At 37.4% G+C, this 144,179-nt stretch overlaps 1 protein-coding gene across 2 annotated transcripts; it reads left to right on the top strand.

The window, feature by feature from the left end:
• The first annotated feature begins 66,367 nt into the window (after positions 1 to 66,367).
• XIRP2 (xin actin binding repeat containing 2) lies at positions 66,368 to 113,622 on the top strand. Of its 2 annotated transcripts, none has more exons than XM_089916737.1 (7): positions 66,368 to 67,955; positions 72,551 to 72,688; positions 93,344 to 93,454; positions 93,834 to 93,906; positions 94,860 to 94,990; positions 107,111 to 107,244; positions 111,769 to 113,622. In XM_089916737.1, exons 1-7 carry the CDS (start codon positions 67,776 to 67,778, stop codon positions 113,270 to 113,272), a joined length of 2,271 nt encoding a protein of 756 aa, XP_089772863.1. In that variant the 5' UTR covers positions 66,368 to 67,775; the 3' UTR covers positions 113,273 to 113,622. The 2 variants fall into 2 exon arrangements, with proteins under 2 accessions (XP_089772863.1, XP_089772862.1); XM_089916736.1 differs by lacking the exon at positions 111,769 to 113,622 and adding an exon at positions 95,653 to 105,016 and having other exon boundaries at positions 107,111 to 107,269.
• The last annotated feature ends 30,557 nt before the right edge of the window (positions 113,623 to 144,179 follow it).

Raw genomic sequence — 144,179 nt, 5'->3', positions numbered from 1 at the left:
GAAAAAGAAGCATCAAGGAGATTGCAAATACTGGAGGAGTTCTGATGTGGGAGGGATTGCTTTTCACTGTGGCATTAGGAGAAAGCTTCCTAAAGCAAGAGCCACTTAACCCTCATGTGAAAAGACAGTTGGAATTTCTATAGGAAAATATGGCAAGTGGGCGTATGGGGGAGAGTGTTTTTAGTCAAACATGTATGAACACAGGTGGAGAAGCAGAAAGTGCAGAGATGATTTAAGTATTTACCTTAAGGTAAGTAGGTATTTAGGTAAATACCTCAAAGGTACTTACCTTTGAGAACAGCCAGAGGGATGGGCTAGCATAGGCAGATGGGGCCCGGTGGAGCCATATTAAAAGGTTCTAAATGCCAAGTTACTGAGAAGTTATTGGGAAATCATGCAGCCCAGTTAATTCACCTGTTAAACCCAACATTGAAAATATTTATCAAGTGTGATTAAATGAGGGAGTTAGCCAAGATTTCTTTTGACCCTTCTTGAGCAGTGGCACGCAATAGAGTGTGTTATGTGGTAACATTCATCACGCTTTCCCCATCTAATTATTGAATTTGCCTATTTTCTACTTCTGTTCCTGGATGCTATGTGAATATAAAATGTCATGAGATTTTAAAAATTCAGCTCGATGTTTGTTAAATGCCTGCAATGTATAAGGCATAATGCTACTAAAGGTCTAAGGAGGAATAAGGCACATTTATAGCTGTAAAGGAGTTGATACTGTCATCCCATTCTAACCCATATTATTTCAATTTGGGGGGTTGATTAATAAATTACAGTAGGAAGACAGGTTTATGCAGCAATTAAAAATATCAGCTAAGAATCAGACAGATCAGCATTTGAGACCAAGGTCTAGCACTTAATACTGTGTGGACTTGGGCAAATTATTCAAGTTACTTAAGCTCTCTAACTTTAGAGGAATTCCCTGGCGGTCCAGTGGTTAGGACTCTGAGCTTCCACTGCACGAGGCACAGGTTTGATCCCTGGTCAGGGAACTAAGATCCCACATGTAGGGCAGTGCAGCCAAAAAAGAAAGAAGGAAAGAGCGAGCTCCCAATGGCCAAAGCAGAAACAGTTTAACAACAAAATAAACAATGATGTAGTATTGCATTGTAACTCAAAGTATTAAAACAAGCAAAAAAGATAAGTACTTCAGAGTATTGTTTAAAGTATCAAATAAAAATATGCATATAGAGCAGAACCTTTAGCCCAAAGTAGTATTCAGGAAATGCTGGCCTATAAGATTTCTTCAAGGAGTGTTTCTCTTCTCCAGTTTTCTGAAAATGCCCTACATCCTTGGCATTCATGGCCTTCACTCTTCATTGGCTGCTGCTGGCAGCCACGTACAGTTGTGCAGGTTGTAATCTGCTTACGGTCACACATCTAGGGAAAGAGGTGCCCAGCAAAACTAAGATAGAATCGTGTATCTCTTGTGACATTTTCCAGCAGGTGGCAGTAACATGTTCTGGTCTAACAAAATCAATATAGTATGACAACTTTCTGACAGGTGGAATAATGTGTCTGGAGGAGAAGGCACCTTTTTCTGATGAGCTCAAGGCACCGAGTGGACTGGGAGTGGCCCTGCTTCTGACTGTTCCTCCTCTACTGCCTTCCCCAGATAATCTTCCTTCGCCTGCCTCCTGCCGGTGAGGTTCTTTCTCAGCTCTCTGCACTTATTCCATATACTCTAATTGGGTAATTTAATACACTCTTACTGTTGTGACTCAGCTTGTCGCTAGTGAGTCCTCAATCTTTCACTCTAGCACAGGTTTCTCTTTTGAGAAATGTAGCTGCCTCCTGGATGACTTCATCTGGATGTCTCATGGGAAACTCATATTCCACATGTCAAAGACCTCATTCACAGAGGAGGCTGCACCTACCAACCCCTCAAAAATGAAACCCAGGCATCATTTTTAAAGCAAGATAACGCTGTTGTTTTTTATCAATATTTTCATGGAACGGTTAAATTTCACTTTCATGTGTGAAATATGTACCGGGAGAAACAGAAGCCCCTGTGGCTTCCATCCGGAGTAATATTGCCCCAAAACCGTTAGGGTGTGGTATATGCTTGATCTCCCAGGATCCCTCCTAGATCACCTCACGTTTTGTGGTGGGTCCGGAAGGAACCCTGAAATTGGCCTTAACTTCTTTGGGTTTGGAAAAGAAATTCGTCCTGTTTTATTAATTTTATACAACCATCCAAATTAGAATATCTATGAGCTATGCTAAACTTCATTCACTCCTCTACTACCTTTACCTTATAAATTACTAATTTTATGTGTAAATATTATACCTTTTTAATGTGCTCTCTTTCTACTCCCCTTCTCACTAGTCTGTTGTAGGCTTATTCCATCCCTCAAATGGAAATTTTAATAAGCTCCTTATTATACTTACTATATAAGATAGTCATCTTATTCCATTATTATATATTTTTCATATACTTGACAGATATCTATCTAAAGTATGAATTTAATCTTGTTACCCCTATTTCATTCACTTTCAAGGATTCCTGTTACCTACAGGATGGAATTCAACTTCAGTCCATGAATCAGCTCTGACATAACCTTTTTTTGTGTGTGTGTGGTATATGGGTCAGCTCGCTCTGACCACATCTTAAAGAAATTCTCCCTCTGTCTGTCCAGGATGCCTGCATTTCCTTATCATTACACACTCTTTTTTGTGTTACAAGGGTCAATTGATGTACTTTCTCTGTCACTAGACTATGAGCTTCTTGAGGACCCAACCTGCATCTTAATCATCTTTGTATTCACAGTGCCTAGAACAGTGCTTGAGACATAATAAATGTTCAAAAGTATGTTGAATGGATGAAAGATGCTGTGGAATGGAATGATTGAAGGAACTTCGTAGAGAAGGCTGCACTGAGTTGTGTTACAAGGGAAATGATATTTTTAATACGGGGGGCTGGGGCTTCCGTCGTGGCACAGTGGTTAAGAATCTGCCTGCCAATGCAAGGGACGCAGGTTTGAGCCCTGGCCGGGGAAGATCCCACGTGCTGCGGAGCAACTAAGCCTGTGCGCCACAACTACTGAGCCTGCACTCTAGAGCCCGGGATCCACAACTACTGAGCCCACGTGCCACAACTACTGAAGCCTGCGCACCTAGAGCCCGCAACAAGAGAAGCCACGACAATGAGAAGCCCACGTACCACAGCAAAGAGTAGCCCCCGCTCGCGCAACTAGAGAAAGCCCGTGCACAACAACAAAGACCCAACGCAGCCAAAAATAAATAAATTAATTAATTAATTAAAAAAGAAAAAATACACAGAGGGAGGAGGTAAAACCTTCCAGGAAAGGGGTTGGGAAAAAGGGATTATAAACCTTCAGGAGAATTGTTCATTCATGAAGTCTTCAAGCCATGATTGGAGTTCACCTTTTCCCTCAAGTCAGCAGAATTCATCATGAGGAGGTTTCTTCACTTGTCTCTTGTATTTTGATAATTTCCCTTTCTTTCTGGCCTTTTCTTTATGTCAGCATAAAACTTCCTTTTTATTTCTCTAAAGGCAAGGACCCACTGAGTCGGGAATGTACATGAGCTAGCTCAGCACTTTAAATATAGACAAGTCCAAACATTCTCATTTTATTAGTCCCTGCTCACCTTCCACCCCCTCCCACCTCAGTGACCTTGTCACTCATGAACCCGTACTGAGAAGAAAAAATACAAAGTAATAAGGCAAACCACTTTCCTTTGAAATGCCTGGGAAGATGTTCTGACCATTTTAGGTGATCTTATATAGCTCCATGTTCTCTTGGGGAGTAGATGCTAGATTGTGATTAAAAGTTGGCATTTTCCATTCTGACACTTTTAAATATACATATTTTATCTTCTAAGATAATAATTATATATCATGTTAAAGAAATAAATGTATGTTAAAAAAAAAGGTTTTCATTCTCTTTTAAGCTTAAATTTCTCCTATTTTCCATGTCTTTCCTGGTTTCAAGGTGTTTTAAAGCTAGAAAAGATTATAAACATTATTGAGAGATTTTATTTATTTGGATATTATTTAAACCAGAGCTTGCACCAGTGCTTCTGGAGCTACCTGTCCGTCATCAGCAACCTCCTCTCTACCCTCAACCTCTTCCACAAGTGCTTTCTCTACTTTCTTGCCTTAACAGGAGCAGGACTCTCCCTTGAAAAACCATCATCCTTGAATCCTCCTTGTGTATTTTGAGGCCATTGTTCTTTCTGGCCACTCCTCTCCCACTCTCTTGTTAAAAACTGTGATCATCTGAGGCTCATGGCAGTCAGGTGTACCATCTTGTCCCCCTTCATCACTGTTATTTATTAAATTTCAGTTAAGGTTCCCTCGCTTACCAGGGAGGCTGAGACTTAACTTACAGTCTTTCTCAGCCTTCCAAGCCCTTCCATTAACCTGAGATATCATAGCCTCTGAGTTCCTAGCTTTCCTCTTATTTAACAACTTTTTCCTCTACTCCACTTTAGCTTCCATTTTTATGGTCACAAATGGATCCTAGCGACTGTAACTGTTCTACTTCCCAAACCAGTAAAGTGAACAGCTCATTTGCCTTTCTTTCCAATTTGCTTTGCCAAGTATTCACAGTACATACAAGTGTTCTTTAAACTCACCAAGAGTGAGTGTGTTGATCCTTTTTCTGTCTTCTGATCCACCGTTCCTTTACTTTCTTCCCTTTCGATCCGTCTTGCATGCCGTGGTGTATCATTTCAATCACTCTCTTATTTCTCTTGATGGTAACCTAAATTCCCTAATACCTCTCCCCTCCCACACCTTAGACTACCCTACAATACCCATTTTCTTTTTATTTTTTCCTCACAAAACCTCTATCTGGCTGAAGTCAGCAGCTATCCACTTTCTCATTGTCTAAAGTAGAACTGTGGAGAAATTTCAGACAAATTCACTCAATAACACCTAACAATAGCCCTGTAAACTTGACATTACTAACCTCAAATGGGCACCCAGTGCTGCATTAGGCATGGCCATTTCTGTCTGCTCATCTCACTTCCCATACCCCACAGCAATGAAATTAAACTTTCTTCACTGTCTTCCCAATACTCCTCCCAGTTTCTTCAGACCTCACATCCTAACAGAGAAAACAGACAATTTCAGATTGGTATGTCCCTGTCTTCAAGCTTCCAAGCATACAAATCACCTATATCTATGGTAACTTCACCTTCCTTCCCATCAGTGACAACCAGAATGCTTTATGTTCTCCTATCTTTGTGTTATATTTGATTCCGCGCTTTGGATGCCATCTTCTTGCCCCTCTTAGGGATTTTACATCATTGATTTTTCCTTCTCTCCTCAGCACAGCCAACCTCTCCAACTCACTAATCCCTTCAATTGACTTTTCAACATATGCAAGTCTCTCTCTTTACCACCAACATAAGCAAAACACGTCTCTCAAGTTACTGCTCTATTTCTCCCCTTCACTTTAACACTAAACTATTCAAGAAATTATCTTCACCCGCTATCTGTCAGTCAACCCTTCACCAGTTCGATCTGCCTTCCAGTCTTTTTACTTCCACCAAAACAGTTTTGCTCTACAGTTTATATGCATGTTGCTAAACTCAAAGGATATATTATATTTAAGTTCCTATCTGATTTCTACTCTCAGTAAGAATTAAATATTGTTAACAATATTCTTCGCTTCTAATTTTCTTCCATCCTTCTTCTTGTCTGCTTTTGCTCCTCTGCCATCGTATTAAATGTCAGCATTTCTCAAGGCTTGGCTCTGGACGTTTTCCTCATCACACTTGAAGCAACTTCATTCACACCTCCTGTTTCAATTACCAACCACTATAACTCAGATGACTCACAAATTACTTGTTCAGTTAAGACCTCTCCACTGAGCTCCAGGACTACCAATCCAGTGTCTTTTGAACATCTTGGTACCCAATTCATGGTCTTTCCTTTCTCCCAAATCAGGCTTCTTCTGGTGCTCTGACATTATTTAATCATACCACTCAGTTAGCTGTGTACGCCAGAAAGAAAAATGAAATTCTCTGTCTTTCTCAAACCTCAGATTCAGCCCATTATCCAGTCTTGTCAGTTTTACATCCGAAATAGCTTTCAACTTAGTTCACTTCTCTTTATTTCCATCACCACTGTTTGTCGTTGCTTGCCTGGAGCACTACCATACTCTCATAATTGATCTTCTCATGTACATATTGACCTTCCTCCAGTCCATCCAGCTCTTGAGCAGTGGCTCTCAACCAAGGGTGACCTTTGCTCCCCACCGGAGATTTGACAATGTCTGAACACACCTTAATGGTCACAGCTAGGGGGCAGCGTTACTAGCATCTAGCGGGCAAAAAGGAGGAAGGCTGCTAAACATCCTACAATGTACAGAATAGGCCCCTCACAAGAAAGAATTATCTGGTTCAAAATGTCAGTGGTGCCAGTGAAGGGACATACAAACTATTATGATCTTAGCTGAGTGAGGAGTTACTGAAGAATTTTCAGCCATTTGTGTGTGTGTGTGAGTGTGTACATTTGCACACATGACAGAATCAGGCCTGCAGCGTGAAAAGCTCAGCCTACCTCTAGAGTCGATTTTGCCAAAGTAGGATATTTATCCTTCAAATATCAGCTGAAGATCTTTTCCCCAGGGTGGCTTTTTATGACTTTCCTCACTAGGCTAATTCCTCTATTTTAGGTGCTCAGAGTGTATGTATCTCTCCTTCGTAATCTGTACATAGTTGCATGTTTACATTTATTTATGTGCTTTACTACGCTTTGTCTCCCTTACTAGACTGGAAGCTACAACAAATGAATCATAATCCTTTATTTTGTTTTATTTAATTTCAAATGAAATTGCACTACTAATGGTTGATTGTTGGAGGTTAGATGTTCAGTGACTAAATCTCTTCCTATAACGTATGAGAAAACTTAGTCCCAGATGTATCAAGTGACCTGAAGAAAGTCACGCAGCTAATAAGTAGTGAAGGGAAGGCTTGAATCCAGGTTTCTCATAATCAAAAGCTGTGGTGTTTTTCCCCTCTAAAGTGGTGTTGGGTGCATTTGTTTAAGCCTGTAGATTTTCACTCAGAGTAAATCTTTTGTAGAAGCACAGTGCATAAAACAGATTAAAAGATTTTAAAGCAGATCATTGCTTTGATTAGAGATAGCTCAATTCAACCTTATCTAAGAAGTTCTTTTCTACACAGGCCCCTTCTTACCACTTGCCAGGGTGCTAAGGAACTTGCCACAGACTGACTTGGATCTGATGATCAAGGAGTAGAAATGGGTCTACTATTTTCGTTTGTGGATTGTCTGCGGGACCCCTTACTGCCTCAATATGTGAGGTACTTTTGATAGCTGTGAATTCGGAGTTGAGAATATCAATATAGCATAAGTTAGTGTCATCACTGCCTGAAATTTGCTTAAATGATTTTACCAAATCACATTTCATGTTTCTATACGAAACAGAGAGACGGCACTTTCACATTATCTATCAAGTTCGTGGACCATGTTCAGCATTCCGCCCTTTGTCAAAACAAAAATTTTCTGAACGAGAATCACTACTTTTTGAGGCATCTTGATTTTTTCTTTATTTAACTTAGTTTATTTTTGCCAGTGCTAGGAATTGGATTAAATTGCTGAAACAAGAGCAAGTAAACATATCGCATCCATTTCATAGAGTCACTTCATGTGACAGTGGGAGAGGACACCAGACTGAACTGAGTTGGGAATTCTGTGCTCGTCCACTAGCTCAGGAGCTCATGCCACATGCCGTGGCTTGTCTGACACTGTGTCTTGACAACATAAAGCAAACTGCTGTTATGAACCTTTGGGTTTTTGCTAATAGTTGGAAACACAAATGTTAAAGGCAATGCCTTGAAAAAAATGGAAACTTCTTTTCCTTTGTTTTACTCCTGTAAATGTTTTTAGTTCCAGTTAAACATTCACAGTAAAGATAGTATATATCATATACTGGGGGTGGGGGGGATATTTAAAGATGAGATGATTAAACACATTCCAATATTTTCTAATTATATATTGTATGTATGTAGTATATATATTATGTATGTAGTATCTGTATATATATATATATATATATATATTCTGTGTGTGAAAATTAGAAAACATAAACATGCTAAGAAGTTAAGAGGTTATTTATCTGAAAGCATTGCCTTTCTAATCATATCATAGATACAGGAAATATACCTACTCTAAGAAATGTTTTAAGAGTTTTTAGCTGTCTCTCAAACTTAACTCATTCATGCCAGTGTATTTAAAATGTAACAAAAGTGAAGAGCAATTTATCACATCTTTGTCTGAATGGTTGTTGTTTAGAAAATACCACCTCATGTACAAAAATATAAAACTTGTGAGTAGCTATTTTCAATGTATTTTCAATGTAGTTTTCAATGTATTACTTGATTTAAAAAAATACACTTTGCTCCTCAAGTTGTCTTGGCTAATTTACTTATTTTTCAAAATTTTTTATTCAAAATAATTAGTCTGATTGATTGGTTTGTTTTATTGGATTGTATTAATTTATAAAATAAGAAACACTAGACTCCCTGTATTCGAAATATCCTTTATACTTTTTTCCATTGGGAAACTTTTCTCTCTCCAATTTTGAATTACTGTCTCAAAGAAGTAATTTCATGATCTCCTATGAACTGCCAAACTGTACTTTTGTATGGTAGCTGAATAGGTTTGGGAGCTCTGTAATTACTAAGTTTATCACCATAGGATGAGCATGACATTAAAGAAAAACTCATTTCCTTCTGTCTTAAGTATATAATGTTGATATACAGCTATTTTTTGAAATCCCTTATGGACGTTTCTCAGGCCTTAGGAAGTTGCATCTATTAACTTATATTATGTTGTATTTTGACTCTTATTTCCACTTTCTCTCTTTTATGAGAGCAAAAAAAGCCACATGAAAGAAAAGCTAATTCAGAAGTGGAACCTGTGGCAGAAAAGTAAACTAAGCGTCAGATATGTGTTTGCCATTCTTGGCAAAGTTATCAACATTTTACCCGAAGCATATTGGAAAGCATCACTCATAGAAACCTCCTCCCTCCCTCACTCCCGCCTTCTAAACCCCCTAAAAACCACATCTGTTTCCCACTGATAGCTTTAACACACATCCCTTTAATGTCTTCTAACAGGAAGTGGAAATTGAGAGAAATTTGTATTCACCAACATTTAAGAGTCAGCCTGGGAGCCAGTCCGATGATTCTGTGAAAGATTCAGACAAGAAAGGTGAGGAAACACCTTTTGACAAGATGTCACCTGAAAGTGGTCACAGCCACATCTTTGAAGGTTAGCATAATATTTTGATGTGATTTCTTGGCATTATATATTATACAGCATGAGTGGTTAATAAATAAAACCTTAAAAAGTTTTGTTTAAAAATTGGGAAGGAATAGCTCAAGAAACACAATTCAGGGGGAAAAAAGGAAGGTATATTTAAATACTTCTCTCTATACCATATTTGCTTTAATTTTTTAAAGTAAAATATATATTTTAATTAAGTATAAATCAGTACAATAAGCATTTTCTGTATTATGCTTTTGGAGTAATGCATTTGACCGTCATTTGACTTTTCCTTTTGTGAAAGAAAGGAAAACATATTTGTCTCTCTGTCTATGGGAAATAAAAGGATAAAATATAAGTAATTGTTGATGGCAAAACAAAAAAAATTTAATGCCTTCAGCATCTCTTTTTCAGACAATTAAACTTAATGTGCTTAATGAATTCAGAATAAAAAGTGACATGAGAGTGTCATAATTTAAGGGAAAACCTCTTAAATTTGATTGTTTTACAAATGTCATTAAAAAGTCACTAGCTCATATGTTAGAAATTACGCTATCAATATAATTTCAACTATGACAGAAGTGCAAAATATAAATAATTTATTATAAAATACAGATATCATTTATCATTTCTGATTAGTCACATTCTGGGTTTTTCCATTTTAGCCAAGTAATGCATATTATAGTATTTGTGATGTTTGTTAAAGATCATAATTAGTACAAATTTTAGGACATTCTTTGATATATATATTTATATGTAGCCAGCCATCAAGTTACCAGTCAACATGAGCAATGTGGAATAGTCTTTGGAATATGACAGACAGGTCACAATTTTGGAAAGCAAATGATACTCTACTTTAAAACTTTGCTATTCAAAATGTCTTCTGTGAATCAGACCAGGAGCATCACCTGGAGGCATATTAGAAATGCAGAACCTTCGGCCCCTCACCAGTCCTACTGAATCAGAATCAGCATGTTAACAAGATCCTCAAATGATTCGTGTGCACGTTAAAGTTTGAGAAGCTACACTCTATGATAGTACAGGCTGAACCTCAGAATGATTTACATATGATTTAGCCCATTCTGTTTCCAATTGGTTTAGGTATGTAATTTGCGGTGGGAGGTGGTGTGGAAAGAATAAAGGGGAGTTTTCTAAGGATGGGCCAAGCGTGGTCTCTAAATACCTTCAAATTAGAATCTCAATCTCTCTTTTTCATTTTCAATTAATTTTGGTATGCCCAATTGATACCCTAATAGGATTAGTATCAGTCTTGAAGAATTTACTCCACATATTTCTAGCCTTGTGATTAAACTTTGTGTGCACTTGGCTGAATGGAAAAGAATTAGATTAGCAGAGGCCAAAAACAGGGAAGCTTTAGGGAATGATTTATGTTCTGATGATGCTGGCCTGTGGAGATCTTAGCACAGGGAGGTGTATATGAGGTTGGCAAACTGATCAAAGTTACATGAGATAAACAACTCTCATCTCACCCTACTTCTCCTGTCCTGTGTTTTCTTTGGTTCCCCTGCAAAGCTTCTTAAGAGTCTCTTTAATTTTCAAGCTTAGGAAAGGCAGTCTTGGAGGGCAGCTATAATTTAGTTTCAAGATATGACTTAGAGGGGAGGAGTCAAGATGGCGGTGTGGGAAGATGTGGAGTTAGCGTCTCCCCACAACTAGGGTGCCTGTCGGCAGCTAGCGGGGATCTCTGACCCCCAAGGAGACAGGAGGAAGCCCAGAGTGAACTGGTAGGATGTAGGGGTACAAAAGGGGGAGGAGAAGTGGAGGCCAGACAAGATCCACACCCCTGAGGCCAGGGAGATCAGGAGAGACAGGTGGGAGGGACTCTCTAGGAACCGTGGGAGAGGAGTGGAGGGCAATCGCCTGGCCCACTCAGGCTGGGGAGCCTGCTGAGCTCCCCGGCCAATCCCCTGCCCTCCAAAGCTGCCTTCAGGTCACGTGGGTCCTTGGGGGCATAGGAGGGAGTCTGAAGGGAGAACAGGAGAGGCAGGTGGGAGGGGCCCTCCCAGACCCCAGACCGGAGGAGCAGAAGTGAGAATGGTGTTTGCCCCACCCACTTGAGCCCAGGAAGCCTGCTGGGCTTCCAGGTGAGGTCCCCTGTCCTCTGAGACCAGGAGTGGGGCAAGCCTGGGCCCCTTCTGTTCCTTGAGCCTAAGCCCCACCCCCTATATCCCCTAGGGCATTTTCCAGCCCTGTGGGTCCTGAGCATTGGCTCTGCCCACCGCCCAAACCTCGCCCTTGTTTAGACCCCACTCTCCACAGCTGAGTCCTTCCCCCTCCCACTCCCTTACCCCCCAACCCTGCCCTTTTTTTTTTCCTTCCTCCTCTTTTTTACTACTGTGGTACTGTTGTACATTCTGGCTGTTGATTCATCTATATTTTTATTTTTACATTCTTTCTACCATATCTGTTAGTTCTTAGTCTAATTTAATTTTTTACTTTGCTATTCTCTTTTTTTTTTTTTTTTTTGCTGCTCCACGTGGCTTGTGGGATCTTGATTCATGAGCCTGGGGTCGGGTGGAAGCTCCTGCAGTGGGAGCTCTGAGTCCAAAACACTGGATTAACAGAGAACCTCAGAATCCAGGGAATATTCATCAGAGTGTGGTCTCACAGAGTTCCTCATCTCAGCACCAAGACCTAGCTCTACCAATAGCCTACAAATTCCAGTGTTGGAAGCCTCAGGCCAAACAACCAGTAAAACAGGAACACAATCCCAAACATAAAAAAAAAAAAAAAAAAGGCTTCCCTGGTGGCGCAGTGGTTGAGAGTCCGCCTGCCGATGCAGGGGACATGGGTTCGTGCCCCAGTCCGGGAAGATCCCACATGCCGCGGAGCGGCTGGGTCCATGAGCCATGGCTGCTGAGCCTGTGCGTCCGGAACCTGTGCTCCGCAGCGGGAGAGGCCACAACAGTGAGAGGCCCGCGTACCGCAAAAAAAAAAAAAAGGCAAAAAAATATGTCACAGATGAAGGAGCAAGTTAAAAACCTGCAAGATCAAATAAATGAAGAGGATATAGGTAATCTCCCTGAAAAAGAATTCAGAGTAATGATAGTAAAGATTATCCAGAATCTCAGAAATAGAATGGAAGCACAGATTGAGAAAATACAAGAAATGTTTAACAAGAATCTAGAAGAACTAAACAACAAACAAACAGATGAACAACACAATAACGGAAATGAAAAATACACTAGAAGGAATCAATAACAGAATTACAGAGGCAGAAGAGCTGGAAGATAAAATGGTGGAAATAACTGCCGAGGAGCAGAATAAAGAAAAAAGAATGAAAAGAATTGAAGACAATCTCAGAGACATCTGGGACAACAGTAAATGCACCAACATTCGAATTGTAGGGATCCCAGAAGAAGCAGAGAAAAAGAAAGGGTCTGAGAAAATATTTGAAGGGATTATAGTGGAAAACTTCCCTAACATGGGAAAGGAAATAGTCACCCAAGTCCAGGAAGCACAGAGAGTACTATACAGGATAAACCCTAGGAAAAACACAACAAGACATGTATTAATCAAACTAACAAAAATTAAATTCAAAGAAAAAATATTAAAAGCAGCAAGGGAAAAACAAAAAATAACATACAAAGGAATCCCCATAAGGTTATCAGCTGATTTTTCAGCAGAAACTCTGCAGGCCAGAAGGGAGTGGTAGGATATACTTAAAGTGGTGAAAGAGAAAAACGTACAACCAAGATTACTCTACCCAGCAACGATCTCATTCAGATTCTATGGAGAAGTCAAAAGCTTTTGAGACAAGCAAAAGCTAACAGGATTCAGCACCACCAAACCAGCTTTACAACATTTACAACAAATGCTAAAGAAACTTCTCTAAGCAGGAAACACAAGAGAAGAAAAAGACCCAAAAAAACAAACCCAGAACAATTAAGAAAATGGTAATAGAAACATACATATCGATAATAACCTTGAATGTAAATGGATTAAATGCCCCAAACAAAAGACACAGACTGGTTGAATGGATACAAAAACAAGACCCATATATATATGCTGTCTATAAGAGACCCACTTCAGATCCAGGGACACATACAGACTGAAAGTGAAGGGATGGAAAAAGATATTCCATGCAAATTGAAATCAGAATAATGCTGGAGTAGCAATACTTGTATAAGATAAAATAGGCTTTAAAATAAAGATTATTACAAGAGATAAGGAGGGACAAGGTATAATGATCAAAGGATCAATCCAAGAAGAAGATATAACAATTATAAATGTTTATGCACCCAACATAGGAGCACATCAATACATAAGGAAAATGCTAACAACAATGAAAGGAGAAATCAACAGTAACACAATAATAGTAGGGGACTTTAACACCCCACTTACACCAATGGACAGATCATCCAAACAGAAAATAAATACGGAAACACAAGCTTTAAATGACACAATAGACCAGATGGATCTAATTGATATTTATAGAACAGTCCACCCAAAAGTGGCAGAATACACTTTCTTCTCAAGTGCACATAGAACATTCTCCAGGATAGATCACATCTTGGGTCACAAGTCAAGCCTTGGTAAATTTAAGAAAATTGAAATCGTATCATGCACCTTTTCTGACCAGAACACTATGAGATTGGAAATCAATTACAGGAAAAAAACAGTAAAAAAAACACAAATACATAGAGGCTAAACATGTGCTACAAAATATCAAAGAGATCACTGAGAAATCAAAGAAGAAATAAAAAAATACATAGAAACAAATGACAGCAAAAACACAATTACCCAAAACCTATGGGATGCAGCTAAAGCAAATCTAAGAAGGAAGTTTATAGCAATTCAGTTTCATCTCAAGAAACAAGAAAAATCTCAAATAAACAATCTAACCCTACACTTAAAACAACTCGAGAAAGAAGAACAAAGAAAACTCAAAGTCAGTAGAAGGAAAGAAATCATAAAGATCAGAGCAGAAATAAATGAAATAGAAATGAAGAAAACAATAGCAAAGATCAATAAAACTAAAAGCTGGTTCTTTGAGAGGGTAAACAAAATTGATAAACTCTTAGCCAGACTCATCAAGAAACAAAGGGAGTGGACGCAAATCAATAAAATTAGAAATGAAAAGGGAGAAATCACAACTGACACTGCAGAAATAAAAAGGATTATAAGAGACTACTACAAACAACTATATGCCAATAAAATGGATAACCATGAAGAAATGGACAAATTCTTGGAAAGGTACAATTTTCCAAGACTGAACAGCAAGAATTAGAAAATATAAACAGACCTATCACAAGTAATGATATTGAAACCGTAATTAGAAATCTTCCAACAAACAAAACTCCAGGACCAGATGGCTTCACAGGTGAATTCTATCAAACATTTAGAGAAAAGATAACACCGATCCTTCTCAAACTCTTCCAAAAAATTGCAGAGGGAGAAACACTCCCGAATTCATTCTACAAAGCCACCACCACCCTGATACCAAAACCAGAAAAAGAGATCACAAAAAAGAAAATTCTAGACCGATATCACTGATAAACATAGATGCTAAAATCCTGAACAAAATACTAGCAAACAAAATCCAACAGTACATTAAAAGAATCATACACCATGATCAAGTGGGATTTATCCCAGGGACACAAGGATTCACCAATATACACAAAACAATCATTGTGATACACCACATTAACAAATTAAGGAATAAAAACCATATGATCATCTCAATAGATGTAGAAAAAGGTTTTGACAAAATTCCACACCAATTTATGATAAACACTCTCCAGAAAGTGGGCATAGAGGGAACCTACCTCAACATAATAAAGGCCATATATGACAAACCTGCAGCAAGCATTATACTCAATGGTGAAAAACTGAAAGCAATTCCACTAGGATCAGGAACAAGACAAGGATGTCCACTCTTGCCACTCTTATTCAACATAGTTTGGGAAGTCCTAGCCATGGAAATCAGAGAAGAAATATAAATAAAAGGAATACAAATTGGAAAAGAAGAAGTAAAACTGTCACTTTTTGCAGATGACATGATACTTTACATAGAAAATCCTAAAGATTCCACCAGATAACTACTAGAACTACTAGAAATCAATGAATTTCGTAAGGTTGCAGAATACCAAATTAATGCACAGAAATCTCTGGCATTCCTATACACCCACAACGAAAAATCAGAAAGAGAAATTAAAGAAACACTCCAATTTACCATTGCAACAAAGGGATAAAATACCTAGGAATAAACCTGCCTAAGAAGGCAAAAAACTTGTACTGAGAAAACTATAGAACACTGATGAAAGAAATCAAAGATGACATAAACAGATGGAGAAATAGTCCATGTTCCTGGATTGGAAGAATCAATATTGTGAATATGACTCTATTACCCAAAGCAATCTACAGATTCAATGCAATCCCTATCAAACTACCAATGGCATTCTTCACAGAATTAGAACAAAAAAATCTTACAATTCGTATGGAAACACAAAAGACCCTGAATAGCCAAAGCAATCTTGCGAAAGAAAAACAGAGTTGGAGGAATCAGGCTCCCTGACTTCAAACTATACCACAAAGCTACAGTAATCAAAACAGTATGGTCCTGGCACAAAAAAAGAAATATAGATCAATGGTACAGGATAGAATGCCCAGTGGTAAACCCATACACATATGGACACCTAATTTACAACAAAGGTGGCAAGAACATACAATGGAGAAAAGACAGCCTCTTCAACAAATGGTGCTGGGAAAACTGGACAGCTACATGTAAAAGAATGAAATTAGAACACTCCCTAACACCATACACAAAAATAAACTCCAAATGGATTAAAGACTTAAATGTAAGACCAGACACTATAAAAGATCTTTTTTGACCCACCTCCTAGAGTAACAAAAATAAAAACAAAAATAACAAATGAGACCTAATGAAAATTAAAAGCTTCTGAACAACAAAGGAGACCATAAACAAGACAAAAAGACAACCCTCAGAATGGGAGATAATATTTGCGAATGAAACAACAGACAAAGGATTAATCTCCAAAATATACAAACAGCTCATGGAGCTCAATATCAAATAAACAAACAATCCAGTTAAAAAATGGGTGGGAGACTTAAATAGACATTTCACCAAGGAAGACATACACATGGCCAAGAGGCACACGAAGAGATACTCAACATCACTAATTATTAGGGAAATGCAAATCAAAACTACAATGAGGTATCACCTCATACTGGTCAGAATGGCCATTATCAAAAAAGCTAGAAAAAATAAGTGCTGGAAAGAGTGTGGAGAAAAGGGAATCATCTTGCCCTGTTGGGAATGTAAATTGATACAAACACTATGGAGAACAGTATGGAGGTTCCTTAAAAAACTAAAAATAGAGCTACCATATGACCCAGCAATCCCACTCCTGGGCATATACCCTGAGAAAACCATAATTCAAAAAGAGACATGCACCACAATGTTCATTGAAGCATTATTTACAATAGCCAGGACATGGAAGCAACTTAAATGTCCACTGACAGATGAATGGATAAAGAAAATGTGGCACACATATACAACGGAATATTACTGAGGCATTAAAAGAAATGGAATTGAGTTATTTGTAGTGAGGTGGATGGACCTAGAGTCTGTCGTACAGAGTGAAGTAAGTCAGAAAGGGAAAAACCAATACTGTATGCTAACACATATATATGGAATTTAAAAAACAAAATTGAGGGCTTCCCTGGTGGCGCAGTGGTTGAGAGTCCGCCTGCCAATGCAGGGGACACGGGTTCGTGCCCCGGTCCGGGAAGATCCCACATGCCGTGGAGCGGCTGGGCCTGTGAGCCATGGCTGCTGAGCCTGCGCGTCCAGAGCCTGTGCTCTGCAACGGGAGAGGCCACAACACTGAGAGGCCCGCGTACCGCAAAAAAAAAAAACAAAAAAAAAAACAAAAACTGATACTGATGAACCTAGTTGCAGGGCAGGAATAAAGAGGTAGACACAGAGAATGGACTTGATAGCATGGGGTGGGTCGGTGAAGCTGGGGCAAAGTGAGAGTAGCATCGGCGTATATACATTACCAAATGTAAAGTAGTTGGCTGGTGGGAAGCCGCAGAATAGCAAAGGGAGATCGGTGCTTTGCGATGACCTAGAGGGGTGGGATAGGGAGGATGGGAGGGAGCCTCAAGAGGAAGGGGATATGGGGACATGTGTATGCATATGTCTGATTCTCTTTGTTGTGCAACAGAAACTAACACGGTATTGTGAAGCAATTATAATCCAATAAAGATGTATTTTTTTAAAAGAGATATGACAAATTTAAGAGTGATCACAGATTTAAATTTCCAGGTATACTGAAAAAAAAACATTGTAGGGAAATTGCACTAGGGATGACGATAGCAACCAACTTCATTTTAATTTTATCTGCACATTGCCCAAGAACTCTAATCCCTATGCATCACTGGGTTTTTTTTTTGTTTGTTTTGTTTTTTGCGGTACGCTGGCCTCTCACTGTTGTGGCCTCTCCCGTTGCGGAGAACAGGCTCCGGACGTGCAGGCTCAGCGGCCATGGCTCACGGGCCCAGCTGCTCCGCAGCATGTGGGATCTTCCTGGACCGGGGCACGAACCCGTGTCCCCTGCATCAGCAGGCAGACTCTCAACCACTGCGCCACCAGGGAAGTCCATCACTGCTTTTTAAAAGAGAAACTTCTTTTATTATAGGATCCTTTTTTTCTTTTTTATAAATGTATTTATTTTATTTATTTATTTTTGGCTGTGTTGGGTCTTTGTTGCTGCGTGCGGGCTTTCTCTAGTTGCAGCGAGCGGGGGCTACTCTTAGTTGCGGTGTGCGGGCTTCTCATTGCGGTGGCTTCTCTTGTTGCAGAGCACAGGCTCTAGGCACGCAGTCTTCAGTAATTGTGGCACGTGTGCTCTAGAGTGCAGGCTCAATAGTTGTGGCACGTGGGCTTAGTTGCTCTGAGGCATGTGGGATCTTCCCGGACCAGGGCTCAAACCCGTGTCCCATGCATTGGCAGGCAGATTCTTAACCACTGTGCCACCAGGGAAGCCCCATTATGGGATCCTTTTACTTCTTCCATGGTGGCTAAAATTTTTCTCTCTGATGGAATGATCATAAGCCCTTTTAATACTTAGAGTTAATTTATAATCTTGACAAAACCTACACAACCAAAGAGTATATTGATGTTGTCGTTCTGCTGCAAAGAGAATTTTTTCCAAGAAGATAAATACAAGTGACTGAATAAAATGTGATAACTGAAAGATGTCAGAGTTTATACAATTATATGAGTGACTATAATGGCCTCGCATATTAGTTAAACCGCTTAAGTAGCCTCAAGCATTTCATACTTGAAGGTATTATTTATTTATAGCTCTTTCATAAACAGTAGAATTTTTAAAATAAACTAACAATAGATCATTAAAATGTAGCTACCTAATGTCCTGCGTTGTTAGAATTTAGTAAAATCAATGTAAATTGATAGTCCCATCTCAGGACTCAGGAAGAGAGATCCCTGATGGATTAGTTCAGGCCCCTTATCCTCAATTGCAGGTCCCAGGGAGCAGCACAGAAAGGCACTGGGATTTCCCCAGACTCCTTTCTATGTTTGATGAGCCATCTCAGGTTGTGTTTAATTGCTCTTACCACCCTTTTCTTAGGTTTGCTAAGATTTCCTCACTGATCTACGGGTGTCAAATAAAACACAGTGCTGTGTGTACACATTAGTGCATTCCATTCACATTTTCTGTGGTATGTACTCTAGCAGTTAATTATTCCAAAGATTCTAGGAAGACATGGCTCATTTGAAATTAAATGTCAAGCATGATAAATCCATAATTTGACAAATCTGGATGATGTGATAGGTATGAGAAAAAAATAAATTTATATAAATGGTTTTGATGGAAGTATCGTAGGGATATAAAAAATCTGATTTGTGGAATTTCCTTTAGAAATTTAAAAGCCGATAAGTTAGAAAGTGAATATTGAGAGCCTTAGGTACTGATTTACATGGTTTGATCTACTTAGGTTTGATCCACCTGTACATAGTGTAAAACATCTACTTTTTCTGCTGAAAAATTCTGGTCCAAGGGACGCTTCACATACCACAGGTGATTAGGTAATGTTTATCAAGTTTAAATTACTTGGGATTTTTTTATATGACAATTACCTGCTTTTCACTTTTATTCTCTAAACCATAATTTTAATATTAATTTTCTAAGTCATCAACATGTAAAATGCTAAGAGATAAAGTATACATTCAAAGTCACTTTTTTTTTTTTTTTTTTTTTTTTTTGCCGTATACGGGCCTCTCACTGCTGTGGCCTCTCCCGTTGCGGAGCACAGGCTCCGGACGCGCAGGCTCAGCAGCCATGGCTCACGGGCCCAGCCGCTCCGCGGCCTGTGGGATCTTCCCGGACCGGGGCACGAACCCGCGTCCCCTACATCGGCAGGCGGACTCTCAACCACTGTACCACCAGGGAAGCCCCAAAGTCACTTTTTCAAGCCTTTTGTGATAAACCTTTACCTGCTGTATTTCTCTTTTTATTATGCTCCATTAAAGCTAAATTCATTCTTTATTCTTATAGTGGCCATTCATCTTCTCTGACAGATTTTACAAACAAACTGAGTGTTCTGTTTTTTCAAATTTTATACTGCTCTTTAAGTGGTGGAATCCTTTCAATTATTAATGTTTCTACAATATTGATGTAGGTGCACTATATATATTTGTGTGTGAGTGATTATTATTTACATATCTCATTTGTTGTTTAAAATTAGGCATTTTAGAATAGTGATTTTTGTGATATAAAATTGATCCACATGTATGCTGTCCAATGTGATAACACTACTAACCAATAACCACTAATGTCAATTAAGCACTTCAAAAGTAGCTGGTGAGACTGAGCAACTTATTGTGAATTTTATTGCACTTTAATTAACTTAAATACAAGTAGTCACTCTTTTGGACATTATAGTTTTAGTAGATGTCATTTCTCCAAGAAACTCATTGTCTACCTTTTGCACAGGAAGGGATCCAGATGATAGTTATTCATTTTGTTACCCTGTCTCCGCAAATTTATCCTTCTTAAAATATATGTGGATAAATGTAAAGAAAATTTGTGTCAGCAAAATAAGCAAGTAAGCAGCAATAATCCACATAGTAAAAAGATTGTCTTCGAGATCTAGTGACAGTCTCTTCTGTGCAGTATTTCCTAGTGAAAAAATTAAGAGAAACGTAGTTTCACCTGTGTTCCCTTCTCAATGCACTAAAAAACAATGGTTTTATAATAGAAACAGAAATATCTACTGTGAGGCTATGCATTTTTCTATAACATCTTTTCTAGAGCTTAATTGTCTTGGGAATATGAATCCTCTCAGGTCAAGAAACAACCCATTCTCTAAATTCCTAAGGTCAACAAAGTTAAATGAAATGCTGTAACAGGATGCTTTAAAATTAACAGAACCATTCCTTTAATAAAAAAGGGCTTCATTTGGAAGCATATAAATAAATCAGACATTTAGTCACAGAGCATCTCCTGTGATGGCTATCAGCACCATTTGTTCTCCTCTGACTGATGTGTTCTCTCTAATGAAACTCAGAGCACAGGTTTTCAGCTTAGTCTCTGGACACCCCATGATGAACCCTAGACTCTCAACACCAACTTCTGCTTCCAGACTTGCTTCCTTCCCCGTTTGTACCTTCTTTCACGCCCCCAGACAATCTTCTGAAAAACAGCCATGTTATTTTGATTCACACAGGAGACATTTCATCAGTAAAAATTGTTAGTGAATCACCATTTAAAATAATCCTGAGGTGGCTGACGTCCTTTACAAAGTGAAGAATCCTTTTGTCACATCAAAAGGATTTGCTATGTTTGATCTGTTTACTCAGTTTGGAGTTGTTTTTTCTCTTTCTTAAAGTGGGTTTCATTTGCAGTTTTTCAATGACTCCCACATGGCCCTTTTAGTCCCTTTTATAGTCAGTGAGTCAAAACAAATTCCAGAGTTAAATCATGGGCTCTGCTGGATGGGGCAGCTGGGAGTTTGCTATTCTGAGGAAATTGTAATGAAAGGTCTATTCATTAAGTCTTTCACATGGTAGCTATAAATCAGCACCTTGGAATGCTGGAAAATTTCCATTGATTAATAATCAAAATCCCAGGAAATCATTTTAAGCTGGGACATGGTCATACTTAATTTTAAAACATGATGCCATCAAAGAAAGAGAACAACAAATATAAATATCCCACTTGAAAACCATTCATTCATCTTACTCCCTTGCAATTGGAAAGAACTAAATATTATTTTTAAATATTCTGATTGTAGAATCAGAAAGGTATATCTGTTCCTAGAGAATATTTTTTATGCACTGTTTTCATTTGTCCATTCATTCATTCAGCAAATATTTTTTGAGTGTTTACTTGAGCCAGGTACTAGTCTAAGTGCTTGGGAACATCCATGAATAAAACAAAGATGAGAAAAAAGAAAAAACCCTGCCTTTGTGCAGCTTGTATTCTAACAGGGAGAAACACACAATGCACAATAAAAAATAGTTAAAAAGTAGATTACATACCAGAAGGTAATAAGTACTATAGAAAATATAGACCAGGATAGAATGGATGGCGCTTGGTGAAGGACTGCAGTTTTAATTGGGGTGGTCAGGATCAGCCACAACAAAAAGATGACATTTAAGCAAAGACTTGAATAAAATATTTTCTTTTTCTTCATCCCTAAGGGTATACAAAGTCATATTTTTAAATGTGTTTAAGACAAATATATCCAGGAAGATTTGAGGCAGAATCCTCCCTGGGTGATGCCAAGCCCCATGATCTGAGTTGACTATATTGCTGGTTTCTATGCCGTTACTAGAAGCAGAGGAAAGATATATATGGCAGTAAAACCCTTACACCTTACCACTGTCACCAATGCAAAGTGTGTGACTATTCCTCCCTTTGTTCCTCAATACACATCTTATACATTTGGAGTATTTATTGCTCTCTTTTGATCTCCAGAGAACAGGCCCAGATAGGAGACAAAGAGTTCAGGCAGAATCACAGGGCTGGCTGAAGACTTGGAGCCCACACATGGGAGCTGAACTCGAAGTGGTTATTCTAGGGAAAGGGACATGAGAATTGTGTTACCTAATAGGTTTGAAATTAGAATGTCAGTACAAAAGTGAAACACAAGAACCCCACATCTTAACCTGAGTTCATGATTTCATGTGTCTCTCCAGGTTGGCATAGCTCAGATGACCGTCAGTGTTTCAAAATAAAGGGAACGTTAGAGGTTCATGAATGTGTTAGGTCCACATTGGAGAGGTTCGATGACCGGTGTTGAAGATGCAATCCTAGCTGTGTTTAAGAAAAAAACCTAGTCACTAAGGATTAGTGCATGACTAAGAAAACTCATTACTTTGAGCTGGTGATTTTGAGGGAAAGGGAAGAAGGAAAGAAGAAAGGAGGAGAGGGACAGAGGCAGAGAAAGTGACAGAGAGAAACACAAGTAAGAATGGAGGAAAAAAGGCAGGAAGATACAGAGAGGAAAAAGCAGTTCTAAAACACTTTTGAGAAGTAGCTAGAATCCAGTTATTAAAGAACTACTTTTGGTGTCAGAGACAAACACAGAGGGAGAGCAGTAGCAAAATCCATAAATTCAGCAGATGTTTACTGAACATGTACTATGGACCTGCTCCTGTGTTTGGTATTGGGGAGTATGTGAAGACCCACTCTGTCCCTAAGTGATTTTATTTTAAGAAAGGAAGCAGGTTCATAAACAAACATCATCTTTAAAGGATGAACAGTTCTACCACGGAAGGACACAGAAGAAGCCATGTGTGCCTGAACCTGAGATGCTTTGTAGAAGTGCTGATTTTCTTTTTCCTTTTCTCTTTTCCTTTTTTTTTTTTCCACTGATTGTGAAGTATGATTGGGATTTGATCAAGAAGAGAAAGAAGGGATGTTTGAGAGGGAGGAATAGGAGGAAGGGTGGAAATTCCAGGTAGATCTAGCAAAATCATGAAGGGTTATTGAAAGTAAGGAATTTGAGGGAAATAGGGACCCTCCATATGTTTGATGCTTAGTAGGTCATTTCGATGAATGTCCTTATACCCCATGAGCTGGGGCCAGAGTGGGTTCTCAATTCTAAAATGAGGGTGAAACAATTCAGGTTGAGGTTAATTAGACTCAGTTGCCAGGTTAAGAGCTGGTTTGAATGAAAAGGGAAGACAATTTTTATGCTTTCAGAATTGATTAAAATGTTCATTGACATGTTTCAACAATGTTTACAAAAGTGAAGGAGTGGAGTATTTGTCTATTTTTAACCACAATAAAAAACTAGCATTCTAGGGGCAATGCTAAGCTCTAGACATCCTAGATATGGGGAGTGGGAAAAAAGCCACTAAGTATATTAGCTAATTAGCAATTCTTTAAAATTCAATTTTCAAAGTATATAAAGTTTTTTATGTATTTGTAGTTTCAGGTTTTTTTTTGTTTTTTTTTTTGCTGTACGCGGGCCTCTCACTGTTGTGGCCTCTCCCGTTGCGGAGCACAGGCTGCGGACTCGCAGGCTCAGCGGCCATGGCTCACGGGCCCAGCCGCTCCGCGGCATGTGGGATATTCCTGGACTGGGGCACAAACCCATGTCCCCTGCATCGGCAGGCGGACTCTCAACCACTGCGCCACCAGGGAAGCCCCAAGTTTCAGATTTTGAGCCACACACTTTTATTTAAAAATGTGTATTTTTTCCACACAATTTAATATTAGAAATACCTCATTTATTTGAAATCAAAATTAATTAGAAACATTTTACTTTTAAAGGTAACTTCTTATTATTTCTGCTTAATGCAGCTTCACATGGCCCTTTAAAATAAATAGTATCTATGATGAATTATAAGAATAATAACTTATTAATAATAAATATGAAAACATAGTAGCACATGAACTTTTCTCTTTCTGAAGTTACATTTACAAAAAGTTACACGTTTCTATATTTGGCTTTTTTTGAACATCTATAAATATGAGGATGGGGCTAAAATAATGTTCTATGAATAAGTTTTGTCTGTCACAGTTATGATTGCAGCTTCCAAAGTGATGAAATACTGTATGAGGCCTCAATTAGAAGAGTACTCAAAGTCCCAGCCAGAGGGTCTCAGAATTCTTAAAGAATAACACATAACTTTGTATTGCCTAAGACAAAAAGCCAGTTGTTCAATTTTCTGAAGATCATCTATTTAAAAAAAGATAATCAATTCTTGCCAAACACAATTGGAAACTCATCCTGTTTAACAGTTTATTAGGTCTAATATTTCAGCATGTAACATTCTAGGTAATTCCAGGTTTATTAGGGGGTATGTAATCATTCTCTAGTGATTGTTAAGACCATTGCTTTTCATAAACGTCAGGGAAGAATTTGATACACCACCTCCAAACCTATTTTACATCATCATGTCACAATACTTTTGACTCATTGCTTAAATATCTTCAGTCTCCATCCCTAGCAATGATGTACTGCTCTGCGGGAAGATAGTGTCAGAGCATGGAGCCCATTACTTTTAGTTATACTATAGATAGGAATTTTAATATTAATTTATAATGGACCCAGGTTGGTAAATAGCTGGTAGGACAAAATATAAATCCTCTCTGGAGGAACGTACTTTCAACTGGGGCCTCAATAAAGTCTAGGGATAGAGTTCCAGTGAACATGAGCTCACAATCAAAAATCACAACATAGGCAAGAAACGAAACTACATGAGTCAACATGTATAACAAAGCAGAACTATATCTACATAGACTTCAGGTATGAATTAGAGATTTTAGAAAGGGAACTCTGTATACTATGGAATTTAGTTGTAAAACATCTAGCATTCAAGTTCATTGGAAATGGATAGACTAGTCTTGGATAACTATCTGTCACTAAAAACAAACAAATAGGGCTTCCCTGGTGGTGCAGTGGTTGAGAGTCCGCCTGCCGATGCAGGGGACGTGGGTTCGTGCCCCCGTCCGGGAAGATCCCACATGCCGCGGAGCGGCTGGGCCCATGAGCCGTGGCCGCTGAGCCTGCGCGTCTGGAGGCTGTGCTCCGCAATGGGAGAGGCCACAACAGTGAGAGGCCCGCGTACCACAAAAAAATAAAAAAATAAATAAAATAAAAAGTAGTTCGTGTCTTTTTATACACAAACTTTCTTCCAGATGGTTTGAAGAGTTACACATAAAACTCGAAACTCTAACAAGTTAGAAGAATTATAGAAGGATATATTTATGACTTCAGAGGAGAAAAGAAACACTAAAAACAAGAACCAGAAAGAGAAAATATGAGACCCAACATCATAAAAGTATTTAAACTTATGTTGACTGAAAAACAATGCACAACCTAAAAGTTGAGAATTATGTTTTATTGGGGACATTACTGAGAAATTAAGCCCAGGACACAGCCTCTCAGATATCTCCAAGGGACTGTTCTAAGGAGGTAAGGGAAGAGCTGGGATATATAGGAGTTTTTGCAAAAAAAAACAAACAAACCCAGGAGGTAGTTGAACATCAAAAGATTACTGCTAATTAAGGAAAAAACAGACATCTCAAGTTAATGAATTTAACACTGTTCTATGTAAGGGAAGATACAAGAGTATGGGCTTAATGAAATTATTCCTTTGATATGCACCTCAACTATCTAGGACCAGTGTCCTATTTTTCTCCATCCTGAACCCCCTCAGGTCGTACCATCAGGGTGGCTACAATAGCCAATGGCTTGGTGGCCCCAATGTCCTTTGTTTATTGATATGGCAGGTGACATTCTTTTTCCACAGTTCTATGAACAATATATTAACTAATTAAAAGACTAGAAAAATTAAAAAATATTACTGCACATATAACCAACAAAACACTAATATCCAGGATATATATAGGAAACACCTACCAAAGAAGAGACAACCAGACTTAAAACTGGGCAGAGTATATGAACCAAAACAAAACTGTAATAGGTAATAATCATATGAAAATATGAACAGCATTACTAATGATTGGGAAAAATAGAAATTAACATAATAATTAGGCATAATATTTTCCATCAGACCATTAGAATTAAAAAAAAAGTTGTGTAACAATTTGCATTTGTAGGATATATAAAGAAATAAACCCTCTCATACATTAGTGGTGGTAGTACAGAAATGGTATGATCTCTTGGAGAGACAATTTTAAAATGTTAATTAAAATTCAAAATCTCACCCCAAAATTTTTTATCAACTTTTATCTATTTATCTAAAAGAAACACTACAAATGAGTATAATCATCAATATTGGAGGATATATATTGCAGTATTGATTTTATTAGAGAATGATTGGAATACTTATATGCCTATCAATAGGGGGATGATTAAATAAATTATGGCTCACCAATACCAGGAAATACTATATAACTTTGATAAGAATAAGATAGTTCAGTTGGTACTGACATAGAAAGTTTTCTAAGATGTGTTGTTAGGTTTCTCTGCTGTTTTAATGTTCTACAGCAAGAAAGTATTTTCCATGTATTACTAGTATAATTTTGAAAATAGAAAAATCCCTAAACGTGTGGTAACTTTTTTGATTAAGTAAAATACTGAAATCTTCATAGTACTGTTGTCAAACCCAAGTTTGTGTGCCTGACTCACAGTGAGGCCAAACAAACAAAAATCTCAGCGTTTGGAGCAAAGGTTTATTGCAAAGGCCAATCAAGGAGAATGGGTGGCTCATGCTCAAAAAGCCCAGACTAGGGGCTTCCCTGGTGGCACAGTGGTTGAGAGTCCGCCTGACGATTCAGGGGACACGGGTTCGTGCCCTGGTCAGGGAGGATCCCACATGCCGCGGAGCGGCTGGGCCCATGAGCCATGGCCGCTGAGCCTGCACGTCCAGAGACTGTGCTCCACAATGGGAGAGGCCACAACAGTGAGAGGCCCACGTACTGCAAAAAAAAAAAAAAAGCCCAGGCTCTTTGATGGTTTTCCTGGAAAAGTTTTTATAGGCAAAGTTTAGGGGGAGGTATGCAGGGTGTGTGGCCTTCATCTGATTGGTTGATGGTGCGGTAACAGGGTGTTGGTCCAGGAATCTCAATCATCAGTCTTCTGGTTTCAATCAGTCTGGGGTCTATGTCCTTGTGCTCAACCTGAAGTTATCATTCTCCATCCGGGTGGGGGCCTTAGTTCCTGTAGAAGAACTCAGAAATATATATCAGATTGTTATGTATATCCCTTGAAGAGGAACCAGGACCCTGCCCCATCACTGCACTATTGTTTCTTGACTGCCTTTCCTTTGTTTCTGCATTCCCTCACTCCTCTAATTAGTAACTGTTTGAATCTGCCCTTTGGAACTCAAGGAAGATCTAGGAGGTTGAAACCTTTTCCTACAAACAAGAAATGGGGGACACGGAAAGGCTTTTGTATCTGGGAGGGCCCCACAGGGTCCTGCTTGGTTTCAGTACTGTGAGTGGCATATCTATGTGCTTAAGAATTGTAAAAAGCTGTAAAAAGTTAGGTTTAAATTTTATAATAGCAATATAAGTGAAAAACTATTTTATTAAAACGTGGCTATTTGGACAGTGGAACTGGGCTTTTGTTGCTTATTTGATTCCACATTTTTTAAAAGACCACTGTTATTTCAATTTCTTTCCACCTTGGTGGAAGCTTTTTAGAGATTTTCAAGTTTAACAAATATTAGTGAATAAAGTATTTTAGAAGAGGTTAATATAAAATCTTATAACTTTAAGTAAAATCTATTTTAGGACATAGCTCAATCTATGATATTGCATTGTCTGAAGAACAAAGTCTAGATTCTTTTACAGGTTTACAAAGGAATAAATTCAATGTTTGTCATTTATCACCAAGCAATCTGGATTGGGTCCCAGTGGATATAAGACATTGCTTAAGTTGTTTCCATTTCAACTGGCTCTTAATAAACAATTCAGTTATCTTAAGTGATATTGGAAATTGTTAATGGCATAAAGAAGGTTGTCATTAAATATAAACCAATAGGCTGAATTCCTATTGAGGCTAGGCCCTAACATAGGATAAGAAGTAATAGGAAATGAATTCTGGGACAGAAAAAAGGTTAACAAAAGAAGATAGATCATGAGAAAACCGATTCTCTAGGGAGCATAGGCATTTACATTTTAAGGGAGGACGTTAATACCAATTATGTGTCAGACATAGGCACTGACAATGCAAGGGTACGTAAAACATCCTCTCTGAATTCTCAAGTCTTATAATTTGAGTTTCTCAAATCACCCTGCTAGCATGATTATTAAAATGCAGATTTCTCAATGCAACCTATAGCTTAAAGTAAAATGTAGCTTATCTCTTTGATTTGGACTCTGACTATCAGTGCATTTTATAAACTTCCCAAGTGATTTCCTTGCATTCTGGTCTAGTTTGGTAAACTATATTATCTTGGATTTTTGTTTGCTAAGGGAAATACCACTGAATTCTGGCAGCTCATAAGTACTGAGATCCATCTTGTGTTTGCAGAGAGGCAGGAGTTAGGCTGGAGTAGGATCAAAGTTTTGAGTTTTGGGTACAGGCCAGTCAACATGAAAATAGCTAACAAAGGCATAAGAACACAAATTTAAAGTACCATAAATTTTAGATCAGCAAAAATTCTCTTCAGACAGAGAGAAATAGGAAATATATTTTCAAATGGATCCTGGGATTCTCCCTCTCTCCCCATTAAAGTCATTCAAGGAAATTATATGTTGGAGTTGTTTGTGTGAGTGGAGCAGTCTTGCAATATCTGGGTTGAATCAATTCATTTAACAAATTATGGTTGAGCATCTCTTATAGACTAGGCTCAGAAGACACAAATATGAATTAAGACTATAATCTTGCTCTCACAGAGCTCACAGTTTAGAGAAGAAGATGGATATGGATACAAATATATTGAAATAAATGCTGATAGAGCTATAGAAATCACTATTCATTTATTCAAGCAACAAATTCATGGGGTGACTACTGGACACCAGGCACTAGATATACCATGATGAACAAAAACGTGGTTCCTGCCCATATGGATCTTTCATTCTGGTAGAGAAGGTAGACAATAAGTACATAAACTAGTAACAAAATAGGTAATGACAAATTGTGAGAGTAAAGGAAGAAAACTGGGTGTATGGGATGGAGGTGGTTATGGAATTACTGGGGACAAAGGAACCATTTAAACATAATATTTAAAATTGAATTTCCAACTAGATTTCAAAAGAATTAGCTCCTAAGTCTGACAAGATATTTTCTGAGCTATTTGTGTGTCAGTAGGCTGTCAAATGATTGTAGAGGTGATATCAGCTCTCTTTTCCTGTTGTCGTATTTGTAAATCAGCTAACTCCTGAAGTAAACATCTGTGGCTGACAGTTCTGTGAGAGGAATGTTCTGACCATGTACTTTCATTTCATTCAGGTTAAGCTTACTTTTTTTTTAGACCAGCTGGGTATTATTGCTTATGTTTTTTTAAAGTCTTCATTTATACATACATAATCATTTATGTCCTCACAGCAATGGACTTGATATGTCTTCATGCCCAACACAACCTGGGCTTGAAGAGCAAGAAGATAAGTCAAATCTTAGTTAATTAGGGCTAGAAAAGCAATATAACAGAAACCTCAGCTCTAGATATGTGAATAGCTATTTCAATAAGAAAAAAACGGCACAGATGTAGAGAACAAACATGGATACCCAGGGGGAAAGCGGGGGTGGGATGAATTGGGAGATTGGGATTGACATAAATGCACTACTGATACTATGTGTAAAATAGATAACTAATGAGAACCTACTGTATAGCACAGGAACCTCTACTGAATGCTCTGTGATGACCTAAATGGGAAGGAAATCCAAAAAATAAGAGATATATGTATAGCTGATTCTCTTTGCTGTACAGTAGAAACTAACACAACATTGTAAAGCAACTATACTCCAATAAAAAATTTAAAAGAAGAAAAAACAGGCCCATGGAGAAATGTTTACCATGTTGATGCCCCCGCTTCCATGAAATCACTTTGAGAAGTACAACATTCTACAAAATAGAAAATACCTAGATGGCTTAAAGGGAAGTTGGTGTTTTGAGCCACTGACATTAGAATAACAGATAAAATGATCCCAGGACGTCTTCTTCAGATGCTCCCTCAAATGCAGCCCCTCCCCCAATTGCACATGCAACCTCTACATATATCTATATGATGAGTCTGTCATGTTCTACACTGTGTTATGATTTATTTGTCTATGTTATTCACAAGTACATAGCAATATGTGCCCTGTGTGAAGTATATGTTCAAAATACTTGTTGAATGAATAAATTAATTTTGAAATACTAAGAATCATTGAACATAGTTATAATTTTGTGCATATGGGAATATGCTTTTTCATATACAGACTCGTGATAAAATAGTTGAAAATGCCCTTTGGTGGCAGGCAAGTCCAAGTTAAATCCTGTTTTGGGTGCTTATAAACTGTGCAACCTTGAGAAAGTTACCTAAATGATCTAAGCTTTAATTTCCTACTCTTTAAAATAGTAAAGTTAATAATAGCTATCTCTTAGGCCTGTTGTTGGTATTACCTTGAATATTACATAAAAATAACTTATTATACGGCATAGCACTCAAAATGGCACAGATTTTGTTTGTCAGCTAGGGAAAGTGCATTCTATAAAACGTCTATAAGATATATTTATAGAGTGAATCATATCTCTAAGATGTTTCCAAGTTCTTTGCATCAATAAACAATTGTAAGTTCATCAATACAAGGCAAGTTGTACTTGCCTACTCAGTACCTAGTAGACATTCAAGGAATGTTATTTATGTGAATACGTGATTTTCCAGGTCTTGACAAGGTGGTTGGCTATGGATTGCACTTCTGAGGCATAAATTTAAATGATAAGTTTTGAAAAAACTTTGTATCAGGTAAAGTCTGCTGTATTCATGTTTTTATGACCTGTCAACAGAAAAATATTTTTTTAAATAAGTAAGGCTTGAAGCGTAAGAAAAACTGACCTATCAATGTAAAATGACAATTGAAGCAAAACATAAATGGCTCTTTGTTTAGTCAATAAAAATAGTTGAGGAAACAGACAAGTGTCTAAAACTTCAAAGATAATGAAACTGTTCCTGACTCCTCTTCCAAGCTCCACTGCATCATTTTTAGATTTTTATTTTCATCTTGCTTATGTTTTTTCAATTCACAGCCTAAAAATGCCCATATTAAATCATCCCTACATATTTTCCCAATTCCCAACATAAACAAATCAAATGTTGCTTAGAAACGTTTACTATGCTTTGTTATTTACAACGACAAGCGCATTGAGTGCAATAAAGGCATGGAAACAAGCATCCTCAATGGACACATGAAGCAGTTTATGACATTCAAATGGCATTCTTGAAAAAGGTGACAAGTTCATGAGAAAGCCCAGTGAACCTAGTTTTGTACTGCTAAATCCTTCCCTCAAATCTTCTTGACTTTCATTGATTAATTTATTCATTTACTTATCTACCTATTTATTCTGTATTTCATAAAACAAACAGATGTTTTGGGTGTGCTTTTGACTTAATTCATTATTTTTGCTTGTGATAACATTTGATCCTAGTATGTTCAACGGAATGTTCCTGTGTCAAAAGTCAGTATCTACTTTGTATGGATATTGCTCTTCATTTACGTGAAGCAAAGGAAAGAAGCTTACACAGATACTAAATACATATACATGTATAACAGCTCAGAGGCTATCCTTCATCTCCAATTGTATTTTGTGTGTGTGTTTTTTAGAAACACCAGACACAGACACAGAGAAGGAAGTCCACTAAAAAATAAGTGATTTTTCATTACTTTTAGAAAAAGTTTTGGGAACCCAGAACACTTGCCTTTCTTCCCCCACCCACCCCCCGCCCATGATCAGAGCAGCTTGTGAAATGTTACTAATTCCATACTCTTAGAAAAAAAAGCAATAAACTTCCTTGACAAGACTGCTGGAGATCATTATGAAAAGTGTTGCAGAAGGAGGAACAAACAGTATGTGTACACAAGCCTGAGTATTGATGTAAGAAGAAAAAATTGTACAGCTTCATCCTGGTCATTGTGACATAGTTTAACTTGATATCTGTCAAGGCTTTTGGTTAAAATATTGTAGGAGAGACTACTAAGAGTGAAAAAAATCTATGAAAGCTGTTTCTTTTCTCCCTGAAAATAAAGGGCATCAAGTGTGAAGTTATTTATCGACATAATAAAATGCCTTAAAACAGTGTTGTAGTTATGCAGAAACATAAACAGTTTGCCATCAGAACCTATAATTTGCTTAAAGATAACAAAAGAAAAATCGTAGTCAATTATATGTCTTATCAGGTTACAAACAGTAAATATCCTTACAAAATGCACCTGAAAATCACTAATTAAACAGAGCATCACAGTTTTAGTCTCTGAGGCTACATCGTTTTCTCCGTATTTTCTATTTCATTTATAACTACAAATGTATTGGAGGCAAGAATCTACAGTAGAAGATTTTGACATGCAGTTGAAGGATACAAAGTTTTTTTTAATTGTATAGTATTTACCTTTTGCAAAGTTAAAAGCACTAGATTTATCTAACATTTTTGAAATTCAGTTCAAATGGACTTAAACATGAAATGGAGTAATAGAGATGTGTCCAAGCATCTGTTCACCAAACCAGCATTTATGGAGCACCCACAGTGTACCAAGCCTTGTGAAAGGCCCTGGGTATCCAGGAACAGCAGGACAGAAATAGACCTGCCCTCACAGAGTTTACCATGTGGTAATAATAGCTTACATTTCTATTGTGCTTCAACAATATGTAAGGCATTTTTACAAACATTTGTCTTATCTACTTCTTATCCTTTGAGATAAGTGTTATTATTCCCAGCATATAAATGAGATTATTGAAACTTGGACATTTTAAGGCTGGGAGATTCAGAGATAACTACAAATACATGTAGAGGATATTCAATCACAAAAATAGCCATTTATATTTTATTTCACTTAATGGCTCTTTCAATAAGATTTCAATCAGGAGACAAGAAACCTACAGTAATTTCAACAGGGAAAGTTTAAAATAAGGAATCGTCAATTATAGCAGGAAATAGGAGCAAAATGGTGTTCAATATAAAGGGTTAAAGAAAACTCTAAGGAATACAGAAATAGCAGATATAGAGAGCAGCCACAACCTCTAGGGATAACACAGAGCACCCAAGAAAGAAACAAATATGGAAAGGGGCCTCTGCCCTAATAAAGCTGGGATCCAGACCTCAGGGCACTACTGTGGCCCACTGGATGGCAGAGAAGTTCATCGAGGCTCTGCACTGGGAAAGTGGGAAATCACCTTCTGGGTTGCTGAGGGAGGTACCATGGAGAGGTGCCATATGCTGCTGGCCACAGAGCATTACAGGAGCCTGCCAGGAGAGAGGATGCACAGAAACCAAGAACTGTTTCTCTTCCAGATCCCTCCAGGGTTCTCTACTGATGAAGCTTACCATCTTGCCAATTGGCAAGGGAGAAACGTTCCAGTATCACAAACAGAGCCACAGAGGGTAGATTTGGAACTTAGAGGAATAAAATGATAAGTGACACGTTGGTATATCAAGAACATTTAGATGAGTTATATCATGTCATTTATTTGTCACAATTCACTAAGGGGAGACATATTTTATTCTTATGTCATGGATGAAGTCATTTAAAAATATATTTCCTGTATTTGTTTTAAAAGATAAAGAACTATGAGATTAAATATTTTGCCCATTATTATAAGGAGTAAAACTTGCAACCTGGTAATCGAAAGCATTGAATTTGGCACCAGACTGGTCCAATTTCTGACTGTTAGGCTTTGGGGAAAATATGTTGGGAAAAATATTTAACCTCTCTGTGTTTCTGTTTCTTCATTTAAAAAACAAACAAACACAGAACTTACCTCATATATTTCTTATGAAGATTATATTGGATGATGTTTGCAATGTGTTTGGAATGTAGCTGGCACATACATAATGCTCATTTATAGACTACTGTTGTTATTATCATATATTATTGAGTTGCTTCTTCGATTAAAAAATCTTAAATATGTAGGATAAAGAATAAAAATCTATAAGCATCCCGGGAAGAAAATCCATCATATACAAAGCAACACTGTCAAGCTGCACTGAATTTTTCTCCAACCTGTGCAATGCTAGAAAACAGTAGAATGGCACGTGCAGGCCTTGGGGAGAGGTGATTATTAATAAATAATTCTCTAAGCAATCTAGTTGTTTCTAACATATATAGACAACAGAAAACTAAGATATTAAAAAATTAGATTTAAAATATCTGGCTACAAAAGTTCTTCCACTTGTAAATGTATATTGTCCAATGGCAAATGACAGCACGTTTCTTATTTGAAAAAAAAATTTAATGGGGTTTATTGTTTTGTTCTTGTTGTAAATATAATATGGATTTCCCATTACAAGATAGAGAAAGTTTAAAGAAAATAAAAATTACTGATATTCCTACCAGCGAGAAACAGTATTTCCTCCTAGTTTTTTTCTCAATGGATTACATGTAAATAAGCATATATAAATATACATTTTTAGGAATTAGCATTCTACTAGCTGTGTAGTGGTATTCTATATTCTACAAGATGTGTGTTGGTATTTGATTGTGTTTTTATTAATTATAGTAATTTCTGAAGGTTTTTAAATATATAGTAATGCTATTTGAATAATGATAGTTGTACTTTTTCCTTTCTAATCATTTTGTTGCATATTTCTTTTTCTTGTCCTATTACACTGGCAAGACACTCCAGCGTGATGCTAAGTGGAAGGGATGAGAGTAGACATTTCATCTAATTTTTAATAAATACAAAGCATTCACTTTTTATCATTAAGTGTGATGTTGGCTATAGAATTTTATGTACATGCTGTTTTTGAAGTTTAAAAGATTTCTTTTTATTCTTAATTTGTTGAAAGTTTTTAATCATGAAAGGATATTGAATGTTGTCAAATATGGTTCTTCAGTTACTGGAATGATAAATTACTTAAAATTTTTTTTAATCTACAATTATGGTGAATGACTTTATCTGCTTTGGAGATGGAAATGGATTTGCATCATTGCTCACAAAAAAATAAAGCAGGGCCTTCCCTGGTGGCGCAGCGGTTGGGGGTCCGCCTGCCAGTGCGGGGGACGTGGGTTTGTGCCCTGGTCCGGGAGGATCCCACATGCCGCGGAGCGGCTGGGCCCGTAAGCCATGGCCGCTGAGCCTGTGCGTCCGGAGCCTGTGCTCCGCAGCGGGAGGGGCCGCAGCAGTGAGAGGCCCGCATACCGCAAAATAAATAAATAAATAAATAAAAAATAAAGCAAATGCAGACCATTGGGTATATAATTCTCCTATTTATATAAAAAAGGAAAGTATGGAGATATATATATATATATATATATATACACACACACACACATAGACATGTTTTATGCATATATTATCGCTCACATACGTGTCCTTTTATGTACAGAGAACATTTCAGGATAATGAAAAACTTAACAACAATCTGTTGCCCATATGCAAAAGGTCTGGGTGTCTAGGCTAGGAGAAAGGTTTTATTTTATGCCTACTCTCTTGTGCTGTGTGAAATGTTGACCATATATGACTTTGAAAAAAATACATGCCTCTATTTCTTATGGTTATTTATTGCATTTAGGCTTAAGTATTTTATTAGCTTAGAATATATTTTGAAGTAAAGTATAAGGTGAGACTTTAAAATATTTTTTTTCCAATTATTTAGTTGAGTTTATTCTGGAGAATTAATTCCATTTTGTTATGCTTGATTCAGAATAGTTATTTTTATTCCACTAAAAGGAATACTGATTTCAACATCAATTTCACTGTATTTGAATTAATGTAGCTTTGTAAATTGAAATTTGTTTTGGGGCTAGTGTGCCATATTGGTTTATCATTTTTTTACCTCACTCTTTTATTAAATTTTTGTATACATTTTTCTGATGAAATTTGAAATTTGGTCACCACCTTAAGGTGTGTACCTTGACCACTCAAATTAAAGTGTTTTCTTTTTCATACCACTGATTTCTTCTTTTTCATAAACTTATCCCTCTTTATGCAGTATATATATTTGTGTATTTACTAGGGCCCATGGATTTTTGTTCATCCTATAAACACTATATCTAGACAGCACTTGATACACACCTGCTCTATAAATATTTGATGACTGACCTACTCAATGAATGAATGCATGTGTGAGTGATTGAATAAATTCATCAAACTCCAAAAAAAACACACTCGATTTTATTTCCCCTGCTTTTCTCCACTCTTGACATTTAATGTTACATAATTTATTTTAATCTATGATTAGAGCCCTGAATTATTACATTATTAAGATAAGATGTCATGAATACTAAAAATATATTATTTTCCATATACATTTTTTCAAAGATTTTGGGGGAGTTTACATTCAATTTTGTAACTGCATTTACAATATTTGTTTACTTTTAATTCAAATAACAAGTCTTTTATACAATAAATTTCTCATTCTTTTATTCTTGATGTTGAATCATCTTTTGTAGGCTTGCAGATATATTTTAGTTGCTTCCCTACTGAGGATATATTAACCATTTTCTTTGAGAAATTTTTTATATATTGAAAAATATATCTCTATGTGCCTCATACATGAATAACAGGCATTTGTCTATAATGAGAATTCTTCATTCAAATCTATGTCCATCATAAAAACAAACAAAAGCAAAACACCTCATATACAACATTCCACTCTATCATAATACATAATGTCTCAGTGAAGAACTCTGACAACAGCTTGTCTTTTTCCTTATTCATTTTTTTTTTTTTTTTTTTTGCGGTACGCGGGCCTCTCACCGCTGTGGCCTCTCCCGTTGTGGAGCACAGGCTCCAGAAGCGCAGGCTCAGCGGCCATGGCTCACGGGCCCAGCCGCTCCGCGGCATGTGGGATCCTCCCAGACCAGGGCACGAACCCATGTCCCCTGCCTCAGCAGGCAGACTCTCAACCACTGTGCCACTAGGGAAGCCCCATTATTCATTATTTTTTATCTTTAAAATTCAAAAATTTATAAGGGCATATCCAGGTATCTTGATGAGCCTTTGGTTTTTTTCCTCTCAGATCTTCAGCTTGAAAACTTTTTCTTTTCTTTTAAATTTAATTATTTATGTCCTTGCTATTTTTCTCTTTCTTCCCCTGAAACAGTTGTTTCTTTGATCATATCTCTACCATTCGTATCCATGATTATCTAGGCCATCATTTTCATCTCTTTGATATTGCTCCTGCATTATAGAAAAATTTCTCAAATCTTTCCCCACTTCATTGATTGAATTAATTTTTTTCATATGTGCTCTTTACTATCTCAAATGCTACTTTAATTTTCTATTGAATTTTGCGTTTTCTTACAAACTGTTTTAGTCTTCACTTTTTCCATTCTTTCATTCCATCCTATTCTCTCCTTAATAACACCTATTATGGTTTTGTAGAGGCTTCTCCTCCTGAATCTTTTTGAGAACATCAAGAATATAAGTGTAAATTTTTCAGCTATTTCAAAAATAAACTAATTTTAAAAAACTATGTTATCAATTGGCCTCAAGTCAGTGCCCTTTGCCTTCTTCCAGCAGTGCCTTCTTATGACATCTTGACTTATTTACTTTACTTTCACTGTGTTGAGATTGATTCAGGCTTGCCATTTCCTTCAGATAGGGTAGGTGAATTTTTTCCTTTTCTGCCATCGCAGAACGCTTGGCTCTTATAATTTCTCCCATAATTTTTCCTTTTTGTCTCTGAACTACATCTAAAATATTTAATTTTTGGTCCTATCCAAATTTGCTGAATAGAGGTTGAAACTTTTACCCCATACCTTACAAAATTAACTTAGGTTATCAGATAACAGTGTGTAAATTTGCTTTTGCATGGTGCAAAGCATGAAAAGTTGTACAAAGTTCCATCATCTACTCTCTAAAGTGCTTCTTTAGGAGCCTAAAATCCACCCCATTTCTCCCTTCTGAGAGATGTAGTGCATGTACTGATATATACAGAGAGGGGTAGGGGTGGAGATGAGTCAGGGCTATAGCTCAGGTTGGCCCAGAAGTATTTCACATGGCACTGAGGGAAGATCTCCTAGTTTTGGTCAGAACAACATGAGGCTGTGGACTGAGTCAATCTTTCCCTCTTACTTGAGAAAATTGTGTCCACTTCTGATTCAGAGAGTTCACTATGCAATGTGTCATCCAAAACTGTGATTCATGTTTGTCGCTCTCAATCATAACCATTATTGGAAATTCTGTACAAATGTCAGAGTATTTTCTCCTCTTCTTCTTCCTCCTCCTTTTCTCTTATTTTTTTAATCTCCTTCATCCTCTCTCTTACACAAACATAAAATCACATTAATACTCTCTCTTTCATTACTGTATTAGCAATTCATGCTATTTTGTGCTACTTTTTCTTTGTTCTTTTTTACTATTTTACTTGACAGTTAATAAAAATCCTATTAGGAATGTCTAGTCTTCTGTCATTTTTTAACCAGGTAGCTCCCTAATTTTAACTTACCCTTTTCTGGATCAAATCTCATAGATTCCCTAGAGTTCTTTAATTCATCCCTGTGTTTGTTATAAGGAACATGTTTTATACAAATTATATTTAAAGAGTAGGAATGATTCACATACTGAAGTACCTAGTAATGAACGTTTTTCTTTTTCTTTTTTATATTGGGAGCCAGGTCACTAGACATCCCCCTGTATGCAGACCCTGATGGTGAGTCAAGAAGGTCCACATTTGGCCTATTAGTCAGGTGATTCCACATCCCTGTTTGCCCTGGACTGTTTCAGATTGTGCTGTTGTGTTAGCATAATTATTTATAGTGTTCCTTTCACTCTCTAAAGCATCCTGGTTTGCATCATCCTACATAAGACTATGAGATACAATTAAAATGTGAGTCATATTATGCCTGAAATGCTTCCTTAATATTGTGATGTAATTTTTTAAACTTTATTTATTATATTTATTTATTATTTTTGGCTGTGTTGGGTCTTTGTTGCTGCATGTGGGCTTTCTCTAGTTGCGCAAGTGGGGGCTACTCTTTGTTTTGGTGCACGGGCTTCTCATTGTGGTGGCTTCTCTTGTTGCGGAGCACTGGCTCTAGGCACGCAGGCTTAATAGTTGTGGCACACAGGCTCAGTAGTTGTGGCTCGTGGGCTCTATAGCGCAGGCTCAGTAGTTGTGGCACATGGGCTTAGTTGCTCTGCGACATGTGGGATCTTCCCAGACCAGGGCTCGAACCCACGTCCCCCTGCATTGGCAGGCGGACTCCTAACCACTGTGCCACCAGGGAAGCCCCTTGTGATGTTTTTGTTTTTTTTTCCGGTATGTGGGCCTCTCACTGTTGTGGACTCTCCCGTTGCGGGGCACAGGCTCCGAACGCGCAGGCTCAGCGGCCATGGCTCACGGGCCCAGCCACTCCCTGGCATGTGGGATCTTCCCGGACTGGGGCACGAAACCGTGTCCCCTGCATCGGCAGGCGGACTCTCAACCACTGTGCCACCAGGGAAGCCCCCTTGTGATGTAATTTTAATGGAATTGAGCAAGTGAAAATTACAGTTAATTAAATTCAGCCATAATTTAGTTACTAATACCCTAATCCTGCTTGCATGACAACTGAATGGGTCATGCCATCAACAATGTTCAAAGCAGATTGTTAAACTCTAATTGGTGGATTAGTACTTCATGTATGCTAGATAATAATGTAGAATTTGAGACTATATATATTCAAGTTCTTTAATTCTAAAAATTTTAGACTTTTTGTTCTTTAATTCTAGAAATCTTAGATTGACCCCATTGGTCCAGGGACTATATAGCAGGTAACTGAAGTACAATTGTCCCAGCTTTAAAGTTCTCACTCATCCACTCTTTTTGTCTTTGGAGTGTCCACTGATTGATAGTTCACTTTGCTTGCTGCCATGTACAAAAGGCCTTGCCAGAGCCTACCTAATTTGCAGGCCTACACTGTGCCTTAGCCACAGTATTTATCAATATGTGAAAGAGGTGACCCCTCTCAAAGCATATCATTCAGGATATGTAATAGTGATTGGATAGAATTTTTAGATTAAGGTCAGCATAAATAATATATCCCAAATAATCCAAACATATGAAATCAACAGAATTGAGTCTAATTCCCAATAATGCTGATTAACTTTTGTCTTTGAAGAAGTTACTTAACTTCACTCACCCTCAGTTTCCTTCTATGAGATGGTGATAATACCAAAATCTTGGAGCTGTTGTAAGAATAAAAGAAAATAAATGTAAATCACCCTGGCACAATTCTCTTATAAAGTATAGATTTATTATTAAGGGAAAATTAAAGGAAGAAAAGAGATTCACTGCTTTTCTTGGAAATTTTTAATATTAATGAACAAGAAAAGAAAGTGAACCAAATGAATTCCTAGATGGTGTCTCTTTTGTTAAAGAGAATAGGCTTCAACCTACAAATGGTACCAGCAAAAGTAGAAAAGGGAATAAATTCAAGATTACTGATGACCTAGTAAAGAAGCACAGAGAATTTTGAAATCCCCTAATCAGATACATTTTATTTCAAGTCATCAAGAATATCTACAAATGTGGGGCTTCCCTGGTGGCACAGTGGTTGAGAGTCCGCCTGCCGATGCAGGGGACACGGATTCGTGCCCCGGTCCGGGAAGATCCCACATGCGGCGGAGCAGCTGGGCCCGTGAGCCATGGCCGCTGAGCCTGCGCGTCTGGAGTCTGTGCTCCGCAACGGGAGAGGCCACAGCAGTGAGAGGCCCGCATACCGGAAAAAAAAAAGAATATCTACAAATGTAGATACGTAAATGGATCTAAACTCATATATCAGTTTCCCTTCAGAGGGAGATCTTTAGCAGGAGTATGACTTTATATATGTTAGTGGCTCCATTCTGTTAAATATCCTTTATCATTGACTTAGATAACACATATATTGCCTTGTGAAGAGAACAACTATGCTTGATGGCAGAAGCGAGCTGGAATAATGGGATGGAATCATTGCCATTCGCTTAGGCATAAACTAAACAATTATAGGAGAATGTGATGTGGCTTGTCAGTAATATATGCAAAAAAGACAGATTTTAATGGACGATAGTTATATGATTCAACAATGTCATATTGCTGCAGAAAACCCTGTGAGCACTTTTTGATATTCAATATAAAATATCCAAACCAAAGCTTTCTATTTTTTATTCACCCGTCTTCCAGATTACTAATCTTGTCTTTTGGTGTCTCCCATTTGCTATTAAACTATCCCTTGAGTTCTTAATGTCTGATATTGTATTTTTCAATACTGGAATGTCCATTTCATTATTATTTTGTAAGTTTAATTTTATTGTGAAATTCTCCATCTTTTATATACTTTCTATGTTATTTCTTGTATTTTCTTAAATATATAAATCATGATTATTTTAAAGTCCTTATCTGCTAATTCAAACATCTATACCATCTGCTTTTTCTCCCTTTTTTTTTTTACTTGTAACTAGCGACACTGTTCTGTCTCTTTGCGTGCCAGGTATTTTTTTTTAATTGAAAGTCAAGCATTGTGTTTTCAAAAAGCAAAGGTGGAAAAGCTCCAGATGATATACTTTCATCAGAGAGGTTCAGCCTGTCCTCTGCTAGGCAGATAGAGTAGAGGGGTAGTGGGGCTGACCACTTTAAGTTTTCTTTGAGAATCTGTCAGATTCTATCTCTGCTCTACTTTTCAGAGGTCTTCAGCTTGGATATGTAGCCTCACACCCCATGAAGCTTCCGAATTTGGCAAATGTCTTGCGGAGGAGACTGGCTATGGCTGAGTCTACTCAAGTCACCACTTTTATCACTCCAAGCCTGATCAGGTCCCCAACTTTGCTGTTTCACCTCTCTCCTACCTTCTAGGGGCTGAAACAGGATCCTCACTCAGCCTCCAGCTCAGCCCACACTATCAAGCACCACTAGGAACAAAGTTATCTCAGATTATTTTAGAGTCAATTTTCCTTTCCTTTGAGGACTTTCAGCTGTCACCTGTCCTCCCAGTAGACCTTTGTCTCCTAAGTATCATGAAAATGCAGGCTATTCCACTTCAATTCTCTGTGTTTGGGCTTATGACTGTAGCCTGCTTTGCTGTGAAATTTTGAAACTTAGCAAATATCTTGGGGAGAAAAACGAATTTGAGGTCCTGCTACTCTCCAATTTTGTTATTCCAGTCCCATGTAACTGCCAAAAGTTTTGCTGTTCTTTTGTCCCCCAGCAGCAGTTCTCTTCCTGAGTTGAGCCTGGATTCTCAGCCTCTATCTGCATCCGGAAATGAAAAATAACCTCCAGGGACAACTTCAGATTCTTAGCTCTTAGTCTTGCATTTCCTGAATTGTGCTCCCTCTGGTGCTTATTGTTTGGCTGATCCTTGATACCTTACATATATTACTTTTGTAACTGATTCAGCTTCTCTGATTTTTCTCAGTGGGAGCATTGGCCTGATGCTAATGACTCCATCTCACTAAAAGCAACAGTCTTATGTAGGTTCCAATTGAGTACAATACAGGCTTTAATAGGTAGAAGCATCTAGGCTCTGTGAAGATAAAGTATGTTTATGGATTGGAGAGGGAACAAAATTTTCCACTTAAACTTTCTAAGATTTTTGATACAAGGAATAACCTTCTGGATCTTTCTACCTATTTAGCTAGCTGTCATCCATCTACCCATTCATCCATCCATCTATCCACTCCTCCATCCATCTTTCTTTCAGAGTAATTTCATAGCAATTAGTTAGATTGTTACAAAATGAAGAATGAAAATCAGTGTCTGAAACAACTGAAATAACAAATGGTAAGAATCTAGGTGCTGACATTTTCATTGTCTTCATGACTAAAATGAATAAACCAAATTGTATGATAGCTAGCTAATTCTATAACTGAAAAACTTTGCTTGATCTTACGTTAGTTAATTTATGCATACTACCTTAGATCTAACATTTATTGCTCTTAATCCATTACCACCTATTTTATAATGTTTCAACAAGGATTCTTTTCCTATCCATTTTTTTTTTTCTTTTAACAATGCATAGGGCTTCCCTGGTGGTGCAGTGGTTGAGAGTCCGCCTGCCGATGCAGGGGACACGGGTTCGTGCCCCGGTCCGGGAAGATCCCACATGCCACAGAGCGGCTGGGCCCGTGAGCCATGGCCGCTGAGCCTGTGCGTCCAGAGCCTGTGCTCTGCAATGGGAGAGGCCACAACAGTGAGAGGTTATCTTGAATGAAACTTAGAGAAACAAGTGAAGAAACCTATCACTACAATGGAAGGAGAAGGCAGGCAGTTTTAAGTAAGAAGAGAAAATAAGAAAGCTACAAGTCATATTCTTGAGTAATTATCAATATTTTGAAAGACTAAAACCATGATAAGCATCATTAGCACCTATATGCAAATACCAGATTAAATTTAACTATATTTACATTGTGGGTTGATCTCCTCATGAATTAAATCGAACTATTGTGATCTTAGATCAGTCTAATGTCATTTTCTTATCCATATAGCAGGATAAAGTCATAATAATAATAATTATTATTTTAAAATAAATATTTTGTCCTAGATTTAGACTTTCATGAGTATTACCTATATATTATGACATTTAATCCTCATAACCCCCATTTAAAGTAGGTAAACTTAGTCCTGTTTAGTTATAGAAAAGTACAATGAAGCATAGACAACATATGAAATTTGCCAGGTCTTAGAGTTTAGTTAGTGTCAAAGCTGTGTTAAAATCCTGTGATCTAAAACAACACTGTCCTATAGAATTTTCTGCAATAATGGAAATGTTCTATCACTGCACTGTCTAATACATAGCCACCAGGCACATGTAGAAATTGAGTACTTGAAATGTGCCTTGTACAATTGAGGAAATGGACTCTTAATTTTATTTAATTTAATCAAGTAAAATTTAAATGGTCACATGTGTCTAGTAGCTACCACACTGGACAGCACAACTCTAAACTAATTAGATTATATTGGCTGCTGGCCCTGAAAAATCTTGTGAAGTGTACAAGAACACCATTTTAGAAGCTTTTTCTTAATCAGCTGGAACATCACTCCTTGACCTACTTTTAATAGAAATCAATATTGTATATGGAAAAAAATGTAATGTATATACTGGTCTTTATTAGTAAATAATATGGTAAATAGCTTACTTGTAAGCATTTGTATGAAATAAACAGTATGTAAGTCAGGTGCTCTCTTTAAGTCAAAGGGCAATTTTCTCTTTCTTTATTTGGGCTTGCTGTGAGGGCATTAGCATACATACTTAAGCCCACATGAGGAAAATAATAGAAGAGAGGAAAGATAGGGGAAGCTGGTTGTTTTATATTTACTTAGAATGTATTAGATGTTGGCATTATGGAGCTAAATGGCGAGCTCTCCTACTTCCTTCCGGGTCAGGTCTGCAGGGTGTGCTGAATAAGCAGGGTGGCAGCAAAGGACACTTAATATGATTCTTTCAGGAGCATGTGAGGTGACTCCTGTCCCTTGCCCGCTGTTCCTCCTGCCAAGTGATTTTAAGCTAATATTAATGGGCAGGAATCACACAGTAGGTATGCCCTTTATTCTCTCTAGAATGCCTTATCACTCCTTCGTCCTTCACTTTTTGTCCAAAAGAGCACTTTCTTTACTTATATAAACATCACAATAGTGTTTTGCTTTATATGTGAAGTCTCAAAAAGCAAACTAATATTTTCCATGCCTAAGAACATTCTGTAAATAAAAACAGCGTTTCCACTTCCTGAGAACCCAAATTCCACCAGAATAAATTGGAACATTCTCTCTGTGCTTTATTTTCAGATTCTTGACTCTTAAAGATTGAAATTATTGAAACAAATGCAAGTATTTCAAGAGCTTTCATTCCTCTTTTTCCTCATCAGTGCTGGTTATATTTTAGGCTTTGTTCAGAAGGTCAGAGTTGGCTCGATGGTCATAGCTGTGGAAGGGAGTTTGATTGACTGCACATGTGCTAATACCATGCATACATTATTGAGGGCACTAAGAGGCAGAGTGCCCTAGAGAACACTTCTGAAAAGAGTAGTTGACTCAGGCCCCACCTATACAGAGCTCAGTTCCTAAAAATAGGTGCTAAGTTGCATCCTTTAGATGCAGGGCTGAAATAAATTCAGCCGTCCCATCTACTCTCTTGATAGACCCTTCAGTGGAGCTGGCCTCCACTCCACCGATTGCTTTCAGGGGACTGGGAAATTTGCTGTACCAAGGAGGAAACTAGTCTCTGAAGAACTGTAAAGATATATGACATTTCCACGAACTTGGGGTTAAGTCTAAATATTACAAAAGGTATGTGTTATATAGTCATTGATACTCTACTTCCAGAGTTGTGATATGTTCTTGCTGATTGCTTAAGATCAATGAAGACCACAGGTCAAATTGTAATTGTCATCACAGCAAATATTCAATTGGATTTTGTAGAATTGTTAGCATTTTTTATTTTTAGTATTGAAGAAATATGAACCAAACTTGATAAACAGACATCAATGAAAATTATACTTCAATTTATAGCTAAAAGGGAAAACTGACAAAATTAGTTTATCTTTTATGAGCATAAATTGATAATGTACACAATGAATATGTTTGAAACTCTAAACTATATTTCCTTTTTTCTTTTTAACTATACTTCTTAAAATTTGCTGAGGGAAAGAAAAAGTTGAAAATATGCTCAACTGTTGCAGCTTGCTCAGAGAAATGTATAAAATGTATTCTTTCTCCAGCCTTAGTTTGATTTTGTGCTTCTTGCCCCAGCCAGTCTCATCTCCTCTGGGAGTATTACTGGAATAAGGATTAAAGAATCAGGTTCTTACATGTTTTGCAGAATTAAGAAAAGCACTGCCAGTTGGATCTGCCGGGCCTAATTATAGTAACTACAAACTTAAAGAGAGAAGACTGAGATTTTACTTTTAAAATAACATGGCCTGTATACTGTTTCAAATGAATTTATTCTATCTTCAGTTGCCTATGAACACCTTAATTTGGTCCTGTTGTGCCTTAAATGTTTAGATGTTAGAGACTGAAGTGATTTGGAAGAGGCATTATAACAGAATCTCTTACGACACCAACTAAAAGCAAGGACACTTTAAGATTACATAATACAGGGTTTAAATTTAGCCAGCTGGTGCTGAACTGAAAGATGTTTTATTTTTACCAGAACTCTATTTGGTCACTGAGGAGCTGGAGTTTATTTGAATTATTTAAAACTTTTATGTGCAGGGTGCCAAAGGACGAGTAAAATATTTACCTCAGCTACATTCAGAGCCCTGAATTTTAATATGAGCACCAGTTTTGAGTTTTAGAAGCTATTACCATTGAGTGGCAAAAATATTGGATAAAAAAATAGGAAAGTGTTGAATTCTGTGCTTAAATATTTCTCTACCTCTCTACCTAATCTTTGAATCTTTTACCTTTTTTACTGTTAACATGTAAATGAACAACTAGATCCATTTTTTAAAGTCATTCAGCATTTCAGATGTCTACAATGTGGCAAAGTGCCAGATGTTTGGGGAAAATGTAGTCTGGAGTTTGGAGTAAATATTTCTGCATGCAGTGTTGTGCATCTTTTAGATACAACTTCCCTCAACCACCTGAAAAATAAAAGTAGATATTCTAATGATCACAGAGAGCTTTACTTCAGAAAATGTCAGGCGGGCCTCAAGTCTTCAGTGATTACAAAGGAAGAGAGGGTTGGTTGTCTTTCCTCAAGTTTACTTTCGGGTAAAATCTCCACAAAGTTCATAGATAATTTACTATTGTTTACCATTGGTAGCTGTCTACTATTCAGTCATTTCCAGTATTTTGCCTCTCACTTACATTTACCACAACTGAAAAACTTCTGCATATCAGTATTCGTTTTATTCGTTTGGTAAAATATTACTTATGATGAGACAATTTGGGGTTGGGCCCCCATGGTAACCTTGGAACTGGAAACTGATACTTCCTCTCTTCTCTCTCTCTCATGCATACACATAAGTCTGGGCAGTAAGAGACCATTTTGTAACGCTTGTTTGTTAGCTTGGAGTCACCTCTAGATTCAGTAATTTACAGACCAGGCCAGAAACTTAATCAGTACTTGGCAGTGTAATTCCCAGATTTCTGATTGAACAATCTGTGAAGGATAGAACTTAAATGACATTATGTTGTCCTTTTTCTTTGCTTCCCACCCCCTCTTTTAAAAGCATTCAAGTTACACTTTGAAATTTAATTAAATTGTAATTTTTTTTTCCCTGCTACTGAGACAAACACTTGCTCATTCAAATTATAGGTTCATCCTTTGCAGAATGTGGGTAACATCAGACTTTTCTGATTCAGGAATAACTTTTTTTAGAACACTGATTTATTCAATATAAGTACATGGTTTTTATGTGACTGCATGATATGTTGTATTGTTGTTGTTTTTTCCCTGACACCAAATGCATGGTATTTTCTGAGACCAACCAATTCTCCAATTCTCTGACACCAGCGGGGTATACAACAATTCAGTTCAATTCTCACATTAACCTCCAGAGTTAGGGCAGAACCCACCGATTGCCCGCACTTTAGACACTAACTAAGGAACAGCCAAATGGAAGAGATTCATAGAGTAATGGGCAGGGGGGGCACAGAGCTTCCATGCACTCTCTGGGCTCACCACCCATCAACATGTTCACCAACTGGAAGCTCACTAAATCCTGTTGTTTAGAATTTTTATTGAGATTTCATGATGTGGGATGATTGGCTGAATCATTGGCCATCATTAAGTAGGTTCAATCTCTAACCCCTCTCCCCATTTCCAAGGTGGGAAGTGGGGCTGAATATTCAGACTCTAATCGCTTGGGTGTTTTTTCTGGCAACCAGCCTCCATCCTGAAGCTATCTCTATTTCTCCTACCCCTGCATAAGGCCAGGAATTAGCTCATTCGCTAGCATACCAAAGACAACATCGCTCAGGAGTTTTGAAGGGTTTTAGGAGCTCTGTGCCAGGAACCAGGGACAAATCCCAAATACTTATTGCATTATATCACATATATCCACAGTGTTACTTCTCCGTCTATGAAACGCTACCTATAAACTCCAGAGTAAAAGTTTCATCCAATTTATTTTCCTAATCATTGGACTCCTTCTTTTGCAAATTTAACTAACCTGAGTACTTCTCCATTTGTACAATATAATCAGGAAAAGCACAAAGAACAATGATAATCAGCCAGTGTAAAGAATAAAGGTTTTTTTTTTCTTAAGAATTGAGAATCAGCAAATTCAATGAGTTATTTGTATCAGTTTGGATACAAGAAATGAGAGTATTGCTATATTTAATGACTCTTGGGACTTTGTGGGCATACATGATGGCATAAAAATAATCTGGCAGTGAGCAGTGCAATAGGTAATCCAAATTCCTGGTAGAGTGGCTGTACTTCTTAAAATATCACAAAGGATAAAAGGAATTTATTACATAGATAACACAAAGAACCTCAGTGACTATTTGATTTAACACCTTTAAGTTCTAGATAATAAAACTGAGCCACAGAACATTAACTAGTAACTTACAAGATTTAGACAGAGAGAACTAGAAACCAACTCTCTTGACTTATACTTCAGTGCTATATGTCATTCTGCAAAGCTTTGTGCCATATCACCCCAACCTTACTCCACCCCCATGACTTGGAACACATTTAGAGGTAAACCTTCATAAAGCCTTTTTTCTTCCAGGTTTTTGTTGCTTTTTATTTTGCATTTCCTGTTTCTCTTTAATTTAGGATAAATTATGGAAAAGGAGAACTGATCCAGATATTCATTTAAAACTCAAAAAAATGGTGATTGGTTTATTTTTTAACTTGACTAAGCGTTTAAGTTTGCTCATCTTCTGTGCTAGATGAGCTGTTTCTGCCCCCACCCCCACCGCAGACCCCCACCATCACCTTGTCATTGGAGACATCATTTTTCACTGCTCTTTTTGGCAGACCTTCAAGTAGGTTTTAGTCTTCTACATTTTTCTAATTGTATGCGGGATATATCCTGTTGCCCGGCGAGGTGAATGCTTTAGGTATGTCTGACTGTTCAAAAGTAAATAATTGCCAAATTGCTCCAGGCACACATACGACTTAAAATAAATATAATACTGAAAGAATTTATTTTAGGAAATTTTTGTTGGTCAAAGATCCAATAACACATTCCCCCCAAATCTGAATATATCAGCATGTGTGTTTCTAAATGCATTAACTTGGTAGTTATCAACATAGAAAAGCTAAAAAGAAAAAATTGTACCACCATTAATTTTTCTAAATAAATTTATTTATTTATTATTTTTACTTATTTATTTTTGGCTGTGTTGGGTCTTCGTTGCTGCGCGTGGGCTTTCCCTAGTTGTGGCGAGCGGGGGCTACTCTTCGTTGCGGTGGCTTCTCGTCGCAGAGCATGAGCTCTAGGCACACGGGCTCAGTAGTTATGGCTCGTGGGCTCTGAGCGCAGGCTCAATAGTTGTGACGCACGGGCCTAGTTGCTCCACGGCATGTGGGATCTTCCCGGACCAGGGCTCGAACCGTGTCCCCTGCATTGGCAGGCGGATTCTTAGCCACTGCACCACGAAGGAAGCCCTCACCATTAATTTTAAAAGCAAAGTCCAGCATTATAAATGATTTCAAAACATGTCAATGGTTTTCATGTTAAGTTTCATAAATATGAACTGAATATAAAATAATGTTCAAATAATAATTTTATTTTATTTTTTAATTCATAGGAAGTTAATTGCATTGAAATAAGATGTAGGCAGAACTCACATTATAAAGTGGCTGGGTTTGTTTAAACTATGTATATTAAATTTTGATGAGCACAGTCATAGTTCCCCATTGAATTGCTTTAAAATTGAAGGGTGCTTTATCACTATCTCTGTTGTTGTTGATTATTTTATTTTTAGTCAGTACCATCATAATAAGAATTCAGCTTTACCTTATCTAACCACTAAGCCTTTTTGTCAAGTAATTAGACTTCATAAGTAACTATAGTAAATAAGTGCTCCAGGGAAACAGTGAAAAATCTTTTTTTAAAGCCAAGGATCACCTTTTAATTTATCTGTCTTATAAGTTAGAAGTTTTTCTTGTTGACACAAGGGTCCTATTGTCAAGTTGGAATATTCTGGGAAAGAGATAGAATAAAGTGAGTTTGGTCACATTATTTAAGGGTGGTCAATTCCAGCTACAAGCTTTGTTTAAAATTCACTGCCTCTGCTTCTGTTGGATTTTGACCGATTCTCCTGAGTATTATATAGGGTAAAAGTCTGCTATTTGGCTACTAAAGTGAAGCCCAGCCCAGTTTCCAGTTGGAACACAGGGGCCAGAGCTAGAGGTGCCAAAGAAAGAGCGACGGGCAGCAGTCAGACGCTTGGTCAGCTCTTTCTGTCCTCTGTGCCATTCAAGGATGCTCAGAGTGGGAATAGAACCTCGTTACAGCCCTGACTTCTTCAGTAGAAACTTTGCTAGCCCTCTGGGTCCCCGAGGACTCAAAACCACTTATTTTTAGGAATGTAACTGTATTAGTGCATGTGTGCTTCAGTCACTGACTCATTCTGGAATGGGAATAATTTCAGGATTCATCATCCACTCATTCATCCAGAGCTGAACAATAACCTCAAGTTTAACTCTGTAAAATATCAGAGAAATGAAATTTGAAAGGAAGGCATATGTTTGTATTAAAGTTGCAATATTTTTTTCCCTACAAAGATCTAGTCCAGCTATTGCAATTGTCAGCTCAAAACTACGATTTATAGTTTCTAACAGTCCACCCTTTAAATAGAAGCAACAAATTACTGCAAACTTCAATTTTCACTGCTTTTCATTTAATTCACCATTTCAGCCCCACTGGCCCCAGCTTCTCGACTATGTCGTTACGTTATACTATTACCATCTCTTTCAATTTGTGCTCCATTATGCTCATATATACATATATGTGTGTATATATGTGTCTGTGTATGTATACGTTATTTTCTATAAAGCACAGTGTTACCTATGCCTCCATATTGTTCTCCATTTCTTTCATATTTTAGAAGTCCATTTAGATGTTCTAAGAAAGATGAGTAGTCTTCAAACAACATTCAATAACCATAATATCATCCATAATGACACCTCTTTTTACCTTTTGTGTAACATTGCGTAAAGAGCCTGACAGAGTTTTGTAAACATTTGTATTGAGAAAGTGCGAAGCTACATCTTTATAATAACGATGACAATAATGAACATTTTCTACAGGATTATTCTCCCATAGATAGCTATATAAAAGGAGTTCCAGGAGTTGACATATAAAATTTCATTATTGATATCCTTTTGAAATTAGAAAGTTTTTAGAATAGTTTTTGAAATTAGAAAGATTTCACAAATGATGTGCTATGTTCTCTCTCTCTCTCCCTTTCTCCTTCCTTCTTTTTTATTTCATTTCTAGTAAAGACCTCTGGAATATATTACTTAACCCTAGAGCTATCACTATCCTTAAGATGTATGAAGCGTCCTCAGTTAATCAGAATCACAGAAACATCATCTCCCAGGGCCAGAAGAAATTCCAAAGGAAACCCACATAACACTTTACTAGGAAACCAGAAAATGCTGTCAGGTAAACCCTTATTAGTTGAACACAGACTTTGCAGCCAGACTACCTGGGTTTGAATTCTAGCTCTGACACTTAACCAGCTGGTTGAATCTGGGTAAATTATTTAATCCGTCTCTGTGCCTATTTCCTCATCTGAAAATCGAGATAATAATAAAATCTATCTCACAGGGTTGTTTTGAGGTTTAAATAAATTCATATTTGTAAAATGACAAAAACAATAGAGCCTGGTACATAGTAAGTTCTACATAAGCTTTTGCTGTATTATCATTATTATTATTGTTCAATATATGAGACTAATATAATAACCTTTACATCTTCCCCAGAGAGCAAGATAAGAATATAAAGTACCAAGTTATCCTAGATGCTGAACATTCAAAATAACAGCACACTAAATGAGAACCGTTTGAGAGAAAATTATCTACCTGATTTAATAGGTTGTTCTCTTGTTAAAGGCATCCTTCCCTTTCAGAGGTTCACTCTTGAGCTCAAATTAAATTTCTGTCCTCTCTGGAGTTGTAGAAAGCTATTAAATACCCTTTTTCTATTATAATCTTTCCAACACTTGAAACTAAGAACTTTTCGGTTATCCTTACTGATGTCAGCATCACATTACTTCAAGAAAATGAACTCTTCAACCACTTCAACCATAATGACTCTGTCTCCTTTCTGATGGAGCTGCTCACAGCCATACAATGGACCTTGTCATTACTTTGAGTTAGTTCTTGGACTCTCAGAATACTCTTTTAGATGACAGTTTTCTTTCTTTTCAACTACAACTGGTCTTGACCCACAGCGTAGTCTTCCCATCCTCAACACATCCTGCCCCTCAGCTCTCTGCCTCTTTTGCCTCATCTCTCTGTATTTTGGCTCCACTCACAGTGTCTGAGTAAAGATGGAAGGAGGACTCTTGCTGGGGAGGGAGGCACTGAAAGATGGGGCTGTGGGTGCCAGACTGTTTATCAGGAGAATCTAAAGCAGAAAAGGCAAAGAAGAATCCAATAATGGAAGAGAAAGCAAAAGCTTATGAGCCAGTGAAATGGTACAATGCATCAGGTTTGACGGATGAAGCTAAGCGGGAAAATAAATCACAAGGTCAGAAGTAAGGAGAGCTAGGAACACGACAGGATGGAGCCTAGGATGGACTAGGGCACCCATTTCAACTAAGGCCAAGAACAGTTCAGAAGTGTTGGTGGCCTGGTGTTAAGGGCTTCTGACTCCAGGTTTCAGGGATGGGTCTAAAGCTTAAAGGAACCATGAGACATCCAATGCCCACTCCGCCTGGGCCCCGTTGTCAGCTGCAAGAGAAGAGCTTTCACTGACCTCCCATCTCATTTGTCCCCACGTTCTTGAGCTAAATCTACCTCATCAAAAGCCAGTTCAGGGCTTCCCTGGTGGCACAGTGGTTGAGAGTCTGCCTGCCAATGCAGGGGACACGGGTTCGTGCCCCGGTCCGGGAAGATCCCACATGCTGCGGAGCGGCTGGGCCCGTGAGCCATGGCCGCTGAGCCTGTGCGTCCGGAGCCTGTGCTCCGCAACGGGAGAGGCCACAGCAGTGAGAGGCCCCCATACCGCAAAAAAAATAATAATAATAAAAAATTAAAATAAATTAAAAAATAAAATAAAAAATGAAAATGCTAACCATCAAAAAAAAAAAGCCAGTTCAACATTTTCCTTATAATCTGATATATTTGCTCCCATTCCCAGGCTGCCTAGGTGTATATATTTATATATATATATTTAAATATGTATATTTAAAGGTCTGTTGTTTTGTATGTATGCTAATACCCAACAATCATTTTATTCACTTTTAATTGACTGCATATCACATTCACCATTATTCCTGACAATCCCAGATGTTCTCTATTCTAATATACCACTGGAAAAGTTGAAAATGGAAATAAATTTGTGGGTAATATGTTTTTTAAAAAGCCACGTTGAATTTTAAAAGGTTTGTCAAGGTTAAGGTTAAGACTTAGTTACTAGACATATGCATTGATGTAATATGGATGAAGCTGAGAACTGATGGAGTGTGTGTGATAAGGCAGAAACAGAAGACTGGGGATGGAGCCCTGAAAAACATACATGGTTGGGTGTCAAGAATTGTGTGTTTGTGCGTGTGTGTGTGTGTGTGTTTCAGGAGACATAGATAGATGAGTGTTACTTTTTCCTGGTCTAAGCTACTCACCAACTCCACACTCGGTTTTGAGAGTTTATAAAGAACAATGCAGAGAATGCTGCAAAGCCTCAGCATTTTTAATTCCTCCTTCTGAGATATTTCTTATAATGGCAAGTGTTAGGCTCCATGAGTTTTATGACATTTTCCTCAGGCCCCGCACTGCTGGTGAATGGGACCTGGGGCTTTCTGTCACATCTGCTTTCCTTGGCAGACTTTCAACTCAGAGCTGCACTGGGACACTCTGAAAACTTACTGAGGTCTTCCTCCTAGATCTCATAAAACAAATAGGATACTACTTGTGATTAAATGGTCCTCCAAAGAAATGTGTGTGTGTGTGTGTGTGTGTGTGTGTGTGTGTGTATTAGTGTTTCCATGTTCTAGCCGTAGTCCTGTACTTGCCCGCTGGCCTGGGGAAGCTAGTTATTTTTTCTGGGCCAAACTGCGATAGAGATATGAATGTATCTGAAATTTTTTAGCTATAACACTTTTCTAATTTCTTTCTGCAAATATGTAATAACAGGAGAATTTCTGGCAGAAATTAAACTGGGCAGAAAGCCCAAAGTTGACTAGTTTCACTTTCCAAACACACATTTTTGTGCAGTTCTAATTTTCACCTGCTCATGTGGTGTCCCGCTGAGCATTTTGGGGGATGAGCTGGATTTCATTGTGGCAGACTCACAGGTTCACAGGCAAGAAGTTTATTTTTGCTCCCTCCGGGAAGCTCTAATCCCAGATTTCACATTGCTGCTCTGCTTAAATAACTTCTGTTACAGAATGTGGAACTTGTTTTCTACTCTTTAAAAAGAAGTACGAGAGAGAAATTAAAATCTGTCAACAGGAACCATGAAAAGATGGGCATTGAATTTTGCAGTATTTTTGCAAGGAAGTTCCATTCAATAAATGCTTATTGGGCATACACTGTGTACAAGTCATGATGTTATATGTTAAATACCTGTGAAGTTGGCCATATTCATCTCTACTGTTGGTTTGCTTCTTGGCAATCTAGGAATTTTAGGTAATAATAAAAATTGAATAACCAGTTCTGCAAAAATGTTAGGAAAGTCTCTGGCACTCATTGTTAGGGAAAACACAAGCATGTCATGCTTAGAGGTGCATTATATTTCTTCTACCTTCACATAAGGGCCCACAAGGAGCACTTCTGGCCACTGTGTGATGGCCAGCCTTTCATATTCACAATGTGGGTGTTGCCATTTTGTAAACTGATGAAACTAAGAGATTCTTTGACTGAAATCATGGTGGACACGGTTATGCAGGCTACTAGAAGATTCAAGAGATGGAGACTGATGCTGAGTTCCTGGCTAGTGGTTGATAACCTGTAGTTGTAGTTAGGTGTCTAAAGTTTTAAAATAATCTTTAAAAACAAACAAGGAGATGCTTTAGAGTCTGATTTCCCTTTTAGGTAAGTTGTCCTAAAACAGTAGGAGGTCACACTAAAATGAAGTGATTTGTCCATCTGCCTAAGGCTTTTGGTACCTAAAGGGAGTAGCCTTGGAAAGTGATTCTATTTTAAAGCTGTGAAAGCCTAGCTTCATATGGAATTTTACAAAGAAGCCCAATATATAGTTTTAATTGCTTCTTACATTTCACTCCCCACAACTTTCCTCTTCTCACCTTCCACTACACTTGAGTTTAAATACCACTGGTCTAGGAAAATTTTGTTTGCAAGTTTTAATTAAATTCTCTGTTGTTCACAGATGTTACTGTCTTAATGTGCATGGAAAAGAGCAAGTTTCAATCTGAATAACATTTAAAGACTGATTTTTACACTACACCCTCTAAAAACAGGAGTGAAATAAACTCAGTTCCTCCACTTACGGGGCACTTACAGGATTAGGTTTTGAATCTAAGGGAAAAGAAACAAATGCCAATGCCAAATTTTTTAAGATAAGTAACTATAAATAAATTAAGGGATGATGAGACTAACTATGTATCCCGTGTGTATCTTAAGCAGGGAAGACTATTAAATTACTTCCACTCTTTGGACAGTTCTTAGGACCAGCATATCATTAGGAAACTGACATCATCTCTTTCTTTTGAAATTACAGTCTGTGTTGATATGCAGAGGATATTTAGGTCATGTTAATGGTGACAGGGAGAGTAACCCAGCACCTGGCCGATTCAAAGTTTTGATATATTAAAATCATTATAGCTTTAATTTATAAACATCCTTGTACGAAATTTAAAAGACTTAAATTCAAAATGTATACAGCACTATCTAGTGTCCCCTGCAATTACGGGGGACAATAATCAGAAAGGAGTTGTGACAGTACAAACATTTGACAAGTGCTGATTACCTTTCATTTTAGAGCATGTTAGAAGAACCAGAGCTTTGGTAAGAAAAACAGATTCTTAATATTTTTGCTTAACATTCACAGTTTTATCTTCCTACCCAGGAAACATTTAAATGATTGAAGATCACATCGTTTGCCAAGTGTTTATTTCTTTAGGTAGAATTTTTCTAAGTACATCACTGCTCTGAAAGAGTGAATTTACTTCCAAAGGTGTCTTTTATTCAGCAAGCAAAATGTTGCATTATTTAAGCATTTTCACTTTTCTCCTTGATTGCTTAGCTTTTCCAGATAATGTTCAGTAAAGAAAGTATATGGAATTCGTGTGCTTTCCTTTCTTTGATCAAGTCTATCAGCCATTAAGCTCAAAAGAAAACCATATCAAAATATGCTGTTATTTGTGGACTTAGGCAGAGAAAGCATTTTAAACAAAGACTTACTTAAGGTCATTGAAAAGAGTTTGTGTAAATTCAAAGACTGAATTTCTCTAAGACAAAAGGTGGACTGAATTAAATACATTTTATTAGTCAAAGGAAAAGAATGATTAGTAAGAGAGAAGCTGCCACAGCATTAATTGTCTAAGTCATTGAGAGTCAGAGTTTAGTGATTTGCTTTCTTTTAATATCCTTTGTCAGAATACATCTCAGATGCTAACCTTAATGGAGAGGTGAAAGAGGATGAAGAATTGAGGAATTCCTAAAAATGGATCTGGAAACGTCTGGCTTTTCCAGACTGCAGCTAGCATAGAACTTATTTAAGGTAATAGTAACTAAGTAACTTTCCTACCCTGCCCACGCTCAAACAGTTTAAACGTAGGCATGCTGGGAAGATGTTTTTCAAAGCTGCAAATTATTAAATGTTCATCTGCATTTTATTACTGTTGCTTGTTTTTGATCTGTTGAGTGACAACAGGATACTTGGAACTAAACGAAACAGTTCAGTACACATGAACTAACTTCGTGTGGATTTTTTAAAAGCCTATGAGAAGCAAAAGTCGATTATTTTAGGGAAAGACAAATTCTAAGCTGGTAATCAGTAGGAATAAAAAAAGAGTATATTAGGAAATAATGAGTGAGAAAAAGAATTTATATCAAAGAGGTAACAACTTAGGGAGAGGTGAATAATGTAGAATGATACCAACTTTGAAGATTTTCTAGAACAGAGACTTTAGGAAAAAAGGGATGGAAATCAATTTAAACAGAAGGAATACACAGATTAAATAGAAAGAATACCTATATTCAAACTAACCAAATATTAAAACACCTCTTCCTTTAGCAGTTATCGAACACCTAAATAAGGTTCTTAGTAGGGGTACAGAGGTGCCTAGCAATGCAGAGGTACTTAGTAGAGCAACCGTGGAATGGATCATAAGTGAGGGATCCAGGAGCCTTCTATTCTTTGCCTTTGGTGGGTGGTGACAAGGACAGCAGAGACTTAAGTAGCGGCCCAGTCATCCCCGCCTGACTGGTGCAGGCCAGGGTTCATTGTGCCAAGCCCACTGTTCAGAGACCCTATAGGAAAATGAAAAATGTGAATAACTTTGAGTCATGGTGTCATGATTTTACCTAAAAAACAGAGAGCAGGGGAAAACATGAGGAACCATCGCAGGGAGAAAAGGAGCAGATCTGTCCCTATAGTGGGCCATACTAGGGTGATTTTCATGAACTTTACATTTTCAGGGGACTTCCCTCTTCTTCGCTGGTGAAAAATTAGTAGCTCATTGGCTAGTGCCAAAAACACAGATAGACTAACACTTTGATATCATATACATTGACATTCTTCTCTTTTACATATATTTTCTCCATTCCTATGGCCATATGAGCAGGACTGTGCCAACTTCCTTGCCCTAATCTCTTACTGTAATTATCTATTCTTTCACAGTCTATTGCGTTCTCCTTGTTTCAAGCAACATGGCAGATACGTGGCTTATAAAGAGGAATGGAATATCATTATAGCCTTTAGATTCATATGGACCAGAGTCAAGTCCTATCCTTTCTACTTACTAGCTTTGAGATTTGGGAAAATTTCATAACTTTTATTATCTCAGACTTGTATCATGTCAGATTATCTGGAAAATAATATCTAGGATATATAATAACACCTAAGGTGACTGGAGGTTAGTGAGCGTATATTATTTACTATGTGCAAGATACTATGTAAAACCCCTTACTTTAATAAGATCTCCTTCAGTCCTCACAGACAATCAGATTCTTGTATCATTCTCATGTTATAGCTAAGAAGAAGGAGGCTTCGAGAGGTTAAGAAATTTGCTTAAAGTCAAAAGTAAGTGTCAGAGATAGAATAAATATTGGGCTTTCTGGGTCCAGAGTAGATGGTCAGTCTCCCTGTGGGTCTGCCTGCTGCGGGATGAAACCAAGACAGAACCCAGCGTAAAACAGGTTTCCTGAATGAACTTAACCCTGTGCTGGAGGAGCATGCATGTGGGTGGAACGTGAGAGAAGAAGGGAAGACAGAGAGATTCAATGATACACTAAAAAGTAACAAGTAATACAGACAGAAGTGTAATTTTTAAATGTTGGGAAAGCACAGCAGAGGGAGCTACTCACTGCCTAGATTAAGTGGGGAAAAATCTGAAGAGAAATTGAGCCACTGTGAGGATACATGTGAGGGACTTTTCAACCCCATCAAATCTGATTGGTCTTGATCTATTTTAATTCAGTTTCATCTCAGTATAAATAAATGTGATTTGGGGGATGGGGTTGTGGAGTGTGTGCTACCAAGTTCCTCAGGATTCCCCACCTAAGGAGGACTCCATTTGGTATGTCTTCAGAAAAGGTAACTTCCTTAGCAGGGCCAGCCATCTGGGCAATTTTTTATTCCTAAATCAGCATGTCGAAACGGTGCAACCTGTTGTATTTCTGTTTTTAGAGATAAGGCCAGATTAACACTTAGAATGCTGTATTTCTTGAGGAGATCTCTCTGGTGTTTTTCTTTTCCTCTCTCTTCAGGTAGAGCAGGACTAAATACAATGGCGAGTAATCTGTGCCCTGCCCTGAGCGCTGTGCTTGGCCAACAGCAGATGAGTAGTAGAGGCTTACTGAATGTGTGCCTAAAGCCTTAAGAGGAGAATTTACCAGATACTCTTATTGTATACCTGGGATGCAGATTTAAACAAGAGGAAACTTTGATGGACGCATGCCACCACCTCCCATGCCTTGAGGCAAAACGAATCAATAGAAATGAGAGCAGTGGACCTTGCTTCACATTTTCCTTCCCTTATAGTAAAGTTTGTCTCTCTCCCTACTGGTTTGTATCAATACCTAACCCCATCTCAAGTTTGATCTCTATAGTGACCAAAGAAATATAACTGAAAAATTTGCTTTGATTTTTAATTCTAAACTCAAGCTTATAAGGACAAAAAAGGATTCACTTAGAGACATAGAAATTCAACTTATTGGTTTCCCTTTGATTTATCCCTATATCCACTGAAATAAAGGATTTGTGTGTAGATATTTAGGAAACAGAAAGGAGAATTCATACCCTTAATTTAAAATTTACTTTATAATGTTATATTTTAATGAAAAATACTTACATAAGAGACTGTGTAGAGTTAAATAGCCTTGTACTCAGAAATACCTGAACTTGGGGCTTCCCTGGTGGCGCAATGGTTGAGAGTCCGCCTACCGATGCAGGGGACGCGGGTTCGTGCCCCTGTCCGGGAGGATCCCACATGCTGCGGAGCGGCTGGGCCCATGGGCCATGGCGTCCGGAGCCTGTGCTTCGCAACGGGAGAGGCCACAACAGTGAGAGGCCCGCGTACCGCAAAAAAAAAAAAAAAAAAAAAAAAAGAAATACCTGAACTTAATTCCAAGCTGAGCCACTTACTATATGATATTTACCTTTTTAAATGTTACTTTCACCTCAGTAAACTGGAAATAATACCACCCATCAGATATAGTTGTTATAAGAATTAGATGTAAAATGTAGATGTGTAAGAATACATGTAAAATGATTAATGCATAATTGATACTCATTAACAGATGGTTGTCATTGTTATAATGCAACATAAGTCTGATTGTGCTAGGGAAGTGCCTAACAAGAGACTTATATTGTAAAAATATGCATCATCTATAAGCATTTAATAGTTTTAATTTATTTGACTATTTCAAAGGAATTTAAGTCATTTTATTCAATTATTGATTTTTTAACTGGACAATTCCTTAACTAAACTAAGCAATTAATTAATTTAATAGCAATATGAATGAATTTTCAAATATGCCCAAACTAGCAATATTAACCTACTAATGATTATTTAATTTCTGTCTAACTTCTGTACATTTATAACTGCTCTCGTAACAGAAGCACTTCTTGTGAGATGATAGGGGCTGCAGAAAACAGAAGACAAGTCTATATAAGAAAAACTTACTACAATTAGAAATGGCAGTTCTGTTACTCAAAGAGATTACTATCTAAATGGACATTTATGCTGAGTCTTATCTATAAGTAGGTGGACATTTATTCTTTGGGGTGTAAAGAAATTCAAAGATGTTTCCATCACAGGGTAGTTTGTGTATATGAATCTGTGAGATTAGGGGGAGCTAGAACTGAAATATGCCTTAAGAAGAATTTACTGTGTAGTGATTTCTGACTTGGTCAGGTGTATGTGTATGTACAGTGGATGTTTGTATTAGTTTCCTGTTGCTGTTGTAACAAATTACTGCAAACAATTGTAAGCACAAACAATTGGGCTTATAATAGCACAAATCCATTATATTATAGTTCTGGAGATCCAAAATCAAAAATGAGTTTTGCTGGGTCAAAATCAAGGTGTTGGCTGGGGCCCCACTCCTCCTAAAAGCTCTATGAGGGAGGTTGCCTGTTTCCTTCCTTGCCTTTTCCAGCTTTTAGAATCCACCTACATTCCTAGACTCATGGGACCTTTCCTCCACTTTCAAAGCCAGTAGTTTAGATTCTGCAATGCATCTCTCTCTCTCTCTCTCTCTCTTTCTTTTTCTTCCTCTCCCTCTTCTTCTCCCTCCCCCACTTCTCCTTCTCCTTCTTCTTTTTCTTCTTCTTCTTCCCTCTCTCTCTCCTTCTGTCATTACCCCTCCTTTCTGATTCTGACTCTCCTGCCCCTCTTTCACTTATAAGAACCCTTGTGACTACATTGAACCCACCTGGACAATCCAGGATACTCTCCCCATCTCAAAATCCTTAACTTAATCACATCTGCAAAGTCCCTTTTGCCATGTAATGTAGCGTATTCACAAATTCTGGGAATAAGGGTGTGCACATCTTTGGAGGACCAATATTTTGTTTACCACATTGCTAAATCTTGTCGTTTTCCTCTGTCAGGCAACTGGATGTATAGGATCTCTTCCAGTACCCGGTGAATTAGGAGAATAGTGGTTATGTAAGGAGGCAAGAACTAATCCTTTTTATTACCCTGAGAGATGATCTGTTTTTGTTAATGTATAAATCATGCTAATCAGATGAATGGATGGATTTTGGGGAAGGTGACAGTAGTACACACAACACAATGCATTTTTTGGGAGTGGGACCATAGGGAAGTTAGTTTAAAAGGTGGAATCTGATTCACTGGGTTCGTATGCTGGAGAGACGGCACAGTATAGCTTTCGTGCCATCATGGCATACACTTTACTCTTTGCCCTTCCTCTCCATGTTTTTTAAAAACTGTAAATTAATGCAAGATTGTGCTATACACTTGCTCTTTCATTTTATTCTCCGTTTCTTGGCTTCATAATATTCAAATGAGGGTAAAATATATAAAACTCAAATTGATTACAAATTTGACTTGGCAGCAGCATTCTGAATGTTTAAAAGACATGAATTTTATTATTAGCTGAGGGATATGCAAATATTATAAATTATAGAAAATTTATTCATGCTAATGGCTCTGAGTCTATGGTATGTCCATCGGTATGATATGCTGTACACAAATCCGAGCTGGGGTATAGATCATATATTTAGATTTGATAGAATTTAGCTCGTCATTCTCCCAATTTAGTTCTCAATCAATTTTCTGAGTTCAAAGCAGTTGACTTCTTTATAATGCATCCAGATTATAATAGCAAGGCTATTGATATGTCACCAAAAGTACGCTTGCCTCCTTGAAGCTGGCATCTATATTTGCCTCAGCTTTGTGGGCTTCCATGTGACACCCCAGCTCATTCTCTGCCTGGCTTTTAGTTTGGACTAAATAAAGGCTTCCCGAATTGATTTTAGAAAATTTCCAAGAAAAAAATCATTAAATTCTCATTTTTCTGCTCGAGAGTTCAAATTACTATTGAACCTTACAGTTTCTTTTGAGTCATACTTATACATCGGATTAGTTATCCAGGACTATTTGTTTATTGTATATATTTTATTGCACAGGCAATGAGTCAGTTAACAACAAAAAAGGCATCTTTTTGTTGTTTGAATTTTCCTTCATCTGTTTCCTTGAGCAAGTGATTGTTTGGGTTTGTCTTTTGGTTTCTGGACTCTCGTACTTCTTGAGATGTAGCATAGAATTGTACTTAAGTCACAGAACCTGGAGCCAGACTGTCTAGCTCCCCTTCCAGCTCTGAAACTCACCAGCCACATGATCTTGAGCAAGTTTTACAATCTCTTCTATGTCTCTGTTTCCTTATCTGTAAAATGGAGATTAAAAATAAATATAGTCTCTACCTCATAGGGTGGTTGAGACCATTAAAAAGACTAACTAGTCTGACACATAGAATGCAACTTATACATATTTGCTATTACTTTTTTACTTGTGAATCATTGTTTCAAGTCCTTTATCTGTCTTTTCAATAACGTTAGTTTTTTTTTCCAACCAATATTCTTTACAGAAAATTAACACTTCAACCTATGTATTATAATTGTCCCTTTTCCATTTTCCTTTTGCCGTATAAATTTTTTGAAAGATTTTTTCACTTTGAATTTTCATGCTTTGAAAGTCCAACTAAAATCATTTTATGAATTACTTATATCTCTCTAAGAATTGTTCATCATTTTAAAAAGCATTTAAGTCCTTGTCTAATACTTCATGTGTAATATGCAGTGTGGTGAGGAACTCTGAATGTTTTCCTCAAAATCATTACCTACTTTTCCCAACATGACTTGTTGGTAATTCTGCTGTTTCCTCCCACTTCTGCATTGTTCCCTCTTCCACATAGTCACATGGCCAACTCCTTCGTGTTTCAGTGCAAATGTTCCACTTCTCAGGATGCCTTCCAGATACCTAGCTCACTGACACACCCAGGTGGATTAGGTTCTCCCCCGTAGGCTCCCAACTCACCTGGTGCAAAACCATAAACTCCTTGGGCTATAATTGCCTGTTTCTCTTGCCAACTAGACTGAAATCTCTGGAGCATAGTGAATGTGTCTTATGCTTATTGTAGATAATCAATATCTATTTAATAATAATGAATAAGTATATTAAAATAAACCTTATTAATTATATAATTCAAATAATTTATTTTTGAAGTTTCATATGGCAAAGATGGAAGAAAGTTAAAGTCATCCACAGCGATTACAGTCCCATAAAATTCTTCTTCTTGTTACAGATGCTCTTTATATGTTTCTGTACTACGCTAGTCAGCATGTAGAGTCACATCGTTGTTACAACTTCATAGTGGGGCAGCATCTTCTATCTACAGAATAGCTCTCTATTTCATTTAACATATTTTGTCTTTAATGCTACTTTGCATGAAAGGAATATAGTCATGATAACTTCTCTTCATTTATTTTTGCCTCACAATTTCTTGACCAATATTTTCTTTTTAAATTTTGTGTCTTGCAGGTGGCATATGGTTGGATTTATTTGTCTTTGTCTTTTAGGGTGAAGTTTGACCCGTGTTTATTTACCTTTGGTTTTACACTATTACATTTGGTTTTCTTTGTTAAGGCTCTTTGTTTTCTTTTTTGGCTGACTTTTGTTAAACGGACTGTGTTTGGCTTTTTGTTGACTTCTCACATGAGTAACAACTTGAATTCACATAGAGTAGTCCTCAAAACTAAAATTTCGGTAACAAGTAATCAGTTCTCTAACTGCTTTTCGTGTTCAATGTGATAAAGAAGATACCTCAGGATTTCTGAATTTTGTTTCTTCATCACAGAAACTCTTCATGTGTCTGGGTAATTGTAGAACTTTTCTTTTTCCTTGATTCTGAAATGTTTTACTAGGATCTGCTGATATATTGGTGTTTTAAAATTAATTTTATCCCTATATTATGGTAAATACTTTAAATCTATGCCCAAATTTTATCTTCAGCAAAAATTTCTTCTATTGTATTTCATTTGTTCTGCCCACTCTCCCTCCCTCCCACGGAAATGCTGTTATCTTCTAGTTTGAATTTTGCTGTCTGTTCTCTGTCTTTGTCATCTTCTTTCACATTGTTGTTAGTATGTTATTGGTTTTTCTCTTCTGCAGCATATATTACTCTATTAGCTGCCTTCAATGTGTATTTTAATTCTTCTAAGAAACCTTCAATACCCTTAGTTCTCTTCTCACCTTTGATAACTTTCCTTTCTTCTGATTTCACCACAGTTAGGAAATCAGACACACCTCTGCTTACACCTGTACTGTAGATCAGACAGAGCAAATATCAGCTTCACAACTCAGATATTAGCAGGTGTTCTCTTAGTGAAATAAAGAGGTCAAAGTACTTTTTACTTTATTCTATAGACTTATTTATTGATGACAGTAGCATCATTATTTTCAGTCAATTCTTTGCTTTTTAAAATTTTTTATATAAATTTTAAATGTTACTTTCCATTTACAGCTATTACAAAATATTGGCTATATTCCCCATGTCGTACAATGCATCCTTGACTCTGTCTTACACCCAACTTGTTCTTCTGTGTTACCTTTCTCTTTAAAGTTACCCTAAACATTAAACACTGTTTCCAATCTCAGTTGCATCCAAGTCTTCTGAAATAGCACTTTGTGAGGTCAGGCGACCAATGTTCCTATCTTCTTCCCCACACATCCCTAAGTCCCTAAGTAAGGGACTGTCTTATCAACCCTACAAATTTACATCAGGTGGCATCAGCATCAAGATAGGAACAGATAGGTGCACTGCCTTATAGTATACTAGTCAGGAAACATCACCTTGTTTTTCAGATGAGGAAATTGAAAGACACTGACTTAGGAGGTTAAGAACCAACATGGACACAGTTTGTTAGCTGAAGGTTGGTTTTCTATTCCACGACCCTACCTGTGTAGGCAAAGTTACTGATGGGAAAGAGAGAAGGAGAGAGAGATTAAAATGTAATGTTTTTTCTGTGATCAGAATAAAAGGCTACAAGGCAATGGAATCCAAATCTCTTAATACTCAGGCAACTGATTTCCTGACCATTAATCTTAGGCATTTCCCAGTAGGATGAAAATGATAAAAATCATTTGGAAATATTTCGAAAGTAAATACTCGCTGTAAATTTTTGCAAAAATAAACTGCTGACTTTCTGTTAAGATTAATAAAATAATAACATCTTTAATTAATAATGTGCAAAATGAAATTTATATCTTAATGTGGAAAAACTTCAGTGGTTCATGTTCAATAAAATTTATATAGTGACCATTTACAACAAAGTAAGAAGAGTACAGCTGAACATAAATGGAATTCATCTGTGCAAATAGATAATCCAGAGAGGAAAATAAAGATATATTTTCTTCAGCATGTGAAAGACTTTCAGTAGTTGGTGGGAATCTCTTTTTATCAGGATCAACTGGAGGAGTGTACCTTTGTGTAGATATGAGGTTTTGGAAGACAGCTGAATTTTAAAAACTAACTGACATTGTGAACATATCAGTTTCTACAATCACAGTATTCATATGATACTATGTCTTATTCCTTTATATTTTTTTCCTTTAATACTGTGTGAAGTAAAATATAAAAAATAAATATTAAAAAATTTAAAATATATTTACAAATTTTATTAAAATAAATGAAAATTTTAACTGAATAAGAAGTCCTTAAGAAAAAGCAAATACTCATTGAGTCAAAAAACAAATGATTTTTAATTTTTCCTGGGTCGCAGTAGTTGTTCTCAACTGCTGTTGTGTACAGAAATCTTGGAGAAGCTAATAGAAAGAACAAACAATGTAATAAGATGGTTCAATGTGGGGACTGGGTAAGAAGGTAGGGAGAACAGGGCAGGGAAGGAACAGCTTGGTGGTGGTCTGTTACCTGGGGTTGTCTGGGACTTGGCTCATTGTAATTAAATCAAACCAATTCAAATAACAAAGTATACCAAAGACCGCTAACCCTGTGAGTACAAAAGACTACCAGCCCTAAGGTGAAAGGCAGGGGGTGTATGAATGAGTGATAAACATATCAGAACTCACACACACACAGATATACACAGACACACCATATACTGGTTGGTTCCAGAAGGAGCCCTTGAAATGATTTTGTAATTACAATTCTTTAAGAGTGAATAGTAAACCAACAAGCAGAGCCATAACAGCAAAGGACACTGGATAAAATAAGAAAAACTAGTTTTGGAACCAACTCTGGCACCTATATCTAAATAACCATCACATTAACCAGGGAGAATCCTTAGGTTTCTTTCACATAAGGAAATATTTAGACATGTTTCCTTATGCCTAAAAGGAGTTGGTTAGACTAGGTGAGACTGTATCAGCTCTAAGACATTTCTGTTTCTAACAACTGTTATTCTGTGATCATGCAATCAGTCTTTTGCTCTGTTTGCAAGTATGTAATTCCTAATACCCTGTATTTTTGTCAGGTAGATGGCTTACATGGGAAAATATAAGATGCTCTGGAACAACTGACAAAGCTTTCTTTAATGGGACTATTATTTCTTTCTTATGTTACACATGCCTCTATGGAATAAAAGGGAAAAAAATCCACAGTCTATAATTCTCAAAGCATTCACATATTTTAGATTTATCTCCTTGAGGGTTGAAGGGTAGGGAGAGAAGCAAAGAGCAATTTTTAGACTTGCCAAAGATTTAGTCAAACCACCAAATCTGACACTTACTAATTATGTGATCACGGGAAAGTTTTTTAACTACTCTGACTCTACATTTTTTTTATCTAAAAATTTTAGAAAATAATAGAACCTACCTCATGAGGATGTTAGAGAAGTAAATGAGATGATGCTTTTATAGCATTTAGCATAACTCCAACACAATGCTTCAGGAAATGTTCATTAACACTATGTATCTCTTCATAAATACCTATCGTTCATCAGAATAATTGCAGGAGTAGGAGTGGGGACAATATTTTCATTTGCTGTTTGCATAAGCATATGCTTCTGTGTAGGCATTTTGTAGCTTTGCTTGAAAGCTTGAAAAAAAGAGGGTGACCATGAAACTTGGAAAATACCATGGAATGTTACAGTCTGTTTTCCGAGACCAGATGTTTTAAGTGCCTTCACTGTTCCTAAGATGATGCCATTTTCTTTTCAAAACCTGAAGCGATGCTACATTTGTTTTCAGTGACTGCTGGCCCTAGTAAGCCAGCGCGTGGATTTGCAGAAGACAGTGCTGCGCAGAGAGAGGGTGTGTCAGACCTCCAGGAGGTGGTGTCCTTGAAGGAGCGGATGGCGAGGTACCAGGCAGCTGTTTCCAAGGGTGACTGCCGCAGCTTCTCCACCAACGTAAGCTGCTTCTAGTGCTTCTGCATTAGGCAGGCTGCTTGTCTGCCTTTCACATGCCTCCTTTACATTGCAATATAAGAATACTACTGGACAATGGGATAAAGTAGAAAAAACACAGAAATAGTGTGTATCAAATCCAGAGTTTCTGAAATTAAGCTTCAGTTCTGCCACTTATTAGTTGTGTGAACTTGAGCTACGATCTTAACCCTTCTCTGAACTTCAGTTTCCTTAACTGAAAAATGGGGGAAAAAAACATCTACTGCAGAGGGTCTCCGTGAAGAGTAAAAGAGATAATTTACGTGTAAGCCATAAGGCACTGTATAAATGTGTTACTACTGCCATAATTATCATTTAACCTATAGCTATTCTCCTTGGGAAGGTTGGGAATTAATTTCAGATCTTAATAATGTGGATCTGCATGCTGCCCTCCTTGGTCTCATGTATAGTTCATTTAAATTCACTGGCAGTATAATTTCTTTTGCTGTTCTCCTTTCTCTGTATGCCCTAAATCCATTAGAAGTAGCTTAATCAACATAGAAATGAGGGAGATTAGCAATGTAGAGAGTCTGCTAAACCAGTTATGATTACAGGAAACAGCAGGATTCAGTAAGACCACCAGTTTTTAGAGCGAATGCATAATAAAGTCATATTCAAAAGAATTTGTTGGGTTCCATATCCTGTGGCCTTCAATCCACAGGATTTGATAAGCCATTTTATCAGTAGCAGCTTTATAGCTTAATGGAATATAAGGATATTCTTTTATAATTATAATCTCCAAATTAGCAAAGTTGTTCATTTAACCAAAAGAGAAAGAGAGAGAGAGAATAGCCAAGAAGCCTGGTATTCTAAAATAGCTACTCTGAACATTTTTCTTTACAAATCATTCAGAGAAAAGAATGACTGTGCCAAACTCATTAACAATGTTGCAATTCTAGATGACATTTGAGTTTTTACATAGTTATTGAAATACATTTCAGGCGCACCATAGATTTTGAATGAATGTACAGAAATGACATAAGTTAACTTCATCACTTCCAAAACAAATAGTATCCCTCCAGCGCCTCCTGCCAGTCTTCTTACATAGCACCCCCTGCTGGATCATTAAGGAACTTTACTACAAATTAGTATTCTAAATTGGAAACATGATTCTTGGTGAAACAAGCTGACTTTGAAAATACCTAGTTAAAGACTGGTTGTTTAGTAAGCAATCTTTTATCTAGGAAGACTTTTATCTTGCTAAACACTAGGAGAATATACCATAAAACAAATTTGTATAAGGCATGATTCGTATTTATTGTGTACTAAAAGGAGAATATTTAAATTGGGCACATAAGGAAACTAAATTATCTCACTATTTAATATAAAAATTTAAAATTTTAATGCTATTCTGAAGAAATTCTACATATAAGGAATTTAATAATCCTTCTCTTTCCTGCGCATTTACAGACAAAACAAATTGCGGGGCAGTGATTTATGGTAGATCATGCAATTAGACAGGGACAAAGCCAGACTAGATTCCAGTCTCTTGACTCTAGTACTCTTTCAACTATATTCAACTGCCTCCTCTTATATAAGAAAGCATCTTTGGTCCAAAAAAAGTGCCCTACTGTTTGGTTTGGCCCTAAGCTAATAAATATTTTGAGAAAAATGATCACACATATTGTCTCAGAGAAATCCTGATAAATATCTAAAGTAAAGCAAAATAACTGCCTTATATGGTCAGTTGCATCAAATGTTTGTTCAATCAAAAGATCATGGAAATTGCTTATAACCAAATTTCTGTCTATACAAATAAACCAAATATTTTATGTGCAAAATTTGGAAGTCACTGATTTGGCCCCAAACTGAATCCATTATATTTCAGTCACATTGAAGTAGTTACTCTTTGTCCTAGATCAGTTTCTCTTTGTCCTAGACTCAGGCAGATGGCATTTTGTTGAACCTAAACGAAAAGGCCTGCCTGTGAAAAGGCATCGGTCCTCAGAAGCCCCCTAGAGGAGAAAGGAGAAGTAACATTTGTTAGGCAACAAAATAACAGGTTCTGTACTGTGCAGTTTTATTTCCTTTATCTTTTTTAAAACTTGCAAGAAATCTGTGAGAAATATATTGCTATTCCCAGTTTATAGGAAAGAAAACTGAGGTTCAGGAACTCTAGCCCAAGGTTTTAAGTGTCACAGCTGGGATTAGAATTACTGTCTGTCCAACTCCCCAGATTGTTATTTCTATTATGCCCTACAAACCAAGAACAGTTCTTTGTAAAGGAAATTGCTGATTCTGTATGGAATATACTTACCTAGGTTTCAGTGTTATGTATTTAAGTTAACTTATTATTAAAATAACATTAGGTAGGTTCTGTATTAAGTATTTAAATTAACTCGTTAATAGAATAATTATCCGCATATCCATTAAATTCCAAATGTTGTTTCTGTGTCCAAGAATAAGAAACATAGAATAAGGATAAACATTTTTTAAAAGGTTCGACACAAAGCAATCTAAGTTATGTGGTCATTTACAATTACATAGATTAGTTGGGATGTTAGCACATGGTGGTAAACAAGGCAAAGTGATCTCAGTGTGAGCAAAGAAACATCACTCCAGCTCATGGCCATAGGCTTCTCCTTGAGTAAGTCCTGCCATCTTACAGATGTAAACTTTCCAAGCTGAGCTGAACAAGAAGACCTCATCACCACTACTAAATAAACTATAGCTCAAAGGACTTTCTCCCTTAGGCTGGAGAGAAGCATCAGGAAGGCTGGGGTCATGGTTGTACTACTAGTAAAAATAATCAACTGTATGCATTTTTGCCTGTGTAACATGATCTGATTCCAAAGCACAGTGCTAAAGTAAATGAATGGATATATCTGTTTTTTAATTCATTTAGTAGATAAGAGGCAACCTGATCAGTATAGGAACTGATATTTTTGTGTAAATGCACACACTAGTAAAGTATCCACTCGTTAGCATAATTAATGAGGCTTACCAGATTAATTTGCACATCATTTGGACACTGTTTATAGTTGGAAAAAGTAAGTTTCTTCTTAACAAAATTTGCCTTAATTTCTGTAATTTAATATTTATATATTATCTGCATATGATCAATTGAAGAAGGCCATTTATGTAAATTAAATGGCAGAGGGGGTAAAAGAAATATTGTAGCCTTAATTCACCCTTCCCTTTCTTTATCTTAAATTTCAAAGGAGATGCCATAATTTCTAATGAATTTAACATGTATCAAGTGACAGTAATTGACCAGGATTTACATGTGAAGTTTGTTGCAGAATTTGATAGAATGTGTCCCTTCTTTCCATAGAGTCAATGTGCATATTCTTAAATATTTGGCAGTCCCTGTAACTAGGGAAAGGTTATGAACTTGATAAAGCAATCACTTGAGTATTTGCTAGTAATTCAGATAATCCTGAATATTAATTTCACCTCCAGTATTTTGGAGTATGGAAAACCCCAATTTAGTAGCTGTATTTTTAGTATTTGTTTGAGGAACTACATATTTGGGTAAAGATTTCAGGATCCCAAGAGTCCACAGTCCAAGGTATGGGAACCTCAGCTCACAGGCATTCAGTTACTCTCAGGTCTCAAGGCTTCCAGGGTTATGTCAGGACTAGGCCAGACCTCAGGAGATCTCCTGTGCAAGAAGTGTCACTGAGTCTCCTCCCAGTTTCAGGTGGACCTGGATGTATCTTAGAGGAAAGTGGGCTGGCCTGGGGCCTGTTTGCTTGACAGTTGTCATCCCATCTGGGCTTGAGTGCCCACTAGGCTGGGGAATGTGCTGAATCATCAAAACCAAAGCCTTCGAATTACTGCACTTCCCACAGGGGCATAATATCTGACAAGACTCCTCAGTTATTCAGGTTGTTCTAAATGACACCTACTGGAATAGGCTTTCTCATCTGTAAAATGCCAATGATAGACCTGAATCCTTCTAAACTTAGACATCCCCACCATAAATGACCGTATCTCACAGAACATGGAGAAGCATCAAGTGACAAAATATATGTAAATACATAGAAAATCACTCAGCACTACGTATTAAGTAGTTGTTATTTTTACTAATATTAATGTATATTAATAAAAATATGCTCCCCAAAATAGCTTCAAAGCTATTTTGTTCATCCTTAATGATTTAAGTACATTTTGGAATAAGTCAAATGTTTTTTAATATCCTTAATAATGTGTTACCTATATAGACATTTGGGATTTTAATGACAACTTTATTGTGGATTAAAATTGAATCAATTATTCTAATTTCTGCTAGTCTGTGTATTATGAGAGAAATCCATTCTAACAGACCTAATCTCCAGACATAAAAATCTATCTGAGATAAGGAAAATTAACTCAATATTTTAAAGATCCTTCTGACTTTATATCAAAAGACTGATACAGGAAAAAACAACATGGAGAAATTATTTCTATTAAGGTTTTCTGTAATAAGATCCTCCTGAAATAATTGTGTATGTTAATATCTTTTTAATATACCACTCAATAATTATCAACCATTTTTTTAAAAAATAGCTTGAGAATCCCATCCTGAGAAGATGTCAAGCTGAAATTTCCTTTTTCTTTCCTTTTTATTGTCTTAGATGCTGGAAGAATCAGAAATGTGCACAGTGCCTGGCGGTTTGGCCAGAGTGAAGAAACAATTTGAGAAGGACAAAATTACTTCTTCCTGTAATACCTTTACTCAGTACCAATACCAGCACCAGGACAGATCTGAGCAGGTAGTACTACTATTGGTAAAGGATAAATCGTGTCTGGTTGAAATGCTTTCATTTCAGTGCTAATATAAAACACACATCCCTGCCCTCTTTGGTGGTATATTTATTTTCATTACTCATTAACAAGAATTGTAATTTTAAAATGTTTTAGAAAAATCACGGTTAATTCATATCACTGTGTTGATTTATTTACTTGGAGCATTTTGCCATGTTTCTAGGGAATCATACTGGAATACTTTTTCTCTTGGCTTCTAATGTCTCAAACAAAAATGAAAATTAAATAGCCTAGGTTAGTCAACAGGTAAATAGAAATGTTGAGCACAATATTTACATTGAGCCTCTGCCTTTAGGTTATAATTCATGATCAACTATCTGTTATTTGTTTGCATAGATTAAATTTGAAGCATTATTCAGCTGCCAATTGAGTTTTCTGCTTTCTTTAAAAATCACCGAAAATTGAGTAGTGGAAACCAGATGTTATATAAAACTGCATAATACAACTTCTAAATGCTATCTTATATAAAAGATTCTTTCCCATTTCATTACTCCATTGTCATATATTACCAAATATTGTCATGGGTGATGATTTTTGAATGTGAAAACCTAAGTAATAAAACTCATTGGAGTGAGCCTGGCACTTTGGAAAATAGTAATTGCACTGTAAACAGCTGGACTTAGGCCCAGGTTTTCCAGGAGGAAGAAAGTAGCTGGGGTATTTCTGAAATGTTGTAGTCAGAGATAAACGTGGGGGTTGTTTTTGTTTTTTGGTTTTGTTTGTTTGTTTGTTTGCTTGTTTTTTCAGAAAACTCCCTAGGGTATTTAGAGTTGCCTAAGTTGTGGCTATTAAGGCAGTTGGGTTTGTAAGGTTGTGTCAGGGGCAGTATATCAGATAGATTGATTAAAAGTCTGGTATGTGGAATATTATTTGTTTTCTTTTTCTGGCTTTGTTTGAAAAGTAAACAAGAAAAAAAATGTGCAATGTAAGTTGCTCACAATAAGTTTACGGTAAGATTTCTTTTAATTTTGCCTAAAGGAAATGTAATGTAAATAAATTAAGATTGGATATACTTGTGACCTAATGTACAGCTCTTGCAACATAGGATTCTAAGTGAATCAAGTATATGTGTTTACTTGAAACTGATCAACCACGGGTTATATAGTCATCATTAATAATTTAAATAAATCCTACGTAGAAGATAGGTAAAGTATTTCCATATCCTTTATTTTGCAGGGAAGCGGTGTGATAGAGTGTAAGGGCTATGGGACTTGTCGATCTGAGTTCACACACCACCTCTGACATTTATCAGCTGAGTCCCATAGACCCAGGGCCATCTTCATTGTGGGCAGTTAAACAGGGCTCCATACTTAGAGGGGCCTTGCACTTAGTTTCATGCTCTGCTGTCATCTTGAAATTCTTAAGATTTTTGAATAATGGACCGTACATTTTCATTTTGCACTGGGTGTGGCAAATTATGTAGCCAGTACTACATAGTCCAAATCCATAAGCCCCTCAAAGTCTCAGTTTCTGTTGCGTTATGATGGAGAAACTGATGAGTGTTTTGTCTCTCTCATGAGGTGATTGTGGCAGTCAAAGATGACAAAGAGCAGTCTCCATGAAAGCATTTCATCATCTGTGGAACTTGGTATCAGTTAGGATGCTTTATATTGCAAAAGACCAAAAACTCAACCACAAGAGTCTCAAACCAAAAGGAACATTACAGATTCATAAAAGTGCAGTCTTGTGGAAGGAAGGCTTGATGTAAGTTCCAGGGGTGTACTAGAGCAACTGGCTTGTACCAACTCTTTGATTATTAAATTTTCAGGAATTTTGCAAACCAGATAATATTGTGTTAATAGCTTGAAATCAGCCATGTTGAGAATATTTATACCAAGGGAATTGTCAAATGCAAAAAATCAGGGACGTCCCTTCCCTTCCCTTCCCTTCTTTCTTCCTTCCCTCTTTCCTTCTTTTCTTTGAGAACCCATTGTGAAGCATATATTACCTTACCAATGATGTAATTAAGGACTCACAGTATGCCTCTAGCGTAGTAGCCAAGAGCACTGGGATGGAGCATGATCACCTGGGTCCAAATCCCTGCTCCTTCATTTATTTATTTATTTATTTAATTTATTTTATGTATTTATTTTTGGTTGCATTGGGCCTTTGTTGCTGCGGCGGGCTTTCTCTAGTTGCAGCAAGCAGGGGCTACTCTTCGTTGCAGTGTGCGGGCTTCTCATTCTCTTGTTGCGGAGCACGGGCTCTAGGCACGCGGGCTTCAGTAGTTGTAGCACAAGAGCTCAGTAGTTGTGGCTCGCGGGCTCTAGAGCACAGGCTCAGCAGTTGTGGTGCGTGGGCTTAGCTGCTCCCCAGCATGAGGGATCTTCCCAGACCAGGGCTCGAACCCGTGTCCCCTGCATTGGTAGGCAGATTCTTAACCACTGTGCCACCAGGGAAGCCCTCCTTCATTTATTAGCTGAATGACATTAGGCAAGTTTCTTAACTTCTCTGTGTCTCAATTTCCTCAATTATAAAGTCAAGATTATAATAGTACCCACCTCATAGGTTTGTTAAGAGGATTAATTAAGCTGTTTTTGTAAAGTGCTTAAGACTGTGCCTGGCCCTTTATAAGCACTTCACAAGTGTTTGTTTAAAAAACTGAGTATCTCCTTGATCATATTTCTTCTTTTTTACCTCTCAGCCTCACTTCCTCTGAGCTGGCCCCATCCTCTCCCAGGCTTTCCCCAGAAAGGAGTAAAAACGATGCAGAGAAAGAGTTAGAATCCTTTTCCCAGAAGCCCCAGGGAAAGAAACCTTACAGGATCTAATTGGTTCTAAGTGGAATACACATGCTCCCCCTAGAACTAAATTGCTGTAGCTAGAGGATGCTGATTGGCTGAAGCCTCTGTACCTGTTTAGCTACGTGGAAGATCTCAGCATACCCTTATGAACAAAGAATAAATGAATGCTGGGTAAAAACAAAAGCAACCAAACCAGCAAATATATATATATATATATATATATATATATATATATATATATATATATATATATATATATCTCCACTATAAGCTCCTTGCAAATATAGTTTATTATTATAAGCTGTAGTTCCTTCTCTGTGACCATGACATACTAAAGTGTGTGAGAGTAATAAAAAAACATGTGCTAAAAATCTGAATATCTGCATGACTCTGGGCCTGTAGGGACCTCTCTGAACTTCAGTTTCATTATCTACGTTTAGATACACTAATAATACCCCATAATTCCATGAGGAATAACTAAATCTAAGTCACAGTGCAATGCAATATAAATAAAATATAAAGGGAATATATGGAAGGATGAACTAGTAAATACCATTTATTGAACTGTATGCAGAAGTCTGTAGGAAAATGAAAGAAAAAAGTCATCTGTGTCTTAGAAAATCAAATGACTAACTTATACTCCTTAATGGAAATTTGAGATACATATCAGATTTGGTTATAGAGAGGAAAACATAGAAAAATCATGTCTTAGATATTCACTTAAACTTTTAAAGCTATCTGAATGCATTCTAAAAATCACTTCTTTTATCAGCAGGGATTGAGAACAAAACATTTACTGGTAGACAGACAGTTAATTCTGTCTTACCCAAGTTATTGTCGGCTCTGAGGGTGTTTTCAGTCGTTATTGAAAGTACTTGAGATTTAGCTCTCTGCTAAGTCTGCCACTGGTCAGAAAAATATTTATTTTGCTGACATATAAAAATTAATATTAGCTTGGAAATCAAGTTTAATTAGAGTTAAAAGAAAGAACATTTGTTTTGGATTTCTGACAATATTTAATATCACAATTAGTAATAATTTCATAAGGTGTAATAATTCAGTCCAGTCTGCCTCTTTCCTTCCTAATGTATTGAAGTGAGCTATTTCAGGGTAATTAGCTATTTGGAAACAGTTTGTCTGGGAGATCAGCAATGGGACTAAACAAGTTTTGAAAATTAAGCTATCTCTGAGGTTAAAGGTCCCTCTGTTTTTTTATTGATTATTTCATAGCTATTGAAAAAGAGGTTCTGAAATGGGGGCGGGAAGGAGGTACAAGATATAGGAACATTCGTTTATGCCAGACATTTTAAACTTGGAATGATGTCCTATTTATGTGTTCTAAACTTATGCTTTATGGTTCTGCCTGTTTAACAGTTACCAGCATCACTGCTAGCCTGTGGAGTATCCTTATGTAAATTAGAAAAAGGAGCTACTCTCAACAGTCAGGGCCCCTGGGTGAAGGATGTTTGGGGTGAGGGTTCAGCTTCTTAGAAGAATGTGTTGGAGAAAACTTTACTAGGTGGCTCTGGTAGTTACTACTACCCATTTTTAATATCACCCATTTAGATTCTGTTTTTCAAAACAGCCATTACTGATTCCTGTAGATATGAATGAAATCCAACCCTCCTTAAGGGATTATGAGCCATTCGGCATGTGTCCTGTTGATATTTAGGTTAGAAATATCACATTAGCATTGTTTCTGACTTTGTCTTAGGATTGATTTCTCAGAATTCTATGCCAGTGAAAATCAGTAGGTTCTTAATGCTAGAATGGAAAGGACCATTTAAGAGAGATATTTTTAATCCACTCAGTACAGCAGGCTCCATTTGGGAAAAAAAAAAAAAAAAATAACCCGTCCCCTCATCCTTAAAAGTGTGTCTTGAAGTATGCTGGAGCAGATGTTGTTGGTATGAAATGGCCATTGTCTGTTTTCAGAGTTGATTTTCACTCACCCTTTCCATGGTTTCTGGGTTGTTGTTTTTTTTAAAGATTTTCTTCCTCTCTTTCTTCTTTTTTAACAGCTTTATTGAGATAATTTGCATACCACAGAATCACCCATTTTAAGTGTACAATTCAATGTCTGTTTAATATATTCACAAAGTTGTACAGTGTCACCACAATCTAATTTTAGAACATTTCCATTCCTCCAAAAAACAAACCTTGGACCCATTAGCAGTCTTAAGACGTTCCTTCTTTGTGCCATAGTCTCACATTCAGGGTTTGATTTTCATTCTCTCATGCTTATTTCCTCTTCGTTTTCTTTCTCTTTTATTTACACAGTACTGAGTAGCTCCTTGCGTATTAATTGTGAAGTCCTACAAGCATCTTCTTTTCTGGAGTTGTTTTTTTTGTTTGTTTTGTTTTGTTTTCATTTTAAGTGGCTTAAGTAGGGAAGAGCAGATGGGGCTCCAAAAGTCTGGTAAGTAATCAGTGCGATACAGTGCTTAGGTAATTGCTTTCATGTGAAAATGGCTGCACTGAATCTGTGTCAAGAGTCTAAGGTATTCCTGACCTTCACTCCCTGCCGCCAAGTCTGATGGGGACCAGTAGGGAGCTGCAAGACAGTATGTATCTTTCCACATACATCTGCTGTTGCAAAAATCCTCATGTAAACATTAGCACTCTGTAGGATTATGTAGATTTGGAACAACCTCTGGACAATTTTAGGCTGATAGAAAATATTTTTGACAGGTCGTGACAGATATAATCTGACATCTGTGTGTTTTAGACTCTTTAAAGGTGACCCGTAATTATTTTCTAGCAAACTAAACATATTTTTATCAGCTAAATGTCCACATTGCAAAGCATTTCTCACGTAAATGTTTTAAACCTACCTTTAGCTTTCTGCCACATGCACGATTTTTCAAGGGCCTAGATTGCTATTAACAACCCCAATCTAACCTAGATGTCTATCAGCACACAAGGTTGTGACCAAAAGTGTGTCTTGAAAAGTTTTTTTAGTTGTGCGCACGGTTTTAAAATGACTATTATAACTAAAGTAACCCCACTCAAAATGAGGCAGTTTACACTCATGGTTAGGCCTATTGGCTCCAGAGTCATACAGCCCAGGTTAGAAATCCCTGAGTTAACCACGTAACCTATTCTGTGAAATGAGGATGAAGTACCAGGTGTGTTAAGAATAAAATGAGACAGTTCACGTAAAATTCTTACTAGAATGCCTAGCAGATATTAAATGTTCAGTAAACACCAGCTATTATCATTAGTAGTGTTGCCGCTAAAGCATAATCCAGTGGTAATTATTCTCAAAGTAGAATGCGATTCATAAACATTTTATGTATAGGTAAGATGACAAAGAAGGATGGCATTGTTCTGTGCCTCACACCTTAACTGTTTTTTCAGTTTTTTTAGCCTGGGGAGACAGAATCGTTTCCTAGAAGCTCATTAGATAATTAAAGATTAGTTTAAAATTAACATCCCTGTACATGCTTTGCAACTGGTGACCTCCTGCTACCCAGTCTCCATCTGTCTCCTCTCTTCCTACCCATGTCCACCTTCCTATAGCTCTGTAGGTCTTGGTGGAATCCCACATTTCTTCCTACAGAAGGTGAATGGAAAAGAATTATATTTGGTAAGAAAATGTCCTTGCTCAAGATGCTAAGCCAATTAACTGCATTTAGTACTGCTTTTCCCAACTATGAGGAAAACAAAAGCAAACCCACAAACTAAACTCTGTGAAAATGTGTATTTCTCAGCATGAAAGCCTTTTTCTACCAGCCCCAACAAACCACTAATTCTTCTCCTGCTTCCAAAAAGCCTGCATGTGCCTGGTTTGTCTAGAAATGGGGCTTCCAGTACTTATGGAGTGCCTCTACCCCAGGCCTCCCTGGGTTGGGGTACAGGAATGTAGTAGGAGTGGGTTTCAATAAGTCCTCTGTCTGCTGGTTTCTACATCACTCTGGACCTGAAGCAAGACCTCTTCAGAGCTCCTGACATGTCTCCTCCTACCTTTTCTCTGACTGGATAAGGATTTAGAATTGACATGAAATCTCAGTGGGAGCTCTTGTCATTTAAGTCTCCTAGGCTGTCAGTAAGGTGGTCCTCAACTCTGGTCATGCACTGGAACTCCTCGGGCAGCCCAGGTAATTCTGGTTTAATTGTCCTGGCATGTGGTCAGGGATCAGGGAATTTTATAGCCCTCCAGGGGATTCTGATGTGCAGCAATGAGCATGGCAGTTCAAGCTTGAGCCAGGATTTGTTATCCCAGAGATGACCACTCCCCTCTTAGTTTCTCATCTGAGGCTTCTCCACTGCCCACCTCATTCTTCACTCTGATACCAAGGCCCTTCTATTTCTATTGAGATTTCTCTTGAGATGCCTACTGCAAAGGATAGGACAGGGGCTGCTGAGAATAGAGAAATCAAGGGCTTAAAAAAATCATGGTGAATATAATAAATGCCAATCAGCCAAACGACCAATTTACTGGTACCTCCAAGCCCAGTTAACTCCCATGTTAATGGCAGACTATATTAAAATAGGATTTTTTTTGCATATATACAAAGATATATTCAAATATTTTTTAAAAACTAGATAATAGAGTGATATAAGTGAACTAAAGAAATACGTATCAAAGCATTTAAAATAAACCAATTAGAATAAAAATAAACTAAAAATAATGAATTTATTAGCTTAAGCTACACTGATATGCCAATAATTAATTAAAACTGAGATTTAACTCATTAATATTGCCATCTTTCATTAAAAAACTTTAATTTCATAGGATTATACAATCTGGATACCTAATGTCTCTTGAGTTTATACCTTTGATATTTCTATAAAAATAATTTCTGAAAGACATAAGATGATTATAAAGTGATAAACCTTATTAAATCATATAGTAACATGGTCATAGACATTTGGCTCCTTAACACAGCTAAACTAATATGTGGACTCCCCCTGGGATACAAGGTATGCCCATAAAGCACTATAAGACTATCTTATGTGATCTACTGGCATTAATCACATTACTTTAGAGCCACACACTATAACTCTCAACTTCTGCTGTCCCCACGTGAAGTTGATGGTAATTGCTGTCTACTGAGGTGTGACCATAAAGTCTCAGTCATGGTTCCTTTGCAACTTCCAGTTTCAGCTTCTTTTGCAGAATCTGTTGGTAGATGCTAGTGCACAGAGGGATTCACACCTCCCTCCCCTGGGACAGCACTGCAGGCCATTCCAGTGCATCATTATAAAGGGAAACACATTCCAACCCCACACTGTGAAGACACCCGCAAAGCATTTGCCTGGGTCTTGTGTGGAAACTCTATCTTCTTGATGAAACAGTGTAGTCCATCCAATGTGTGCATTCTGCCTGGGTTCCTTTACTGTGCTGAAAATGAGCAAACTAATCTGCCTGGTGGCTTGGAGGGGTTTAGAAACATTACCAGAGGAAGGGGGGCCCCCGGCACAGTTTCTCGGGCAGTCAGGGCCTCAGTGAATGGTACAAATACTCATAAGTAAAACTGAGTTGCAAGATTCAATGCTTTCAAAAAACCTTGAATTGGTTGCTTTTCTATGATTCATCTTATTCTCCAAAATAAAAGTTGTAGTAGTAACATTTACCCAATTATTGGAGTATTACTATCAAAGTTTCTCTTTCTCTTAATGGGACTTTTAATGGTGAGTTTTCTGTTTCTGAAACCTTTTTGTTCTTACAGAATCCATTTTCAGTTTCATTTACAGAAGACAAGTATACTTACAGATATACCCTTCACTCCTTTAAAGTGAAAGGAATTGGGATTGCTTTAGGAGAAAAGGAGTGGTATCGTTCTTATCACAGGGCCTACGGTTACTGAGAGAGTGTCACCTAGACCCTTTCCTCAAAGACACAAAGTGAGAGCACAGAGTTTCATGTTCTTAGAGGTTCAGCAGGTGATCTGAAAAAGTTTTTGATGTTGATAAAGATGTAAAGCACAGATGTTTTGACATAATCAAATTTTATGTCTTCTTTTATGGGAGGGAGTGGATATTTAGGGAAAGTTGGAATAGAAAAAAAATACATTTGTATAGCCCCTTCTTCAATCTGGTCTCCTATTAGTTTAGAATTGTAACTGTGCTGTTTGTATAATTATGCTTAATAGAATTCTCAAGTATATAGACAATATCTTATAATATACTAATTAAATTTACTTTCTTTTTAAATTTTATAATAGAATGGCAAGACATAGAATTTTAAGTTCTGAGATTTTGCTAGTTTGTGAGGAGCAAGGAAAATTATAACAACAAAAGAAACCCTTAACATTACTCAATCATTTTGTTTGCAGAACTTAGTAAAATCTGCAAAATGTTTTTTCCACATGATTACTTTTATAAAACGGGTGTTTTCTGTAAGCACTTGACATAGGAGGATATTATTAGCGCTTTCTGCTGCTTCTGGGTCTCATATTTCTCAGAATAAACCTGTCTTCATGGATCTCTGAAAATGACTGGATTGAGTCAAGCTTGTCTATTCTTTTGGATGTTCGTTTATTTATTAGTTTGCATAATCACAGATGAATTATCATGCTAAAAAAAACTGGAAGAACACAAGGCCTGAGAAAAGGAAGAGGCATTAAGAGATTCTGTCCTTAGCACCATGCCCTTACAGAGATATGTTTAAGAAATTCTTCATTTTTTCCAGCTTCTTTGCAAATCTCAACATCACAGAACCCAGAGTAAGATTACATCTCCTTCTAATAGCCTTTTCTTGTCCTTGTTCTTTATCCCTATCTATCCTGAGTGATCTACCCAGCATGGTCCAAGAAACAGCTTTTAAGGAGACTACTTCATTTCTAACCCCATCAGGAGGACAGGGCACATCATATACCAGCCACTACATGGACCCCAATAGGGGGAGCCAAGTGCTCAATTCATCTTCCTTATCCTTGGGTAAATACCAGGGTCTTCTAGAGACATCATCCTGCTATGGCATTTGAAATTCCTCCCTTGGATCCTGCAATTCATCATATTGCACAGTGTATAGAACTGTCTGGGGAGGTTTAGGGTGCTTCGATGAAGTCAGTACTTTAGGCTGGGGTTCAGTTTGTGAGCCTTTTATCAGAAGCATTTTGTATCATTATTCTAAAAATATCAAAAAATTCCCCCCAATCATATTTTCTGTGTTTTGTTTTTCTTTTAGAGGATCAAAAAAAGTTTTCCTTTTTTTCCTCAGTTCCTTTTCTTCCCTGTCTTTATTTTTTCCAGGCCTTTCGTTACTAGAGAGGGGATTATGATAATGAGAAAGTGTACCATCAAGTCTGGGTACCGAAAATAGAGAAAGAAAAGCAATAATTTGTGGGGAGGAGGGAGTGTGAAAAAAAATACTGATGAGAGAATTATAGATACTTACATACAGACCTACTTTTTCTATATCAGAATCAGATGCAAATATGTTGATTTCCTCCTGTAAAAATAGTGGTGAGACAGACAGTATCATGTCACACAAAATACAGGTTAAAGTACTTAAATATAATGATCATAGGCTCTGTGTTTGGCACTTATGCTCAGTATTATTTCTCTTCTTATAATTTTGAGATACATGATCAAGTATTTATCTTTTACTGTTTCATAGACCACTATACTTGAAATGAGCTTTAAAGACTATCACTCCTTAGCAAAGCCTGTTTGAATCTCATCCACTCTGATGCATCCTTATAGAACCAACTTGATCTTCAGTCATGAGTCTTCAGCAAGTGGGTGGGTGCCCTGGAACTGATAAGTGTAACTGGGAGAAAATCCAGTACAGATCAAAGGGTATGTCCTTAAATTTCATTTCATCTGATTTGTTTCTACAAATCTATAGGAGTTAAATGGCTCAATTTTTATAAGCTGGAGATGTATATTTTTAGGCAAAATGAAACTATTTAAGCCTCTACTTAAAGCAAATCATTCTTTATCCTTTTTTGTAAGAACCTTGTTTCCATTTTGAGACCCTTCTAACCTCTGACATTGATTTTTATATTTCTTGAAACCTTTGCACTTGATGACCGATATTATACTGATAGAAAAGATGGTTCACTGAATCAACAACCCTAAAAGAAATAAAGCAAATTGTGTGGTTACCTGATATACTGGTGAAAAGCATATTAGGGTAAAAGACTCAGTGATTTTTTTCAAAAAAATTAATATACAATAAAAATTACAGCACATGATTATTAATTTTTAGATTCTTTGAAGGCATTTTAGTGCAGTTCTTCAGCATACTTAGCTAGTTGAGAATAACTCTCCTTTCTTGTCCCTACTTTAAATGCACTTTAGGTACATCACAAGTGCATGTTGAGCACATCACTTATTGCTTTAAGGTGGTAAAAGCATTGACTCAAAACAACTGGTTGACTGAATTCTTGTTAATCTCTATATTCATGGTATATGTTTGGAATTTTCAAATCTTGCACAGCATTTTCCCTTCAACTCCTTTTACTAGTTAAGTCCATGGATAATCAACATGTAGAATGTAAAAGTGGTAAAATTCTTAAGAAATTAGATGTTATAAAGTGTGAAGGGCATTGTATATTTCCTGATACATAACAGCACTCAATCAATGGTAGCTCCTTCTATCTATCTCCTTCAATGCTTCCCTACTCTCTACCCCAGGAGATTACAAATGAGGATTCTAAGTGAGACTGAAATTAGCTGTGATTTACTTACCTGATTTCTCACTTGAATTGATGACAAACTCCATCCCATAACCCAACATTCCTGTCTCTACTTCAATCTCTTTCCATTCCCCGTTTTACTAGTAGATACATTCACCAGTGAAATTGCAACTAATTACCCTTCTATTTTTCCTGATTTTTCCTCATTATGAAGAAAACCCAAATGATCAGAGTAATTAATTTGTAGTCATAATTAATAATTATCCTGAAATGCTTTGTTTGCATGGATTATCTTGGAATGCTTACATCAGAGCCAAATCTGTTTTATGGTGCTTTTTCCTTCCTCTTGGATTTTATATAAGGATTTAAAATGTATTCCTCCTAGTGACCAAGACTGATGACCATAAAGGCTCAGAGGGACAGTGAATGAAGGAGGCAGGTTTGTATAACAGGAACTCTTCATGACCCTATTAGCAGGCAAATTGTACTGTCTCAGTCTTCCTAAAGAAAGTTGTAATGTCACATGGAACATATATTGCCAAGAAATAAGCCCAAATCAATTTCATCATAGGACATGAGTAGCGTTTTCTACTATGTTATCTGTTGTCAAAAATGAGTGGCATTCCTTTTCTTGTGTTTTTAACTGGTTTCTGTTTGGTTAATAAGACCTCCGTGTTGGCAAATAATACTTTCTTAGGAAAGGTAATGTGCACTTTTCATTCTTTTGGACATCTGAACCTCCTGTACTTGGGGACTCCACCACCCCATTAGGCAAAACCAGCCTCCACTAGAAGAAGCTGCAAATATCATACACTCACTCTCCTGGCCCTGCTGGTATCTAGAACCCAAGCTTGTGAACTAGACTGCACCAATCAGACACCTCCAGCTCAGTCTTTGCATTAAGAAGTAATGAAATGGCATGAGAAGCAGGGACTATGAAGAATCAGTTTTGGTGATGGCTGGTGGCGGAGATTAGCTACATCAATTTTCAAGAAAGAACCATTCTAGAAGCAATATCTGTTATATGGTATCAATGGCTTTGGCAATGAGTGTGTCCAATGTCAGCAGCAAGGGTGCCTTCTCCAGAAGGTTCTGCAGCATTTTTCGGCAGTGCTCCTGGCTACAAAACCTCCAAGTCTTATTCTGTAAGAATAAGTATATTTCTGGAGTCTTATTCCTGGAGATTCTGTGGAATACACTTCTGCTATGAAATGTCTCTTTAACAAAGTACCTGTCCTATTTAAATCAGTTAGACTCTGACGCTTGACACTGGGAGCTGTGACTGATAAAACTATATATAAATTACAAATCTTAACATTCTTATTTTATCGTCTAGATGAGAGGCACACAACAGGACCTTTTAGGAAAGAGTTAAGTGTGAGAAGAATTGTATCATAGTAGATTAAATCACTGTGAACTGACTCTCCACTGGGTACCAGTTCATGAACAATGAACCAAAGAAAAATTGGATAGGTGATCAGAAAGCCACGCTCTGGCCATGCCTCTATAGAAATGTCCATGTCCTAGGGGCCAGAATGACTTAGAAGAGTTATAATATGCATAGGCACCTTTTTGCTTCTCTTTGAAAAATCTCCCAAATCCACTACTTCTCTGGTTGAAAAAAATGTACATATTGAAATTTGTTTTTTCTTTCGTTTCTGGGCTTAATTCTACAATGAAAAAATTCATGGCAAAATGTATTGACATAACCACAGACAATCTACTTTCCTTCAATCTTCTTTTTTTTTGCCTTGTTTACTATGTATCCCAAGTTACTAGGAAAATAGCTGATGCAGAGTAAGTGTGCAATGAATATGTTAAGCAAAGATAGCAAATACTAATGTAGCACTTATGAGCCAGGTTTTCACATATGTTAACTGACTTTCTCCTCACAATAACCTTCTGAGATAGGCATTATTTTTAGCTGCCCGCCCCCTACTTTTTTTTGACAAGAAATGAACTCATGAAAGATCTAAGTAACTTGCCCAAGAAAGTGAGCAAATGTGATCCTAACTCAGGAAGGCTGACTCCAGAGTCTGTGCCTTATTTTTTTTTTTTATTCAGCTAATAGTCATTAACCACTCACCATATGTCAAGCACAAAAGATTCAATGATGAGTATGATATTATTTTGCCCTCAAGACGCTCACTCTATCAGAGAGAAACACATATAACAAATAATTACAAGTGCAATATGGTAGATTCTATCATGGAAAATATAAATGAGGTTTGTTGGGACACAAGGAGGTTGTGATAAACTTTACTCTGGATGAAGGATGGTCAAGGAGGGGAATCTGAGGGTGGAGGATGCTTCAGCTGAGACTTAAAATAATTTTTTATAAATACAGAATTACATTCTAAGTGAAAGGAACAACTTATGCAAAAGGTAAAATAGTATATTTGTGAATATAATGAGGCACAATTGAGTCATGAAGGTGGAGATGTAGCCAAAGGCTGGATAAGAGAAAAACTTATATGCTATAATAAAGAATTTTTCCTTTATTCTAAGGCAATCAAAAACCATTGAAGAAACAAACAGGGGAGTAAGATGAATAGATATGCATTTAAGAAACATTTTTTCTAGTTGTATAGGATTGATATAAATGGTGTCGAGGTTAGACTGAAGAGGATAAGTTAGGAGACTACTGAAATAGCAGATTAAATACATGAGGACTTAAACGGGTCAGAAGTTCTAGGGTAAAGAGGGCATTGACTCAAAAGATAATTAAAGATAGAATTGGAGGAGCTTATAAATCAATTGGATATTGGTGAAGAGGGATAATAATAAAAAGGTAGAATTCTTCTCTTTCTTTTGGTTTGCATTAATTAATGTAAGATATATGTTACCCCTGGTTTTCTTTTTCTTTAAAATGTTTTCATTCTTTTTGCAAGCTTTTTTTTGTAATTTCACTGCTCCTTGAGACTAAGTTTTAGCCTCTTTTATTGTACTTTTATGTTTATTTATATCCAAGTGCCTTTTTTGTTTTAAGATGCCTTACGTCTATGTTAGATTGAAATCATGTATACATGTATGTGTGTGTGTGTATATGTGTGTGTATAAAAAACATACATCTACATAAAACTTCTAGAAGGTGTCCTTTACTGAAAATTGAATGTTTTTATGTATCCTGTTCTTTTTAGTTTGTCACATAAGTATTGTTGTTTATATTACTAATATGTTTGATGGCCCAGTTGAGAGTACATCTTTTACATGTTCTTTTAATGAATCTTCGACATTTTTGGATGCTGGGATATGGCTCTATAAATAACACTTTGGGGAAAGTAGAGGACAAAGTTTTAGTAGTGAAAGCTGGCATTACTTTTTCATAAACCTCCCTCTTTGAAGTCAAATATTCCTACTTTCGAATTAAGTATTTTTATTAAAAAATGATAAGTTTTGCTCTTTATAGCTAAATATGACCAAAGCATAATTGTTTTGAGCCTAGGAAGAGCTGAAAATAATTGAACGATAGTGCTTCTCTCAGAGATTTATACAACAAACCTGCATAATTCATGCATGTGTATATATTACAAATCTTGTCTCAAGAGAATTTCAAGCTAAGTGAGCCATTTTTATTCCGTTAGATATGTATGTACATTTTTTAAAATTAATTAATTAATTAATTTAGCTGCACCGGGTCTTTGTTGTGGCGTGTAGGATCTTTTTAGCTGTGGAATGCAGGCTCTTAGTGGCAGCATGCGGGATCTAGTTCCAGGGATCTAACCCAGGCATTGGGAGCGCAGAGTCTTAACCGCTGGACCGCCAGGGAAATCCTGTACATATTTTTATATATTGCACAGATATAGAGATAGATGAATAGACAGGTGATTGATATGTAGATAGGTTGGTAGATAAAACTTTTACTAAAACAGTACTGACAACGCCTAGCAAAATGCTATAGAGATAGTTGGTGCTCAGTAGCTATTGGCTGAATAAATAAATGTATAAGTGAAGCTATATACGATCACTCACATTTAGGGATGCAGTGATTTCAAAGGAAAAAGTTACTATCTTAATTTTTTTTCTGAATGTTTTGCATCATCAGTCTCTTAGGATCCAACAGTCCAACTAGGACACACTCATAGCTTCAGGGAGCATTACTACTGAGCCAAGTAAAATTGTAGTCTTCACTTCCAAATATATTGAGTTATATGAAGAATCACGACTTACATTTGCCTTGATTCTTCTTTTCCCTTGATATTAAAAATAAGGATAAAGTATTGTCTTTTCCTGTCATCATAAATACCTCAACTTAATTTTTTGATGTCATAGTAATTCTGCTCAACACATTTCTACTGCTATTTCTTGGCAATACATCAGATTCACAAACTCAGTGAATAATAACAATTCACTAAAAAAAGAACATACAGACTAGTTTGGTTTTTTTTAGCACCATGAAGATCTTTTTATAAAAAGACCACCTAAAAATAAATTTTCCTATTTTTCAATGTTCTTTACCTTTTTGTATGTGTTTGTTACCTTTGTGTATTTTTTGGCTTCTTGGTACAGGCTTCTCCTCCCTCTAATGATGTCAGCTGCTCTTCACAGCATCACAGCACTGCCCATATTCTTCCATAAATGTTCTGATCACTTGCAATGTTATCAAGAGAACTCTTCTTCATATACTTTGTCAATGATTGACATGTTATTGTTATATGCATCAGCTTCAGTAACTCCACCTACCAATCATAAAATGTTCAGTGTCAAAGATTGTCAGCCAAAATACAAAAAAATAAAATCATAGGATTATGTGGGGGAAAATAGAATTTTAATTTTTAAATTAGATTTTTATAAAATCATAAAATTTTCACACTCCTGAGAAAAAAGTGACTATTTGCTCATGATATTACTATTGACTATTTGCTCATAATATTACTATTCATTCCTTGATATTTTGGGGGGCATCTACTCTCTACCAGGAAGCTAAACATTGGGATTTGAGGATGCAAGAATTCAGTTAAAGGAAAGGGTCGTATTATCAAATAATGAATGTGAAATGGATAGGTAGATAATAGAGGTGTGTACTGACCATACAGGAATACAATAAAAGCAGCAGTAATAGGGAACTCTGTATAGAAAAGTCAGGAAAGGTTTCAAATAGAAAATAATTTTGAGCCAAGACTCAGAAGTGTATAGTGAATGAGGAAAAGCCCTAACCTGAAGCTCCAATGCTAGGGACGTCAAATTTTATACTGTAAAGTTTTAAAGTAAATTTTTAAAACGTAAAGAGAAAATTCAGGGCAAAAAGAAAACATGTTTGAATTCAAACATATCAAAATCTAGACAAACACAATATGTCAACCACAAATTTTTATGCTCATCACTTAAAAGAAAGAACTGATTATTCTTTCAAACCTTGAATCAACTGACATCTTTGCTAACATAAATAGCACATTTTTGGTATTGTTTCTGTCAGTTTGACAACGATGCATGTAACATTAATACATCATAACCCTTCCTAGTTTTATTAAGAATGAGGTTAGTGATGGGTAAAATTGCTGAATTACTGGTATTGAGCATGAGCTGTTTTTTCCACTCTAGTGAGGCAGTAATCATCTACTCTTCTGCCAGTCTTTCATCACACTTTTTTCTACTGGGTATACTTCTAAGAGTCACAATAATAGTGAGTCACCATAAAAAGTCTGTCCTTTTCTTTCCTTACTCATTATGCTAGCGTGAGTTTGCATTTTTATCAGTGGAAATGTACAATGTCTTTTCCTGTAATGATAATAACGGTGGCAAGTTGGGTAGGCAGAGTGTGAACTCTTTCCTGTGCTGGAGAAATCTCCTTAGAAGTACATCCATGAGAGACTTTTGTAATATACTTGACTAATCTATGAGCTGATATCAGATTGGCGTGAGCTATGCAAATATTATAACATTTTGTGATCATGCCACATTTTCTCCTTTAGATTCCAAAATTAGACCACGTATATCATCTGTGTTTCTTTTCATGGATGAATGATATTTAAAAAAAGAGTTTAAGTGTGATTTAGTAACTTACCTAAGATTATAGCATATCTAATATAAAGGAGGGAGTGAGTACTATCCCCATTCCTGACTTTGGTTAATCCACCTGTGAACAAAACTGCATTTTTCTTCTTGCAGCCCGATCTATATTTGAATTTAATTTTTAAGTACCAATTTCATGAACTATTTTATGTGAGTTTGCATATGGTATTCTGGCCGGAATTATTTATTACATTTTATTTGTGTAATTTGATTTCTTCCTGAGCATTATGATGATCCATCCTTTTATCTAACCCTTCACTCTATAGACACCAGCAATTGGGAAGAATGAAAGTCAGATTTAAAATCCAACTCTACTAGTTGCATAATATGAAACACAGTAAATGATGGAAACAAAATCTTGGAATATTTTAAGACAGACGTTATGTAAACTGCAGAAAACAGGGGGCAGTAAAATTGATGCATTGACACTGACATACCAAACTAGTGTAGCAATTACAGTAGTATTTAGTAATAGCACATAGTGCAGAAGTAGAAACTTATACCTTTAAACTAAATTTATGTATCCTTCCACTGTTTATGTTGTGTCATCTCCTACAAGAAAATATATTTAAAGATGATAGGCAGGTTTTTTTTTTTAAATGTCAACCTGGTGTTAAATACTCTATTAGTGGGTGATGGGGACAGTGACCAACTGAGAAGTATATGCCCCAACTAAGACAGGTGGCCACTACTTTGTTCCAGCAAGCCACTGCCATGTTGGAATATGGCATATTGCCAGATCTTCAAAATTTTCAAACATAAGCAGAAATCTTGATTTTTTTGTAGGTTTTAATGAGTTCAAAACTTTAAAAAACATTGAGTGGGTCAAATAAGCTTGTCTCTGGGCCACAGCTTGTCATCTGGGCCTCTAGGCAGAGACGTGATTCTATAGTAATGATCATTGTGCCTTTCAATAAGGATCTTGGTACTGGTCAGTTCCCATGTCCTTTGCTCTTTCACTTTCTGTTTAATCAGTACTTCCTATTCCTCAGTGTGTCATAAGAAAGCCATAGAATATTCCCATTATATTCCTATAGATGGAAAGACTTGCCATAGTTGTAAACAGTTATTATGCAAAGAGTTGTTATTTGTGCCCATGCATTTTTTTCTATCTGTGGTCTTCAATGACAGTTATTGTTCCCTCCAGCCTAATGTTATTAATACGCTTAAATAAAACTTGATTATGCAAAACTTTTTATTATATAGAATTATGATTTTTTGAACTTAAAGGAAAGAATATGAATTGTTTATTTCCTATACTCCCTCTTGAAAAAGTAAAGTACACATTTTGTTCATTGTTCTAACCCCACGTTCTAGGACATTCTCAGGCAAATAGAAGGTTGGATGAAATTCATTTATTAATGAAAATTTGCTATTTTATTCATTCATTCGTTAAGTAAACTTTTCCTTAGCATAAACTATGTGTCAAGCATGTTAATAAATATCTATTGATTCTAGGGCTAGAAACCCATTCTGCTTAGGAAAAGATTACACTGGCCTTTAATTTAATGAGATATAATTTATATTTTTTCAGCTTTATTGAGGTATAATTGAAAAAATTATAAGATATTTAAAGTGTACATAGTGATAATTTGATAGACATACACACTGTGAAAAGATTCCTCCCATCTAGTTAATTAACACACCCAATGAAATGTAATCTACATTTTAAAGTGCAAACCTACATTTTGGCTTCAATTCTCTGAAGGACTTTTGGGAGGGTATCAATTTTTTGTCATAACTCTCCTTCCTAGATAGTGTAGTAAGATCAGATAATACTGTATATCTCTAAGCAAATGTCTGACTGCCATCTGGTTAATCGGAACTTTAACCCTGTATACCAGATACCCCTGGGGGTAAGCCAGACACTAGAAGTCCACTAGCAAGAAAAAAAATCACAAGTCAAGATCTCATGAGTTAACTTTAAATTTATTCTTGGTTTAAAGTTTAGAATTTGATCCCTTAGAACTATTTAACTCCATGTTTGTTTTTTTTTAAAAAAAGTTAGTGCTCCTATTTGATTAATAGTAATAATCCCCCTTTGATCACTTGACTATTCTCTACTAAGACAAAAATTTTTAAATCCCATCTCAAAAACAGTATTTGTTAGTCATGTAGATATCAAGGGTAAAGTGAAATCCCAACCTCAAAGGCAATCAAATAGGTGTGTTCTTGGAGAGTCATCTGCCTATGGCCTTATTTTTTGATGTTAAGATTTTTAGCAGTATGCCAGCTGCTTCACCATATCAGTCAATCAATCAATCATATACTTGTGTCAGATCACATTCTGTAGTAATAGCAGGGCCGGATCACCAAAATTAATAGGAGTTTCAACCCTCCAATTCAGCCAGGATCACTGTGCTAACTTAACCAAAATCAAAAGTAGTGCCATGTGTGAAGATAGAGACACACTAGCATAATATGGCCTATTTATATTGGTTATATTTAATGGTTATAGTCTTCGATTGAACTCTGGATGTGTCATCAAACCAGAAGGCCACCTTGAAGATGGGAATGTCTTTCTGTAGAATCAAACTCTGGCTTATAAACAACAAAATATATTTCTTTTTCATCAAGGGTTTTCATTTTCTTTTTGAGATTCATCTTTGTCATATTGGGTATGAGTTGCCTCATTAACATTTGTTGCTTTCTAAGGGTAGTAGGCAGAATAATGGCTCCTGAAGATATCTATGTCTTAATCCTCAGGATTTGTGAATATGTTAAGTTACATGGCAAAGAAGAATTAAGGTTGCAGATGAAATTAGAGCTGCTAAGTAGCTGACCTTTTGACAGGGAGATAATCCTGAATACTCTGGATTAGTCCAGTGTAATCACAGTGGTCCTTAAAAGTGAAAGAGGGGATCCCAAGAGAAAACCAGAGAGGTCGCAGAGTGAGAAAAAGTTCAGCTTGATAGAGGAGGGGGGCCATAAGCCAATGAAAGTGGGCAGTCTCTAGAGCTGCAAGAGGCAAGAGAATGGATTCTCTCCTAGAGCCTGCAGAAAGGAATGCATGCCTTCTTACACCTGCCAACACCCAGTAAGACCCATTCAGGGCTTCTGACCTACAGAAGTATAAGATATTAACTTTGTGGTAATTGTTACAACAGCCAAGTAAACTAATATACTGAGGAAACAGGTTTTTTTTCAGAAGCGTCTGTCACTGAAATTGCATTAATAAAATAAAAGTTAAAATTTTCAGAATTTTCTTAAAGCATTGTCCATTCATTCATTCATTCATTCATCCATTCATTTTCAGGAGGTAATCCGTAGCAGCCAGGTCGACATTGCAGGACACAGCCAGGAAATGGAAAGAAATGAACAAGAAACTTCCAAAGCACACAAAATTGATGTTCTTGGAACAGAAATGGTAACTATTTAGAAAGACAATACTTTCCACACAGTTTGCAGAACTGTGTGGAAATTCTGACCTTGTTATAAACAGTTGCTTTTATTGTCCTTTTATATATTTAATATCAATACACATCAGTGTCTCTTTCCATACTTTGGGGTTGATATTCTTTGAAAAATAAAATGAGCACCCTAAAAATATAAGTGCACTTTAGGTGTCAATTCATATTTGTTCTGTTATAGCATGAACCCATGCATGAAAATAAATGACCAAAGTGTAATCAATGTGCGCTGAAGTCTTGGAAGAAAATCACGGTGCAATGAAGAATATGTGTGCAATACTGAAATAATTGACTTCTTAAAAACAATTATTTATTTAAAATTATCTTTAAACACAGGTCTCTCATCTTGAAAAACACACTGTGGAAATAAATCAAGCTTCTCCACTCCATCAATATGTTCAAGAAACAGGTAAGAATCTGGTATTATTTCACCCCAATATATCTTTTTCCTATTGATGTTTCTGTGTTTGAATGGAGGACTTCCAAAGCACAAACCTTCCCACTAAATAAAGTTAGTAACTATGACTTATGATCCCAAAGGGAACAGAGTAGTATTTCTATATATAATTAGGTTCTGCCTGTGGTACGAGATGCAATAAGCTTCTAAAATAGTTCATTGCCTTTCAACCCTATGATGTATTCATCCAAAACGCCTAGAAGGTGATAAGCCAGCCACCTCTGAACTGCATTTTGCTCAGGGATCCAGAATAAAACTTGATGTTATCAAGCTCCCTGGGAACAGAAAAGTTATCTAGATTGTATTACTTTTAATAACAAATTTAAGCACGTTTAAGTCTAATTCTCCAACCCACAGATATGAGATTAGACTACAGACAAACCTGCGCAAGTTTGCATAAGATGGGTGCAGGGTGTCTTGCCTATAAAAGTGGAATGAGAAGTTTTGCTGTCCCAAAGTGCTAAAAGGGTAGATTTAAGCCAACTGTGACCCAAATGTTATTTGACTATATCTGAGTTTGGTTTTATTTTAGTTTTGCTTAAAGAAGTAGATCTTCCTTTTCTGTTCTTCTACTGTTCTTTTCTTGTTTTATAACTTTTATTATTCTTTTTGAGCATAACAGCAAAACATGCTTGTAGAAAATTTGGAAACTACATACAATTAAAATAAACAGCACTTTCATTACTTATGACTTTCCATCCAGAGATAATCACCACCATTTTTCCTCCTATATTTCTTGACATATACTAACTTACATAATGAAATACTGCCATATGTATACATTTATATCCTGAATATTTTTACTTAACTTACATTATGAGAAGTTGTCCATAGCATTATAATGTCTTCTCAAACATCATGTTTATTAGTTACATAATATCCCTGGTGTTGTTTTCTGTTTGTAGTCATAGATACACCTGAGGATGAAGAGATTCCAAAGGTTTCAACTAAGTTTTTAAAAGAACAATTTGAAAAGTCTGCCCAGGAAAAGGTCCTTTATTCTGACAAAGAGACGACTCCAACCAAGCAGATTAAGGTAAGATAATTTCTCTGCACAGAGACATATTAAGTGTAAAAGCAGATGTAAATACATAACATTTTCAAATTATTGAATTTTTGAGGTGGTTTTTCAACAACAACAAAAAATATTCAGAGCCAGTGCTTATTCTGTTCCGTAAGAAGAATATTATTCTATATGAGAAAAGCAGTAGAAAGAAAACTTTTCTCACTAGAGGAAATTAGGGAAGAAAAAATTAGGTATGCACTAAAGTTTAATAACTAACATTAAAGTAATAAAGCCAATTTAAAAATGTCAGCTACTTACTCTGTTCTGTTTAAAATTCCAAGGAAAACAAAACAACCCTCAAAAGTCCTTTAAGACTTTTACTGTTTCCCTCTAGATTACTCTGCATAGCACATTACGTAAAGGAGGAAAAATAATCAAGATTACGTGTAAATGTTAAAATACTGAGTCGTTGATGTATCGAATAGGGAATATAACTCTAAAAAGTGCAAATAGATTATAGAGCAGATAGTAACAAATACTGACTGTTGCTCCTAAGTAGGTCTCTAAATGGAGTATACCACCCATTGTTCCCAGTGCAGATGTCATAGCAGGTGGACAGGTGAATGGCAGTGCCTAAAAAGTCTCTACCACTACACTCATCTTTATAAGATTTGATTTTCTCTCCCTTAAAGATTGAAAATGAATATGAAGAGACTTTAAAGCCATCATCAGTTGTGGGTACCTCTTCCACTTCTTCCACTTCAACCAGCCAGAGGAAGGAAACATCAACCACAAGATACAGTGACCACAGTGCCACTTCCTCGACTCTGGCACAAGTTAATGCCACTTCTTCGGAAAAGGCAGAAGAATTTCCTCCTCCCCCACCCGACATACTTCAAACTCCAACAGATGTGACAGCATTTTCCCAGTCCCCTGAACTCCCCAGCCCTCCTAGAATACCACCAGTCCCCAAAGAATTATATTCCAAGCAAAGAAATTTGTATGAATTAAACCGTTTATATAAACACATCCATCCTGAGTTAAGAAAAAACTTAGAAAAAGATTATATCAGTGAGGTTTCTGAGATTGTTTCTCGTCAAGTGAACCTGGGGAGCTCAGTTTCAGCAGATGTGCAACAAGCCCGGTATGTTTTTGAAAATACGAATGACAGTTCTCAAAAAGGTCTGAACTCGGAAAGAGAACACTTGGAGTGGGATGAAATTCTGAAGGGGGACGTGCAGTCCATGAGATGGATCTTTGAGAATCAGCCATTAGATTCCATTAACAATGGCTCTCCAGATGAAGATAACATCTCCAAGGGCATTGCTGATCGAGAAATCATTGCTGGTGGTGATGTGAGATATACAACATGGATGTTTGAAACCCAACCCATCAATACTCTGGGGGATCATTCTTCTGTCACTGAAGAAAATGCTGAGAAAATTCCTGAGCTAGCCAGAGGAGATGTCTGCACAGCGCGGTGGATGTTTGAAACAAAGCCATTAGACTCAATGCATAAAATGCATCAAAGTCAAGAAGAATCAGTAGTAACTGCCATAAAGGACATAACCGGGGGGGATGTCAAGACTGTGAGATACATGTTTGAAACTCAACATCTGGATCAACTTAGACACCTTCACTCAGTAGATGAGGTGCACCTACTGCAGCTCAGGTCTGAGCTCAAAGAAATTAAGGGAAATGTTAAGAGAAGTATAAAATGTTTTGAAACTCAACCATTATATGTTATTAGAGATGGTTCAGGTCAAGTGCTAGAAATTAAAACCGTTCACAGAGAAGATGTTGAAAAGGGGGATGTGAGAAGAGCACGTTGGATGTTTGAAACACAGCCCTTAGACACAATTAACAAGGATATAACAGAAATTAAAGTCATCAGAGGAATATCCATGGAAGAAAATGTCAAAGGTGGGGTGAGTAGGGCAAAGTGGTTATTTGAAACCCAACCTTTGGAGGAAATCAAAGAAGAGTCAGAAGAGGTCATCATTGAAAAGGAAACAGTAATAGGTACAGATGTCTCCAGAAAGTGTTGGATGTTTGAAACACAGCCATTAGATATTCTAAAAGAAGTTCCTGATGCAGACCCTCTAAGGTCTGAAGAGATAATAGGGGGTGATGTACAAACTACTAAGCATTTATTTGAAACACTTCCAATAAAGGCTTTAAAAGATAGCCCTGATGTTGGAAAACTTCAAAAAATTACTACTTCTGAAGAAGAAAAGGGGGATGTTAGGCACCAGAAATGGATTTTTGAAACCCAACCTCTGGAAGAGATTAGAGAAGATAAAAAAGAGTACATACGAACAGTGAAACTTGAAGAGGTTGACAGAGGAGATGTAAGGAATTACACACGTATCTTTGAATCAAACAACTTAATTAAATTTGATGCATCGGATAAAATAGAGGTGGAAGGAGTCACAAGAGGTGCTGTGGAGTTAAATAAATCACTCTTTGAAACAACACCGTTGTATGCCATTCAAGATCACCTTGGAAAATATCATCAAGTAAAGACAGTCCAGCAAGAAGAAATCCTAAGAGGGGATGTAAGAAGCTGTAGGTGGCTTTTTGAAACAAGGCCCATTGACCAGTTTGATGAAAGCATTCATAAATTTCAGATAATTAGAGGAATATCTGCTCAAGAAATACAGACTGGGAACGTGAAATCTGCTAAATGGCTGTTTGAAACCCAACCTCTTGATGCGATTAAATATTTTAGTAATATGGAAGAAGTAGAAAGTAAAACTGAACAAGCTACAGATATTATTAAAGGGGATGTCAAAACCTGTAGATGGCTTTTTGAAACCCAGCCAATGGAGTCTCTTTATGAAAAAGTTTCATTAACGACTGGCAGTGAAGAAATTCATAAGGGAGATGTCAAAGCCTGTACTTGGCTCTTTGAAACTCAGTCACTTGATTCCATAAAAGATGACTCCGAAGCAACAGTCAAATTGCAAACTGTAAAACAGGAGGAAATCCATGGTGGGGATGTTCGTACAGCATGCTTTCTTTTTGAGACAGAAAATTTGGACAGCATAAAAGGAGAAGAAGGAAAGGAAATCAAGGCCGTGGAAATGGATATCCAAGCTGGGGATGTCTCCAGCCTGCGGCATAAATTTGAAAGCCAGTCCTTAGATTCTATAAGTTCCAGTTCAGAGGAAGTTTTGAAAAAGATCAAAACCCTAAAGACTGAAGATATTCAGAAAGGCAATGTTTTAAACTGCAGGTGGCTTTTTGAAAACCAACCAATTGATATGATAAAAGAAAGCCAAGAAGGTGATAAATTAGTTAAGACAGTGACAGACATACAAGGTGGAGATGTAAGAAAGGGGTGCTTTATTTTTGAGACTTTTTCTTTAGATGAGATTAAAGAAGAATCTGACTATATTAGCACCAAGAAAACAATTACTGAAGAAGCAATAAAGGGTGACGTAAAAAGCTACAGAATGCTCTTTGAAACCCAGCCACTCTATGCAATTCAAGATGGAGAAGGGTGTTATCATGAAGTGACAACAGTTAAAAAAGAAGAGGTAATTCATGGAGATGTACGAGGGACAAGGTGGCTTTTTGAAACGAAACCATTAGACTCCATTAATGAATCAGAGACTGTGTATGTTATTAAATCTGTCACACAAGAAGACATTCAGAAGGGAGATGTTAGTTCTGTCAGATACAGATTTGAAACCCAGCCACTGGATCAGATTGCAAAAGAGCCACATGATATTGTGCCCACTGTAGACTATATTCAAGGTGGGGATGTAAAGACAAGTAAACAATTCTTTGAGTCTGAAAATTTGGATAAGAAGACTTATATAAGAACAGTAAGTGTCAATGAAATACAAAAGGGCAATGTTAAAACATCTACTTGGCTATTTGAGACCCACACTCTAGATGAGCTGAGAGGAGAAGGGTCAGGATATGAAAATATCAAAACAGTCACCCAGGAAGATATGCAGAAAGGTGATGTGAAGCAGGCAGTATGGCTTTTTGAAAACCAAACTTTAGATTCTATTAAGGAAGCAGATGAAAGCATCACAAAAATCACCAAGGAAGAAATCCCTCCTTCTGATGTCAAGACAACTACATGGCTCTTTGAAACTACACCCCTTCATGAATTTACTGAAAATAGGGTAGAAAAGGTGGAAGTTATTGGCAAGAGCATTAAGGAAACCTTAGAAGAACTCTACTCTCAAAAAGTTATTGAGGCTCCTGGAATCATCATTGAAGCTGACGAAGTTGGGGATGTTCGAATGGCAAAATACAAGCTCCTGAATCAAGCCTCTCCTGAGATACAGAAAGAAGAAATCGTCAAGGTTGACCTCAGGAGTATAATGGTGAAGCTACTTTCCAAAAGAGACTGTAAGAAAAGAGAGATTTTGGTTAGTGAAGAAGAGAAGGGAAACGTTAATTTGACCAAAACTCAATTATTAAACAGATCAACAGAATTTCATGCTGAAAAAGAAGAGATAGTGAGTGGTGATGTCCAACAAGCAATAAAAAACCTGTTCTCCGAGGAAGGATCTGTAAAGAAAGGCATTTTGATTCAGGAAGATGAAAGAGGAGATGTTCACATGACTATCTATTGTCTTCTTCATGAAAATGCTGGTGACACAATTAAGCGTGAAGAAGTAATAGGGGGTGATGTAAAACGTACCGTTCATAATTTGCTATCTTCCATATCAAACAATAAAATATCTGAAAGGGCTAAAATCGATGCCTCTGAGAGGGGAAATGTTCAGTTTTTTACAACATGCATAGAAACTGGAGCTTTGGATTATCTCAGACAGCTCCAGACATGGTCAAATGAAACACTAACAGCTAGGAAACAAGAAAGAGAGGAAGATGTAATTGGTGGCGATGTAGAAGGTACAAAAGTGTTATTAAAGAAAAGGCAATCTCAGGTTGAACGTACTGTTAATGAAACTGACATCATCCCAGGAGATGTGCATAATACAGTTAAGGTTTTTCTGACAGAGCCTCAGAGTACATCTTGTAAGTTACCCAAAGAAGAAATCATAAAAGGTGATTTGAAGTCAACCCTAAATTCCCTGAGCCAGGCCATAAGTCAGAAAACAGTGGCTAAAACAGAAGAAGTTATAAAAGGTGACATGCTGGCCACACTCAAGTCACTTAAGGAATCAAGCCAAAAATGGAAAGAATCTAAACAGCCTGATGTCATCCCTGGGGATATAGAGAAAGCTACTGAATGCCTTGAAAAGACTGCAAACACAAGGATGGAAATCCTGAAAAAGGAGCTTATCCGAGATGACCTTGAAGCATCATTAAGGAACCTAAAAGAAGCACAAAGAGCTTTCAAAGAGGTAAATAATAAAAGTGTACTCAAAGAACATGTGCAATCTGTGATGGTAGGATCTGAGGAAGAGCAGAAAACCGAGAATCATCAGGTGGCTGTCCAGAGGGACAAAAAAAGCGTTCTTCAGCCAAGACCAGGACCATTTGAGCCGGCAGCCAGGTGGCAGGGGGGAACAGACATTCTTAATCAAACTATAGGCAAATCTTATCATGAGGATTTAAGAGAAGAAAGAACTGAGGTTAATCTTCCAAAAGCCCCCAAGGGCACCGTAAAGATTGTCATAGATCGTGAACAAAACAATGATGCTCTTGAGAAAAACCTTAGAAGGCTATCTAATTCACAGCACAAAGCTATTAAAAATGTGTTGGAATCAGGAGACAGAATGGGTATCTGGACTGATAACACAACAGAGCAACATCTTAGAGATGAACATGTGAGTGGACAACTGACTTCAACTGTGTCAGTTAGGGAACATCTAAAAACCAAGGAATCAGAGACAGTGAGAGAACAGAAGAAGGATGCTGTCTTTACCCAATCTATTGATAAAACAATTGGAAAGCAGCAGACTGGAACTTGTGAAGTGAGGAATGACCACCAGAAGATTGAGGCTTTACCTGACAAGAGTCCTAAAAATACCAAAAACACTAAAACATCAACAGATACACAAAGCTCTAAGCCCAGTTTAACCCAGGGTCCAGTCAACAAGATGGCTGGAGAAACATGTGAAGTTTCAGAGAACTTTCAGAAGCAGACTCTGTTAAAGCAAGAAATGCAATATTCTAATAAAGATATAAAGAAAAAGAACGTGACCCCTCAACCAGTGTGGCAGACTTTGCCTGTGGATCAAGACATGTCAAATGTAACAGAAGTGAAAGTCGCCCAAAAAAGCCACAATAAATTTAAGGCAACTGACAAAAAGCAGACTGATATTCATCTGAAAAGCCAGGACTTTCTAATGAAGACAAATACTTCCAAAGACTTAAAAATGGCAATGGAAATGTCCTTTAATCCAATCAACTGTAACCCTGAAAATAATGCAAAAGAAAGTGAGTTCCCTCTTCCACCTCCATCTCCACCTCCTCCTCTACCTTCCAGTTCATCAGCTGAAATTGAATTTCCTCTTCCTCCTCCACCTCCTTTCATGATGTTGCCTGAAAAAAATGTGTTTCTTCCCTCACTGTCCACAGAGAAGATAAAGGCTGAATTTGAGAATTTCCCAGGCCTCCCTCTTCCTCCACCACCAGAAGATGAGAAGTTTGAAAGAGAATGTCTAGCAATGTTTCCACCACCTCCCCCTCCGCCAGCTCCATCTCTAAAACCAGCCCATCTCCCTTCCTCTTCTGTTCAAGAAAAGCACAGTGGAGCATTCATACAATATTCCCAAGAAGAAGCCTCAAGCTCTCAGGCTAAAATCATAACAGGAAAATCTGGAGGACGTTTGCCACCTCCCACACTCCCCAAACCCAAATTTCCCAAGCAGATAGCAGATAAGAAGAATCATAGTTCCCCAAAAGTTGAATTGGAAAATTCACCACCAGATATGGAATGTAAGATTACTCCCTCAAAGGATCAGAAAAGAGTAATAATGGCAAGTAGCAGTGAACACATAGAGACAAAGCAGAACGTATCTAGAAAAAGTCTTGATAAAAGAAAACAATTATCTATGGACTCTACAAGGTCTCTCTCACAGACAGTTCCAGAAACTTCACCACCCAAGGAAAAACTGATAGCACCTCTCGTAAAATCTCATTCATTTCCAGCAGGTTCAGGACAGCAAAGTCCAAAACCTTATATGAGAAAATTTAAGACGCCTTTAATGATAGCTGAAGAAAAATACAGACAACAAAGAGAAGAACTTGAAAAACAGAAAAAACAGGAGAGTTCTTGCTACAACCTAGTCAAAACAGAAAGCCAAAATCAAAACGTATCAGAGTTGAAAAAGGAAGTGCTGTTACAAAACACAAAGGAGGAGGTCCCCCTAGCTGGAATGGATTCAGGGGTCACTGTGGCCCAAACCAACCCAGTCTCTCGAAGTCTTTCTCAAGTACTAGGAGTGTGTACCGATAACCAGCTTTCCACAACACCAGCAGTGACATTCACTGCCAAGAGGCTCCAACATGTTCCAACAGCCTCAGAAGACAAAGATACCGTGAAAAAGGAAGTTTTGCAGAGCTCAAGGGACATGATCCAATCTAAATCAGCTCGTGAAATTAAACAGAGTCACCAAGAATGTAGGACACAGCAAACACAACAGAAGAAGTATCTGGAGCAGTTGCACTTGCCCCAAAGCAAACCAGTTTCCCCCAGTTTCAAAGTTAAAGCCATCAAGCTTCCAACTCTAGACCGTAAGTTAAATGAAACAAACCACAGCTCTGAAAGCCATGAAAGGCAAGCTGAAGTTGATGTTCAATCTGTTACCAAACAACAGTACCAGGAAACCGAGAAAACAGAAGCAAGGACTGAATGTAGCAATCAGCAATTGGTGGCTGAAAAATATTATCAGTTACCGACGAAGGAGAAGACAGTAACAGTAAAACTGCCTACAGAATCCACAGAGAAAAGCCACGAAAGTAAGCTCAATATATTTCATGAGAAGCGAAAAGAATTTAGAGAATCTGAGAGTGGGAACCTTCCAGGAAGTGAAGAAACAATTCAGGGACCACCGATGATTGGTCCGAAGAAAGAAAAACTAGTAGTTGAAAGAAAACAAGAACATTTGAATAAATCAGCCCAGAAGGTAGTCAAACAAAAGGTTACTGATGCACATCTTGATTCACAGACTCAGAATTTTCAGCAAACATGTATACAGACTTCTGAAGGTCAAGGTGAACATAAAAAGTTGCCCCAGCCATGTAATAATCTGCAGGAAGAAAAATGTCTTGGCATCAAGGGCATACAACAGAAACAAGTCTTTTCTAACACTAAAGATTCAAAGCAAGAGATTACACAGGACAAATCTTTATTTTCCTCTGTGAGAGAATCCCAGCAGGATGATGGAAAATGTGCTGTAAATATATTGGAATTCTTGAGAAAACGTGAAGAACTACAACAGATTTTGTCTAGGGTAAAAGAGTTTGAAGCAGAGCCAGATAAAAATGGCATTAAAACATTTCAGATGCTCTTAAATATTATTCCAGTATGGCTATTAAGTGAAGAAAAAAGAGAATATGGAGTTCGCATTGCTATGGAGAATAACATAGAAAAAATCAAAGAAGAAATAATGCACATTAAAACTCAGGCAGAGGATATGCTTGTGTCCTGTGAAAATATAATTCAAACAGCCATGATATCCTCTAAAGCAGGAAAGCAGAGAAATAAAGCTACTAGTGTTAATGAAACATTATCTAAAGTGTCTAATGCTGATGTCAGCTATAATAAAAACACTGAGCAGAAAGAAAATACAATTGTAGAAAAAACAGAGCACCACCAAGTAGCAACTCATCAAGAAGCAACTGCTCAGCATCATGTGAAAACCCATCAGGAAATTAAACTAGTTGATGCCAAGGCTTCTCCTCCCTCTTTAAAAACACGCCCGCCATCACCAACTTTCATAACAATCGAGTCTACTGCACGGCAAACAGAAACCTCTGCTAAGAATAAGCTTTCCCAGTCCCCTGAAAAGGACAGTTTTGCTGAACCATCACCAAGACCTGTGTCACAACCACCTAGAATTCTCAGAGCAAATACCTCCCCGTCTCCACCCAAGAGTCACTCTGAACAGCTTGTCAAACTCAAAGACACCACTGCGAAGTTATCCAGGGGGACCATCCCAGGTTCATCCATAACCCCGGTTCCCATTGTAGAGAAGAGGACTGAGATCATCACATCTCCTGCAACACTTCGTCGTCAAATTAAGATAGAGGCTCGTGGTAGGGACTCTCCACCTACAATCACAATACCTATAACTGTAAATCACGCTGATAGTGGTTCCTTCAGAGAATCCATGGAAGCTCAAGAGGAAGAAAGGAAAGTAGGGAAAAGGGCGACTTACGTTCACAAAGATGGAGTAAATTCCACTAAGCGCAGAGTGCCAGATACTGTGAGTTTTGACGCAGTCGAAATCATCCGCCAAGTCGAAAAACCTCACCTATCAGAGCACGTGCAGAGGTATGAAGCTGCCAACCGGACTGCTCAAATGGCTGAAAATGTCATGAATGACCATGAAAATGAAATAAACGGATGGTTCAGGGGATTTGAGGATGGCCTAGGTTTTGACGCAAAGTCAAATAGAAGAGTTTATGCAAATGGAGAAGCAAACCATAATATAAAACAAGAAAGTCGTACATTTTCTAAGGAGGAATTTGGATTATCATCTTTAGAAAGCGCTAGCTTTACCGGCTTTTCTCACAGTCATCCCAGAGAGCTGCAAGAAACGATGCCTGTTAAGCCGCCCAGCATCTGCTCTGAAACAAGATCTCTAAGTGAACTTTTCTCAGGTGTGGATGCATTTGAGAGTCAAGCTGTTGGGTCGAAGACGATGGTCTCTTCATCACAAGGCTCAGAAGCTGGCAGATCCGGCTTTGACTTCAAGCACGCCCCACCAACCTATGAGGATGTCATCGCTGGCCATATTTTAGATGTTTCTGATTCACCTACAGAACTCAGGAGGAATTTTCAACAGACGTGGCAGGAGAGTGAAAGAGTTTTTAAAAACCTGGGCTACGCAACCTCAGATGCTTCTGCAACTGAGATGAAAACCACCTTCCAAGAGGAATCTGCATTTATGAGTGGTAAATGAGCTTGCAAAGAGTGAAGTAAGATTAACCCATTTAAAGGCACCTGTTCCATAACTAAGACGATTTGCAGATAAAAGAGTACCTGGAAAGTACTAAACAACATAACCTAAAACTAACAGCTTTCCCTGGTTGTTGATATCCTTCCCTTTACAGTGCTTGCTTTTACTACTTCCTCTTTACAAAGGAATTTAATATGATTCACCAGCACTGTGTGAGAGTAACAAATACTACTATATAGATTATTGAGACCTGTGTTTGTCAACGTAAATAAGGCTTTGGATAAAGCAGCAGGTATAATAATAATTGTTATTGTGATAGTATTAACTATTATATGGAACTATATATTTATTAATCATTGTATACCATTAGCACATTATGAATATGTCTTATGAAAAGTTATTATTTCAACCACTTGTTACAGACAATATTAAATAATATTCCTTGACCTACTATTGACAGATTTTTAACTGTCAGACGTAAGTGGTGTTTGAGCTTGAATTCAACACAGCCTGTTAATAATCCAAGAAACAGTTTACACTCTTCATATGTGTTTTAAGGATTTTTATTGATTGGGATCTCTGACAAAAGTGTAGGTATGGAATTAGACCTTTTGTATATAAATTATTGTTACTGAGTTGGATGGAATTAGCTTTCTCTACTGCCACTGTTTTTTTTCTATAAATGATTTTTTCACCTTTTTTAAACCCCAAATTATAGCTCAATTGGCCTCATTCACAGATGAACATGGACAATAATTTTAAAATATGATTATATTTGGAAGGAGGGAGATTTAAAACATATGAAGTTAGTGCAAATTTTTTAACGTCAGAGAACAGCTCATTTCTTTATATTTCCCTGCTTTTTACAATTAATGAGGCTTCACAATAAAAAGACTTGTCATAATTAATGTAGTGCATTCTTTTGGACAGATTGAAATAGCAAGTTTAAAAATAAAAACTGCTGAAACTAATAATTCTGCCTCTATCATATCTGCAACATATGTGTCTAGTTTATCAGGTTAATATGATTTCTTAATGTACTTGCTTCTGGCATAATTAAGCAAAGCTGTCTAATTAATTTCAAATGCTCAGTTTCTAAGATAACTACAAACAAAAAACACAAGGAAAATGGTATTAAATATAGAAGTGTGTCTCCTAGTAGAACAAAATCAACAAAGGGGATTTCTCAGTAGCCAAAATTGAGCATCAAAGCATTAAAGTGTGTGTATTCTTTTAATATAAAGAACATTGAGCATATATGCTCTTGTATATAACTACTATGAAAGCTTACTTATTCTCACGGGATTGTTGTGAAGATCAAAACAATACTCCGGTGAAAGTTCTGTGTCAGTTTTGAACCATTATACAAACACTGGTTAGTAATATAACTACTATTATTCATAGGAGCTGGCATTCACATGCGAGCAGCAGCATGTGACTGTAGGTACAGGGAGGAAAATCATAAGAGGCAGATATAAGAATCCCCAGAGGCATAAAATCTTAAGCCGTTTAGATTGAGGACAAATGGCCCTGAACATTTCAGTGTATTTAGGGGGCTCATCTTAAAGTTAAGAACTGGTGTTAGAGAGTCAACACTAAGCCATCAAGAAAATATCTAAACAAACACAGGATCAGCTGAAAAAGATATGTATATATTTTGGGAAAATCTCTTCAGAATGCTTTAAAAACAAACACTTTGGACCAAGTTAGGTGTAAACCTTTATATATATGGAATGCCGAGTTATTTAGAATGATAAGTGCTCTCAGGGCTCCTCATGGCTGAGTTCCCTATATATTTTCTTTTTAATGTATTAAAGTTAATGAACACGTTATACTCATGTATTATTTCCTTAAATAATAAAATCCACTTTTACGATGTATAAATAATAGAGACTCCAGAATAAGGTTGATTGTACCAAGACCTTAAACCTGATGGTGGGATGCCCTGCATCCAGAGGAGCCAGGGCAGTAGTGTTAGCGCTTTCTACTCTAACTGCATGGCCAGTTCATATGCTGTTGCTGTTTGTTTTGTTTTAACAATGTGACTGAAGACAATATTACATAAGCTTTTATAAATTTTTATTTTTAGAAACTGCAACTCCAAGACAAGGAAATATGTATACTTTGTCAGAAGACGGTTTATCCAATGGAGTGCCTAGTAGCAGACAGGCAGAGTTTTCATAAATCCTGTTTCCGCTGCCACCATTGCAACAGTAAACTGAGGTAAAATGTTTTGTGATCTGGGGCACAAATATTTGAAGAGTCTGCAGTATACTTATAACATCATGTCTCTAGAAAGATGTCAACTTTTCCAGATCCTGTTGCCATCAGTTAAAACAGCACCAAACAGGAATGTGGTCGTGTTCTGTTATGTGTTGCTCAGGATGGCTGTGACCTTTTTCCTTTTGACATTTTGCTTTCTTAAATCCAGAAGTGTCCCTTTTGTCCCAGCATGGAGATCACATAAATAAGAAAAATCAAGTGTTACTCTCACCACCACCAACCTGCCCCAGTGGCATGCTCCATAGTGCAGGGGGAATGATCTTTCTAAAATGCAAATCTGAGAGCCCTTCTCAGTTTAAAACATATAATGGCTTCCTCTCTCCCCAAAATTAACATCTAAATATGAATTAAAAGGCACGTCAAGATCTTGTCCCTTCTCATCTCCCAACACCCCTTCCTCCTGTTGCATGTTACTTTTCATGAATTTCTTTCAGTTCCTCAAAATCATTATTATTCTGTCTCACATCTAGTTGGTTCCAAATGTTATTGCTGCTCCTTGGAGGAGTTTTCCCATGCCTCTCTCCCAGCTCTCCACCCGGCTAATAACCACTCATTCTTCAGATCTCAACTGAGACTTTATGTCTTTGACGAAACCTGCTTTAACTCCCCTATGTGGATCACAGCATCCCCTTTGCTTGCCCCGTTCTTAACACAATCTAATGTAGTTGTCACTGGCTGTAGGAAATGTATTAATGTTTGTCTTGCCAACACCTGGTAAATGCAGATATACAATAAGGACTCAAAAATATTTATTCAATGACTGCTATTTTTAAAAATCATTATATAAAACCCCACAAATACAAAAAAAACAAACAAAGCAAGTATGTGGCTCACTAAATTATTATAAAGTGAACATATTGTAACCACTGTCAAGGTCAAGAAATACGACATTGCTAGTCATTCCAGAAGCTCCTTCCTCCCTGGGCCCCACCCAAACACAACCTATCTCTTGCGTGTGAGTAAATGGTATCCTTTGTAGTAATTGTTTCCTTGCATTTTTATAGTTTTATTTATCCAAATGTGCTTTCTGAGATTCTATACTCTAGTTTTGTCTGTTTTTAAAACTCTGATATGTCTTTCACGTCTTTTTAATCTATAGACTTTCCATCCATTCCTTTCATTTCTTACAATCTATTTGTGAAGGACCCAGGATATTTGACCGGTAGAGTTTTCCACAGTCTGGAATTGCTGATTGCACACTCACAGTGCAGTTCACATGCTCCTTTATCCTTTGTATTTTCAACCGACTGTCAGCTGAATCTAGGTTCTAGTTTAAACTAAGATTAGATTCCTTTTGAAAGAACATAGGGAGTCTGCTTTTCTCATTTTGTGATCATAGCAGGTATTGAAGCTTAATACCTATATCCATTAATTGATGTTTGCAAAATGCTGATACTCTAATTTTGTTCTTCCTTTTTCATGATGAGAATACTTTTATGGAAGATGCTTCCCCTCATTTGCTATTGGGTTACACAGGGGTATAACTGATAAAGGAAAGGCAGAATAAGTACATAATTCTTTCCCTTTATTTACCAGTTTTGTCAATGTATCAGTTATTTATTTAACAATTTAATGTAATGGTTTCTTACCACCTAGAGATAACCACTTTTAAAATATTTTAATGTCTTTATAAACTCACAGAGTTACACATATTTGACTGGTTTCAATCAGATGCAATTATCATCATTACTGAAACTCCAGTTATTCTATCCCTGGCCAGTGGAAGCCACTTCAAGTTGTCTCCTGAGTCCTTTTGACAGGACCTTAGTAATCTGTGATAACTTCCTCATTATCTGATAGGACTAGATGTCCCATGTTCCTCTTGTGCATTTACTGTTCCATTTACTGGAACCAGTTATTTCTCCAAGCCTTGATTTCCTTTAGTGAGAAATGATATTTCAAGACTACAATCTTGATGCTCTTTCTACTGGGTTGATCACTATTTCTAAGCTTTTTTAGTGTTAAGAGCTAGTAAATATTTATATATAAAGAAAAAATATATCATGAATTCATAGTGATATTTCCAAATTGAATTCAAAATTGCATTCCTTTTGCTTAGCCTCTTCTCTATTACATCTGGACCTCCTTTCTTCCACTTCAGGGCTTCCGGTTCTCAAAGGAAAAGGAGATAACAGAATTAGACTCTCCCATATTCATTTGGACAACAAGTTTTGGAATCACAAAATTACCAGCACCACTGATTTGATTATCAAAGCATTAAAAAACTGCATTTGCCCCTCTGATCACCCACACCCCATTTTTTAAAATTGTCGTACTATGTCTTTGGTGTCATAGCATGTAGCCAATGCATGTCATATTATCTCCCTCTTTGCCCTCGTTTCATCTCAGTTTATAGATAACAATTTATTTAATGCTTGTCAACTGTCCTTATGTTGACATTTCCATAGTCATTCTGGTTGTTCAAGCTTATTTTCAAGTAGAGTCCTCTGAAAAGGCTCATAGAAACTTTATTCCTTGAGTTCTTACATATTGATAACAATTTGTGATCATTACAATGGAAGGTAAGTTTTGCTGAAAGTAAAATTTTTGGCTTACATTTTCTTTCATTGAGTATCTTATAGGCATTATTTCTTTTTTATCTGGCATGAAGTGTTGGAAAGGTCTGATAATAATCTAATTTTCTTGCCCTTATAAGTAATACGGTCTTTTCTTTTTAGATACACAAAGGATTTTTTCTTAAACCTAGTCATTTTATTAGAATACTTCGTGGTATTGGTCATTCTGGATCAATAGTGTCAGTTATTTAGTGTGCTCTTTCAATATGTAGTTTCATACTTTTTTATATTGGGAAAGTTTCCTTAAATTATAGCTTTTTAATATTTAACTTGTTTCATTATTTTCTTCTTCAGGAGCTCCTATTATCTCTCAAATCCTTATCTCTTTTTTCATTTATGATTATAAATTTTCAGCTTTTGATTTTCCTATTTTTCTTAAGATGCTTTCTATGGATTTGCTCTTGTATGTCTTTTAATTTAGTTTTAATTGCTGACATACTTGATTTTTTTCCTTTTACTTCTGTGTTCTTCCTGATATCTGATACCTTGTTTCTGACTTTTTCTAATTACAATTCATGCTGTTCTTTCAGGTCTTTTATCATTTTCTTAATGTCTTTTAGCTCATTTTGAAATATTAGGTTAAATTTTTGATGTTTTGAGAACACATTTTTCTAGCATGTTTTCATTGTCTGCAATGATATTATAACGCTCTTTATTCTTTCATTTCTTATAATAACTTCATATACTATTTGGCCTTGATACTTTCCTGTTGCTCATTTTTATATGGAATTATTTTATACAAATCTTGGAAGGAAGCAAAATTCAGGATGGTTTTCCCACCTTCACAGAACTGCCTCTCCTGGTTTTCCTATACTGTTCAAAAAAGTATGGTGGCTTGACTTCTTGGATTTCCTGCCTTGGATCCTCTCCCCCATGTTGATTGGGACCTTCTTTTTATTTCTGTCATCATTATCCAACTCAATTTTGATTCCACTCCCCTAATTGTTTTTCTCGGGGTAGAGTCTTGTTCTAAGAGGGGATCTCAGTGGGTCAGTTTTGAGTTTGATTTTGCTAGCCTCTTCAGTCTTTCCTACCACAGGGCCTTTGCACTCACTGGCTATTGAAACGGGCAAAACCCCTCCCAATTTCAGCTGCTGCTCTCTGATTGGCATGTGACACTTTCCAGGAAATATTGATTGCCTATTTTGTGGTCTCATATTGTCAGGTCCATTAGACACCTTCATTTCTCCCTCTACTGTCACCCATACAGATGTAACTATTATTCTAGTCTTGTAGCTGTTGTTGGTTTGTCCTTGCCTCCTTGTATTTTGGGGTTGGTGAGGATACCTTGTCACTTAGTTTTGTTGTAATTTTATCCATGGGTTTTAAGTTTTGCTTTCTGTTTTTATGTGGAGGTTCAGAAATATTCAAAAAATGCTGCTGCTGCCTTTGACTAAATTTGATTTTAATTTTAACAGGCATTCTATTTGTTAATCTCTCCAAAGAGACAAGATAAAAAATTGCATAGGCAAGCTTTCCAATTCATTCAAAATCCAGTTAACAAGGAAGCACAAATAGTTGATTTTTGCATGTATGCTATTCAGGATTTATTGAAAACTGAAACCCCTCACACAATTCACTGAGTTAGCAAAGACTTAGTCCTATCATTTTACACCATCTATAACTACATATGCATTACACTATAATACCTATTATACCAATACCTGACATACAGCATGAAATTCTAAATACTCCGAGACAAGTATCATGTAGGGCATTAGTGATGACTGTTATCTAACAGGAATGTTCAATTAATAAGCACATTCCTATTGCCAGTAAGTTAATTGTGCTGAATCTCTGACTCATTCTTGAAATAATCAATTCCCTAATTCCTTATGAATTTGCAGTGTATATTTAGAATGTTAAAATTTTTTTTTCTTTTTGGCAGTTTGGGAAATTATGCATCGCTTCATGGACAAATATATTGTAAACCTCACTTTAAACAACTTTTCAAATCTAAAGGAAATTATGATGAAGGTTTTGGACACAAACAGCATAAAGATCGATGGAATTGCAAAAATCAAAGCAGCTCAGTTGACTTTACTCCCAATGAAGAACCAAATATGTGTAAAAACAATGCGGAAAATACCCCCATGCTTGGAGAGCTTAATAAACATTTAGATGCTGGTAACAGTGAAGGGCAAAGGGATGACTTGAGAAAATGTGGGGAGAGGGGAAAATTAAAAATCATTTGGCCCCCTTCCAGGGAGATGCCTAAGAAAACCTTCCCCCTTGAGGAGGAGCTCAAAATGAGTAAACCTAAATGGCCACCGGAAATGACAACCTCTACATCTGCTGAATTTAAAAGTGAGTCACAGATAGAACACATGAAAACTGTGGAAAATAAAGGACAAGAACAAGATAACATTTCTTTCCTGCAACCATGTCTGCAGCCCATCCACATGTGTCAGAAAGTGGATTATACAGGAATCAAAGAAATGGAAATGTATGAAGCAAGAAAAGATGAGAAGGAAGGAAATAAGAATGTGCAAGATAAGCTGAATGAGCCCAAAGATACAAAGAATAAGAGGAAAAGTGAAATGGATCTTCATGACAACAGTAATGTGGTTGTGCAGAGTGCTGAGAAGGAGAAAAATGAAAAACCTAATGAACCTGATGGTACAGAAGTTTTACAGGTTACTAACACTGATGATGAGGTGGTGCCAGAAAATCGTAAAGAGAATTTGAATAAGAATAATAATAACAATTATGTAGCAGCGTCATATCTGAATAATTGCAGGCAGAAGACATCTATTTTAGAATTTCCTAATCTATTGCCACTGTCAAGTGAAGCGCACTACACTGCAAATGAATATCAAACTGAAAACTTAGAAAATGCTTCTAGAATCTCAGAGTTACTTGGTGTATTTGAATCTGAAAAGACTTACTCGGGGAATGTACTGGCTATGGCTCTTGATAAACAGACTGACAGAGCTACTGCTGGCAGTCCTATGCAGTCTGTCCCCAAGTCAGGCCTCAATGACAGGATCATAGTAAAGGGGAAAAGGTCAGTGCCCTCTTCTGATACAAATATCTTAAATATCAAAGGAAACCACTCAAATAACAAAAACCTACAGTTCTTCTTTTCTAACACTGTGAAAATTGCTGCTTTTTCCACGAAGAATGAGAACATTTTTAAGAGTAATTTAATAGATTCTGTAGATCAAATTAAAAATATGCCATGTTTATATCTAAGAGAATTGGAGAAGGACATCAGACATTGGCATGGTGAAACAATAGGAGCAGCACGTATTAATGGAAACACAAGTTTTGATGCTTCAAGCAGTGAATTTACAGCTGAGCCTCCATTTCCCACGGTGGAGGTCCAGTTTGAACAACTCACGGTGGAAGAGCAAATTAAAAGGAACAGGTGCTACAGTGACACTGAGTGAAACATCTCTGGCCACTTGCAGTCTGCACTCAGGCATCGATAAATATCAATGCCCTGAAATAGGACTTTGGGGATTCTGATAACCTTTTGTTGAACTTGTAAACGTTCAGAAATCTCATGTTTATCACAATGGAATATTCCTTGTATTACACTATACGTTGTTTTTCATAATTGGTTTGAATCTGAATGGAACGAAGAGATGAAACAACATGGCTCTGTTTTCCTGTCAAACGGCGCTTAAGTATATTGCTCTGTTTTTCAACATGCCAGATAACATCACTGGTGACATTCTGTACTGCTGACATTTATCACTGTTCTTAAACTTCCTCTATAATTTCTGCTGAAATAAAATTAAACCACCTGGGGTGCAAACCAAAACACTTGTGTTTCTTTTTTCCATACATATTGTCATTCTAAGTATGTATGTTTTCCATGATTTAGGAAGTATTTGTCTTGGGCCAAATATTTAATACACACACACACACACACACACACACACACACACACACACTCCTGGAAAAATTAAATACTAAACCAAAGCCGCAGTATTGTTAGAAAATATAAAATATTCTTTCTCCCTTTTGCTCTTTCTGTAAAGATACAAATGGTACTGTGGTTCTTTAATTAATTACCTACATTAAACTATCATGGAACATGTCTATAAACATGTAATGAAAAATATCAGTTTTCTTCAAATTAATGTGGAGTCCATACTCAGAAATCAAATGAACTGGAAAGGTTTTAGAAGTTACTTAAATGAATTATGCCAATTGCATTTTTAATTGCTTACTATATGCAATTGATAAACATACAAGCGATATCACTACATTTTGTCAGATTTTTTTCTTATCCTAATTAATGGATATTAATTTTTTCTGTTAGGAAAACAGAAGATTTGGCTTCTGAATTTTCTGCTGAATTTGCCTTTCCTCAAATACATTTGATGATTCTAAGAAGAAAACTAACATGAATATAAGTGAGCTGCTTCCTGGTGATATAGAATGTACGTATATGAAACAGGCCTTATCCCATATTTTCCTACATAAGCACAGACCATTGCCTGTCCAAACCAAAATGCAGTGTTGAAAACTCGCTCTTTTTAGAAATTATAACGATTCTCTCTTGTTAGTATGTTCTCAACAGATACCTGAGACATTATTAGTTTGCTAGGGCTGCCATACAAAGTACCACATAGTGGATGGCTTAAACAAGAGAAATTTACTCTCACAGTTCTAGAGGTTGGATGTTCAAGACCAAGGTGTCAGCAGGATTGGTTTCTCCTAAGGCGTCTCTCCTTGACTTACAGACGGCTGCCCTCTCACTCTGTCCTCATATGGCCTCTCCTCTGTGCAGGTGCACTGCTGATGTCTCTTCCTCTTCCTGTAAAGACACTAGTCCTATTGGGTTAGGGCCCCTCTCTGAGGACCTCATTTAACCTTAATTACCTCTATAACAGCCCTACCTCTAAATACAGTCACATTGGGGGATAGGGCTTCAACATATACCTTTTGTGGGGACATTTTTACTCAATTTAATTGAATACTGTGAGAGTCGGCCAAGAAAATAGTAAGCTGTGGGGCTACAGTAGCAAAATTATTGTTTAAATTGAATTAGTGCACTTTTGCACTGCTCTTCATATATTCTTAAAGACACAGCATTATACCTACAATCATATATGCTGAAATTACACAAATGTTTCCATAGAGAAAAAATAATTTATGAATGATCGTGACATAGTATCTTAAGATATAGTTTCTTAATGTCAGCTGTGCTTTTACAAAAGTGCCTTTCTTTATAAAAATTCTACCTTGGGACTCTGCCCACTTAATCTTTGTAGCCCAGTCCACTGTTCAGTTATGTTAAAACTTGGGATTAAAATAAGCTAAGGTACATATCAGGGAAAACAATAGAAAAATATGAATTGTTCTTCTGTTTACCCTTCATTCAATCAACAACATATTGTTTTAAAATCTTCCTTATCAGAAATATCTTAATTATTGACTTCATCACCTTCCTTAGATGACATGTAAGACTTTTTAAAAATTCAGATATACGTAGAAGTCCAAATATTGTTTTATTTAGCAATGAGTATTGTTTCACTCTATGACAAAATCTTTCAGCTAAATAAATAGCAAGCTTTAGGAACTAAAGTACAGATAAACACAAAAATCCAAAATACAGCAAGTTTTCTTATTGTTGCAGACAGGGTATCAGTTTGCTGGGGTTGCCATAGCTAAGTACTACAGACTGAGGAGCTTAAACAGCCAGAAATTTATTTTCCCAGAATTCTGGAGGCTGAAGTCCAAGATCAAGTTGGCAAGTTGGTTTCTTCCGATGCCTCTCTACTTGGCTTACAAATGGTCATCTTCTTTCTGTCATGGTCTTTCTTTTGTATGGGTCTGTGTCCAGATTTCTTCCTCTTATAATGACACCAGTTATATTGGATTAGGGCCTACCTTAATGACCTCATTTTACATTAATTATCACTTCAAAGACCCAACCTCCAAATGTAGTCACTTTTCCAGATACTGGGGGTTAGGACTTCAACATATTAATTTTAGGGGGACACAGTTCAGTCCATAACAGCAGTAATCCCCTTTCACCTTGAGTCTTTTTAAAATACATCTATTAATATTATGAAACAACTTCCCCAATAATTTTTCACTTGGGATTTATATCACAGAACTATGTCATGTATAGATTTATGCTATAAAAATTAATATTTCCAGGAAAATAATTCTCTTTCAAAGGAATCAATATGGGCTCATGATAGACCAAGTGCTTTACCAGAGGAGGCTGTATGATGGCAGAGCTTAGCATGTAAGGGGTTTTGCATTATTTTTTCAGGACTGGACCTTCCAATGAATCTTATAAAAATGTCCTGTTACCCAGAAAACTGTGCTGAATTATCTTTTTCAGCTTCCACACAATCAACCCTTGTGAGAGATTTGGAACTCTAGGCAGCACAGTCTTTGGTTTAGGACAATGGTTTTCCCACAGTGCAATAATACTGCAGAATGCACACCTACTACCCAGTCCCTAATGTGCAACCAACATGTGCAGCTGCCATATTTTTCCCCAGACTAACAATTCTCTATAAACATCTCTAGAGTAATTTCTAAAGGCACATTAATTTTTTAAGGAACTGGAAGATAGAAAAATAATACTTTCTCTGCTATGTTTTAGTAACTGGCTACTAATTACTATCCAACTGAGGAGGAGAAAAGTTTTTCCATTGCTAAGAAAATGAACTTATAGAAAGACAATCACAGATGTTGCAGTGAAAGAGAAGTACAATACATTTTCTCCTCTCTGGAAATGCTATTGAGAACCAAGGGTGATTTCCATATCTAATGTAAAAGTTTAAAAATCTGCAGGTGTTAACAGTAATATAAAATCTTACTTTAGAAAAATTGAATTTACATGGAGTTCAGAAATAGGTGATGAACGTAATACTCAGATTCAAAATAAGAGCCATGAGAGCATATGAGAGGTACTGAAGAATTTGGAGTCTCAGTCCCATGGAAATTATCTCTAATAAAAGACAAGAAATATTTTTGGATAAATATAATCTAAAAGTAATTTAATCTCAGATTTGATGGAGTCTTTTGGAAAGGCTAATTTAAGCTACCTAACAAGGTTCATTTACCATGGATATTTCCCCCTTAAAATATTATGGAAAATTTTAAAACTTTAGGTATTTGTATGCAAATGAAGTGATAGAGGGAAAGTAATAGTTGTAGATTGTCTACAATAGGATCATTATCTTTTAATATAGTACCTCTTTGTAGAAAGTAAACTGATGGATAGAAGGCCTGACAAATATAGACTGTGGTGCCCTAGTCAACAGCCATTCCACAAATATTATGGAACCCTTGGTATGTGTTAGCACAGTGATTATTCTTTTTAAGAATAAATCATGGTACCTTCCATATAAGCTCTCAGACTGGAATAAAAAACACTTTAAAAAAAACATTAATTACAGCTGATGCTTATGGATATAGAGGGAACCAACCCAGGAAAACGTATAACCACAAAGAGTTCTCTTAAACTGAAAGACTTCAAAGTAGTAGTAAATAAACAGGTGGGAAATTTGGGGATTTGAAAGCTAAACTGTCTTCGTTTTGCCATAATCATAATTTACTTCGATGTAATTATGTGGTTGTGGATTCTACTATGCACAGGCAAGATTCCCCCTGCAGGAATGAAGGATTTACTTCCCCAGATGCTGGAAGTACTGCCCACAGAAACCTCTTCTCTTTCAGACCCCTGCCAGGATTGGTCTAGCAAAAGAGAGCCACTTCCCTCAACATGGACTGTATTCAGTAATGATCAATGAAAGGACAACCCGGCACAAATCTGAAGGGTCACTCCAATGTCAATCTCCCTGTAAGGTTGGCTGAGGTCTCTACTGAGCCTACAACACAACTCAACTTCTCCTTCTGCCCAATCTGCCTTCTTCCCCATCCCTTCCCTGCCCTTGGAACCAAGAGCACACCCTGATAAAACATCCCCAACATTAATCTCTGTCTCAGAATCAATGTCTTTGAGAACGCAACCTGGACCAGCTGGTGCTAGGAGTGGCCCAAGAAAGCAGATACTGGCATGATATTTGGAGCTAAAATATTTGCTGCCTGACACTGGGCACAAGATGGCAGTGCAATTGTTAAAAATCCCAGCATTGTTGAACTAGAATGGCTATACTGATTGAAGCAAATCCCTAGCTGGTACCATATGTCAGATATTTCAGATGTGTAGGAGAAATAGCAATTACTGCAATGAAAATGGAACTGAGTGGCCATTGTTAAGCCCTGTCACTCTGTGGGGAAAAATTAACAGAACACTGAAAGTAGTAATCAACAATAAAAGGCTAAATGTGGTTTAATTGTAAGAGTAGCTGAGCCCCATGGAAGGTTAAAGTTTTTGCCAAGGTCAGGGACTTGTTTGGAAAAGAATGGGATCCAGAACATGGATGGAGATAAGTTGGCTGATGCAACCAAAAATGTTGAAACCCCAGATTCCTCTGAATGACCTGAGCCTATGGAAGTGGCCCATTCCTCCCTATTAAAGGTTAACACTTAAATTCTTACTCAGAGATGATGTGGGTCCTCTCCCCAATCAACTGGGTGCTTCTGCTGGTCTTGGCTGACCTCACTCAAGTATCAGCAAGTCTTCTGGGAGCTGTATTCTAGGTTGTGCTTAGCTGGGACAGCCCTGTAGTAGGTGATTCATCCTTCTCCTGTGACCTGAGCATGGGATTCTGAGCATGCCCTTCTCATGGTGATGGCAGAAGTAAAAGAGAAGAAGGAGAAACACTGGCACACCATTTACTTCTGCCTCATTCTAATGGCCGAAGCAAGTCTTATATTCAGAGTCACAGTGAGAGCACTGCAAGCCTCTAGTTGTATAGTGTTTACTTACAGCAAGAGGGGAGAGAGTGTGTGCATGATCCAGCCCCTTACAATGTGTTGGTCCACCATGGCTGGTGGATCCACTCCATAGCCAACATGGGCAGTGTCAACTCACTTCATGCTACAGTAGAAGGACCCTGACCCTTGCCCCATGGAGTCTGAAATACAGGAAGCTGAGGGTGTTCCCAAGAGCCATTGACACACCAAAGCTAAGCAATTCCAACAAAAGTTTGCATGTACCCTGATACGGAGGGAACAGGCTTGTAGGTACAGGCTGTGCTCTGAGCATTGCGTGCAGTGTGATCTGTGACCTTTCCAGCATGTCCTTTAGGAGCACAGGGTTCTTTGGGGTAAAAAAGAGGAGGTGTCCTGCTGCACTTGGACCCATCCCACACATGATTTCTGATGAATGAAGATTTAAAAGTTTCATAGAGACAATAATTGGTAACGACAACTACCGTATCCACCCTCTCATTTGCCACATGTTTTGTGAGATGGTGGCACATGTTTATTTATTAATTCTCATGGTGTTCCTTTCATCTCCATTAACTCTTTCTTTTAGGAGCAGGACAAGCTGGTTAACAGATATTTCTGGTAAACAAACCTTTCTATATTTCCTATATAGAAATTTCCTCAAACAAATTAGTTAAAAAGCCAATTCCAAAATAATTTGTTATTTCCTGAACTCTATCTAACCTAAAATATTTCTCGTTTGATAAAAGTTTCAGGGATTTTGTAACTGAGATGATACATAAAACACAATTAAGCTGGCAATGTCTAAGAACAAATAATGGAAAAAAAATTATTAAATGCCATACCCTAGTTCTTTTTAAAGTCTTAAAAAAATCTTAATCCCTGAATTTCATACTGTAAGTGTACATGTTTGTGTGTGTGAATGTGAGTGTATGTGTTTAGTAGCTAATATCCAAATTATTAAAAAAAATATCAATATCAGCACTTTTCAATGCTGTTCAGCCTGTTTTTAGCAAGCCAACGCATTTAATCTTACTGCTGTCAAAATCACCAACACTGGATACGTACTTGTTATAAGTTAATAACAACATTTTTTGGATATTTATTATCAAATGGATAACATTTATGTTACCAACTGTAATATTCAGGTTATGCATTTTACTCTCTTTTTTGTTAATACTTTCATTGGTTTGTTGTTGACAACGTAGATATAGTACTTGTAAGCAAATGCACGTCCATTAACGTAATTCTTGTAACCATATTATAGCTACTCCAAACATTATACTAATCTCTTTTATTTCCTCATCTATATGATTCCTAGCAATTTTACCCATGCCCAAGGCTTCAATTATCTCTTTAATATCGGTAACTCCCAAATTTATATCACCTTCCCTGAGCTCTCCTCTGAACACTAGAATCATATAGACAACTGCCTGTTTGACAGTTTCTCTTGGGTGTTTCAATGGCACCTTAAATCCAGCATGTCCAAATCAGAGCAGCACCCACTCCCTACCTCCAGCCTCAAACTTGGGTCTCTTCCTCTATTTCCTATCTCAGGCTCCATTAGCCATCCAGTTGCTAAAAAACTAGGACTCATATTTTATACTCTTACTTTTTCATCCATTCACAATTAAAATCTTTCACCAAATCCAATTGATTTTTACTGCTTAAATAACTCTCTTATCTTTTCTTCCTAGCACAAATCACGTTTGTAGTTTTATGTGTTTTTAACAAATTATTTGTTGAGTGCAATTAGCACTCAACCCCATCCCTCCCATACTGACTGAAAGCTTTATAAAGGCAGGACTGGGTCTGATTTTACTCTCCACATTTCCTCAAGTCCCAGCAAAAAGTTTGGCGTATGGTAGGCATTTAATTAATTTTGAAAAAATTGAAAGAGCCAATCACTATTTAAATCTAAAACTTGAGCCACTGTACACACTGTATTAGAATTACATATGGAAATGGATAAGGATATCTACTGGAATGGTTTTTGCATTATACACAAAGTTTCAACCGCAGACTATGTTGATAATATTTAAAAGCAATACTTCCAAGAGAACTGCAGTTGTACTCCCAGATTGCCAATCTAAATGTCAATGGCACCATTGGGCATTTTTCTAGAACAATGGCTGAATGGGTAGACTTCATTATTACAAATAGTGCTAGACAGATTTTTACAGGAAAACATGTTTATTTTCTTAAAGACTGACAAAATTAATCCAGTACCTAAGGATAGACAAATTCATTCATACAAATACACTCATACATATATGTGAAATCTGTATTAATATACATTACAATAGCTTTAAAGTGTATATTTTCCCATGTATTAGTAGTTACCTTTTTCTGTACAATAACTTGCATAGAACATTTTGGTTGGATAGTTAAAGGCTGGAATGATGATAAGTCTTTGATTTGGAGGTCACATTTCAAAAAGTATACCCACATATAAATAAAATGATGTTAAATATGGAATTTTAAAGGAACTTATTTAAAGTATAAGAATTCATATGGTAATACCTCTATTATTTTTACTAGCTATAGAAGTTTATGTGGTTCTCTTGTAATTTATAAAGCATGTCAATATGATTTATCTCAGTCTTCACAAAAACCCTATACTGTATGTAAATCTTTACTTCACCTGACATATAAAGAAACTGGGGCTCAGAGAGGATACATATTTATCCCAAGATAACCCAGTAAATTAGAAATGAAAGAGATCTTAGAATTCCTAGTTAAAATTTGAGGAAAACAAGATTTAGAGATTTTGAGTTGCCCAAGATCACGCATTTAATACTGTGACACAAAGACATGAAAAAGAGTTATTATTTGAAGTCCCATACCCTTTCCTCCATCCAAAGAGTCTCTGTGAAAGGTTTGTTGTGATTTTGCTACCAAGAATTTAAATTTCATTTTCTGACTTTATTTTTTGCTCCTGCATTTATCATTGTATATAATTGTGATATATATATACATGTGTGTATGTGTGTATATATCACTTATGCATACATATACATCTATGTGTGCATATACATATGTATGCACACACACTAATGTTCTAATGTTCTAGCACTACATGAAACATCTATTGCTCAATCAAGGACCTACACATGATTTGGCTGAAAAAACAATTTATTAGTTTTTACATAAACACATAATTTCAATATGTTTAGAAATTTAGTGTGTTGATGATTTTAATGAACTTAGATAACCTATGGAGTCCATTGTTTTTGGAAGATTTTAACAAGAATTGAAAAGAAAAAAAAAGGTCTGGATTAACCATTCTTTTCTTTTCTTTTTTTATTTAACATCTTTATTGCGGTATAATTGCTTTACAATGGTGTGTTAGTTTCTGCTTTATAACAAAGTGAATCAGTTATACCTATACATATGTTCCCATATCTCTTCCCTCTTGCGTCTCCCTCCCTCCCACCCTCCCTATCCCACCCCTCCAGGCGGTCACAAAGCACCGAGCTGATATGCCTGTGCTATGCGGCTGCTTCCCACTAGCTATCTACCTTACGTCTGGTAGTGAATATATGTCCATGCCTCTCTCTCGCTTTGTCACAGCTCACCCTTCCCCCTCCCCATATCCTCAAGTCCGTTCTCCAGTAGGTCTGTGTCTTTATTCCTGTCTTACCCCTGGGTTCTTCATGACATTTTTTTTTTCTTAAATTCCATATATATGTGTTAGCATACGGTATTTGTCTTTCTCTTTCTGACTTACTTCACTCAGTATGACAGACTCTAGGTCTATCCACCTCATTACAAATAGCTCAATTTCGTTTCTTTTTATGGTAGAGTAATATTCCGTTGTATATATGTGCCACATCTTCTTTATCCATTCATCTGATGATGGGCACTTAGGTTGTTTCCATCTCCAGGCTATCGTAAATAGAGCTGCAATGAACATTGTGGTACATGACTCGTTTTGAATTATGGTGTTCTCAGGATATATGCCCAGCAGTAGGATTGCTGGGTCATATGGTAGTTCTATTTGTAGTTTTTTAAGGAACCTCCATACTGTTCTCCATAGTGGTTGTACCAATTCACATTCCCACCAGCAGTGCAGGAGTGTTCCCTTTTCTCCACACCCTCTCCAGCATTTATTGTTTCTAGATTTTTTGATGATGGCCATTCTGACTGGTGTGAGATGATATCTCATTGTAGTTTTGATTTGCATTTCTCTAATGATTAATGATGTTGAGCATTCTTTCATGTGTTTGTTGGCAGTCTGTATATCTTCTTTGGAGAAATGTCTATTTAGGTCTTCTGCCCATTTTTGGATTGGGTTGTTTGTTTTTTTGTTATTGAGCTGCATGAGCTGCTTGTAAATTTTGGAAATTAATCCTTTGTCAGTTGCTTCATTTGCAAATATTTTCTCCCATTCTGAGGGTTGTCTTTTGGTCTTGTTTATGGTTTCCTTTGCTGTGCAAAAGCTTTGACGTTTCATTAGGTCCCATTTGTTTCTTTTTGTTTTTATTTCCATTTCTCTAGGAGGTGGGTCAAAAAGGATCTTGCTGTGATTTATGTCATAGAGTGTTCCGCCTATGTTTTCCTCTAAGAGTTTGATAGTTTCTGGCCTTACTTTTAGGTCTTTAATCCATTTTGAGCTTATTTTTGTGTATGGTGTTAGGGATTGCTCTAATCTCATACTTTTACGTGTAACTGTCCACTTTTCCCAGCACCACTTATTGAAGACGCTGTCCTTTCTCCACTGTACATTCCTGAGGATTAACCATTATTTAACCAGAAATTACAGCTAGGCAGGGAACTAATTGCCATTTATTAGAGAAAACAGCTATGCATGTCCACACAAAAATAATATAAATTAGTGGCAGGTAGCATTCATCTTTTGCTGTGTTCCAAGCTCACAGCAAGGACAGCACTGTCGTTCCTGATCTCATTTACTCCTCACAAGTGTTCCATGGGTATGACATGAGATAAAGTTTCATTATTCCTGGTGAAGGGCCTGTGGATTAGGGAGGTTAAGTTTCTTGACTGAGTTTAACCAAGTTATCCAGCTTGTGAGTGCCGAAGCACAGACTGAAATTAGACCTAACTGACTAAAAAGTCCATTAACTATGGCTTTTCCACCTCCATCTGGCCTCTCAACCCTTCATTGTGTGTGTAAAAATATATACATGAAATGATCACATATATACATATGAACACAAGTATGCACCAGTAATGTGCCTATAACTATATAAATTTATATATTACAAAGAATATACACATGTACAATGTATATGCACATCACATTTTGTGTGTGTTTCTATGTGCATTTGTGCGTTTGTATACACACACGTATATTATTACATGACTACAACCAGGTACTTATGCCTGTACATTCCGAAGACACATTTATAATGTAAAGTAGAGAAAAAAAATAAGATTACTTATCGAAAATGTCATCAACCTCAGGGAATGAAAGTGAAGGAAATATATCAATCCTCCCGCCTACCTTAAAGGCAAGCAGCAAGCAGAACTGCTCTTTTTAAATCGATGAAATTAACAAAAGCAATTGAATGTGGCAGAGAGGAGATATCAGGTAGGAATCAGCACATGTGGGACCTGAAGACTGTGAATAACTTAGAGAAAGACATCAACGCCTCTGCTGCTAGTAATTACCTCACTCTCTGTGTGACTGTAAAACATGGCAGCATTTGTCCCTGTGCCTGGAAATGTCAGGACGTGAAATGTTCAGCCTTGGTTATGTGAGACAGAACAAGAACTATTCGCCCTAAATACCAAACCTTTTAAGTTTCAAAGTTCTGAAATATTTAAGCTAGAAATACTTCCAACACTGGAAGATGTGTAAATGGCTACGTTATAAAGAAGAAAGGAAGAGCACCTGCCTATTTTTAATTCATAAGAAAGTTATTAAATCACTAGCATTTCAAAGAGCCCAACTTTCAATTACCCACGAAGAGACTGTCTACAGAAAATGTTCAGTTCCAGGCTTGGCGTCTCCAACCTACCCAGACCACTAGCTCCCTTCCACCTTCACTTGTGTCCTCGGGGAATAAGAACGAACTTCAGTATCAGTAGAAGTAGAACATAGTGGCCGCGTTTACAGAGTAATTTCCTCTGATATTTTTATTCCAAGGCAGAAGGAAGGGAATTGTGAGCATAAATGACATAGCCTGGATTTCTGCTGCTTCTGCTTTAAATGGCTATCTTCTACAAGATCCCGCTAAAGACATTCCCCGTGGTCTTCCTTTTCGTCTCTCTCCTGCCCTCAGGGTAGGCAGCCACTTATTCCCACACCACCGCCTTTTCCAGCCTTTTTCATTAGCTGTGGCATCCTGCCTCTGTCCCCCTTAATGCCAGCACACGATGAGTGCTCAGTTAATTCTTGATAGATGAACGAATGAATAAATGGACCAATGAATGGCATAGGTTCCCGTGGACAGCGAATGGTAGCACGTTGCAGAAGCACCTTCAGATCTTTGTCTCCAAATATAGCTGATAATAGAGAGTAAGGAGAGCAGGAAGAAGGAAAGGAGGGAAGAAACTTATGGGGATGCCTATATTTTGCCAAAGTAAATCTTTCAAAATAAAGATCTATTAATATCCATTTGATACTTAAAATATAGGGCATATATTTAAGTATCATGCTTTTATAATTGAGGTAACTGATTGAGGTTCATTTAGTTTTAATAACATACTTCTGAGATAAGGTATTATTATCTCTATGTAAAGAACTTAAGTCTTGAAGAAGTTAAACTACTTTCCCAAGGCCACCCATCTAGAAAGTGGCAGATCACAATAAATTATGAGAGACCATGGGAACACTGTCCAAAAATTAGTATGCTTAAACCTAATCTGGAAGATCTGAGAAGTAGAGGTATGTGGGAAATAATAAGAGAGAAAATTATCCAGGGAAACAGCTTAGAAGGATGTTTTTGTTTTTTGTTTTTATTTATGCTTTTCATTTAAATGTGAGTGATAATGAGCAGATGAAGGAAAAGCGAAGGGTTTAGCAGTATAACTGGGGTTCGTTCCATCAGTGAAAACAGACTGGTTCAGATTCTAGGATTGAAACCCCAGAAGCCAAGAAGGCAGTTAGAGGAACATATCGGTTACCAACAGTAACTCCAGGTGTAACAGACAGACCCTGAAATCTCAGTGGTTTAAAATAAGATTGGTTTAATCCTTGCTCGTATCACAAGCCACTTTGAGTTGGTGAGGAAGAAACTCTGCTCCAAAAAAGGCCTTCAGGTACTCAGTCTTCCCACATTGTGGCTCTACGCTCCTCTGAGGCCCTGGAGTGTCCTGAGTTGGCAGACAGAGAGGTAAAGGGGAACGAGGCTCACCAGTGGTTTTTGCCTGCATTTCATTGTCCAGAACTCAATGATATAGCCACACCTACCTGAGGGAGCCTGGGAAATGTAGGAAACTTTGGGCCCAGGAAGAAAATAAAAACATGCATATATCTGAACCTTTGCCGTAATGAGATAAAATGAAGTCCAGACTTTCAGACACCCAACCACATCTATTTTTCAGTACCTTTGTACTAAGTATTACTCTTTAATATTTGTACCTGTATGCTACGAGGATATGTGAGTTTCCTATTGCCGCTATAACAGATAACCGCAAACTTAGTGACTTAAAACACAAACTTATAATCTTTTCTTTCTGGAGGTCAGAAGTCCCCAGATCAAGATATCAACAGGATTGTGTTCCTTCCAGTGGCTCTAGGGGAAAATCAGTTTCCTATCCTTTTCCAGCTTCTGGAGCCCTCCTGCAATTCTTGGCTCATGTATGCCAGCATAGTAGCAATCCAGGATAAGCACACCATTGCAATACCTTTAACTTCATCTCACTTGCAACATATGAGATCACGTTTTTTACACAAAATGCGTACAGGTTGCTTTTGTAGGTGTCGAAGGTAGTTATTAGAATTGGCAAAATTAGTCTGAACAGTGTAATGAGTGTAGATTTGTTACTTTTATTTGGAGTTGCACCAGTTTTTTGGTTCCTAAGACCAAAGGATTATTCCTATCCTTAAAAGTTTGAAAAAGCCCCATTGCTGTGTATGGAGGCAGGAATTAGCAGTTCTTACCTACTTTTTCGGTAAGGAAGAAGTTTTGTTGAGCTTCTATCATTAAATTCACAACTGAATGTTTTTATTAAACTGTATTTACAACATACAGGTCCCCAGATAACTTGGGGGTTAAGTGTAGAAGTAGAAGATGTGTAGGTGGAGGGTTATGAGGGTGTTTTCTCATGTGAATGATGGCGTCATGTTATTGATATGATCCATATACTTACCTCATCACGTTATGATTAACATACGGAGGGAGTATAAGGCAGTAAGAACTATATTGATTCTGTAATGCAGGGTCATGGGAATGATGATAACACTTTAAATAATTCTTTATTTGTTGGAGGTAAGACTAGGTTTGTGAGGCTTGCTAGCAATCATCATGCTGCTCTTGGTGGGAAAAATGTTTGTTGGCCACGGGCTAAAAACTCACATTCACTCGTTGGAAAGGGCAGCTTCTTCTCAGGACTAGGCCATTGTTGCTTTGGAGAATGTGGACACAGTGCGGAGAGATAATCCCCTTTACAAAAGGGATAAGCCAGAAATTTGAATTTTTATATTAAATCTCCCAAACTGTAAGGGTTAGCATTTTAAATTGTTTGAAGACACTGAGTGGCCAGAGAAAACAAGTATGAAGACCAGAAAGAGACCATAGTGGGGTTGACTGTTCATGATTTCTTGCCTAAGGACATCGATAAGACTAGAATTATCTGTCCAGGAAATGTTTGGAAATAAAGGGATGAGAGGTTTTGAGAGGTTGCCAAGGAGAGGGAGAGAATAGAATAGCATCTAGATTGCCCTTTGCATGTTCCAAAAAATGACATCTGCTCCTTCATATCTCCTTTGAAAAAATTTATTGATGGAAACATTGATGGTAGCATTAATAATTCTTTCAAAACAAAACAAATAAAAGAAAGAGGAGGTAGATGCAGCAATGAGACACATTTTTTTTTCCTTGATAGTTTTCTAAAAGTACACTCATAAAAAATGACAGGTCACCAAAAAAGGTTTTAATCTTAAAGATGTGATGAGTGATTCTGGAGCCACAGATCCCTCAGTAATAGTGGGAGTGTATTCTAACATTTCAACCCGAAAATCTCCATCATTTTTAAGAGCTAAGAGTAAACTAGAAGAAAAGTCAAGTGAATCCTATATACTCTGAGTTAAGGGGACATGTCAGATGAAGTGAGGACCTCCCTGCCAAAAGCAGCTGGGCAGTCAGGACGGATCAGAGCAGGGAGACGTCCAGCAGCTCAGGAGCCAAGGAAAGCACGGATGACCTTGACATCCGCTGTTTGCTGCTATGCAGCAGAAGCAAACTGGCAGCCTAGAAAGAACTTATTGGTAGATAGGTGACCATGGCCCCAGGTGGTAAGAGTTAGCAACATATAGGAGGAAGACCATTTCCCGTTTAGCAATTTTTGGAGACGTGGACAGAAATGAGTGTGGTGTGCAGTGGCTCTGGTTGCAGGAACTCACTTGGAGAGGGTGAGGAAGGTGTAAAACGTGTTATACATGCGTGATGATGTCTCCACAAGCCTGCATTTTGAGTGGTAGAAGTTGTGTAAGCCAAGAAATGCCTCACGCAAGATTTGGAAATTTTATAATGGTGTCCATTCCTTCCATGTTGATAAAATTAAAATAACTTTCTTTAAAAAGTCAATGTAATTTCTTAATCAAGAGATAATCATTGCTATTTCTAGGTATATATTTATATACCTTTCATCCTGGGATCTGCCAACCCCCGAAGGGATTTTTGGTTTTCAGTTTAGTACATTCACTCCTTCTGCTATAAAGTGCTATGAGTTTTGAGAAATGCATCATGTCTTGTATCCGCCGTTATAATATCACACAGAATAGTTTCACCACCCAAAAAATTCCCCTGTGCCTCACCTATTCAGCACCCTCCACCTTGAACCCCTGGCAACCACTCATCTGTCTACTATCTCTATAGTTTTGTCTTTTCCATAATGTCACACACATGGAATAACACAGTGTATAACCTTTGCAGACTGGCTGTTTTCACCTAGCGTTATGCATTTGTCTTTGTGTATCTTGATAGTTCATTACTTTTACTTTTCCCCTCTGAATAATATTCCATTGTACGGATTACTACATTTTGTTTAGCCACTTACCTATTGCAGGACACCTTGGTTGCTTTCAGTTTTTGTGATTATGAATAAAGTTACTATCAACATTTGTAGGTAGCCATAAACATTTCGTGTGGGGTTGCCACACCATCTAACAAAGCATAGCGATGTTCAGCTTTGTAAGAAACTGCCAAACTGTCTTCCAAAGTGGCTGCACCGTTTTTTTATATTCCCATCAGCAACGAGTGAGAGTTCCTGTTGCTCCACATCTTCACCAGCAGTTGATTTTTGGATTTTAGCTATTTGTAATATGTATGTATTGGCATCTCATTATTGACAAATGATTTGAGCATATTTCTATATGCTTATTTACCATTTGTATACCTTATTTGGTGAGATATCTGTTCAGACCTTTTGTCCGTTTTAAAATGGGGTTATTACTTTATTGTTGAGGTTTAAGAGTTCTTTGTATATCTTGCATACAAGTCTTTTATCAGATATGGGTTTGACAGATATTTTCTCCCAGCGTATGGCTTTGTCTTTTCATTCTCTTTACTGGGTCTTTCACAGAGCAGAGTTTTTAATTTTAATGAAGTCCAACATCAATTTTTCTCTTTCATGGATCAAGCTTGTTGTTTTTGACCTGCTGTTCCACTTAACAATATGTTTTGAGCATATTCCTTGCTAATAAATATACCCTTATAGTTTCAAAAAGCAGACAACACTTTAGACAGAGAAGAGTATGAAAGAAATGTTTTTTAAGTTCATTAAGTGGAAAATTAGCACAAAAACTGTTTTGGGTTTTATGAATAAATGAATGTGTTATCTGAAACACAACTTTTATATTCTCTGTATTTTTCTGTTTTTTCTTCTTAATTTCTGTTTTGCTGCTACCACTGTTGCACTGTCAAGGTGGATGCTTAAAGGTAATCAGAATGTCAACATGGCTTTGGTTGTGCTGCTAAGAGTATAACCTAGTTTTCTGTGATACAAAAGGTTTTAAAATCTAGGAATAGGACTTCAGAGAGAAAAAACTTGGAAGTGAATTTGAATCATAGAACCACTGAATCATTTTTATCTTTAAAAGATAAAATTTACAAGCAAGATCAAGGTTAAGGGTCTTTTGAGTCCCTTGAATCACACTTGATTGATAATAATCAGGACAAAAATAAACTATGAATTAAAGGCTTGCATTTATTATTCCATTATAGATTGGGTACACAAACTCTCCCTTCCAATTGTCATAATGTTAATCAAGTAAATTAGTACTTAATCTGTACCTAGGGGAAGAGACACCTTATCTTTTGCTACTGTATCCTTTAATCTTCCCAATTTCCCTACAAAGTAGCTATTATTATTCCTATTTTATAAATGAGAAAACTGGTTCTCTGGGAAGGGCAGTAACCCAATGGTACACAGCTAATTTGTGGTGGAGCTGGATTCTGAACCCAGGACTGACTGATTCAAAAGCCTAAGCTCTCTCAACTACCAATACAGAAATAAGAACCAAGTGTGTGTTTTACGTTTGTATATATACTTCTCATTTGGATGGAGATGAGGAAGAATTGACCTAAGTATAGCTCCTGGTGAAAAATAATTTCCTATGGTGTCACAGTTAGTATAAGGAAAGATCAGTAAGAACTGAAGTAAATAGGTGAGGAACTAGTAAGCTGTTCAACAAACCCATCTCCCTTTCCTTCCAGACAGACTACGTTTCTCAGCCTACTTTACAGTTAGTCTGGCCATGACTGTATATATCACTTCCAGGCCTCGCCTATAAACATCACCTGTGTAATCTTCCTCTCTTTCTTTCCCTGGGCTTCCCTCAGCCTGAATTCTTGAATGGATTCAGTACTACCCACCCCTAGTTGGACTTTATGTGAGCAAGACATGAACATCCACTAATTTAAGCCAATAATATTTCTAGATTTATCTGTCATAGCAACTAGTGCTACATCTACTAACACATAAATTGGTATTAGAAGTGGGATGCTACAAAACTAAAACTTAAAATACGTGGCACTGGCTTAGTAGTTGGGCAGTAGGCTACAAGAAAATTAATATTATGAGTTTGAGGATGTAGAATGATGCCACGTGCAAGCAAAACGTTTGGAAAAATTGTTTGGAAAAATTGTTGTCGGCAGTAAAGTGAATAATACCAAGTATCCACTGAGCCTTTCTTTAGAACTAGGAGAAGTTGGAAAATGCAGGTGTAACAGTGTGTATCATTTGCTAATAGCTAAACTTAGCAAAATACTAAAAATAAAGACATATGAGGTAAATCAAGAATTGATTGTTTTACAAGTAGAAATGAAAAGGAATAGTGAAAGACCCAAAAGTTGGTGACTTAAAGTTTTGACAAATTTGATTCTGGTCCTCACATATTAGGAAAGACAATTTAGAAATAGATTGAGCAACTTGGTCCATTAGGTTGGTTTAAGAGTGTATCCACCCCACCCATTTCTGTTGATTGATCTCAAAGAAGCTTTCACTGAGTTGAAGGGCAAGAGACAGAAGAGCAAGGATAAAAACAAATAAATTAGGCTTGAGAATTATGTCTAAGAAGGAACTTGTGAATATGTGAATACTAGCATACAGTACTATCTGGAAACAAGTAGGATGGGAGCCTATTAAGTCTTTGATGTATTATCAAAGACATAGGAAGTCCAGGCTTTAAAAACAACAACAAAACTTGGATTCTTCAGGGTATAAAGAAAACATTGAGTTTCCAAGCTTGAACCAGCAAGAAGCAGGCTGCAAAAAGAACATATGCCCATCACCGCTTCAAATGTGATCATGAAGAATAATGTACGAGAGAAAATCCTTCCTGCAGGTAAAAGCGGGGCCAGAGAGAAACATGCACAAGAGTCTTCCTCCTGGAAATTAGAATCAGGGCCTCACTAAAGAAATTTCCCTCACCCAGACTGGGGGCTTTGACAAAGCCCACAGTGAAGTTTTCTTGATTGTTGTGGACCAGTGTCTCCTTGACATGTCCCACTACTCTCATTCCTAAGAAGATGGTTTTTAATTGCTCCTCTATTCTCTATTTACCGTTGTTCACTGGGGCAGTGGTGGGGTGGGGTAAGATAACTAGTCTTTTAGTTTATAGTTTATGAGGAAGCATGCCAGATGGAGAAGAAGGTACAGCACACAAATATCTTAGTATTGAGCCAGGTGCAGTAACTAGTTGGGAATTGGTTTATCTTTCTAACCATAGTGGAGATCAAGAGAAAATTTAAAAGGGTAGCCTGTGGTAGAAGCAGGTGAACCGTTCACTAAAAGCATTTCTCTTTCCTCCTGGTGAACAATTAGACTGGCACTCCCAGACCCCTTGCCGTTGATGTGGCCATGTCATTAAGTTTTGACCAATAACATGTCAGCAGAAATGACATGTCGCACCTGAACAATGCTTCTTGTCTCATATGCCATCTTCATCTAGATGTTGATTCCCAGAATCATTTTGAAAGCTATATGTTGACGATGAAGGAGCCTGAATGACCCTGTGGAGCAAATCCCTTTGCTGCTCCTCCTCACTATACCAATAGAACAAGAATGAGTAAGAAAGAAATGTCTATCGTGTTAAACCATCGATATATTGGGGTTTATCTGTTGCAGGGTAGCTATCCCAACAACTACTTTAGGAAAGATTTCCCAGAAAAAAAAAAAAAGTGAAATAGCCCCTGAAATTTACGTGTAATGAAGAAACATATCTCTTTAGTGGGAAAAGCATGAGCAAAAACTATAAGACTAGATGGATCTTTAAAAGAATGGTTGAAAGTTGAAACAAGCCAACCACCCCAACTTTGATTACTCCTACTCTAATATATTGATCAATAATAATGAAAATTCTCTACATAGCTAATATATATTGAGCAATTACCTTCCAGGTACTAAACTAAGCACTTAGAGCATATTATCTCATTTAAATTTCAAAGTTCTTCTGAGAACTAAGTATTATTATTATTATTCCTATTTTACACCAGTGAGGAAACTGAGGCACTGAGTTATAAACTCAGTGGGCCTGGTCACAGATCTCATAAAAGGTAGACCTAGAATTTTAGCTCAGATTGGTCTGTCCCCACACTCCCCATTCTTAATCACTTCATTCTATTGCTTAGAAAGCAAAGCACTTTAAAATGTCCCTGCTTTACCCATTCGATGTAAATGAAAATGTGCCTGGGATGATTGAGGTTTTGTGGTGGGGTTTTCCAAAATGAATCAAACCACGCTTCTCTTAAACATTTTTCAGTTGATCACCAAAACCAGCACTCATCTTATTGTACCACTGTCACTCAGTTAATGTCCAGAAAATCCCATAAAATATATACCTCACTTGTGTTTATGTCACTGAATACTAGCCACTCCATTCCAATGAAAATAGACATTACACATTAATGACTTAGTGGTTAATTTTCATTACTTTCTCATTAAAAATCAAGCAAAAAAGAATAATTGTACATCTTTAGGTCTTTCATTTATTTTCTTCCTGTGGCTGATTTGCAATTGTGCTTCATGCAATTATCTTATTACTCTTCGGAAAACAATGATGTTCTTGCCCCCAGAGGCTAAAGCCCCACAAAGAGGATCTATGTTCTAGTGCCAATACCAGCTGTTGGAAATTATCTTCCTGCTCAAATTCGATCTATTGCTTTTAGATTCTAGGGTCTCCTGTTCAATCCCCAGAAACAACAAGTTTTTCAAAGACTAAAAAGACGCTAATTAGTTACATTAAAGTACCTGATTTAAATGTTCTGTTAAGGGATTTCCAGGTTGCTACAACAGCTTGAGACTTTATATAATGTCTAATGGGTTGTACTGTTAGAACATTTTTGGTATACTGGACTAGGGGTTGTAACCCTGGGGTGCTGTTAGAAGGGCTTGACATGGCATGTGGCTGAGGACTGGATTAATTCAGGAAGATTTACACCAAAGACTTAAAATCCACAGGGCAGTGGCTTTATGAGAGCTGACCATCCAAGAGGCCATAGGGGAGATAAACACCAGCAAGGTAAAATACCTTGTCATCTATCTTTCTTATACATATTAACATTAATTCTAATGTAACATATTTATAGAGTACCTAAAACCTGGTAGAGATGTTACAAATGTATCATGTTGGGAATCTGACTTATTTTATCCTGTGCAGCTATGTTTTGCAATGTCCTTGTTAAAAATATTTATAATTAATGTCTCAATTGAAAAGTGCTTGATAATAATCAGAATTGCTTCTCTAAGAATGAACTACTCAGTCAGGTACTGTATAGGTCTAACCAGTGAGTATAATTAAGAAAAAAGAAAACAACCTGAATGCAGTATATACAAGTAAAATCTCAAAACACTTAAGGATATAAAAAATGGAAGCCATTATTACTGCAAGTTTTAAAAATTCAAATAATGAGGTTTTTTCTTTCAGAGACATTCACATAAACTGTCAGGAATTCACATCTTTTGGGAGAGAAAAATCATCAGTACAGGAATAGAGTTATAAGATTTTAGAAAGGATTGTAAGCCAGGGACATAAAGATGTAGACTATAAGATTGCTAATATTCTAGTTTACATAAGCTGCATTTTAAGAAAATTCTGAAATGTGAAACCAGATTTTCACTTTGTGCTTAAAATAATGCTAATAAGAAAGGTAGGTCTTTCTACCTCTTTAAAAACATTTACTTCCACTTTCTCTCTCTAACCACATCTAAAAGTCCTGTCCACTAGCAGCTAAATGCAAGTGGGCATGACTGAGTCTACGTGCAAGGTAACTCACATTCTATGGTATTAAGGTCATAAACAACTCTCAGGTCCCTGGTTTATGTTAAAGCTTTAAAAATTCTTGACATTGCAAGGGCATAAAATATTTTGTTGGCTATTTCTATTTAAGGCCTTCAACACTGAGATGTGCAAGTCTATTATATTTTTCCCTGTGAATGTAAAAGCATTTCATGGTGCTCACTGGGTCTCTGTGCAGTCAATATGCAATAAAACAGAAGCAGCAACGGCTTGCACACTTCACTTACCAACTAAACAACATAACCCACCTACCCCGAACACTGCCAGGTCAACAGCCAGAACACTAGCCCGTTACAAACCAAGGACTGAGTATGCTTGTGACTTGGTGTTGTAGACGTTTGGAGAAGTGGATTTTTAAAAATCAATCCTGTTATGAAATATCAGGCCACTGTTAAATAGACACCAAAGGTTACTGAATATAAAGGCAGCATCCAGCCAACCTCCAAAGTAATGCAACATCAAAGAAGAATTTTTTAAAAAGGTTGCTAAAGGAAAATACTACAGTTTTATCTATAGGTACAGAAACTAAGGCAGGATCTCAGAACAGAAAACAACTTTTTTTTTTAAGGAAGAAAAAAGCTTTACAAACTTAATTTCTAGAAAGTAATTATCAAGCTGCATGGTACCATAAAGCTCTATTGATCCAAATTTCTCTTTCTGTATGAACTCCACAGACTTGCAAGACTTGGCATCAGTAAAAGCTAATGATGATTCACGCTATTAGCTTCAGCAGCCCCAGTTCCTAGGAACTCAGCTTCGACCTTTTATTAGCACTTTTCTCCCAAGTAGGTAGGATCATTCTCCAGGCATACTTCCTAATCACCTAAAAACACCAGGAGAATGAGTTAAAAGCCTGACTGGGAGAGGGGCTGGGAAGTTAAGGGAAAAGATTTAGTCTGAGGAGGGAATGCAACCCATGGCATGTGTGATCTGCCCAGCAATCTGGGGAAAACCTGGGAAGTAAAATTACATGTTAAGATTTCGTTTACGTAAACTTAAAATAATCCTAATTGCAGGACACATGTTAAATGTTATCAGTTGATTTCAACTTTCAGCAGCAGCCCTCTCCTGCCCCCCAAAAAAACTCCATGCAATATTTATAAATTCATTTTCTCTTGAGCAAACATTTCTTGAACTCCTAGCACTATGCTAGGCACTTAAACAACATTCCGTTGTGGTAATATAGAAGTCATTAATTTTTTTAAATTAAGTTTTTAGTGTCCTCTGCTTTACGTGGCTTCTGAAAGAAGTATTGATTAATGAAGCCACGGAAAACTGCTTCGCAAATTACTAAAAAAGCTCTACTCCTCTCTTTCCTACCCTTCCCATCCCTCACTGCTTCTCCTTCACCTGCCTAGCCTCCCCGCAACGCCCCAACCCCACAAGTACACACACACACACACACACACACATTTCCTTTCCACTTTCCTACTTCATGCTGGACCAATGCAATGTGCAGCTCTCTTTAGTGATTAAAGCTACAGGAAAAAAATAAACATTATTAAAACAGATTGGATTTTCTTACTCAAGCAAATAACCTAATTCTAGATTATAAAAATTGAAGATAATCTATAGGATAAAGAAAGATTTTTTCTTCAATATTGATAATAGTTTGATTTCTATAACATACACACTCATTGAAGGACTGCATATCTTTGCAAATGATTTTGCTTCGATAATAACAATAAAGATTGTCAATACTTTAAGACTTTGTGAGACCTTGTCTCAAAGTTCTTTATACAGCCTTCTGCATAAATCATAATTCCACCTTTATTTCAAAATACTGAACCCAGAATAACATAACTCTTTTCTAATATAATAGAAACATACCCACTTGAACTATCTTTTTCCCATTCTGTGTGGATCAAATGATTTTCACTCTAATCAGCCTACCATAACTGTCCTTTCAAGAGAAACCAAAGATCTCACTTAATCCACAATCTCTCATCAGCACTTAGAGTCAAGGGTTGGTATATTTCACCTTCCAGTCCTTTAACAACCTTATCCTTCCTTGGATTCCACAGTACCCAATTACTTTTCAATTTCTTCCCAGGTTTCAGATTAAATCCCCTCCCCCGCAAAATGAACCCACCATCCTTATTTTCTCTTAACTGCGGGTGATCTCCTAGGCTTGTTGCTCTGTCTACATTTTGTCCTTGGATATCTTTTACACTCTCTTATAGTTTCAGTGATTCCCTTTCTACTGACAACTCCCAAATCTCAGGAGAAAAGTATGATGAGGTGGGAATAGTATAAGGCTAGGAGTTGGAACATTTGCTTAGTTTGGAGTCCTGTCCCCTTATAAAATTTTGATGAGTGGGCTTCCCTGGTGGCGCGGTGGTTGGGAGTCCGCCTGCCGATGCAGGGGACGCGGGTTCGCGCCCTGGTCCTGGAGGATCCCGCGTGCCGCGGAGCGGCTGGGCCCATGGGACATGGCCATTGAACCTGCGCGTCCGGAGCCTGTGCTCCGCGGCGAGAGGGGCCACGGCAGTGAGGGGCCCACGTACCGCAAAAAAAAAAAAAAAAAAAAAAAAAATTTGATGAGTGACTTTATTGTGTTCCTGTGTATGCTGGGGTGGGGGAAGATCATTGGTCCTGGTATAAAGCGTATTAAAAAAAATACTAGTTATGATGACCTGAATAGAATACAATTCCATTCTGGTGGTTTTGTTTTCTCGTCGATTTTTCTTTAATCTTTTAACACAAGAAACTTACATAGTAATCTTTTAACATGAGCATGACATCATCGTTACAGATGTTTCAGAGTTTTAAATATGGAAATAGAAGCTTTATGTATTTGAAAGTATCTAATTAATTACATTATTGGGGGCAATAGCTTTATTCCAGGTGCAACTTACATCCAATATTAAACAAAATGGGTTGAGCTTCAATTAAATTAAGGAGCCAGCCTTTAAACTTGTATATTTCAACCATATTGGAAATGGCAAAGTGAAGGAACCATGGGAAAAACACTCTCTCTGGATTACATCAACAAATAAAATGTACCTGATAGTCAATTTAACAAAAAATTGGTAAAAGAGCCTCTTTGGAACTTAACATATTCATCTGTAGAAATAGGTATGACATATCCACAGTGAACAGGGCTGTTGTGAGAATTAACCTAAGTTACACTCAAAAGAGGGTAATATTATCATTAAATTCCAGTGCTCTACCTTTCTGGAAAGTCTTTTCTGCAAAAAGACCATTGTAGCTTGCAGTTCCAATTATAAGTTAATCCTCACACCTGAGAAAGGCAGCTACAGGTTTACTTTGGCTTTAATCTCTATTTTACAGATAAGGAATGCTGGGCAAGTTTAAGTGACTCACCTGCAATTACTTACCCAGTCATAAACAGAGCTGGAACTAGACCGATTTCTTTCCTTTTTACTCAGTTTTCCGTCGGCTGGATGTAGCTTTTCTCAGAACTGACTCCAGTGAAGTATTCAGTTTCTATTCTTGATACAGATTTTTTGCATCAATTAATATACAATGAGCTTATATATTTTCAAGGTTAGACAAGTGGTTATTGATTTAAGTAGTGCCTAAGCAAACTTCTTCCTCCACTAACAAGTTGAGTGACTTCTCTCATTGCATGGGGAGAAAAACAGACATACTCAAGAAGGCAGGAACAATAAAAAAAGGAAACATCAGTTATTTAATTAAATATAATTAGCTCATTAAATAGTCATATATTTAAATAACACTGGACTTTCTGCCCAATACACCCCATGAAATTCACAGCAATGCATAAAACTTAGCATCAGCATGCAATCTTTTCAGCTACTTAAAATATTTTTTTCTCACTTTTCCATCTTCGTTGATGTTAAATATTTCATGGTTTTCATTCTTAGTAGGTTGTTAATTGTGCAGGTTTCTTTTGCTCAAAGCTGTTTATGCATACCACTAGTGATGGGAGATATTACTGTTATAGCTGTATGTCTGCTGTTAATGTTAACTTTTTTGCTTGTCAGACAGTCATTTGATTATCTTAATCACTAACAACCCATGGAACATAGGACCTATATATTTTCAGGATTAACTGTTGCAAAATACCAGATATCATGAAAAAATATTACATGCTACTGGAAAAGAGTATGTTTGGCAGGGCATTGAGGGGTGGTTAGAAAAATTATGTAGATAGTTGTGTGCACATCTCTGAAAGTTTTTAGTATGCTGAAGTTTCGTAACATTTTCATATTTTATATGCTTTCTTTAGTCAGGATTACTCTTTTGATTGAAGGTCATTCAAAACATCTTTTATCAGAGATATTTCTAAATTGTCATTGCACTCAAATTTTCCAATTTTAAGATATACTTTTTAATATTTCTACTTATTGCAAATAACAACTCCCCTTTCCCCCCATGAAGTTTGAATAAAACACCAATTTTTTTCTGTCTCAGACTGAAACTCCATTCCTCTACTGATCACCTCATGTAGTTAATCAGGCTGTTGATTTTCAGCTACACAATAATCATAAAAAATAATGAACAATAAATAATTTAAAAAACTAAACAAACCATAGCAACAGAAACCTTCTCTAGATTAAAAATTCAAAGTGATGTGGTACATGTCTGTTTTTAGACTTAAAAGTAAATAACATCTGTTTCATTTGCACAGTTGTCTCTTTAATCAGAGATGGTCTACCTCCCAAACTAGATTGGTCAAATGACTGATGAGGGGAGAAAGGAGTACAAGAAAATTGGGAAGAATGGTACTGATATGCATATATTTCCTATAGTACTAGAAGATGGCAACAACACAAGTCTACTGTGCACTTAAATTTTCCTTAGAGTGCTCATAAAATTTCGGCAGGGTTTATTTTGGTTGTCACAGGGAATTATCTTGGAAGGAAGGTAAATGAAGGAAGGGGTGATTACTGCAAAAATAAAAAGATTACTTAAATTAGAAATAGAAGCAGCAGCATAGCTAACACATACCGAATTCCAACTATTTGTCAGACAACTATGTAGCTAATTTATACCCTTGCTTTTTGACCTTCACAACAAAATTGTAAGATAGAGAAGGTTGCTTGAAGAATGACCCACAAGTTAAATTCCTCACGTAGAATTTACTTTTTTTTTTTTTTTTAACTGCAACATGGATTACAGACTTATTAGAATTCTAGACCTTTCAAACGTATTTGCACTGAAGGGACTTAAAATGCTGCACAAGGAAAGATCATCACAAGTTTTGGGGAGAGAATGATGAGGGGAAAGAGTTTGCCATTTTCGCTTTCTTTTTCTTTCCTTGTTAAATAACATAACTTCTCTAGTGTTTGTGTCAAGCACACACACACACGAAAACCAAACAAAAACCTATTTTATCATTCAGAAGTGATTCTCCAAAGGGAAAAAAAAGACAAACCAGCTAGGTTGCCTGTTTAAACTTTCTTATTGCTACTTGAGGTGTTTTGTTGTGTTTTGTTTTGTTGAGACGGGGTGAAGGTGGGGAAGTTTATTTGGAAGGAAGGTCTGGAAGGTCCCTCCACCTACAACTCTGAGAACATTTCTCCAGGTGCCTCTTTCATAGCTCGGGCACACTTCTGGGCTGATTGCTAGGAGATGGAGTGGTTCCGAGGCTCAGAAGTACCACTCTTCTCAAATGCCAAAGCTGCCAAAGGGAGAAGGACGGGGGCGCTGTCTAGTGGCTGTTCGCGTGATTCCTTCCAGGCGGCCACCACCTCCAGGGATACGCTCTCCGGCAATGCCGTTCGTACTAAGGTCCCACGACCGCTACACAGGGATGCCAAGACGCTGAATCTCCGGGCCGAGGCTCTGGGGACAGAGTCACCCCGGGGGGCCCTTTTCCGCCAAGCTCCGAACCGTCACAAAACGCCCCAGGCCCACCTCGGTAGGCCCGGCCGTCCGGCCACACCTAAGGCTCCGGAGCCAGGAGTCCCCCACCGCGAAGCCCTCCCGCGCCTCCCCCCCATCCCAAACGCCAGCAGCCTCGCCGCTTCTCCCGGAAACGAGCTTGCTGAGCAAAGGCGGAGGAAAACCTTGGGCCTTCCGCTGATTGGTCTCCCCCCGCCTCGCAGGGCGAGGCAGCGATTGGCTGCCGGGCGTTGTCAGTCGCCGAGGCCAGAGCCTTCGCCGGGGAAGCGCAGCCGGGCTCGGGTTCTTCGGCTGCCGCCGCGGCCGCTCAAGCCGGTGCAGCTGGGCGAGCTCGAGCGGGCGCCGCCGCCGCCTCCGCGGCTGCCCACCTTGCCGCGCCGCCGGCGCTGCCGGTCTTGCAGGCGGACGCCGTGGAGGGGCGGCCGAGAGAACGGAGCACGAGGAGGTGGAGGCGGCGGAGAAGTGATGCTGGCGCCGGGGATGGGGCAGCGGCAGCGGAGCAGCAGCATCTGCGCGACCCAGGCTGCAGCGTCCCTGTGGCCCGAGGGCCAGCCGAGCGGCGGGAGACCACGCGCCCCACGGGTAAGGTCCGGCCCGGCGGTACGCGCACCGGCTCGGGGACCACCGGGGTTATCCTTAGTAGTTACGAGGCTTATTGTGCCCGGGCATTCAGACAAGGGTGTTTGGGACCCGGACAGAGAGTCCGGACGCACGGTTAGGCTGATGCTCGCTCCAGTGCCACTCCTGCTCGTGCGTTCTCCCCTCCGCGCTGACAGACTTCGATAGCGCGGGGATGGCATTGTGTGTGCATCTGCGTGTGTGGGTGCGCGGTTTGGGGCACTTTGCGGGGAGCGCGGTGGGCCCCCTCTTGCGTGAACCGACGTCCTTCAGGGATCCAGGCTGGGATGGAGTGAATAGGATGCACTTGGCTCAGCGGGAGGGAGAGCGCACGCAACGCACGTGAAAGTCCTCCGTGGCTCGTTAAGAGCCGGGAAAATTGAACTTTATTGCCTTAATGAAAAGAGGGAGCTGTGGATACAGCGCGCCAGGGGACAGGCGCATTCACCGAGGCTCCCCAGAGTCCCACTTTGCGCCGGGGACTTTGGAGGGGAGGGGATGGGAGAGGAAAGTAACGGTTGGTCCGCCGCGCTGGAGAAAAGGAGGACAGAGGGCGGGGAGTGGAACTAGGCTTGGGGAATGGAACTAGGCTTGGAGAGTGGCGGCTTTTTTGTGTGTCTGACGTCCCACGTAGGAAGCTCGCTACACTTTTCGGGAACGCAGATTTGGGGATAGAGAGAGTCCCGCTTTGAGGGGCTGATGGAGGTTGCTCCTGGCCCACGCCAGCGTGGGGCACGGGTGTCAGAGACTTGGCGGCTGAAACGGGGCGGGGCTCGAGTGCACGTTCAGATGTAGCCCCTGCCTCATCGGGCTACCTTGGCCGGGTACCTTCGGGGTCGGGACTCGGCCGGGCGCGCCAGCGGCGGCAGCGTTCTGCCGGGTGGCCCCGCCCTCCGAGAAAGTTCCGGCCCACTGGGGTCTGGGCAGCCAGACCAAGAGCACGTTAACAGCCAAGGTTTAGTACTCAGGTTTAGTACCCAGCTTCTTCCAGTACCTACACTGTTTTTATTTTATATTTAATTAGTTTATTTTGTAAAGCCACTGGGAGTTCCACCCGCGCTGCAAACCTTTCCGCCGAAGGCGGATTTTTGCACTGCTGCAAATGGATGGTGCTGCCGGGGTAAGCCCGAGTCTCCGTAGCTCAGTGCAGTGGTTTCTCCACCCTTCTTCAGGACGCACAAACTTATTCTTGGCGATTGCTTTGTATGTGGCCCTTTGTCTCCTAGGAGTCTTTGCTTGGAAAGTTCTTGAAATACCTCGGCAGTAACAAACTGCCCCTGCCCTGGCACAGATGGAGAGGCTGTGGTCCTTTACAGAGGCGCTGGAATTGCAGCGGGGAATGGGACTGGAGAGGGCAGCTCCCTTCTTACCAGCTAGAATCTTTGGAAAAATGTTAAAAATTGGCTCAATACTGGGAGCCGGTTCTCGAGCTGAGAACAGCACTTTCCCAGTTATGTAGATCTTTAATCCCTTTCACTGGAGGAATCTTTGGCCCCCAAACACAACGCAACACAACAAACAAAACCCAAACCCAAGCGGCAGAAACGACTTTAGCTGGACTCATTTCTGATTTGGCAAAGCTGAAAAAAATGAAAGTAAAACACCTAATAGAAATACTGTAGAAAAACCAGGAGGGAGCTGTCCAAAATGTCAGCATTTTTTGTAAGTTTTTTTTTTAAATTGTAAAAGTAGTATTTAGTAATATAAAGTAATTCTGAAGCAAATGAGTAACTTACTGATGAACTAGGAGTGATGTTAGTTTTATGTCCGAGAATGGTTGCACATTTTATCATTTAATTCATGAACTGTAAATGGAATTTTTTGTACTATTTTAGTTGAACACATACATTGCATTTGGGGTAGTACAAAATTGGTAGCAAGTATTTTCCCTATAGTAGTCATCGCATCTGGTTTAAAAGGATAGTTTTCTGATATCATTAAAGAGAGTATGGCTTGTGGTTGTTACATTTCAATACACAATTTACCTGTTGCCAGGTGATTATTGTAATGTTGCAATATTTAGTTGTAACTTTTAGGACTTTATTAAGTTGATTAAACACATTAGGCAGTTGATTTTCGTTTTGTGTTTCATTTATGCAGTGCTATGAGCTGATAAAATTGTTTTCCCCTGTTAGCGGATATGGGAGAAATAGGCTTAATTATATTATGCATTACTAATCAATACTTTTAAAATAAGCTTAAATTAAAACCAAGTTACCAATAACATCCAGTAATCAAAGTGGAATTTTTAAGGAAATTTTCAACTACTTGGCTAAGAATGTGCTTTTCACGTTGCTAACAAGTAATATCTTGTAAATCCACTCCATTATATATTGGGGTAAGTCACAAGTTTTTAAACAGAGCTTTTGTATTCATTTTCAGGTGTTTTGAGGTTTTTTTTCTGGAGGGGGACTTTTACTTTGGGATTATTTTTCAGATAATTAAATACATTTTCAAAGCCACCAGACCAAAATATAGTAAAGTGCGGATAAATGTATCAATGAGCAGAAATGTTAGGATAAAGCAGCAGTGTGTGTGTGTGTGACAGAGAGGAGAAACGTCGCAGGGTTGGGTGGGAGGGGGAGTGCTCAGGCTTAGGGGCTGTAATAGTGCTAGCCACTTAGCTTATACAAGCAATTCAAGTTCTGCCAGTTCTGCAGATCCACTTCAGTTTTGACTTGTTTTGCTGCAGGGCAATCCATGAGCTCAGACTGCCATATTTTCTAGATGGATTTTAGTAACTCAAGTAAATGTCAACTTGTCAAGACTCTAGGCTACTAAATTCACTTTTTGACCTATACTGGATTTTAATTTTAATACTGCATAACTTTTCTAAAAAGATCACATTTACTGTGAATAGCAATGCAATAAATACCATGATCTTATTAAATAAAACATATTTGTTTTGTCAAAGAGTCATGACTAGAGTTTCTACATTAAGACAGTGAAGTTTATTTTATTTTATTTAATAATAATTTGTATTCATTTAATTAATGATGAGATCATTTTGGTTTTTGAAAACTAACATATTTCAGAGAATTAAAATCCTCAACCAGTTCAGTAAATCAGAAATTCATTTGCATTTTCTTGAAGTCTCTGTCCTTGTCTCTCTTTCTCTCTGTCTCTCTCTCAGACACACACAC

This window comes from Delphinapterus leucas, chromosome 8, assembly GCF_059928025.1.
Source record: "Delphinapterus leucas isolate spDelLeu-1000000601 "Yukka" chromosome 8, BTC_Dleu_Yukka2, whole genome shotgun sequence".
Classification (NCBI taxonomy): domain Eukaryota; kingdom Metazoa; phylum Chordata; class Mammalia; order Artiodactyla; family Monodontidae; genus Delphinapterus; species Delphinapterus leucas.
This window is presented reverse-complemented; position numbering and strand designations above follow the sequence as displayed.

Bases quoted from the DNA above. Each gene is read 5' to 3' on its own strand.
- XIRP2 (XM_089916736.1), top strand. From the start codon at position 67,776: ATGCTACATTTGTTTTCAGTGACTGCTGGCCCTAGTAAGCCAGCGCGT. The intron at 72,689-93,343 runs GTAGTACTACTA...ATTCATTTTCAG, and splicing joins ACCAGGACAGATCTGAGCAG to GAGGTAATCCGTAGCAGCCA. The intron at 93,907-94,859 runs GTAAGAATCTGG...TTCTGTTTGTAG, and splicing joins TCAATATGTTCAAGAAACAG to TCATAGATACACCTGAGGAT.